This window comes from Saccopteryx leptura, chromosome 3 (genome assembly GCF_036850995.1).
Source record: "Saccopteryx leptura isolate mSacLep1 chromosome 3, mSacLep1_pri_phased_curated, whole genome shotgun sequence".
NCBI lineage: Eukaryota > Metazoa > Chordata > Mammalia > Chiroptera > Emballonuridae > Saccopteryx > Saccopteryx leptura.
Window position 1 is genome coordinate 25,078,839 of NC_089505.1, and position 144,179 is coordinate 25,223,017.

Here is a 144,179-nt window from a genome sequence, read left to right on the forward strand (position 1 = left end):
TTGTTTTACATTTCTAAGAATATCTCAATTGCCTTGCATAATCGAAAACATCTAGATTCTCATCTACTCTTATATCCCGTCTGTTGCAATATCTATCCTGTCAAGCCCCTGGAGAACTCTACCAAGCAGTAATGAGAAGAATGGGTGAAAAAAGTAAATAACATCTTATTAATAGCATAGTATTATTATGAAAATAGTTTCAACATCATGAACTCCCTAAATGGTGTTGAGGGCCATCCACAGACCACATTTGGGGAACTGGTCTTCTAAACTATATTTATTATACCATGTACTTCTTTCCAAGCATATAAAATTTCATTCTTGGAATTCAATCTGTGTCTTTCCCTTCTGAACTCATCTCATGTTCTTCCTATCTCCTTGGACATATCACGAAAGCAGGAGAATTATCCCAAGAGCAAAGTTCTCATTGTGTAATCAATCCTACTAGAAGACATATTATCACCTCTGCAACCACTATGTCAGAACTCATCCTGGCATAACAGGAACACAACTTACCTTGGAGAATATCTCCCAAGGAAAAGAGTTATCCTCTCACATTGCTGAGTGTCAGCCCTTACTAGCTCCTGTGATGCCCAGCAGTCTAATATGTTCCTCAAACACATTCTCTGCTTAATGTTTTGAGCCTACAAGTTTACTCCATAATTATTTGCTGCTCCCCAACCAGAAAACTTTCACTCTGCCCAAAAGAAGTAACAGCTTCTTCCAATAATTTCTTCTCTCCAGGATCATTTTGCGCATTGTACTTCTTTCCAGGTGAAATTTATTTGATCCAAAATACTTTAGGGTTGCATGCCTTGACTATATCCTCTCAGAAAGCTGAGGAGATTCTGGAAGAGAGTGAGAGACTAGCATTTTCTGCTACCTCGCTACTTTCACTTGGCTATGATAATTCAAGCTTGTAGCTAATGGTGCTGTGTCTCAGCACCCAGGACAGCATCTTTACATTGTGAGCTCTCCTTGGGTGTTTGTTGAATGACTAAGTGAATAAATCACAGCCTCCCCGCATCATTGGGTCTGTCCTTTCAATAAAATGGTCTAGCTTTCTGGTTTTTCTCTCTATCTTTCCTCACATTAGTCCAATGTGCTATTTTCCCATACTAGTTAATACTAAAAACAATATGATCATGATTAATATAGAACATAGATTTTGATTTTTGTGGCAGAAAGAATGCACTTTTATGGAGTTTCATGTAGATATTACTTCCAATCCATGAAAATAAAGTCTAGTGGTGAGGATAGCAGCCACTGCAAATGGCAAAGATAATCTGGACAGAGAAGTTATTTCTTTTTTGAGAAGTTATTTCTTGCAGCTCATAAATCATAATAGAGAAAAAATATCTAGTCTACCTCCAGATAAATCTGTCACAGCTAAATCTTATGCCTGAGAAATCTGATAGTGCTTGCTTTCCAGTTAAATTTTCTCCCAATTCTTTTATGGAATGAATGTCAAGAGTTCTACAGTGACATTTCTCTTGAAATATACTATCTCCTCATTTTAATTTTCCTGTGAAGACATCCTTGCCAAACTAAGAGACAGGTGTTGGTCTTTACTATGCCAGGCCTGATGTGTACAAATTACTTATTTTATAAATTAGAGATTTTTTTATTTTGTCATGAAATATTTTAGGTGCAATGTAGCCCAAAGTTTACCAGGATTATCTTTTGGTCTATCTACAAAAAGGAAATAAATGTTGGTAAGTTAAGTTTATACTTGGCATACAAAGACACACAGATGTTTGATTTTGATAACTTTTTTTTTTTTTTTTTTTGGACAAAGACACAGAGAGTCAGAGAGAAGGACAGACAGGGACAGACAGACAGGAAGGGAGATGAGAAGTATCAATTCTTTGTTCTGGCACCTTAGTTGTTCAATGGTTGCTTTCTCATATGTGCCTTGACCAGGGAGCCACAGCAGAGAAAGTGACCCCTTGTTCAAGCCAGTAATATGGACTCAAGCCAGCAACCTTGGGCTTCAAGCCAGCAACTTTTGGACTCAAGCCAGCAATAATGGGGTCATGTCTAGGATCCCTTGCTCAAGCCAGCAACCCTACACTCAAACCAGTGACTTGGGGGTTTCAAATGTGGGTCCTCTGCATCCCAATCTGAAGCTTTATCACTGTGCCACCCCCTGGTCAGGCTAATCTTGATAACTCTTTATGTTTACATTTGGAAGCAATGAAATGTAGTGGAAATAGTAATGGAACCTTGAGTCAGAGGCCTAAGTTTTATGTTGAGCCTATGTCTTGCCAGCTCTGCAAGCTTAAGCCATATAGTCAGCACCTCCAATTCTCAGTTTCCTTATTTGTAAAGTGGATGTAATAATAAACACTGTTTCACAGTAATATTGACAGATTTGAAGGAAATAAAAAAAATGTGACTATGTCACATTAACTATAAAGCATCTTATGGATGTTGGTGTTATGCATTCCATCCCATAGCATAGCCATTCTTGATGTTATTTCTGCTGTACCATTAGAGATGAATGATGTTCACATACACAAAGCACTCCCATGCGCAGGCTGCAGGGGTAGGCAGGACTGCATTAGAATCCTTGCTCTGCCATAAACTTAACTTCTCTTAGTTCTGGTTTCATTCCATTCCCTCTAAAGCAGGGAGAAAATAATACTACTTAATTTAATTCATACACTTTGGTGGGAAATAAATGAGATAACACTTATAAAGCATAGTGATTGGCACATAATAATGACCAATAGATGTTTTAGTACTACCTTAATTCCAAATACTCTGCCTATAGCTTCACCCATCCTCTTCTACTCATCAGAAAACACAACATAATAAAAGTGGGAGTAATAGTTTTTTGATGTACCATTAAAGCCTGATTTAGTCTTCATCATGTCAGCCCCAAATTTGGCACTTTAAATGTAAAAATATTATTACTTTCAGTACCTCTCTTGATCAAGTTTAATACACACTGACTGGGAGCAGTGAATGGTTGCCAAGTTGTATGTCCCTGACTGATGAGAGAGCTGCAAAATCATTGAAATGTGTCCTACGTTTTAGCTGCAGACTAAATAAATAAGAATAACTCTATCATTAAATGGAAATCTAGCACATATTTTAACTTTTAACACAGTTAACATGTAACCTTTTAACATGTTAAAAGTTAAAATATGAGAGAGGTATTTCTATACCTCTCTGAATGTTTCCAAATGACTGGAACCATAGCCAATTAATTTACATCATCAAAATCCCAAACACAGCTGTAGGCAGGGAATACTTAATCAGTATTGCTTGATGAAGGTTTGATGGAACAATGTGAGGTGAGAACAAAATTAGAAACCTGAAAATTAGAGGCCATGAATTCTGACCTAGATGTCTTTTCTGGTAAGCATCATGCCTCCCTAAAATTTTCAATTCTTGATTGAAATAGCCTGCACTTAAAACTCTCCCTGGTTAGAATTATGATTGTTGTCAAATTGCTGCTAACGGATCAATGGACAGATTCTTACTTAGCCAAACACTCATTTTCATGATAAAAGATTATGACACATACATGATAGGCAGAAGCCAGTCTGAAGATGTCATAGATGACTGTCAAGTCACCTATACATTACTACACCTGCACAAGCATGTTTCTTTGAATGCAGCCAATAGTAAAAAGAGGAAAGTCAATGAGAACGTTAGAAGAGAGTTTGTCATTATGACTAAATAGCTATTTTGATTAAATTTTTCTTCAAATCTATTCTCTGTATATCAGTGAGTAAGATTCACAACCATCTCTCTCCCTGTTTCTCTCCTTGTCTCTCCATATGTATAGAACTGAAAGTTTCCCTTTTCTTGTTTTTCTTTCCTTTTTCAAATTTCTTTCACTTACCTCCATTAAAAGGAGCCTAATACAAAAAAAAAAATGCAGGAGGGAAAGGTAATAACAGGAAAAAGAGACAAGTTTTGGGGTTACGCCAAGCCTGGAAGCAGGAGGGTTGTCATATCATAGATGTTACTGGGTGAATATAATGAAAGGGAATATCTTCGAGGTCACACTTAGTCAACAACTAATATTCTACAGCATCATTTGATTAAATTCTGATATGCATAGAAAAGAAAAGAAAATCGGGCACATATTGATAGCAGAAATTACCAAAGGCTAAAAAAAATTCTACTGGAAATCAGTAAACTAAGCAAGTCACAGAGCTCACACAAAACTGGGAATGGTTCATACTCCCACCAGCTAACACAGAAAGCCACAGAAGACTGTGTGGAGTTCTGGGAACTTAGGAATGGCCTTAGACTATTAAAACATTGGTTGCAAACTACAGGCTGCTCTAGATTTCTCCCCAAGCACATATTGGAAATGTCAAATGAAGTCTAAAACTATCTAACTGACTCCCAGTAGAGGTGCCCTCCACAAATCCAAAACAACAAATATCCAGAATTCATCAATATAATATTCACAATATTTGATATTCAATCAAAAATTCTGAGATCTGAGGCCCTGGCCGGTTGGCTCAGCGGTGGAGCGTCGGCCTGGCGTGCGGGGGACGCAGGTTCGATCCCCGGCCAGGGCACATAGAAGCGCCCATTTGCTTCTCCACCCCTCCTCTTCCTCTCTGTCTCGCTCTTCCCCTCCCGCAGCCAAGGCTCCATTGGAGCAAAGATGGCCTGGGCGCTGGGGATGGCTCCTTGGCCTCTGCCCCAGGCGCTAGAGTGGCTCTGGTCGCGGCAGAGCATCGCCCCCTGGTGGGCAGAGCATCGCCCCTGGTGGGCGTGCCGGGTGGATCCTGGTCGGGCGCATGCGGGAGTCTGTCTGGCTGTCTCTCCCCGTTTCCAGCTTCAGAAAAATACAAAAAAAAAAAAAATTAAAAAAAAATTCTGAGATCTGAATGAAAAGCAGAAAAATAACGACCTATAACCAGTAGGAAAAAAAAATCAGTAGAAACAGACACAGCTGTAACAGGATTTAAAATGAACAGATCAGGAATTTAAATAACTCATAGGCACACGTATGTTCTATATATTAATGAAAATAGATGAAAGCAATAAGGTGAAAAATGGAAGAGATTTTTCTTTAGAAAATCCTATGTACATAGGGTCAGAGAAGGTAGGAGGTATACGGACAGGGCAATAAGGAGAGGGGAGAAGGAAATTATTGAGGCGAAAATGAAGTATCATATGTCTGATGATGTCAATGTTCTTATTAAGCTATAAGATGAGATCATTTACCAGTTGCATTGAGGACTTGAAAAGAGAGAATGCCTGGAACGGCTCATGGGAAATTCAAAAAAAAAAGATGACTAGCACTGTCAGTGAGCAGATGTGACTGCTCAATTGTAATTGGAGTCCCTGACGTTGCAGATGGCGGGAGCTGCATGAGTCTCCATCTTCCTTGAGGTTTCCTTTGTAAAGCAGGAGGGAAAGCAAGGAGCCGGGGTGTGATGGGCGTGGTGAACGCAGGGGTCTGGTAGGTCTTCGGTGTCCATGTTGAAGCTCAGCATGGAAGTGAGAAAGACAGTGGGCTGTCAGAAAGGACATGAGGCGGTGTTTGTCTGCAAACAGTAACCTATTTGACTTTAGATAAGCCATCCTTAAGGTCTCTTCTAGAAAAAAAAAATATATATTATTATTATTTTTTACTGATTTGACTATGAAGTCTTTTCAGGGAAAGAAATCTAAATACAGAGCACAGGGCTGATTATTCAGTTGAAACTGATAAAGGCCTGGAAGTTTCAGGGAGGCCAGATGGAGAATTTACTCAGACAGGGGGAAGGGGAGAGACGCCAGGTTGATTGCTCCTTCAGTTTCTCACTTTCACTTATTTAGCCAAGCAGGTGGGGGATGTGGTTAAGCGTTAATAGTTTGGGAGTTTAAATGCCTGCTCTGCCTCTTACTAACTAAGTGACTTTGGACAAGGATCTGTCTGGTCTTCTGTTTTCTTGTCTATTAAGTGGGGAAGGTAGTAACACAACGATGTACACACACTGTGTTACATAACGTAGCTCGTGGAAGATATCTTAAAAAGGGCTTAGTATTCCCAACACAATTGTTTCCATTCTCTGTTTTCAAAAATTTTAGCTCAAAATTTACTACTTCGGAATTCTTAGAGCACTTCCTGTTCACGCCACCATATTCAGTCATTATACAAAAGGCTCTGTTGCCTCGGGTCCTCAGAGTATGTGTGTTGCACACGGATGTCTGTCTGTCGCACACAGATGTCTGTCTGCCTGCCCATCTTATCTCCTTAAGCAGCCTGTCAGCTTTTGGAGAGTAGGAAGTTAGATTCCATGTGTATCCCTGTATCCCTTTCAACTTATAAAATATACTGTAACGTTCAGCAAATACTTGTTAAATAAATGCAGTTTTAAATCCTGGCTGGAAAACTCTGTATCAATTACACAGCTTAGAAAGAAGCAGGTGGAGAATAATTTAGCGAGGGGTCTGGGTGTTTTTGTTTGTTTCCATTTGGTCTGTGACTATCCATAGATTCAATCATAATGAAGCTGACAAAGGAGAGATGACATTTTGGAAACAGAAAAGGAATTTTGGATGTTACAGCCCACATTTGTCACCTCCCTGGCTGGTAGCAGCACACGTTTGTTCCTTCCCTTTGGCTAAATTTGGATCAAATGCTGGCTGAGTGCACTAAGCAAGCCAGAACTGCATTGTACCTCTATTTTGTGACATATGAGCTCCCTGCTTTAATCTCCCCTCTACTGTATAAAAGAGGATCTGAGGCTGTTAGACTTCAATCCGGTGATTCATGCAGCTGGCACACAATAGATTCCACCTCTCTCCTCACTGCTGCACAATATCAAGCTAAACAAAATGTCTTAGAAAGCTTCAGTACATGTAGTTAGCCTGTCACAGATCCCCCCTCCCCACGCTCACACTCTCTCCTTTTTTCCTTCTACTGAGCAAGAGAGTCCGAATGCCTAGCACCTGCCTTTTTACTGACATTTCCACAAAGGTAAAGCAATGAACCTTTTGTCAATTCCAACCCAATGATCTGTTTTGAAACAATGAGACGGAATGCCTGGGCCCCTCTGCTCACGACTGGATTACAGTGCAGAGGCTTAAAATAAAGGACACTTGATTTTATTGATTTAATGAGGGATAGAGGCTTTTGCCGGAGCATCCCTGGTGGCGGAGGGACAAGTCTTGTTGGCAGGTACCTCCACCCAGGCACTTCGCATCCATTTGTTCGGTTCTGCAGTGGTGCTTGTTTAGGGGTTTGGCTGTGAGGATGACCCACAGTGTTCCCTGTGCTGCGTCAGGCAGCAGCCACAGGCTGGCAGTGGCTTCCGTGTGTGCCTCTAGACAGGGACCGTGGAGGCCAGGCAGCATGGTTCTGCAGGATAAAGAGCTGCAGGAAGAGGTGACAAGGGAAAGCACATCTCTGAGAAAAGAAGAGTCAAATAAAACAGACTGGAAAACAAATAGCACTTCTTGTGGCAAAGGAGAGTGTGAGCCGAACCTATTCTGTCTCAGCAGAGTCTGTTTCAGCTAGGTTTCTGAACGCCCTCTGCCTATCCACGCCGTTCGCTTCCCCACCCCCTCCCTTCCCCCTCCTCCTCCTCCATTACTCAAGTTTGAATAGTGAGGAGACTAAGGGGGTTCAAGCAGGATGTTTTGTTGTGGACGGCCCAAGCACAGCTAGATAATCTTTTTGCTTTTGTTCTCGTCTTCTTTGGAGTTTCTTGTGATATTATTATTGATATTTTCATATGGAAATTCTTGCATTATATGTTTTTTTCTTTTATATTTGCCCTATTTTATTTTCTACACAGTCTGATTTCATTAGCCACTGCGCCGTGTGAAAGGGACATTGCCAGTCACCTGCTGACCAAATTTAAGCAGTGATCTACTTTTAATACCAAAATGGACTGCATGTTTGTTAACAGCCAGGATTCCTGTTAATATGAGCATGTGTCTCTATACACTGTGTACATTGATTTTAATGTATTTATACAGTCCACCCATAGATTAAACACCCTCAATTCCCTCTGGTGTGACTGTCTCTCTGATTGCCAACTTAAAGAGAAACAGTTCCTAAGAGCATATGGTTTCCAAAACACAGCCCTTCCCCCACCCTTTCAGTTTACATAAAATGAGCTGCTACCTCTCCCCCACAGTTTCTCTGCTCTCTGCCGCACGCAAGTCTGAAACCAGGGGGCAAAATCATTAGTTCCCAATTACCTTAAGCCATGCAAGATAACCTCTCTCCAGGGCTGTTGGTAAAATATGCGCACGATGCCAATGTCTAGACAGTTATGAAATATAGGCACAGGGCTCGGCCACTGCAGAACACCAATGCATCTCAAATGAAGTGCTTTTATTAAAGTATAATCACCAGGAAAACTAATTACGTCAATACCACATAGTTAATTAAACCCATTATAGTTACTATTCCCATGGAGAGGAGGTCAAATAAAGCGACCATCCTCTTGGTGCTACTATGTTAACAAAAGACGGGGGAAATTAAATAAAACAGAACACAGACCTCTTCATTTTACATCTTTTTTCTTAAATGTTTAATAACTACCTAATAAAGACCTACAAAAATGTCTTCAAGTATAAGCCACACTCAAAGTTTGCTAGGATGTTCAAAAGACCACCTTGTAAGGACCTTTCTTTCAATTAAGTGATTACCAACTGTTTGCTAGATTGGTGCAAGAGTCACAGTGAAAAAGAGAACAAACAGCCACTGTGTTTTTATTAATATCTTGCAGAGGAACGTGATGGAGGGCATTGCTTATGTTTCTGTTCAATCTGGCTTCATGACTGACAACAAGGAGACAACCCCACACTCCTCTAGACCCTAGTCTGGGACTTCAAGAAGGGCATGCTAAAGTTAGGGATTAAAGCTCACTGACTGACCAAAGGCATAGATTACATATCCTGTGGTTTCAACAACAACAAAACTTTCTTGCACTGACACAAAATATAAAGGCTGAGTCACGTATGAACAAGGGAGAGAAGAAAATTCAAGAACTCTCTTGCGCAGTGACATTGTTTTCCAGAGGAAGAATGCGGACAAAAAGATGCACATCTCCACAGTGCACACTCACACACACGCAACTCAAATGTACTAACTTATCTCTGGAAATTAAAACCAAGATATTTTGATCCTTGTCTGAAAATTCACTAGGTCATTATATCACTGTCACACCTTCCTCTCAAGGCGGTGCATTGTACATAGAGAGGGTTTGCGTTTACTTCTCCTGATTAACAAAGAAAACTTTGTATAAAAGGGCTATGCACTGAGACGTGCAAATGTGGCCAGCCTGACCCCCTGCAGGAGAAGGCAGACAGGCAGGAGGGAGAAGAGGTAGAGGAGGAAGGAGAAAGAATGCTTTGATCCCAGTGCAGCACACACAATGGAGCAGGCAGCACCCCCAGCAAGCCCTGACCCTGAGCAGGCTGGAGTTTGGCGTGGAGTCACTGTGCACACGGGAAGCAATATAATGAGTAGTGAGTGTGCCTTTTGATGGGGAGCAACAGAAGACAGCAAAATCCCTGTTCTTGTTCTATTTTCTTGTTACCTTTGTTTTGATTTCTGTTGATGTTATTGCTATTGTTGTTGTGGATGCTGTTTTTTTAGCTCTGGAATTTGTAATGTTGTTACCACACTGCAAGATGAGCCTAGTTATTTTTTAGTGAGCACATGCTCCTGAAATACAGACGGTAAGCAGAAGGCGGCACAGAAATCTATATAAGCCCAGTGAAAAACCAAGGTCGCGTGTTAAGTTCTTTAGGTGTCCAGTAGGTTAAGCTGACATGGGGCATTTAGTTCAGATGTAAAGCCATCTTTCATTCCCCATCCACAACCCTCACCCCTACACCAAATGCTCCTCTTCCGACTTCTTTGTTCCCATGGAGCCACCATGCTACCTACCAATCAACCAGACAGAAACACTGTGAGGAGGGGCCTTTGTTTTCTTTACCCTTTCTGCCATTATCAAATCAATTGCTGGTCAAGGAGATCTCTTGCCTTTAACTAGTTCCCTCCAAACCCATTCTATCACCGCCTATCACCTCTCCTTGCTTTGCCCTCCCTTCTCCAGTCATACTCCTTTCAATCTCTGACATACATTTGCCAGATTATTTTTTCTAAAGTATGGTTCTCATATGATTCCTCTGGTTCAAAAGCATGCATCAATCACCAGAATTGTCCTATAGACTAATTTATAAATTCCCACTTTGCCGTTACGGTTGTCTCCATTCTGTCCCTGATGCCTGTGCAGACTAACCTCTCAGCACTTTCTTTTCTTTTTTTTAGATGAGAGGAAGAAAGATAGTGAGGCAGACTCCTGTATGCACCTCTGACCGGGATCCACCCAACAACTCCCTTCTGAGGCCAATGCTTGAGTACTGAGCTATTTTCAGTACCTGAGGCTAATGCGCTCCAACGGAGCCATCTTCAGCACCTGGGGCCATGCTCAAACCAATTGAGCCACTGTCTGTGAGGAGAAGATGGAGAGAAGGGGGAGAGAAAGGAAGGGAAAAGCAGATGGTCACTTCTGTGTGCGCTGACCAAGAATTGAACCCAGGATGTTCATACACTGGGTCAGTGTTCTATCCACTCAGCCACTGGCCAGTGCCTTCTCAGAACTTTCTGACCTGTGATCTGTGTCCCCTCCTTAATTGGGTCACACACTCCAGAGACTCCAGGCCTTTGCTCCACACATGTGCTTTACCCCAAATCCCTTTCACCTCACACCCTTCATAAACTCTTACCCATCCTTAAATGTCCATTCATCGTAGTGCCTGCACCAGGGAGCCTTACCTGATGCACCTAGGCTGCAGATGCCCTTTATCGCTCTCGTTTCTCAGAACCTCTTTTTAAGTATGTACTTTATGACCATTATCATAATCTTTCTGAAATAATATGTACTGATAACATCATTCTTCAGATTTTAAAGCCCCTGTAGAAATTCAGAGACCATATTTTACTAATCTGTACAAGAGCTTAATTTAGGATCAACTGAAACTGAATGAAAAGTTTATTTTACAGGATTATGGCTTCTTCTCAAAACTGGATACATATCCATCTATTTGAAAAAGGTTTGTGCTATCATAGTTCAAGCAAGTGACATAAATGAATGATCTCAGACACTTCCATCTCCATCCTTTTATGATCTAAAGAAAATGCGCTTCATTGTTATATTTAATTTATTGAGCGAGTTGGATTGGGTAATCCAACCCCATAAATTGTCCCAAAATTATTTTGATCAAATAACATATTTTGTAGTTTTGTTTAAAATTTTGTGTTGAGCCTGACCTGTGGTGGCGCAGTGGATAAAGCGTCGACCTGGAAATGCTGTGGTCGCCGGTTCGAAACCCTGGGCTTGCCTGGTCAAGGCACATATGGGAGTTGATGCTTCCAGCTCCTCCCCCCTTCTCTCTCTCCTCTCCTTCTCTCTCTCTCTCTCTCCTCTCTAAAAATGAATAAATAAATAAAATAAAATAAATTAAAAAAAAAATTTTGTGTTGATATGTTAGTGTAAACTTCATAATTTATACCTTGATGCCCAAACAGTCACAAAAGAGCTACCTGTGACTACAAAATTTTTATTGCTCTTCACCAAGGCTGATCTGTACCTTCACAACTTTCATGTTAGACTACATTCAAACCTTGAGATTATTTTACTTAACCTTCAGAGATCAAGGCAATTGATTATGCTAATTATAGGAAGGGCAAAACAGTGGAGGCGAGAGATCAATATCTTAGGACTCTTGAGATCTGAGTTCTAGTCTGGTTCTGCCCACTCACAAGTTGGCAACAAAAAGTAATATTAATCACTTAACAACTCTAAAGTACTATGAGTTCCCCCTCCATACTCATACACAAGGACAGACTGTTGGACTTTCTAAACTTAAAAAAAAAAAATTTATTTTTAAACCTTGAAAAATATTAAAGTAAGCTTGTTGAAAATAATGAACACATTTATTCACAATTTAGACTGTATGATATGTAATTTTAAGTTATTTTGGAGAGAAATAAACCTACTTTTTTCCCCTTTGGTATTGTAATGCAAATATGATTAAGTCAAAGAAAAGAGACAATGTAAAATTAGAAATAAAAAACTATAACACAAATTTCTAACAATGCAAAAAAAACCACATTGTATAATGTAATATGAACTCAGAACAATAACCAAGTCACTATTACCATTTGAATGTAACAATAGAAACACACGGAGTATTACCAAAACAAACTAAAGGCTGCCCTTCTCAGTGGATGTATGATTATATAATGTAAATTCAAACAATTTTTTAACCTCCATGAAAAATTATTGACTTTTCAACATTTATTGTTTGTGGATTATCTTTGGATTAGTAATTGAGAAAAGCAATTACTTGGGTTAAAAATTACTTTATTCCTTAAAAATTGACCTCTCCTCATTAAATAAGTCGAGTGTAAACTAATGAAATCAAGGCATTTAGCATTTTGACTCTGTCCAAGCCTGGAATGAGCTGTAGATAGTTTTGGGTTTACCAGTGGAAAAAAAAATGGATAAAGAGTGTGAGTTGTTGTATCCTCATCTTCATCCAAAAATACCTACCAGAAGGAAACAAAAATACAGAATCATGCTCTGTGTTGAAGAAAGGAAAGAAATGAAAAAGGAGAAAGGGAAGGAAGAAGGGATGGAACAAGGAGAGGAAGGAAGGAAGGAAGGAAGGAAGGAAGGAAGGAAGGAAGGAAGGAAGGAAGGAAGGAAGGAAGGAAGGAAAGAAGGGAGGGAGGGAGGGAGGGAGGGAGGGAGGGAGGGAGGGAGGGAGGGAGGGAGGGAGGGAGGGAGGGAGAGGAAGGTGGAGGGAAGAAAGGAGGGAGAGAAGAAAAAAATAGTTTAGGGCAGAGAAAGAGAAAGCTCACACAAAAAAAAAGAAAGGGAAGAAGGAAGGAGAAAAAGAAATCATATATAAAGAAAATGTTTTGGAGAAAACTGTGAGGTTGACAAGTCTAGGAAACATAAATGACTCCCCTAAATTCTTCTCAGGGTCTTCACAAACTTTCTCAGTTTCTTCCCTACCTGGATTCTTGGCATCTCATTGGGAAAAGATAGTATAGGACCTGGCCATTTCACTCAGTGGTAGAGCATCAGCCCAGCATGTGGATGTCCTGGGTTTGACTCCCAGTTAGGGCATACAAGAGAACTGCCCATCTGCTTCTCCACCTCTCTTCCTCTCGCTTCTCTCTCTCTCTCTCTCTCTCTCTCTCTCTCTTCTCCTCCTGCAGCCATGGCTTGATTGGAGCTAGTTGGCTCTGGGACCTGAAGATGGTTATTAGTGCCTCTGCCTCAGGCACTAAGAAAAGCTCAGTTGCTGAGCAACAGAGCAATGCCCCAAATGGGATGAGCATCGCTCCCTAGTGGGCTTGTGGCTGGATCTGGTCAGGGCACATGTGGGAGTCTGCCTCTGCCTCCCCTCCTCTCACTAAATAAAAAATAAAAAGAAATGATAGTATAAGACATCTCATTAGGAAAATGATAATATTTGGATGAGGAAATTCCATGAATAGAAGTAATAAGGACTTTTTGTGTGTGTATATGACAGAGACAGAAAAGGGACAGATAGACAGGAAGGGAGAGAGATGAGAAGCATCAGTTTTTTGTTCATTGACTGCTTTCTCATATGTGCTTTGACCGGGGGCTTCAGTAGAGTGAGTGACACCTTGCTCAAGCCAGTGACCTTGGTCTCAAGCTGGTAAACCTTGCTCAAACCGGATGAGCCCACTCTCAAGTTGGCGACCTCATGGTTTCAAACCTGGGTCCTCCGTGTCCCATTCTTACACTCTATCCACTGTGCCATCGCCTGGTCAGGCAATAGGGACCTTAAGCCTAACAATAATAAAACATTTTACTGTAAACGTTTAATAAACAAATGTATCCAGTCTATGAGGGAATATACCAATGATGTTTCAACATACCAAGGTGTCACTAGTACTATGCATAAATATTTCCTTCCAATGGCTCCTCATTTTCTGTAAAATATATGATTCATACACTTTCCAAAAAACCAAAGGCAGCTTAACTCTGAAACCTTATTTTTTACCACATGTCCACTCCTACAATATTCTGTGGAAATACTGTAGGACTTATATTACTGAATGTTTGCCTGAAAACAGAGGAGAAATGGTCTTTTCAAGCAAGAGATATGGCCCTGGCTGGTTGGCTCAGTGGTAGAGCATCAGCCCAGCGTATGGATGTCCTGGGTTCAGTTCCTGGGCAGGGAACACAGGAGAAGCAACCATCTGCTTCTTCATCCCTCCCCCTTTCCCTTATCTCTCTCTCTCTCTCTCTCTCTCTCTCTCTCTCTCTCTCTCTCTTTGCCTATTGTAACCAGGGCTTGGTTGGAGCAAGTTGGCCCCAGATGCTGAGGATGGCTCCATGGCCTTCCCTAAGATGCTAAAATAGTTCGGTTGCCAAGAAACAGAGCAATGGCCCTAGATGGGCAGAGCTTTGCCCCATAAGGGGCTTGCTGGGTGGATCCCGTCAGAGTGCATGTGAGAATCTGTCTCTCTGCCTCCCTAGTTCTCACTTAAGAAAAAAAAGCAGGAGATACAATGTTAACTCAGAGGGGTCAGAGAATACGATCTTTCCTCTTTGAAACCTCGCTTGCCTTACTGGGAGAGGTGAACACTAACTACTTCACTAGATAATCTCTGACCTTTAGCTTTCTTCTCTTAAAATACTTGCCTCACTCTATTGGGTTTTTCTTTTACATTTGTGTCTTCTCTTTTAAACAGAAAGTCCTGAAAGACCAGGCATTTAATCATTTCTGAAACAGCACACCCTCACAATGTGTCTGATACATATTAATAACGATATTGGTCAATATATGCATTAGGCATTCAGAAGAATTTACCTATCATGAAAGTTGTGCTAAACTATAATTTTATTTTTTACATTTGAAAAACACTTCATTGTTTAAAATGTACTTTCACAAATATTATCATATTTTATCATTTAGTGAAGGCATTTTTATCCTCAATGTCAAGTTGACAAAAGTGTTAATAGACCACATTAACTAAGCAGATGAACTAACCAGATTAACTAGTTGTGGAATTTTAAACAAGTCATTTAACTTCTCTAGGCCTCAGTTTTTCCACTTGTAAAATAAAAATATTTGATGTGAGTCTCTTTAAAGTACCCTTATCTCTCTGTGACAATTTATTTCATTTAATAACATTAAGAGTCATCTGGAAATAACCATCTCTTAATCTAATTTAATTATAAAAATACTGGTAAAATGAACTCTAATGTACTACTGTGTATGAAGCTGAGGCTGCTCTGAAAATATACCAGGAAAATAAGAACAGAAAATATAAAGAGTAAAGACAATGAGCAGGGGCCGCCTGTGTTTGCTAGACAGAAAAAGATGAATAGCTAAAATTGCATTGTATTAATACAATGGAACCAGGATCAGACAAACTCACAGAATGGATAATCACTATTTGCATGCCCTGGCTGGGTAGATTAGTCAGAGCATCATCCTGATATGCCAAGTTTGTGGGTTTGATCCTTGATCAGGACACATACAAGAATCAACTAATGTATGCAAAATAAGTAGAAAACAAAGCAATGTTTCACTCTCTCTCAAATCAATAAATAAATTTTTTTTAAAAAATCACTGTTTGCAGAAGTTTCTAGGTCATTCTGTAAATCTTACAGATGCCACACAAGAAAGGGAGGCTTTCAGATTTAGGAAGGAATGAGGAACCATGAAGGACAAAGCAGTTATAAAGAATCACCAAGAATAAAAAAGTGTTGAGGGTGATTAAACTTGATTTATAGCTATCTGGAAATCATTTCACCCAACAAACAGAAAAAACACAATTTTCTTCCAGGTATACATGGATTACCCCCCAAACAAATCTACCATAAAATAGGCCATAAAATAACTTCAATAAATTCCAAAGAATCAATATCATATAGCCTTCTGTCTCTTATCATAATGCAATGAAATCAGAAACCAGTAAGTGATAGCTTTCAAAATTCCATGTTACTAGAAACTATTGAACATATTAAAGCAATGATTTGGTTAAACAGAAATACCGTGAAACTAGTTAAATAGTAATGAAAACTTCCAGGTCAAATTATGGAAGTAAAATAGTACTAAAAGAAAAATTTTAAATGCATTTATTAAAAACCAAGGAATATTTAAACAAATGAATTAAATGATTACTCAAAGCACCAAAAAAGAGTGACCAAGTAAAACAAGGAAACAATAAGGAAATAATAAAAGGTAACAGCAGGAATTCCACTTTTAAATGAGGATTTGATGTATGTCTTTTAATCCACATCCTTAGAAGCCCAGTAAAACAATGGTGAAGGGACCTTTTGAGGCATAAGTCTATGAGGACAAAGAGAACATAGATGAAAGAAATGCAATAAAAATTCAGATGTTGAAAAATAAAAGAATGTGTATTAAATGACTTTGCAACCTAAGAAAGAGACTTCTAAACCGGTAACAGAGAAACCTGAGAAACTATTTCATTTGTCTCACAAAACCTAACACTCAAATGTTGTCAGCACCATGCACCTCTAAAAGTGGGTAAAAATAGAGCCAAACAAAAACAAAGACAGACTGATTAAAACTGTTTATGAAACAAATGTCCAGATACTGTCCTCCACTCTGTCAGAATTCCTACTATGCCCAACAGAAGAACTGGACACTTATTCTCTAGAGGCGGTAAAACAAAAATTCCCTGACTTTGGGGGGACACCAAATCTAGTGAAAATAAATAAGCAAATGCCATACTGAAACAGTGAGATTAGGTGTAAATTCACATACTATACATCTGAGATCTCTGTTCCTCTTCCTCACTCAGTTATCAAGATGCTAACGGACAGCCTTACGAGGTTGGAGTTCAGAGACTCTTTTCTGAAAATAAATAAATAAAACAAAGAGGAGAGACTCCCCAGCAATCTAGCCAGTTCAGACTACAGCGAAGCCCGCAACTGAGAAGTTACAATCATGAGCACACAGAGCTTCTAACCAGCTTTACAAAGCCTCACTCTTCTTTTTTCTTTTTTATTTTTTTTTTATTAGTGAGAGGAGGGGAGATAGTGAGACAGACACCCGCATAAGCCCCGACCAAGAGGCCACCTCATTTGGGGCAGATGCTGTATAAAATGAGCTGTTGTTGGGTGCCTGAGGCTGACACACGTGGACCAACCGAGCTATCCTTAGCATCCAGGGCCACACTCAAACCAATTGAGGAGGAGAAGAGAGAGAGAAGGGAGAGAGGGAGGGGGAGAGAAGCAGGTGGTCATTTCTCCTATGTGCCCTGACTGGGAATCTAACTAGGAACATCCATAGGCCAGGCTGACGCTCTATCCACTGAGCCAGCGGCCAGGGCCAACAAAGCCTTACTCTTAAATATGGCCAGGCATTGGGCACAAAAGAGATGAGAAGCAAATTGGCAGAAAAAGAGACTTTGAAAAGAGAAGAAAATGAAACAAAGAAACAAATAAAGCCATCATTATTGTTTAAAAGATAAGAGAAGATATTGCATCCTGGATCAAGAATAAGTTGCTGTTACAAAGGAACAATCAGAAAACAAGATAGAGATCTTGGCTATTAAAATTAAAATTGTCAATGTAAAAATGCAACAGACGATCTGAAATATACGGTTGAAAAATTATAAAGAACAGTAGAGCAGACTAAGAGATGGACAGTAAAATAGCAATTATTTTAAAATTAAAGGGTTGATTGCTAAATATTAGCTAAAATCTATTTTCAAGACCTATAAAGACCCATAAATATCTAAAACAACATCAGGGAAGAAGCAAAGCCATGGATTTCATGATGACTGTGCAGAGTGAATACCAGTGGAAGAGAATACAGAGCCCAGGAACAACTCCATGTTTACATAGACTTGGAATCTGATATAGGTGGCTCTACATGGTCAAGTAAGAGATGTACACATAAGCATAAAACATTGGATATTTTTCAATTATATACATATAATTAATAACAAATGTGAATTGGCAATACATTTGTTTAAATCATATGAAATTGCAGGTAATCAACAGTTTTTACTTACATAAATGCTAGTTGCATAACGTTCAACCTCATATACTATACAATTAATGGTTACTTATAAAAGAACAGATGTAGAGGAATGGATTAAAGAATATAACAAAACAAGAGAAAGTCTTTTCTCAATGTGCGAGAAGCTATAAATTGGAAAGAATAACTCAGTTCTATGCACCCAAGAGGTCATGATGGTAGAAGGTTTGGAGACTTGCAAAAATCATAACAGATGGAAAAACAAGGTGAAGTCCAAAGTTGGTTAGGTAGAGAAAATTAGCAAAAATGTAAAAAAAAAAACCACAAAAAAAAACCCAGACAGATGAGATTAGAAATGATAAAGCTGTCTTGGTAGAGAAAGAAATATTTAAAAGATGAACAGTTATAACTATGAGAAAGGGTAACTTTTAGAGAATAAAAACAAAGCATAGGAATTTGAGGATAAAATTAAAGATAAATGAAAGAATTTTTCTTATTTATTTATTTATTTATTTTTGTATTTTTCTGAAGCTGGAAACGGGGAGAGACAGATAGACTCCCGCATGCGCCCGACCAGGATCCACCCAGCACGCCCGCCAGGGGTGACGCTCTGCCCACCAGAGGGCGATGCTCTGCCCCTCCGGGGCGTCGCTCTGCCGCGACCAGAGCCACTCTAGCACCTGGGGCAGAGGCCAAGGAGCCATCCCCAGCGACCGGGCCATCCTTGCTCCAATGGAGCCTCGGCTGCGGGAGGGGAAGAGAGAGAGAGAAAGAGGAAGGAGAAGGGGAGGGGTGGAGAAGCAGAAGGGCGCGTCTCCTGTGTGCCCTGGCCGGGAATCGAACCCGGGACTTCTGCACGCCAGGCCAACGCTCTACCACTGAGCCAACCGGCCAGGGCGAAAGAATTTTTAATAACACTTCAGGATACTTCTGTACCAGAAGAAAAAGACAGACTGCTGCCTTTCTATAGTGAGTCAGTGATCACAGTGAGAGCAAGGTTGATGTCCAACACTTGTTTCCACTCTTACCAACATCATCATACTCAGCATTATGTCCAACATATACTAGCTCACAAAATGCGCTTAATGAGATCTAGTAGGAGGAGGTGATCATAAATTATTTAATTTTTCCCCTTGAGAGGGATTTTCCTTTGGATTGCACAATATCTTAAACTCTAGATTTGGAAAAAGACACAGATTTCACATCTTTTTCTGAAGAAGGGTGATTATGCTTGCCCTCTTCAACAGATACTTATGACAGTAAAAATTGAGCTTGTAAATTATATATATTAGACTTGACCATGACATGATACATCTTCTACTTATAATTTAGGTGATCTTATATAATGTGCTAGACCGTAATGTTATCATTATTTACAGAACCTTGAATGCAGCAGTAATCATCAATCTAAATGTCCCTGCATTATTTTAACAGAAAAGCACTGTGATCTATTTTAGGTTAATGCACAGTGAGTGTGATGGAAGGATTAATCTGGGAGATAAAAATAGAGATTCTCTGGAGCTAAAATAATGATCTCCTACTGCCCATCACACTCTGGATGACTCTTTCTCTCTTTGGTGATCCATTAAGCCAGCATCCTCAAATATCCATTTACAGTTAATCCTTTATAGTTTTCATGAATGAAATAAAAATGATGTGGTAAATTATTGAGAACATTAATTATAAAAGCAACATAAAATGTTTGCACATCATACTCAATAATCTCCTAAATAAAGACTAAATTATTGTGCTTAAACTCATACTGGAACTCAAGTTCTTTTACAGTTTTAGTAGGTTTTAACATTTAATTTGCTTAAATTATTACTTTGTTGATATAAATAACATGTTTATTTACTCTATCCCAGCAATAACTGAAAGAGGAAGCCGCTAAAGACAAAATACTCAATTACATGCTCTACCAGGAATCTATGAATCATAACATAATAATTGAGGCAAGTATCTTCCATCAATCTCAGACTTGTTATTCGTATGTAGCACGAGACCAAAATGAAAAACCTAGGTAGCTCTTGAGTTCCTCCGGCATCATTTCAGCGCATAAACTGGGTTATCTTGATTGAACTCCTGGAGTCTCAGAACTCCCCTCAATTTTAATGTGTTCAAAACCACTCACCAGCCATGACAGAAAATGCAGGTACTCCATAATTATTTGTTGACTGAATCAAATGGATCTAACAATTTAAATATTTACTCTATTTTTGTGCTCCTTAACTACAAACCCTTGCTCACCTATCCTTATCTTTAAGATGAATAATAATACCCCTAAATGGTGTGAAATCTCTGACTATCTGTTATATTAACTAAAATACAAATAAATTTTTGTTTTCTTATTACTTGGGAATTTTCCTGTGCCATGTTGCCTTACAGATGCACAAATAAACTTTTCTAGGAATAAATAAAGTAATCATGTTCTAGAGCTACAACTTTATAAATTACAAAAACTATAATATTATAGTTACAGAACAAGAGGGGGAAAGTGGGAAACAGGAATCCAATACCTAGGAAAGAATTCAATATATTTTTTAAGTTTTTTAATTAAGCTTTCATTATACAGTAAAATTTAAGGCAGGATTTATAGATTTAGTTATATAAATTCCATATATATATATATATACACATATATATATACTGCTAACAAAAATTAGGGGATATTTCAAAATGAATATGAAGCAATAGAAAAAAGCATTTGATTTTTTTATTAAACAAGAATATCAGAAAAGCAAACGACAAGTCAAAGAAAGTTGTTTGATTATGCAAATGAGATGCAAAACCAGCTTTTATTTCATTGGTGAAAATGCACTAAATAAAAGGCTGAAAGGCCTGGAGTACCTGCATGTTCCCTAATCCCCTAATTTTTGTGAGCAGAGTATATACACATATATATGTATATATGTATATATAAATTCAGGTTCTGCTAATTACTATATAATCATTACATAAATTATATGATATATGGCAATGTACTTAATTTCACTGAACCTTAGTTTTCTGACATGTAAAATAGAGATAACATCAATTACTTTATAAGATTGTGGTGAATTTCAAAGGAAGGAACGGAAGTAGAAGTAACTTCATTTTAGTGTCCTGTACAAATGAAACTAGTGTTCATCTGTTCCACCTATTATGGGCCCAAAGGTAACTTCTAAATTTGAAGAGAATATAAGAGGACTACAAGGTATGATCTCTTCCCACAACAAGCTTAATACCCCTTGAAATCATGAAATCATGAGAAAATGAAATGAGACTAGATGAAGCTAAGTTGTATGGTCCAGGCTACGTGTGCTGTCACAGCTCTAAGAAAGATTTTTAAGTGGGCTGGAAACTATGATCATTTTCTTTCCGAATGGAACAAGCTAAGCTTTGCCTGAACAAAGAAGCAAAGATATCTAACAGCTGCTTACCACTCTCTGTTGCTTAAAATATCGGAGGAGTATGAGGTTTGGGCGGCTTTGAGGGCTGAGTCATCTTCCTCCTAACTTGGTATTTATTCAGGACACACTGCTAACCCTGATGACAACAGCATTCCTGACCTCTGAGCTGTACAAATTTCGAAGACAATTTGAAGGTGAAATGGACGCCACATCCAGATTCCCAGGCACTCACCGTTCCCACTTAGGCTTCTGCTACACCTTGTTTTGACAGCTGAATGAGAGGAACTGAGGCCAAATGAGAAATATTCTAGATTTTCTTCTTATGACGATACTCAGAGCTCACAGCTGAAGCAATTATATAAAGGGCTGGAACCTGAGCCTCTACCATGTACAGTACCTTTGTAGCTTGTATACCATCATGTTTAATCAACTCTGTTCAGTTGTTCAAGTTCTATGAGGACCTATTTTGAACAAAGCTCCAAAAATGTTGGATACATTAAATTCAGTAAGGAAGATAAAAGATTAGAAAGGTAATTATTGTGACAACCTCATGTCTATTTTATGTCCCCATGGTAGTACCTGTAACTGAGGTGTTTATCACTACTTTTCTAGGTGTGGGGGGTAGGGCCTAGCTGTGTTCAATAACTTGCCCAAGGTCTCACAAGTTATAAACTGTGGAAAGAAAATTCAAGCCCAGAAAATTCTGGCTTTAAAGTCTTTGCTTTTTACATTTAACTTGTTGGAGAGAGAAATATAAACAAATACATAGAAGCATGTTTCTTAAAAGAAAGAGGGTTTAAGAGTAGAATATTTCCACTATTTTAGGTGATGGGGTATTTTCTCAAGCTGGAGATTGTGGCAGATAGGCTAACAAGAAGCTGAGGCTACATGATAAATAACTTTATTAGGGTGATCACTTTGCACTCAATTACGTCAACAATAGGAGTTACTTGTGGTTGACCAAATACGGGTGTTTGCAGTCGTCCCAGGTACAGGGAATAAGGGGGTATCTTGTATATAGGGAATTTTAAAGCAATAATGATACTGAGTCATTCTGATTTTAGTCATCACCTTGTGCCTACAATTCTAAACAATGAAGTAATAAAATACTTCTAAAAGAAATCTCTTGTAAATCTTGCTCTTAAATGATTTCTGCCATTAATGTTGACTTTTAATAATATATTATAAAGTTTGAATTATCACATTTTTATTATGTATCCTTTACTAAACACTATGTTCTACATGGAAATTAATTGACCCAACTGCCAGTTGTACAATTGGCCCCAACACACCCACACTTAGCTACGTGGATCTAAGAGTAAACTGGGAATCCTTGAGCTTGCCTTGGGCAGACACAGCTATAATTTAAGACAGAGCATCAGAACTTGAATTACTTCACTTCTATCATTCTATGGGATCAGTAGAGTTTTCTATTTTTGATTAAATGCAAAGTGCAAGTATAAAATTTTTATTTGAAAAGTATAAATTTTAGTTAACGCAGAAAACAGTCTAGGAATTTAAGTAATCTTTAAAATTGTAATCATTTTTATTGTTGTTTTTAAAATTTTGTTTAAATTATGTTGGTTACCAATCACTACCAAATAATTTCATTACATGGTAGGAGGTGGTGGTGCATATTATAAAATAATCTAGTCAAGGTGTCAAATATGCTAGCAATGCCACTGGGAGTCACTAAATGTTTTTGATGGGAGGAGTCAGAAAAGAATGGTAAAGATGAATCATTATGTCTGTACATGATTGTATAAGTGTCTAGTTAACAATATGTTGTAACAAGAGAAGGAAAAAAGCAAGATGTATGTTGTCAAAATAGTAAATAGTATTAAGTTATGGAGAATATTCTGGCATGGGATCTTAATGGCTGCTACATTTTCATGGTAAAATGTCAGTCCTACCCACAGCTGGCCTGTTCATGAAAACAGACAGTTCTCATTTTTAACTATCAGCAGAGAACATTGCATTTCAAGGAGTCAATAGGAAATAATGCAATTTGCAGGGGTTTGTCACCCAAAAATCTTAGAAAAAAACTGCTGAGAAAATCATTCTTTAGAGTTTTTTGTTAAAGATGCATAGTGTCATAACATGCATTGTTGTTTAGAATATCCCATGCACCTACCCATGGAAAAACTGTACAAGCTCATCTTATGGGAGACTGGACTGGCTCAATGGCTGACTTTCTTTGGCCAATCACATGTCAGCAGACTTCACAAGTGTTCTCAGCAAAAGTGCTAAGCATCAGTGTGTGGTTTACCATGTTTCTTTCCCCAGTCTCTGTAACCATGAAAGCATGGAGCTTCTATATATCTGGGTTCCTGAGTGACTACCATGAAGAGAACCCCTTTATCAACCTATGAATATTATAGTATGGACAAGAAATAAACATTAGAACTTTAAGCTGTTGAGATTTTCTGGTTATCTGTTATCATAGCACCAACAAGCCCAATTTAATTGATAGAGTGGTTCTTCCTTTTAGGCAGATACTCTCAAATTTCTTCCCAAATTTAGCCAGACCGGGAAGTTATATTAGTGGAACTCACTGGATAGATACCAGTAAAATTGCTTTCATTGAACACCACAAGATGTGAAGATCATTTGTATTGAAAGATACCATATACATACTTCATGAAACTGACCCTGGTTCACACTTAAGGATATTGTCATGAAATGGGGCATTTTACCAATGTAACCCAATAAACATCCTCCAAAAAAAAGTCTCTGTCTGGGCTTTGTGTTAAGAATCGTTACACCTCTCCTGAGCAAACTGCACTACTTCTGTCTGAAATACTGTGTATCACACACCGAATCTAGTTAATCTTTCTCAGGTTGGTTGCCAGGTAGCTTAGAGCCAAATTTTTGGCAAGTATGCAAGACTTTAAGGGATCTATTTTTTATTTAGTTTTAATTTTGACTTCATTTTATGGAACTAATCTTATGTTACCATCCTTTTCACAGTTTTTAATTGGTAAATATTACTTAATCATCTTAATCTTTCCAAGTCCTTTAAAAATGTGGGGGATATAAATAAATAAATCACCAACTATAGAGCAGTATTATTACCATGTTATTGTTTCTTTCTAAACAAGTAAATGTCATAACTTTGTCATGTCACCAAAATTGTTGCTAATAAATATCAAAAATTTTGTCCTACTAAATTAATGATTAACTTCTTAGAAAAGGTTCCCTTGAATCTGAGCACTGAATAGTTCACAGACAAATCAAATTGAAAAGGTTCTTCCTTAAAGAAAACAGTTCTACTGATTGCATTTGTTTTTATAATTTTTTTCTTTCTTTCCAGAAAACCTCTGTAGTTCAACACGGACAAAGTAATTTTTTTAATTAATGAATGAATTAATTTAATATGTTTACTTAATTGAGCTGCCTCTTCTTACTGAGAAAAATACTGGGCACTATTAAATCACATAAATAAAAGAAAGGAATAGTCCTAGAATTCTGTGTTTTCATAGTCTAGCTGGTGAGTTCAGTTCAGTGATTAAAGCAACAAACAAGAACAACTCAAGATAGACAGAGTGACTCTAGGCCAGCTAAGGACCTGGGAGCTGGAGAGACTCAGAACAAAAGAACGGTAGTATAAGGATAAAAGTAATTGGAAGAGGTTTTGGGGAGGAAAAAGTTGAGGCAGGGCTCAATATCAGTATATCTTCAAAGCTCCATTATCACACTTTCTTCCCCCTCCTCCCTTAAACATTTAAAAAAAAAAAAAAGTCCAGTACTGAAAATATCTGGCCCAGCGAGACTGTGAGCGCAGCCGCAGCCCCTAAAGAGGGGGCTGTCTAAACTTGGGCCTCAGGACCCCTAAGGCTTCATTCTGGGTTAGGTGCAGATCTGCCATTTGTTGACAGACCCTTTCCCAGAACCAAGTATGTTGGGGTCACTGGGAAAAAGGAAACTTATGAATAAATTTCAAAGGGGGTCTGAAAATTTAGATGAATGCCAGAGGAGTCCTTTGTGAAGAAAATTAAGCAGTCATTGCCATAGAGGACAAATGTTTTAACTGGCTCTGTTCCCCAGTAACCTCCCAAGACTTCCTCCAGGCGGCAGAGGCATGGCTCTGTGTTAAATGGCTTAATTTTCTTAATCAACTATTTCATTGTGAGTTTTTAATTTCATTCCCATGCCTGGTTTGTGTTTTTTTTTTTTCTTTTTTCATTTTGCCATAATACAGCTCTAAGTACCGTGGCAAACATTTGACAGTTTGCTCAGCAGGTGCTGGGCTCTGCAAAGCTTACATAGCTCTACCTTTTATTAATTGGGTTTCAAAATGTGTTCTTGTGTGAACAGAAGTTAAGATGGGACTATTGTACCTGTCAACATGAAGCTGGGAGAAATAAAATATTTGGAATGTGTTTTAAAATAACTCATTGTGAGCTTGATCTCTAGAGAATTTAAAAGCAGAAATAGTCTTTAATGCTGAAATAGTCATGCAATCAAAACAGCAATAAAATTAAAGAAATGATGGGGTTTGTTCAAGGTTCTTCAGAATTGGATAACAATGAGAACGTTTTCTTTGCCCAGTACATTATGCATTGACGAGACAGTTCTGAAAAAGCATTTTAATGAAAAATCTAGAGACCTGCAAAGGTAGTACCTACTTTGAAACCCAACAACTGTGGCTCTTTATATACATCTCATGTTTTCAATTTAATTTTCCCTCAATCTGGAAGGATCTTTCTTTACTTATGATGCAAAACTCTAACTTTGAAATTTTAATTTCCAATTTAAAAGAACCTCTGCCTAGCATTGACCCTCTAAAGGATATGTCTCTTTTTTGGTGAAACAGAAGTATCTGTGTGACTCTTTTCCCTTTTATATGTATATATTCTTCAAATTCAATGAACTTGAACGACATACATTCTAAAACTCCCACTTACGGAAGAAGATAAAAAGGAAGTGAAGAGAGAGCAGTCAAAGTTGATGAAAAACTCAGGGATATGTCGGGCCCTCTCTTGTCATTACCACTGTCAACTCCATCATTAACTTTGCTCAACTCTGAAATGATGAAAGCCGGCTGTGTCCTCCTGAGGGACAATCTAAGCACTTGTCTAAAAGGGTTATGTCCTAGAGTTTAAACATGGGAAAAACAGAGATGAAGCTGCAGCAATCATGAGATGAAAGACTAAAGTGAAAAAAATATATATTCATGTTTATTTCTGATTAAAAAAATAAATATATTATTATTGTAAAAATCTTGAAGTGTTATGGCAATAGACAAAGTAAAATATGAAATTCTACTACCAATGGTAACCCCTTGAATTTCTACTACTAGAGGTAACCACTTTTGAGTCTAGTCCCTTCTAGACCTTTTTACATGCTTTGTTACACATACACACACACATACACAAACACACACTATTTTAAAAAAAAAAAAACAGAATCATGCCAAACAGTATGTTTCAACTTGCTTTTGTATATTTGTAAACATATCAAGGACATCATTTTTATTTTATGTATAGCACTGCCACATTCTTTTAACATCTCTCCAATATTTCATTTAATGGATGAAAAATAATTTATTCACCAATTCCCATTGACATATGTTTGAGAAGTTTATATAATAGATAGATAGGTAGGTAGGTAGGTAGGTAGGTAGATGATAGATAGATAAGATAGATGATAGATAGATAGATAGATAGATAGATAGATAGATAGATAGATAGATAGATAGATGATAGATAGATGATAGAATACATATATAACATATATATAATATTACAATCACTTGGGAAAATTAAATATTTCTGGAAAGTAGATTTCTAAAAACAGAACTAAGGCATTAAATGTTAAAATTTTGCTACATATTTCTAAGTTACCTCTAAAAATGTTGTAGTAACATTCCTTTTGACAACATAAGAGGAAATAAGTCACTCCACAGATTTTTAAGCTTTGCTAATTTGAAAGTTAAAATATAACTCATTATTGTTTACTTGGAATCTTTACAACATTGATTCAGTTACCAAGGAATATGACATAGCTTTGTATTTTTGTCTTCCAAAAAAGTTATATTTATATTATTTTCCTGACTGATACCTTACAAATTTCATATTATATTTGTATATATTAGATATTTTATTGCTGATGCTCTGCAATTTTTCCATGATGTTTTCAAGTGATTTTAATAATATAAACAAAATCTATTGATAGTTAAACTTGTATTTTTACTTCTAGCCACTTTTCTAAATTCTAATACTTTTAGTAAACTTTCAGTTGGCTTTATTATTTTAGTTTTCTTCTTAGGTAGACTATCATAATGCTACTTACAGGTAATACATTTTGACTTCTATTTTCCAATATTTATACAATAGTGGTAATGATGCTTGTCTTACTTCAGAATTCATTGAGAAAGCCATTAGTTTTTCCATTTTATATAGTGTTTTATCATCTGTTTTTTGGTCTTAGAGTACTCTGAGACACTAATAAATGTTATAGATTCCCTTTTTTCTCCTTTCAAATACCTGTGCTGTATATAAAAGCATATTTTTAATATAATTCTCATTTTGATTCATACACCCCTTTGTGTACAGTGTGTTACACAAAAACACACCGTAGGACAGGCTCAACTAACAGAACTAAAGTTGTTTCACTAGGGCTGGCCAAAGGGAAGATTTCCAAGTAGGCGAAGGGTGTCAGTTTAATGCAACAAGCATTTAGTGAGCTCTCATTAGAGGTTCTAGTTGTCCAAAAAAAAGGGATTAGCTTTCCAGGGCAATTAAAAACAGACACTCTGAAAGCCAATGGCTATAAATTCTCCTTAAATTACTCTGTCTATCCAGAAGGAGAGACTGGTAAGCAAACAGAATAACACAAATAGTGATATTAAAGATGTGTCTGGATGACAGCATACCTGAACACTGTCTTCATCAAATGCAGAAAGTTTACAGAGAATGTGCCTTCTGGGGTGAGGGTTTAAAGGTGGTATTGAAAGGGCAAAGACATTCCAAGAAGAGAAACAACAAGAGCAGAGGTAGTGTGGCCTAATATATTTGTAGAATGATGGCTAGTGCTCTGTGCTTGGAACATAGAAAAAGTACAAAGATTTTCATTGCACTATTTGAAATTATTGTTGTTGTGGTAGACTCAGCCAGAATAACAGAGTGTTACAAATCTTGCAAAATAAAATTCCTCAGCAACCTCGCTCAAATTGCATAACTCTTGAACTGTTTTGTTTCTGGGTAGAAATCTCATAGACACTATTACCATTGGCTTACCAATTTAATCCTTTTGTTCCCTTCTTACTTAATTGATCCAGAATATTGTGGCCTACTGAGAATCCCTGAGGGCCTTCTTTGTCTGATACCAATTTCAGAGTCTTCTGGTTGAATGCACAGTGGACGTTGTCCGTTGTTGGAAGTTTAGTGTGAAAGAGCTGGCTTTGGGGAGATTATCCCAGAAATACCAATTATCTACTATACATCTATACATAGAAGAAGATAGTTTGATTACAAATATTTACTTACATTCTACTCATCACAAATTCCTTAGGCATATTTGACTAAGAAAGACATGCTTCTTTTCCCATTGTTTCTGTCTATTCATTATCTCTCATATCTTGATGTCCTCTATATTATAATTTTCTTGATCATATTCCCTTCATCACTATTTCTAAGCAACCTTCAGTACTAGTCACCAAACCAGAGTTTACAAACTAAAAATTTGCTCCCTCAGTCTTGCCCAAAGATGGTATAGTCTTCTCTCAGTATCAGCAGGAGATGGCCTCCAGGACTCCCCTAACCCCCCTCAGAGAAACCAAAAAATTGCAGATGCTCAAGTCTCATACAAAATATGTAGTATTTTCTTATAACCTACATACATCCTCCCATATACTTTAAATCATCTCTAGATTACTTATCAAATACAATGTACATGCTATATAAATAGTTATTGTGTACATTTTGGGAATTATGGCATGCAAAGAAGTCTGTCTAGGTTAAGTACAGACACAACCATCATAGGCCTAACTACGTAATACACATCAATGACAACACAACCTTTTTTTTTTTTTTTTTTTTGCATATTTTTGATCTGCCACTGGTTAAATTGACAAATACAGAAACCATGGATATGGTGGGCCAACTGTTTTTTCTTTTTTTTTCTTCCACTCTCAATTAAATCTGAATATAGAAAGTGAGAGTGTTTGTCAGGAAGGGGGATTAGGGAGGGTGGGGGAGACATCACTATTTTGTAAAAACTCTTCAAATGATTCTCATGTACAGCCAGGATCGAGACCCACTGGAATGAACAGTATTTCTCATTAATCCTTCAGTATAGTTCTCACTACCCATTTCTCCCTACCTCTGCCATCCATCCAAAACTGAGCTCTAATTAACTGAATCTAGTGTCTCTAAAAAACAATCAATAGTCATGTTCTACTATAAAAGTGACCACTATTGCATCACATTTTCTTATAATTATAAATATTTTTTACTTTTCCCAGTTGAGATAATTAACATCTCATACATGTAAAGATCTATACAAGTAAAGGAAATGCATCATTAATAGTTTCTTATTTTCCCCTAACTTCTCCCCAGTGTAAAATCACTGAGTTCTCTTTATGCCTTGCCCAGTTGGTCATTTGCCCTTAACTTGCGAGTTTATATAAGTGGGAACATATTTATATAGTAAGACTATAACAGCACTAATTTTCATGGCAATTTTGGAATTCAAAGCATTTTTTTTAATTCAGTGAGAGGTGAGGAGACAGAGACAGACTTCTGCGTGTCTCCTGACAGGATCCACCTGGCAAGCCCATTAGGGGGTGATGTTCTGCCCATCTTGGGTGTTATTTCATTGCTCAGCAACTGAGCACTTCCAAGTGCCTGAGGAAGAGGCCATGGAGCCATTCTCAGTACCCAGAGCCAACTTGCTCTAATCAAGTCATGGCTGCAGGAGGGGAAGAGAGAGAGAGAGAGAGAGAGAGAGAGACAGAAGCAAGAGGGGGAGAGGTGGAGAAGTAGATGGACACTTCTCCTGTGTGCTCTGACCAGGAATTGAATCTGGAAGATACACCCTCTGGGCCAATGCTCTACCACTGAACAAACTGGCCAGGGCTCAAAGCATATTGAAGAAAGAAAAAAGTAATAATAATGCTGAAGAAGTCCTAAAGGATTCCTTCGTGTTTTAGAAAATGCTTAAATATCATGTAAAAGTAAGATATTCTGATATAGACACAAATTGTACCTATTTGAGATATCTTTTTCCTGTTATTTCTTTAGTTTTATCTGTCCCCTTTAAGTCAATGTTGTTTTAGTAAAGTCTTCACTAGTATTTGTCAAATTATTGTTAGGTTCAGCTAACTTTAGTTTTTTTATTATTATTGTCATATGCTCAAAGAGTATTTGTAATGTACACTTCATAAATGATCTTAAAACAAGCTGTCATTAAACATATCATTATACCATATATACTTGAAAATTATTTTTAGAAAATGCCAAATAGTTTAAGAGGCCTCTGGAGAATAATACTGAAAGATATCATCCAAAAGCCACTATAAACTTCCTTTTTCTTTCTTTCAGAACTAGTTTCTCTTGGTTCTACTAACTCCCTGACCTCTCTTTCACCAAGTATCATAGTAGTTTTCCATTGGACTTGTGCCTTTCTCCCAGTCTATTACTAACTTCATTGAATGAATTCTAGTTTAATGCTGTTACTTTAAGGGCAATATATTTTCCCAAACCAAAATTTATATTTATGCTTTAAAGCAATTTAAAATAATTAAAAGTAATGGTAGGTCAAAAAAATTTTTCTAATCATAATTGATCATGTCCACAAATAACAATAATTTATTTCTATGCTTAAGCTCTTCAACCCTGTGCTATGAGTTGAAAGAGCTGAATTCTATTTTGGACTCTAGCACAGATTTCCTGCTATAAGTCTTCCAGTTTCCACATTTATAAAACCAGAAAGCTAGAGAAAAATAAACTGTTGTGTCCACAAACATAAGGACCTCAGGAATTAATGAGTTAATAGTTTGCACACAGCACATGTTCCTTAGAGGGGAATAGCCTTCATAAGACAACAGAAGTATAAAGTTGAAATAAATAAGGATGATAAAAGTAACTAACTCCATAAATTTGTGATGTGTATGGTATTTTGTTTCTACAAATTCTGACCTAACATGTGGTAGCATTTAGGCACTACTCCTAATAATATTTATAAGTAAATTGAGAATTAGCGCACAAATACAATTCAGGAAGTTTATTTTGATGACTTATTTTCATGTTCTGTGAAGTGAATTGCATTAGAAGTCAGGAAAAGTGCTTTAGAAGGGCACTTCTTTAATATTTAAAGTTGATCTAGTTGAACATTATAATAAGCACCTCTCTTCTGGGAGTCAAAATCCATCACTTTCTGCCCGATTAGCCAAATTATTGCATAACAAACTGAAAGATGGCAAAAGGCAGAGCAAATGAGCTCTGTATTTACTGCTTTTCATTTTTAGCAACAGGAAAGAGGTAAAGGTACTACAGTATGTGATGACAAAGCAGGAATTGAGACCTAACTCCAAACCTGGCTATATTCACTGTTCTCACAGTTCATTGTAACATGAATGCAATTCCCACCAAATATAGTTAATTTGATTCTATGACCTCTTGACTTGTTCGTAATATTTTTAAAATAAGGGGAAAAAAGAAATATGAAGAGGAAAAAAGAAGGAAAAGAAAAGAAAAAGTAATTGTTGTCAGCCAAGTTGAAAGTAATCAGCTTCCAAAGTTGACATAAGCACCCCAAACACATCACCATATACATACCTCCAAATCTCAGTTTTCTCCTTCATTACCGACCCCTTCTATTCCAACCATCCCACCCACCTCACCAACTCTCTCCCCGCCCCTCTCTCTCACACACACACACAACCACACACACACATGGCAGATGGAATTGTACAACTATTTCAACAACGTTGGTACAAGTTAACAACTTAGAAAAAATATAGAAAAGGTTAAAAATAAACCACTTTGACACAATAAGAAAAGGAATGTAAATTCACATATATTTTTCTAAGGCAACTTTCCTACTAATGACTTTGCAAAAATTTCTATTTGAAAAGGGGAATGGTGTATTTCACACATTGTTTTTCAACTTTAATAACCATCTAAACACATTCTTAATTTTAAATGCAATTAAAGTTCAAGTTTACTTTGTGACCTACTAAAGAAGCTTTCTGGATCAGAAATAAGAGAATAGAAACACTTGTCAATAGGTCTGTGATATGCCTTAGACATCAGAGTATCCTAGGATTTTAGGACAGAATGCTCTTTTATATAATAGTAATATAATAGTAATTATATTATTATTGTTATTATTATTAAAACCCTATTGTATTAAGGGTGAATAGGTCAGAAACACACATCAAATGTTGCTTTTGCTACCTGAGGGGTAAATTTTAAATCAAGTGAGTAAACATTTAAAAAAACAACCTCAGCAACCTATTTCATGGAATCCCCCACACTTGCAAAGGTTTTGAGATTTTTATGTCCTTGTATATGGCAATAAGTTGTCTATCCTCAATTTTCATTTAGCTTATTACTTACCTCTGCCAATGAATTTTGGCTTAATGCCTTCTTTTAGAATGTGTAAATAGAAACATAAGCAGATGATTTTTATTGGACCACTCTAACTAAAAATAGCTAAGTTAGTATTAAAACAAAATATATATACACCACGATATTTACATGTCAACATTTTGAGCAGACATTTTTCTGACATGGACACCTTTTACTCCCGCTGCAGACTCTGAGAGTGTAGGCTAGGATGTCCAGTTCACATGCACATACAAATGTTATTATTATGAATATATTCATTCTACACTCACCAGAATCTCAAAGCACCTGGAACATTAGTGGTAGAGCTACGCAGGTATCAAAGAATTTTCTACAAAAAGAGGCTAGTGTCATCTGAAAACAAATCATTTTTGTCCCTCAAATACGTAAGAAAATAAGGCCAACTGGGCAACAGAAATGGTTTTCCTGACATTCAGGTGGGGTGACCCATTCACTTCGCAAGGCATTTTTCTCCTGTTTTTACAAAACTTTAAGAATGTTAGCTATGCACTTCCTAGACCACGGCAGATTAGAAGCTGTAAAAGGAAAAAGGATAGAGCTGAGTAAGAGAGCAAGCATTCCAACAATGACAAGGATAAATAGCTCACAGAAAAACTACTAAAAGTAGACAAATAAAATATAGTAACTTGAGATAATACAGAGAATTGCTGAAAGCCAGAACTTCTCCATACATTTAATGGGCCATAAGTGCATTGGTACATTTACATTTATAGTTATACCTGAGTCATAAAAAGAGTTGTTTAATAAGCTCTTTATTATGTTTGAGAAAGCAGAGAAGTTTCAAATATAATTACAAATGTTTCTAATAAAAATAATCATATTTTTTAAAGTTTTCAAGTGAAAAAAAGTGTAAGTTTTAGATATTCAGGAAATTTACTTTTGCAGAACACCTCATTTTCTGGCAACCACAGAATGAAGTGAGATATTTGGCAATGATATAATCTGAAAGTTCAAACGATTATTTTGTTGAAGTTAAAAGTTATCAGGAGTTCAAGTGAAAGACACAAAGTTTTATCTAGATTCTACAAGAAACTAAGCCTACTGTCACATTAAAAATGTTTTGCTGGTCACAAGACAAATACAATGAGTAAGGTAGGCTTTTGTTGGCGGTCCTGGCTTTATTGTTTTCAGCTAAGTAGCACTGTTTCCACAGAAAGGATAAGTGACTGAAATACAAAGATATGGCGGTTAAATCAGAGTACCTTGCTGCTGACTTAATTTCCCCATTTGGCTAGCTGCTACATTTTTCTGATCCCCGGAGAACCTTTATTATAAAAAAAAGACTATTATATTCAAACAATTCACTCATACATAAATACATACAAGCCAATATCAAAGTATGAACTATTCTTGGTCTTATGTTATTACAAGGGGCACAACCGAAGGATATTGTATAAGATGACAGTTTTTAGATTAAGTACTTTAAGAAGCATGCAAAACAGGTTACATATGAGTTTTCTTGAGCAAAGCAACAAAAAATTAATTTAGTGAGCTGATGAACCCAGTCCATGGTAAACATTCACTAGCTAATTATTTGATGAGGTCATGTTCTTTAAGATGAGACACCCAGATTCCAAGGGTCACCATTATCTCATGTTGTTAATATTGCATGGATTTTATCCCACCATGCTTTGCAGCATAGTGGCAAAACGATATCACAAAATTTTACTAACACAATAATATTCAACATCTATTCCTCAAATGAGGGAATACACAGAGCAGCTTGGATCCCACTGGCTGAGCTGATGACTTACATCTGATCCAGATGTCTGAAGTCATTTATAGCCAGTTCTCCAGTCTAGCCAATTAGTCTTAACATTGAAGCAATTGACTTACCTGCTGACAGGCTGAATCAGCAGATAATTTATGACCTGAACTTCTGTAATTATTTTAATAGCCTTTTCATATCCTTTCCATTCTGTTCACCATAATATGAGGACTGAAATGAGAACTCTTCACTAAGGAAAAAGATGTGACGTTCTTAAATATTTTATATGGAAAAAAAATCAGACACCTGTCTTTTTAAGAGGATCCATATTGGAAAATCACACTTATTTCTCCTTTTAACTCATCAGTTTGGAAATACTTTGGCCTTTTTTGGGCCATCTTGAGTTATTATCTCTTAAATTTCAACTTGTTTATTGCCTGTTCTAAGACCATCAAGTACCTCAAAGATCACTATCTTGCTATTATTAACAATGAGAGCTGAAAAATAAGCCATTCCTTCAAGTCTGGTTTCTCCTACCAATCAGGGCAAGCATTCTGGACTTCAGGAGGCCAGTTTGCTGTGAAGATGGAGCCAGCATGTCTCTATTCTGTGTGTAGTCACTTTTCTGCTCTTTCCAGGAGGGTATGCCTAACGTCACCTACACTGATGACTGGCAAATGTCATGACCACCAGAGGTGGGCTAAGGAAGAATACAGAACAAGGCCAGTTTTGTGAAGAAACATGAATAAATAAATTGGTTTAGTCCATTTAGCTAAGGAAAGAAATTATGGTTCCATATTGAACGGCTATACTTTACAACATACCATAGAGAGTACCAAAGAAAATGTTGCCTGGGGAGATGCATGCTCAAACCTTCCCGTCTGCAGCTGCTATCAATTACTTTGCCCTGTTGTGACCAGAAATCTCAGTTTTCAATAGAGAAATATGAGTTGTAAAAGAATCCTTATTGGCCACCCTGAGATTCCCCTCCCCACCCCCACCTCCTGATTCTGTTTTGCTTTTCAAGCATTTGAAATATCCACATACTTTGTATCCTAGCCCCCTGGGAAGTTAGAAAAGCAGAGTTAACTAGTTTCAGGGCAGAGGAGAGATTTTGTGGCTTTCAGAGAATCTCCATTGGATTACAAAGGCTCATAAAAGGATACCTTCCCCCTAAATGTTCTGCAAACAGAGTTCTGCCTGTGTGTGTGTGAATGATTTACACTCTCACTGAAGATCTTGAATCTTCTTTCTCTTCATGCTAGAAGATGAGTGAAGGACAAAGAGGCTATTTAGAACAGTTAACCTGATCATTTTTTAAAAGATGTGTGCAAATCACTGGGGCTGGAATCCCGTTTGTCAACCAAATTGTCAGGAAATAATTTATTACTGACAAGAACAAAGTGTGCAGCTGGCTATTCCAAACAACGGCATGTTAAATGAGCCAGAGACTTGTTATAAATATCTTCCCCAGGACTGCACTTCCTATAGTCTAAAATTATTCTAGAGGCAGCGTGGTATAATGGAAAAAAAGAATTGTACTGGGTGCCAGGATATCGGGGTTTTCTTCTACCTGTACTAGTAACCAGCTTTTCTATCAGGAGTTTTGCCACCTCCTGATTTCGTAAAGTCAAAGAAAAGCAAAACAAAAAGAAGCAGGAAGGAAGAAAGAGAGCTCTACTGATATCCTAAAGAGGGAACATTGCCATCCAAATGGTATACAAATTAATCTAGGTTCATTCAAAACATAAGAAAACAGAATTTAGAAAAAGGAAAAGAAGTTCTGGGAAATCGCCTTTTGATTTCTGTGTGACCTATATACTCAAGAAATTGTTTTTAGGGCATAGTTAGTACAGTATTCAAAAGGTGAAAAAAAATGTTAATAACAAGTGAAAAAGAAACAAATTGAACTGCACTTTTAAAACAAAAATTTAAAAAGAAATACTAATAAACAAAAGCCATCCTCTTTGGAACTCCCAGGCTTTATTTTTGTAAAACCCACCTGGTTTTACTACTTTCTATGTGGCTGCCTTCCCTGCTCGACTATAAGCTCCTAACACAGCAGGGCCCATAATTTATTCATGTTTATATCTTTCATATTGATTTGCCCAGAAAGGCACTCAATAAATATTTGTTGACTTGAATCCTATTTTCAACATATTGGATCAGTGTAGTAAATACTTAGATGGCGTAATCAATCAGACTCAACTTAGCTTTTTGTAAGTCTAAATTTAATGGGTATTATATATTTAATGGGCTTCAGATACTCTGGTTATATAACTGTGAATCAAACATGATCCTTCTTTTCAACACAGTGTTTCTTGTCTATAGAGAGAAAAGATCAATTACAATACAAGTGGGATAACTGTGGTGATATTGATATATATATAATACATTGACAGCTCATAAAGGAGACCTGAATGAATGTAGAGGATCATTTGAAGCCTCTCAGAAGGGCTGTAGTAAAGCTGAATAATGAAGAGTTACTCTGAGTCAGTCGGGGGTCAGGCCTAAGTCTTGTAGAAAAAGACAGTAGCATTTTATATTTCATTAAGAACCTTTATATAAAACTTACTAAATGCCAGGCATTTTCACAAGCATTTTCAGAATAATAACTCATTTCATACTCATAATAACTGTATGAAAGAACTATTATCATTCCAATTTTTCAGATGAGAAAACCAAGGCACTGAAAAGTCAAATAGATAGTATGTGGCAGAGCTGGGATTTGAACCCAGACACTCTGGGATCAGAATTTATACTTTAAACCTTCTTGGTTATATGTTGCTGTGCTAAAGCTGGGAGGTTAGACTCTAGCTCCTCCCATTCACCTCTTCCTCATTTATCCCCTGCCTCAGCATTCTCCACATCCAATTTTGTAACAACTTGTTTATCTGTGTACTGTGTGCTCCACATCTTCCTCATTACACTGCAAGCATTGCATGGAACTCTCACTGAGGGTTGCTAAACAGGAGAGTCACGTGGTCATCTCTGTACTCTAGAAAGAGTGCTCTGATTGAAGCAGAGGGAAAGGACCTCATTTTAGTTATAACATATATGGTTTATCTGAAATTAAAATGAACGTTTTGGCACAGGCACATTCCAAAGTGAGAGACAGACCAAGAAGGAAAAATGTTTCAAGGCAAGTGGCGAGGATCTCCTTTCAATGGCTCTGAAATGATGCCACCACCACATCAAAGGATAAAAAAGTCTAGAGTTAGAGATTAGAAGGGGATTTTTGGAGAGAACATTTCTTTGAAGAGGTTTCTGTTGTGAATCACAACCATCCCGTCTCTGGTCCAGGAGAACAGGAGACAGTCCTAACCTCAAACCTAGTCAGAGAAGTTCAAGGTAACAGATCAAGGGGAAATATTCCGGAGAGAGCAGGAGCAGGAACTGGTCCCTCAAGTCCCACTGAAGGAGAGCAGCTTCACTAGGACTGCTCCACGAACTTCCTGTTTGTCCGCCGCTGTCTAGAGCTTATCTGACTCTCACCTGAAAAACGAAAGGGCAAGAGATGGGCTGGTTGTTTTTCTACAGGGATGTGGAGGGGGGTGGGTGCTGAAAGTTCCGGAACCAAGAATACTTGAGTGTGGGTCAAGGACTGCGGAAGGCCATGCATGAGAGGCCAGCACAGAGCTGAGCCAGCCCAAGGCTGCCGTAGGTGCCTCTAGCAGAAGTGTCTAGCGGATTACTCCTACTTAGTGGCAGCTGAAACTTCACCTGGATGCACAGGGTCTGCGGAATGAATAAGTGATCAGTTTCAGCAAAACAGCATTTGCCTTTCTCAAGGGGGAGGGTGCAGGAGAGACACTCTCACTGATATGGGTTTAGGGGTGGGAAGGAGGGTCTTCTAAGAGCCCATGAAAGCGCTCATGATAGAATGAGCCTTTTTCACCCACCTTCCAAGACCAGAGAGAGGGTGATCCCCAAGCCCCAGGGGAGTGTCAGGTGAGTGAGGACTTTCTTGCTGCCTTTTTCTATCCATGTTCACTCATCCCCAGCTTGGGAGGGATTCAGAACCCCAAAGTTAGCTAAATGTGGGGAGAGAAGTAGAAATCATGAGAGAAAAGCGTGAAGAAGCCAACCTTACTCTCCTTCCCTAACAGCAGGGAAGGATTAGTACACCGGCATCCTCATGATTCCAACGTAACAGTGTTTGGTGACTTAGAGTAAAGGTGTCTCTTCATACATGAGATCACAAGATTTCATGGAGGCTGCCAGTCACTGTAAAAAAGAGCTCCCCCCACTGAATCAATTCACAGGGATAGTGATAGACAAATACATATAAAGGTATTCAGTGATTGCATTACAATGAAATTGGCATTTAGCTGGAAGAATAATCAACCCAAGATATGCTGCCCTAACCCAGGCAAGAGCTAGAACATACAAGAGCGTGAAGTCCTATGGGCACTCCCAAACTGTCCCATTCCTGAGATACCCACAAAGCATACTTAAATGCACCGTTTTCCAGGGGCAAATTACCCCATATGCCTTGCAGCCTTGCAGCCTCAGTGTTGTCTCCCAGTCCCAGCCGCAGGGCTCGAAAAATCAGGTTTCTCAGCCTTACTCCTGAGGGATAAGGACACTCACACTGCCCTTTGTCCCAACAGCAAGAAATGGGAGGTAAGCCACCCACTGCAGGACTCTTGATCTCTCCTAATGCCGACACTTTCTGCTCCGTCTTCTGCCACATTTCCTATTTGCTTCTGCAATACAACTACTAGTACACACAGTTCTTTCCACAGAGGGGAGTTTCAGTTCCTCTACACTTCATGTTCCTTCACCCCTGGGCCTTACATTGCAGCCTCCACATCTAGAGCCCTCCCTAGTTCATCCCTGCCCTTGATCTGGAAGCTAAATGTGTGATTAAGAGCATGACTCTGCAATTAAACATGTTTCTCAGAATCTGACTTTCTTCAGCAAAGTAACTTTTTGACCTTGGAGGATGTATGCAGTCATTTGAACCTCATTTTCCTCATCCGTAAAATCAGGATAATAGTGTTATTTACCTCATAACGTTGTAGTGAGGATTAAATGACATAATGATCAAAAAATATTTAGCCTATGGCCGAGCACAGAATAAATACTAATAAACTTTTGTTGAAAACTTGAATAAGTGGCTGTGATGCATCAGGTTCCTCATATTGGAAAGTCCCTCCCTCTACCAGCTGCCTGGCAAACTCCTACTGACCCTGTGAAGCCTGGACCGAGAGACTAGGATCATTACAGAGAATGAGTAACTTCACTGCGCTAATGTTTCCATCTCCAGAAATACTGCTGGGTGAGGAAGGAAAAGTGTGCAAAGGTGCATATGGCCTGACCAGGCGGTGGCGCAGTGGATAGAGCATCAAACTGGGATGCAAAGGACCCAGGTTCGAAACCCCTGGGTCACCAGCTTGAGTGTGGGCTCAGCAGCTGGAGTGTGCGGTTGCTGGCTTGAGCGTGGGATCATAGACATGAACCCATGGTTGCTGGTTTGAACAAGGGGTCACTCACTCTGCTGCAGCCCCAGTCAAGGCTGAAAACAATCAATGAAAAACTAAGGAGCCACAACAAAGAACTGATGCTTCTCATCTCTCTCCCTTCCTGTCTGTCTGTCCCTATCTGTCCCTTTCTCTGTCTCTGTCATACACTCACAAAAAGTGCATATGACACCTCTTGTGAAAGAACATATCATGTCATCTTTTGTGTAGAAACAAAGAGAAATACTGTAACACACAACAATATGTATTTCTGCTAAGTAGAGACACTGAAAGAATAACCCAGAAACTACTAGTAGTGATATTTGAATTCAGCATCCACAAAAAGGAAGGTCCCCTGACCTTTGACCATGCACATAATTGATGTGGATATCGATGCATTGAGATCAATTATTGTTTAAGATTCTAATTCTATATGACCCAAGCCACTAGTTAAATCAATTAAATTTATTCTAAAAATTATATTCCAAGCAAGAGGGGAGAAGGAAGATAAGGAAAAGAGACCATGACTTGTGCCAGGCACCAAGTAAAGCACTTTATATACATTTACTCAAGTGATCCTCCCAGTCCTGTGACGTTACCACTATGCAAAGAGGAAACTGGAGGTCAACAGCCAATTGGCTAGTAAGAAGTGGAGCTGAAATTCCAACTTATCTCTCGATCCCAAGCCTTGCACCGTTCCAGTCTTACAGAGCTGCCTATGCATATTGCCCAGTTTGGTAACGGGTACAGAATTGCTAGGCATGACTTACTCCTACTTCATCACCAAACTAGCTAATAAAGACACCCAACCATGGTGGCTGAGTACAGGCTCTTCCCACACACCCATAGAGACTCTCCCTACTGGGCACAAACTGTTTTACTGTACGCCCTGCATGCAGCTCTCCAGTCAGTTACAAATTCATATAAGCATGCTCCTTTCTGACTTTATTTCCACACAGTTCTACATATACGTATAACCTAATATTCCATTAAATTTCAAGCTGAAGACTGAAGGTTATAAAAATGCAATGAATTTAATTTGGCATGGATTGTTTAAAAAGTCAGTGCTGGCCCTGGCCGGTTGGCTCAGCGGTAGAGCATCGGCCTGGCGTGCGGGGGACCTGGGTTTGATTCCCGGCCAGGGCACATAGGAGAAGCGCCCATTTGCTTCTCCACTCCCCCGCCCCCTCCTTCCTCTCTGTCTCTCTCTTCCCCTCCGGCAGCGAGGCTCCATTGGAGCAAAGATGGCCCGGGCGCTGGGTATGGCTCCTTGGCCTCTGCCCCAGGCGCTAGAGTGGCTCTGGTCGCAACAGAGCGACGCCCTGGAGGGGCAGAGCATCGCCCCCTGGTGGGCAGAGCGTCGCCCCTGGTGGGCGTGCCGGGTGGATCCCGGTTGGGCACATGCGGGAGTCTGTCTGACTGTCTCCCCGTTTCCAGCTTCAGAAAAATACAAAAAAAAAAAAAAAAAAAGTCAGTGCTGATTTCTAATTATCACTGCTTTCTGGTCTCAATACTTACAAGTCTTGAAAACAAGCTGATAAGTATAGCATAATTTTATAGAAATTACTTAGAAAATTATATTAATGTCACTTGCTTATCTTTATTACTTAAAGTCTACCTAAAGAAATAAGAACTGGACAATATTAGCATACATCTATTTTTTTTCCAGAATAAGGGGAGACATTTCTTCTCTACTGGACACATTTTGTGAGGAAATGTATAAAAATTGTATTTTCTACACATGCACTTTTCTGAGTCTAGATTCGTAACATGATTTAAAGAAGACAGATGTTTCCTTACCACCATTTGGCCAATTTAAGACTTCAGTTGATGACAGTGGTAATATTTGTTCATTCCTTTCCAATGTTAAGATCCTTGATAGAGAAGATGTGATTAGAACCAATCAGTAGTTCTGCCTTCTCTGTGACATTTGTTAAAGTTAGACTGTGTGTGCCGTGATCGGGTCTCCATTCATCCTCTTCCTCTGAATAGTATGTTTAGAGTCATTTTTGTATTAATTAGCATTTGTCACAAGCCTCAACTCACTCTCAATTTAGACGTGTTCACAGTTTGGGGCTACTTGTATTGTTGTTGTTGCTGGTCAGCGATACTGTGTCCCTATTCCCATATTATTTATACACCCTTTTGAACTCTGGCATCAAGGATGGGTGAAGTCACACAAGTGAAAATATTTCTGTAAGCCAGTGTTATTACAGTCTTAAATTTAAATGACATGGTCTGATTGGTAGAAGAGTTTAGGGTTTGAAAATATTACCAAAACATCATAATAGTAGCACATCTTTCACTGCTTTTCTTCCTCCTGTTTTTCATTCACTGTAATTCATGAATGATGACATTGAAAATTAATCTTCCAAACAGAGCCTATCAACAAAAACATTACAGTGGGAAAAGGGTATCTCTGTTTCTATAACCTACATACTCACTCATCAGATGCACTCAGACTGGGGTGCTTTTGTAATTGCCAATTGGAAAGTTGGTATTATTTTTTCCAGGGGTGGACTAATTTGTTTTGGAAATCAGATTTGGGGAAAGTCAAATGATAGAGCAGAAGCAAATCATTTACAGGGATGGAGAGATTATTTGCTCCCCTGGGATAATTTTCATTTGTCTGTCCTGCATTGTCCTGTATTATATGAGACTCATTAATCTTTTCACTCTTGTGAAGGAGCTGTGTGGAAATTTCAGTGTGAACGGAGATCAGTAGAAAGTCAGTAGCTTCAAACCCAGAAAGCCATTGCTTTGCTCATTTAATCTTTCTCAGGTCACTTTGTTTTTTTGAAAAGAAAATAAAAAAAGTTTCAAGAAGGCATATATCCTAGATCAGATATCTAGATAAAAGATTCTTTTTTAATAGTATTAAGCAATTGTTCTCTTCGCTCTACTTTATCCAAGTGACTACAAGTTCTTTCTCAGCTGAAACATCGTCAGCTCTGCTTTGACTTGTTGTACAACCAAGCAAGTGTTTGCAAAAGGATTTAAGAGCATTTGAGACATTACAAGAAGCATGGGAAGCCTTTCTGACATGGGCATTGACTTTGACATCCAGTTTCCTGGACTTATGCAATTACAAGTAAGACCATTTTCCTAAACTCTTTCCCACATCCATGCTCAGATAGAGAGTGAAGTAGGGTCTCATGTCATTCCCAGCCCCTCTTCTCTATGAAGCTTCTCCTTCTATCGCTAAGTTGCAGATCTAAATTGAAGACTTCCATAGAATAAAAAGTCCATTAGCAAAGGAAAGATCTATGTCTAAGATAGAATCTATTTCTTTCATGAGAGAAGAAATTGACAGCAGTTAATGTCTAACAGAGTAAACTGTTTTTTGGACTGTGCTACATCAAGGCCACTGTAGAAATGAATCATAAATTGAACTCCTCCTTTTTATATGTGTATGTATCTTTACAATATGTTGTCTTTTCCTGACTAAGCAATTTGCTGAATGAACATCAACAATGTGAAGGAACAGAAAAGAAATCTATTCAGCAATACCTCATAACAAGTTTGTATTACCAATGCCAAACAGTGGGCAGTGCCTGGCTAGGCACTGTGTCTTTGAAATTAATTTCTTTTCAGATTCATTTTGTTTTTTTCTGAAAAAATTTATTGATTAATTTTAGAGAGGAAGAAAAAAAGACAGACAGAAACATCGATTTGTTTCCCTATATGCTGTTACTGGGTATCGAACCAGCAACCTTTATATACCAGGATGATGCTTTAAACAACCAGGGCTCATTTGTTTCTATAAACAGTAAATGAGAAGGCATTGACAAGGCCTTTTAAAACTAACACATCAAGAAAATTAGATTACCTCCATCATTTAAGCTCAAAAATTAAGCAAAACAGAGAAACTTGAATTCCCCAATGGCTCACCATCTTGCAAATATGGCTCCAGCTCTCTTATAAAATATATAATTTTGAATAATTTACATAATTTCTTTGAGACTTACTTTTCCAATTTATAAAATTAAGAGGTTAGCCTAAAATATATCTCAGTTCCTTCCCAATTCAAACATACCATGTATGCTAAACACTCCCATAAAGGCCTTGACTAGCTTTGTCCAGTACTAACTTTTATGGGAAGTCCACTCTACTGAGGGAAATAGATGTAGGAAGTCAGGAGTTTCAAGATGTCATGCATTTGAAAATACTGTATTTCCCAACCTCATGGGCTCAATAATCTTTTCTATTAGTCCAATTATGTGCCTTACTTCCATTTGTTTGCAGTTGATTCTTTTTATATGTCAGCTAAAAAGCTGACAATGGTAAACGGACCCATCCAAAGTCACAGAGAGTACCCAGAGATGAAGTCTAGGATTTTGTTTTGTTTTCTTTCCCAGCTTTCTTGTTGTGTTAAATGTGGTCTCATTTCATGGTGTCATATTCATCACCATCACAAGACTTTTTTGGTTCCTGCTGGTTACACAGCAAGTTACCAGACCCCATGGGAATTTATATGGCTCACAAAAGGCATGACTCTTACACATGCACTTTCAATCTAAAATGGTCCCATCTGTTTGACCTTTTGAGCGCAGTATATAAACATCTCTGTCCTTCAGTAAGCAAATAATACCATTATAGCTCAATTTGAATGGTATTTACAGATGAAGAAACAGAGATTCAAAAGAAGTTAATTAATTAGTCAAGACCATATGCCTAGATTTTAGTAAGATAGAAGCTAGAATGCAGTGGGATTTTGTTTTTATTTAAACATGTGCGCTGCATGATACAGATTAAAAAAAAATCAAAATCCTGCACAACTCACAATCCTTTCTCTTCTACATTCAAACTGGCCTTTCCAAGTCTCAGAGATCATAGCAGAGCCATTTTAGATCTGGTACAGTGAATATCATATAAAACAATGGACTTCAATCCATAACTGGTCATCTTCTGTGGCAGGGCAAAGAGCTGGAATCCTTGAGAGCCACAGGAAAGGGAAGCCATGAGCTCAGCCCTCCATTTGGAAAGCCAAGGCAAATGAATTCTTAAAAGGATGCCTTGTAAGGCCCTAGCCGGTTGGCTCAGTGGTAGAGCGTCGGCCTGGCGTGCAGAAGTCCCGGGTTCAATTCCTGGCCAGGGCACACAGGAGAAGTGCCCATTTGCTTCTCCACCCTCTCCTTCCTCTCTGTCTCTCTCTTCTCCTCCTGCAGCCAAGGCTCCATTGGAGCAGAGATGGCCCGGGCGCTGGGGATGGCTCCTTTGCCTCTGCCCCAGGCGCTAGAGTGGCTCTGGTCGCAACAGAGCGACGCCCCTGGTGGGCAGAGCATCGCCCCCTGGTGGGCAGAGCGTCGCCCCCTGGTGGGCGTGCCGGGTGGATCCCGGTTGGGCGCATGCGGGAGTCTGTCTGACTGTCTCTCCCCATTTCCAGCTTCAGAAAAATAAAAATAAATAAAAAATAAAAATAAAAAAAGGATGCCTTGTAGTACAGGGCAGTAAATGAATAGAAAGTGGCACTCTTCCCTGTTCATTTGTCCTTGTGTTTTGTATCTTCTATATTTAAATTCAGGGTGTACTAAAGGCTTCTGAGTATCCATTAACAGCCCTAAAAGAAAGCAAAAGATATAACCAAATTAATTCTTGACAAAGGAGCACTATATAAATGTTCCATTGGCCTGTGTATACACACCTGTATGTATTTGTTCTCTTTCTCATTTGTGCTACTCATACTGTATCTTACTCATCTCATTACGAGCAATAACATAGTGGCAAAATGGCCCAGAGATCATAAAACATAATAGATAAGAAGGACCTGATTGGATAGTTAGCCCACACTCTGCTCTTCCTTTATATAGAAATATTTCTCTCACACCCCTTATATGAGTGTTAAGCCTCTTTGCATATTTTTATTGGAAGGAAGTTATTCTTACTTAAGCTACCTAATTCCACTTGAGAGACTAACTCTAATTATCAAAACATTTTTTTTATATATCAGGATTCTAAACTTCAGAACTTAAGCTATGGTAACCTTACAATTCAGATATCTGTCAAACCAGTGGAGGCCATTGGGGTGGACTAACTTATGGAAGAGTGACTCAAGAAACATAAATCTTCACCAAAGGCAAAAACTGGTGTCAGATCATAAGGTCATTTTTAGTAGACTACATTGTCAGTCCTTCATATTTCTGACCCCCATGGGCCAGAATCAGTTAGTGTACTAAAGAAAAGAAAAATTAAAACAAATATCTGTGTAAGATATTAGAACTACAGGGTAACTGACTGAATCCAGCTTGTATTGGGGGTAAGAAACAAGTTAACTACAAGCAGCATATCAGGGCTGGAACTTTTTTTGAGCAAGAATAGGACCAGACTACAGTTGAAATGGAAAGGAAGGGTACTATGATCATCAAGCTGGTCCAGGTCTTTGACTAAACAGTGGCCTCAACAGTAGATATTGCCATAGTGAGTCAGAACTACAGAGGAGATAATATGGTCAACAATAAGTGATTAAACTCACAGGGTAGCTGAGAAGCCTCTTCCACACATGAGACTCTGTCCAGAAGATTCTCAGAGCTGTATGAGAATTTGAGACCAGACATTCCCAAGAACAAGGGGGAACTGAAGTAGGAAAATATTCACTAATGCCACTGTGATCCTACTTTTCAATGAGGCTAAATGATAATAACAACAATATTCACACAAATATAAGCATTAATAACTGTACTAAGGCTCTTTATGTGTTTGCACCCTCAAAGCTGATCACAACAATATGAAGTGTTTATTAGTGCTAGTTTACATTTGAGAAAACCAAGTCTCAGAGTGCCTAAGCAGCATGCCCCAAAACCATGGCGAGTAAGATATGAAACCAGGATTTGAAAATAGGTCTGAATCTTTACTACATCGTGCATGCTATGTCCTGAAATAACATGGCAAAACGTAGATTACATAAATATTATTCAAAAGCTGCCCACCTTAACTTTCCATCCACTGATCTGAGTTCTGTCTTTTGATAAAGCACTGTTCTTGTGGGCTATTCCTACCATGTGGTAGCTCCTCAGGGATTGGAGATAACCTATCAAGGACGCCACTGAATCTTCTTCATCTTGACCTCAGGTAGCCCACTGTCCCATCTCCTCATCCACCTGGTAATTCACCACTGAGAAGTCTAGTTTTGCAATGTCTCCAGCACTCCAGATGTTCTCTGATTGCCACTAAAAATGATTCCCACTCTACCATAGTGCTCTTCTCTGCTCTCAAGACTCCTATGTGCTACAACAGCTCCCCATTTTCCCAAAGTTTGGCAAGAGACACAATCTCATCATCACCCTTAAGAGCAACTGAAGTGGTGGACAAGGTACCCTATTGCTCAGTGGGCCACGTGAACTAATTCCCTTGAGCCCAGCTTACTGCCATCTTAATGTAACTGCTATGATAAAATATTAAGCTGTATATATAATTGATGATTAGTGTATAGTAATTCAGGGTCTTACTTGTTTGAATAAAATTCATTATTTATAATTTTCTACTAGAAACAATTTCTCTTTGTTGATATCTCTCCTTAATTGCTTGAGCCATATGACACATTTTCTTAGGCAGCACTAAAATAATTTTTATATTTCTCTTAGAGTTAGCATCTAAATTTCTGAAAGATAATGTTATAAATATATTTTGCATAATGAAAAATGTCTACATCTATATTACTTGAGGATATTTATAGGCAGGTATAGTCAACCCAAGCCATGCCTTATCCATCCTAATAATAAGCTCATGTTATAGATTCCACATAGCTGAACTCCACCACTATTTATTAGAACTCCAAGAGACTATAGTCTATGTTTATAGACTAAAGGGCATTTGCAAGTGAATTTTACTTTCCTGTAAATAAAAAATGTTTAATATAATTTTAAAATTTGACATCATTTATACTGAGGAGCAATATAAAGGTTAAAAAGTATACCCTTAGCATCCCTGCCTGTGTGATGGAGAAAGGAAGTTAAATTGACATAATCTAGAAAATTTGCCAATTACCCATTCAATGAAAAGTGTGGAAATATATAAACTTCTCAGAGAGAAGACAGAAAGCTCATTTCTTCCTAATCCAAAAGCGCATACAATTCCCAGATTTGACCAAAAAAGATATTCATGCTTACTAATCTGAGTAGAGTTCTTTTCTGCCTCTCATAAGTCATCTGAAGAGCTGACCTTATTAACTCATGTGGTAGCTAGCTCAATGACTAATAAAGACTAACAGCTACATAATCTCACCAAAAAGACATGCATATTTGTAAAAAGACACTACATATTCTGACCCTTACTCAGCTCAAAGTCAACTGGGACATTAGTCATGACAAAAAATATTAAAAGGTTTCTTAATAAATTCCTATATTTATATAGGTAAAAGATATAATTATTAAGAAGTTTATTATTTTACTGATTTAAAATGTTATAAAATGAAACCTCTGAGCCAGTTGATATCTCCTTTTTTCCAGTGTCTTTTGATTTCCAATGACAGAAGCCACCCCTACAGCATTAATCATGTGCTACACTTTACTTAACAGGTACACTGAACCATCTAACACCCATTGCTATTTTTTTTTCATTTCTAAGTATTCACCATTAATTAGATTTTTACATTAAAATTATTCATAAAATCTGTAAGGGCAAATACTTGTCCCCATGTACCAGTGTAAGCTGATCCCTCTCCACTATTTGCCATAGTATGGTGTATGCTGTGGAATATTAATTGTAGCATTTTTCACACTGAAATAATTGAACTGTTTGCCTGTCTCCCCTCTGTAGTCTATACATTCGCTGCGGGCAGAAATGATATTCTATTTGATGTTGTATCCCCAGAGCCTATTTCTCATACTACTTTTTGTTTTTCTAGAGCACCTAAAATAATGTCTTCAGTAATTATTCATTCACTTATTCATTCAACAGTCTATATGTTGACCACATGCCAGCAGCTAAGAATACAGCCCCTGCCTTTAGAAAGCTCTCAGTGAATAATCTCCTCTCACACAGACAGAAGGGGCTTTAGCCCAGATTGGAGAAGGGACTGGGGGAAAGTGGTGAAAGTTGAGAAAACCAAATGAAGGAGGTGATACTAGACTCTTTTCTAGGACAAATGAATAGGAATTTCCCCATGGGAAGCAGGTAAACAGTTGCTGTCAAGGGGGTTTAATGCATAGTGGGCACTCAGTAAGTAACTCTTTTCTTGTTCTAGAAGAAGTGGTATTGACTTGAAATTAGTGATCTCTCAACCTTAAGATTTTTATGGATTTCTGAATTTTTTTTTCAGCCATGAGAGCCTATGTATTACAACAGAAAAGCAAACGGGATTGCTTTTTAAGAAAATAGAAAAACAAAAACCAAAAAACCTCCAGGCTTGATGTTCGCAGGTCTCTTCTAAAAGTAAGAGACACCTGTTCTGGCATATTTGGAAAATGGAGAGAAATGAAAGGAAGAAATAATCAAATATCCCACTACTGAGAGTCCACAATTTTCAATAAAATGGTGCAGTTCTTTTCAGTCTCTTTTTGTAGATGGAAAGTTTTTGGTTTATTATTTTGTTTAATAACAAAATAAAAGTTCAAATCTAAAAACTAAAACCCACAGTACTACATATAACATGGCACAATGTGATAAACTAAATGGTAGCATGTTATCAATACTTCAGGAGTCACTTCTTTCCTTGAAAACCAAATATAAGCTTTTATATTAACATTATAACAAAGCATCACTATAACTATCAGTTTTATTTGTTTCATATCTCATTGAGATTTCATAAGATGCATATATTTTCATCAATCATTCTTTTGTTAGACATTTAGGTTACATCCAAGATTTCAGTGTTCTATATGATTCTGCAATGGACTAATTTGTATACAATGTATTATTTCCCTATGTTTGGATTATTCTTTAGTATCAAGTCTTAGAATGAATGAACCAAAGCACATGAAGTTATTAATCCAGTTAATATATATTGCTAAATTGCTTTTCAATAAAGTAATACAATTTTTACTCCTACCAACCATGAGACTATTCTTGACTGTTAATGGCACTGAACATCATCATATAAATCTTTAATTTGTTAGTATTTTAAAAGTTGTTTAAATTTGCATCTATTTGATTACCACTGAAGTTGAATATTTTCCCTTTTGTCATCTGGTGATCTAAGGCTGAATTTTGGGGATCTAAAGCTGAATAGACATTAGGTCTATTAAAATCAATATCTCAGGTCTTCTACATACAGAACAGCAAGAAGGCTTCTGGGATTCTGGTAATTGTTCCATCACCGCTCCAAGTGCAAACTAAAATAATCTCTTTGACCACAAATTTACAATAAGAATATTTCTCAGAGCTCACACTATGTTTCGAAAGCACTCAGGGCCAGGTTCTCCTTAGGCTCATTTGCGTTAAAAAACCTTTTTCCTAGACTCAAACTTCCATAAGAGTCATCTTTGTATACTTTTAATAGATGTTTTTCCTTCTAGACTCCATGTTCCACAAAACCCAGAACTTGGCGATCTTGTTCCCTGTTGAGTGCCTAGTGCACATTGCACAGCCCAGAAGACAGCAGTGATGTCCTATTTTCAGCAAACTTGGTGTCATATGAAGGAAGTCAGTCTGCAATAGGACAGAGGAGCACCTTCAGAGAGGATGACACTTTGAGTTCCACCTGACCCACAGTCTTACCCTACTGTTACGTATTCACTGCTTGGAGTACTTCTGTCCTTACTGGAGAAGGTATTTGGGCACATTGAATGCCTGCCTCTATTTATCTGCAAATTTAACTTAACTTTCTTAATCACTAGGCACAAAGCAATCATCTCTGTGCAGCTGCTTAGGACACGAGATAATTAACAAACAGAAATTCCTCCAGCCAATGTGTGCTATGTACAAACTTTCATTTGATTTCCTGAGTTTTGTCTAATTGTGATATATCTAGTTTGTATCCTAACTTCATGAAAATTCATACACAATACATGATTTTTACCTCAGAGTTATATAAGACATGCTACCTGCAGAAAATCAGTTGTAGCAAAAGAGTCTATTTGCAGATTCAATAAATAGTCTTACTCTGTGCTTTTCTGTTGAGCTGCTCATAAAATTACTTCTTCGGAAAATTTATTCTATCAAACTATTCATATGTCTCAACAATTCGATGAACATTTACTCAGCTTTTTTGCGTGCCAGTTGCTCTCATATGCTCTTCATTTATTACAAAACCATATTAGGTAAATGTTGTTTTTCCTATTATTGTAGATGTGGTTCAGTGACTTACCTAACCTCATCCAGTCAGACTGTATCCAAGACAAAATATAACCTTAGATCTCCCTTTTTTTGGTAACTAGGTGTGATGTGTCCCCATGTACCTTCGTATGATGATACCTCTCCACTGTTTGTCATAGCATGATGTGTATGCTGTGAAATATTAATCGTAGCTTTCATCACACTGAAATAATTGAACTACTTGCCTGCACTCAGGGCAGAAATCATGTTCTATTTGATCTTGTATTTCCAGAGCCCAGCAGACTTCCTAGAATTAGTGAATGTTTGATATTATTTTTAATTAATACATAATTAAATCAATAAACTATAAAGTAACTGATGGACATGTTAATATTTGGGTTATGTACTGTTGTGATTTGCACATCAGAAAGTCTAAGAACTAATAGCTCACTTTACTTGATCTATATAAAATATATTTTAAGTGGAATGCTTATTAATTAAAACACATCTCCAACCTTTGTTATCTTACTTGGTCTTTATTAATTCCAATCTGCAATAAGTTGCAGAAATTTGCTTACAAGTACCCTACTGTTCTTTTTACTTTTTTTTTATTGCTTTATATGAACTCTCAGCAAAACGAACCCAATTCATCTATATATAGAACAGAGTACATGCAACAGAATTATTTAAAATTTTCTCCCTTGTTCCCTCTGTTCTCATTCTTCAATTGGAAAGAAACTTTAAAACTTCACTGACTCTTCAAATTCTCAACTAGATTTCCCTGGGTAATATCCCACCCAAGTGTCTTTCCAGCACCTACTAAAATGCTTCCTTCTTCTAATGGAGTTTATTCCATATATAGCCTTCTCAAACTAGAGACTGCGAAGTAATGGAATGTATTAATAGGCAGACATGTGAGCTGGTACAAGTTTTAACAACATAAATTATGAGGCTTTAATATGTACATATATTTCAACCAGGTAATCCTAGAAACCTATCTGAAGGAAATTACCGGAGACATACATCATGATGTGTATTCCAGGATGTACTCTGTAGAGTTATTTATAATAGAAAGAAAAGAAAACCAAAAAACAACTGGTTGTTCAACTATATAAAATTTTTGTAATAATAATAGTTTATGTGTATGACTACAGTGAAATAATTATTATAATTATTTTTTATATCTTACAAAATAAGGAAACATTCGCAGTATACTGGTAAGTGAAAAGGTTCAGTTATATAACAGTATAACAATATCTGCATAACAAAATATTTTTAAATTTATATTGTCATGCACAGATAATCTGGAAATTTATAGAAAGTGTTAATAGTTATTTCTGAGCATTGGGCTCATAAGTAGAATATTTTGTTTATACTCTACTCATTTACAGACTTTCTAAAATAGTTGCTTCTGTAATCAGAAGTTTAGTATAGATCCTTCCTTGAATTAAACTGAAATTTAAAAAAAAAAATAACTTCAGCATATTTTACTTGAGAATATAGAAAAGAAAAAAATCCTTCCTATTCATAAAAGTCTTTTAAATATGTGAGGCAACTGCAATGTCTCTTTCTCTGCCTCTCACCTCTTTTTACCAATTAAACATCTATTAGTCTTAAGCACTGCTCACAAAAATTAGGGGATATGTTATAGCTTCATACTCATTTTGAAATATTCCCTAATTTTTGTGAGCAATACCTTACCTTCTCTGCACAGCAGCAAGAATGATCCTATGAAACAGATCAACCATTCTCATGATCAAAACTCTCCAATGGCTTCCCATCACACTTAACACAAAAGCAGTGCCCATAAAAGGACCCACAAGGCTATCTCTCTAACCCTGCTTCCTACTACAGCTCATCTCTCACTCCATGTTACCCTTAAAGTCTTCTTGCTCCCATGTTCTCATATATCTTAGTGCATTTGGACTGCTATAACAAAATAGCATATAATGGTTGGCTCATAAATAACAGAAATGTATTTCCCAGAGTAAGGGAGGCTGAGAAGATCAAGGCACTGATCTATTCATTGTCTGATGAGAAGCCACACTTTCAGGTTCACAGACAGCCATCTTTTTACTCAGTTGTCACATGATGGATAGGGTGAGGGAGCTCTCTGGGGTCTCTTGTATAAGGGCACTAATTCCATTCATGAGGGCTTCACCCTTGAGGCTTAATTACCTCCCAAAGGCCCCACCTCCAATTGTCATCACATTGGGAGTTAAGTTTCAACCTATGAATTGGGAAAGACACATTCAGTCTATGACACCATCAGGACCTTTTCATTTGCTATTCTCTCTGCTTTGACTACCCTGTCCCCAGATATTCCATGGCTCACTCTTTCACTCTATTCAGCTGACTACTCAGTGTGACCCCTTCAGAATGGTCTTCCTGGAATACTCTGCTCAGAACCAGCACCCCTTTCATTCCCAACCCCCTTCCTCTACCGATTTTTCTTCCTAGCACTTACCATATCATAACAGTTACTAGATGATTTGTGTGATTGTTTATGATCTGTCACCCAAACCCAATGTAAGTTCCATAAAGTCCGGCACTTTTCCAGCTTTTTCTTACTCCTATAATCCCCACTGACTAGAGAAGACACAGATTAAGAGTTCAATACATATTTTCAAATTAATAAAGGCAGTGGTTTCAGGTTTCTTCACCCAGCTGCTGAAATTCCAAGCTCCCCACTCTGAAATAAAAGTGAAACCCGAACCCTGGCCGGGTAGCTCAGTTGGTTAGAGCTTCATCCCTATACACCAAGGTTGCAGGTTCAATCCAGGGTCAAGGAACATACAAAACTCAACTGATGAATGCATAGATAAGTAAAACAACAAATCAACATTGCTCTCTCTCTCTCTCCCCCCTTCTCTCTCTCTATAAAATCAATCAGTAAAAAAATTTTTTAAAAAGAAAAATGATTAAAAAAATGACACCCAAGAAAGACCACCCTGCTCCAAGTTTGAACTGGCCAGAAAAAGCAGTGTGCCCCTCCCCCTCTCTTTTCCCCATGTAGCTCTCTAATGTGCCATCTAAATTCAAATGACATCCCTAGCAGCCACATCACACTTCTCACTCACACAGGGCGTCTAATGAGCCCACTGCTGTGAAGCAGGTATGAACCACAGCTCCCAATTAATATTTATTCACTCTAGCAATGAATAAAGAGACCTGAAAATACATATATTATGTTAAGGGTAAATTTACACACAGAAAGATCTTTTCCTTTTAGAAAACTATACGAAAGACATTCTCTTTGAGGTCAAAAACACTTAAAAAGAAAGGGTGAGAAGGAGAGCATAGAATTGAATAATACCTGAAGCTGTGGAAGCTTCAAGTCCTGGCCCCACTGACAGATTAAACAATGAACAACTTGTTTGTGCACCGTCTTGGCAAAAACACAGTCGGGGAAGGCATGACTCAGAGAACGAGGAAGAGGACATGCAACAGTTATTCAGACAGATCCACCCCAGGCAGGCAGATGAGCAGTCAGCTTGCTAGTATTTCGTCAATAATGTGGAACAAAGAGGTGTGTGAGGATGAGGCCACCACCATATGAAAGAAAATATGTCTTATTAGGTTACAAAAGAAGTTATCTTTTCCTTTACTGGTGTCCCTGTATCCCTGAGTAAATTGTCGTACAAGAGGCAAACCCCAGTGATGGCGTTTATGGCGATGTCTTTCACATGATCTTAAAATAGTTCCACTTAGAAAAATGAATCAGACAATAAAGTAATGGGAATATGAAAATGTATTCATTTTGCAGATATGTGTAAGATTATGCCTTTAAAAAACTGGAAATATTGACCATTATTGCTAACAGGACTCTTTGTGAAGAAATTTTGTTTTGATCAAAATGGAGCTGTCTTTTCCCCAAAGTCTAAAACTGTATATTCAAGGTTAGAGTGCTGACCTGGCTCTGAAAAAAGTTATGCAAAAACAAACAACCAAATAAACAACTATAAAAACCAGGCTTGGAAGGAAAGTAGGATTGAGACATGGATGAAGGGGAAGATTTTATTTTTATTCCATTAACATATTTTTTTTGAATTTTTTAGTTTTGATAAAATACACATAACAAAAAGTTTACCATCTTAACTGTTTTTAGTGCACAGCTGAGTAGTGTAACACGCACTCACATTGTTGTGCAACCAATCTCCAGAACTCTTTCCATCTTAGAAAACTGAAACTCGGTACAACTACACCATTAGCTCTTGTATGGCTAAATGTTTAACAATTAGAATATATTTTATTATAAAAAAATACGAAAGAGAAATTTGCATTTACAGGGTGGAAAATGACATTTAATTCATATATGCATGGAAAACTCAATACTTTTAAAGAGACTGGTCAAAAATCTTGGAAGACAAAAAAATTGACAAGTAGAAAAAAAGTTGGTTATATAAATATATTTAAGGAGAAGTTATCTGGATGACTAACAAATATTTGAAGTACAGATTTATAGGCAGAATAAATACTAAGCAGTTGTTCCATTCTTCAAAATGCAATGCCAAATCCATCTCCCTGTTCCTCACTAGCAATTTCCATTGACTATAATTACTCACAGACAGATATTTGAATAAAAGCCTATTACTAGTAGTAACCTGAGCTCTCGAGCCAAATGAAGCAGAACCGTGGTCAAAATCTCCTGGAGGTCATGGACACATTGTCTCTGCAAGGACATCTGCATATCAGAGTACACAGTTAACTTATCCTTCCAAGGAGCTTGGCTTGGGAGCTTAAAAACCAGCAGCGGGCCTGGATTCAAATACCTATCAATGGGTTTTCCCTTAATATCCAATTGGCCTGGAATTTCCCCAAACACTGAATGCTCTTTTTTTTTTTTATTGCATCATTTCTGCCAAACTCTCTCTCTATTCAGTGACATCACTTTGGTAGTGTGGGGGAGGCCATAGACTGTCTAAATATATCTCCAGAATTCAGCCATTTTCAGACTTATTCACATGTCATTTTGGTACTAAAATCTACGGATAGGTCCTTGTTATTGAAGACAATTCATTTTTCACTGCCTCCTCTCCTGTCACTTGAAAATAGCAGTTGGATAATCAGACTGCATTTCCTCTGTGACTGGGAGGAGGGAAAGGGGAGAGTGGACAATTACAATTCATCAACAGCTACCTAAGCTTCTACACCTGAGATAAACATGCACAACATCCCAATCTAATTAACAACGGATCTTTGCCAAACTTAAAAGATAATTTTTTTTAAAACTTCATGAAAACTTCACAGTCAGTTAATCCCCAAAACTCTTTATTTCATTTGCCATCATACAAAAATAAAATAAAAGTAACACCTAGTATTTGTAGGTCTTTGGAGTTTCCACAATGCTTTCAAGAATATTTCTTTTTGATCCTCAGAACAATTCAGGGTGGTGGATATTGTTATTTCCATTTTACAGATGGAGCAATTAGGATGAAGCAATGAAAACTGTCTGAGCAAATTGTCCTCAAATTATGCAGCAAGCATGTGGGAAGACAGGACTTCAGCTCAGGTCTTCTAGGAACAATTTTATCTTTTAGAATATTACTAGTCTTTCTTGCAGGTCCATACATTAAATGTTCATTCTTGGCAAATTCTAACACTGTATATAATCAGTAAGAAAAAAATATATACAGACGTTTTCCCCTTAGGTTAAAGCCACTCCATTCATATGCAAACATTAGATTTACAAAATCATTGGTATGTATTAAAGAAATCTATTATCCCATTAATACTTCCTTCTTTGCTTTCACTAATATAGGTTGTCCACACAGTTGATTTATGCATATGTTATGATTTTATAATCTCAGTACATTTGAAATTAGTTTAAAATGTCAAAAAGTTTTGATATTTTATTTTTACACTTCATGTATTTCTCCCCGTGTGTTATGGTTTCTGCCAAGCACCAAATTTAGCAGCTTCTCAGAGCTTTTTCTAGCATGCCCCAAACAAGAAGCACTAGAAATTACTGAAGACAAGTTGGCCTTGTGAGATTTCCAAACTAGTTTCTAAACCAAAGAAATGGAGTGAGATAAATTTAGAACACTTGGGAGCTTTGAAAGTCTATTTGGATAAATTTCAGTTACTGCCAATGTAAAAGCATGTCCTAGAAACAGAAAGGGTGATCAAAGTCTCACCTCTGAATAACATTCATCCATCATAAAATGCACAAGGGCAAACTTTGCTTTGTTGGGAAATGATAACACATTCTTTATTCAAGAACCACAATACATTTAGAAGAATTGAGAAGAGGGATTTTTGCTTGATTTTATTGTCATTCTTATAGTTTATGCTGTTTGTCTTTTTTTAGGAAGAAAAAAACCCCAAATCATATTATCCTGGGGTTTTACATATATTCACAGGCAGGTCAATTTTTAAAAATTATTTTTATGATGGTATGTAACTGTTTTGTGGATTGCAAGTTGAATAAAGAATGTACTACACTGAATCATTTACGGTAGTGAATTCATTATAAGATGATCAATAAAGCACTACATCTGTGGCCCATCAATCAAAGGTAGGAAATCTTTTCATTGGAGTAAACTATTTATAGAATACCAGAAATGCCATGGGTTTTTCTGGAAAGCAAAATGTCAATATACTGAAAGTTCATGTCTTTTGACTCAATTGTGATTCTAGAAATCTCCTGTAATACATTAGCACTAAACACAGGACAGAGCATGAACTCCAAAGATGTTCATTACTGGCATTTTTTATAACAGTGACAAGGTAGAACAATAGAAAATCATCCAATCATGATCAGCCAAATCATCCAACAATAGAAAAATATTTAGGTAAATTATGGTATATTCAAAACATTGAAATATTATTATGTAGCAATTAAATATTATGCAGGCTTTAAAAGCTGTAAGGATATAATTTAGAATCAGAAAGACTGGAGTTTGAATCCTGATTGTCACACCAGTGATATAAAACTTATCTCAGCTTTCTAATTTGTAATGATATGCATATTCATTTAGAATTAATATACATAAGATATTGTACAAAACCTGGCATACTGCAAACTCTAAGCAAAGTGTATTTACTGTAGACTATAAAGAGGGAAAGAAAAGTATGTAAACCATTTACATATCATAATCTACTTATGCAAAAATGCATACTGAGATGAAAAAAAAGACTGAAAGGAAATATTGAAATATCAAAGGGAAATACATTGTCTTGGAAAGAATACCTATAAATTATGTGTGTGTGTGTGTGTGTGTGTGCATGCATGTGTATGTTATATACATTTATGTGTCTAAATGCTTTTCAAATCTTCTTAAATAGTATTAATTTATTTTATAATAAGAATAAAAAGACTCTACACCATTTAAAGAAATATTTCTATTTCTATTTCTACTTGGACTTAAATTTTTCTACCTCAGATGATCTTCCTTTTCACTCTAACCAAATTTTCCGAACATGCTTACTTATTCTTTTGTATCTTTCCCTTTGTTTTCTTCAAGGCAACCCCCTGCTCATCCTTTAAAACTGGCTGAAATGTAATCTCTGTGAAGCAATTTTTAATTTATTAGTCCCTTCAGCTTCTGTGTTCTGGTATATTCTGGCATACAACTAATATAGACTACTGTCATTATCATCATCATCATCATCACATATTAAGCATTTATTAAGATTTTACTATTTAATATACATACATATCAATATTAAATCCTCAGAGAAGCCCTGTGAATCAGATACTATCACTATCTCCCATTTTAAAAAAATAAATAACTGACCCTCAGAGAGAGTTTGAGTATGCTGATTTCAAATCCCATGCTTTTAACCCCAATGCTCTGAGCTCGTAATTGTATTCACAACTTTAAGCTTGATATTTTGGCTCCTAGAAGAGATTAGTGGCATCTTTAAAACTAGATATAGCTTATTTTATGTAAATATTACCAGTTTCCTTCAATTAAATTTGACTTGTATACATTCCATCATCTCTACCCCTTAAAAACTTTATACCTGTTTATTTTTTCTTTATTTTATTTATTCATTTTTTAAAGAGAAGAGGGAGAGAAAAGAGAGAGGAGAGGGAGAGAAAGGAGGGAAGGAGCAAGAAGGATCAACTTCCATATGTGCCTTGAGCAGGCAGCCCAGGGTTTTGAACCAGTGATATCAGCGTTCCCAGTCAATGCTTTATCAACTGCACCATCACAGGTCAGGCAGGTTTACTTTTAAAAAATATTTATTTTTGCTCTCCTTCATTGTCTAAGCTAGTACAAGGGACAAAATAAAGAGAAACAGTAGCCAAGGTGCTTGTCCTTAAGGAGAGGACAGCCTTTCTGTGAGACACATTGATCAGAATCACACAAATAAATCAGTATTACACATGTAACAAATGCTTCAAAGGATAAGAACATGATACTATGCAAGCATGGTAATGAGAATTTTTTTTTTTTTTTGAGGAAGAGAAAATGAAATGGAGGTCTGTTGGGCAGAAGAGAATGAGACAATCGGGATTTAAGTTTTGCACAAGTCAGTAGGAGATGTCATTGAAAAGGGAAATGGATGGATGTCTGGAACTCAGTCAAAATGATCTGGCCTAGCGGTGTACATTGGGGAGTGATCAGCATTTAAAAGCACTGGAAACATTAGACTGAAGGACATCTCTACAGAAATGAGTATAGGTAAGGAAAAGGGAATACCTAAGAATTCCCAAATCTTTCCCAAAATAGAAAGCAGAGTTATAAAATGAGAGTGAAGGTTTGAGGATAAAAAAGAATGCATGAAGCAGTCATCCAGGAGAGAGGGAAAGAAATATGGCCTGATTGCCTGGCAAAATGGAGACATTGCTTGAAATAATTAGACTTGATTTTTTTTTTTTTTTTTGTATTTTTCTGAAGCTGGAAATGGGAGAGACTGTCAGACAGACTCTCCCATGCGCCCGACTGGGATCCACCTGGCACGCCCACCAGGGGCGACGCTCTGCCCACCAGGGGGCGATGCTCTGCCCCTCTGGGGCGTCGCTCTGCCGCAACCAGAGCCACTCTAGCGCCTGGGGCAGAGGCCAAGGAGCCATCCCCAGCACCGGGGCCATCTTTGCTCCAATGGAGCCTTGGCTGCGGGAGGGGAAGAGAGAGACAGAGAGGAAGGAGGGGGGGGTGGAGACGCAAATGGGTGCTTCTCCTGTGTGCCCTGGCAGGGAATCGAACCCGGGTCCCCCGCACACCAGGCGGACGCTCTACCACTGAGCCAACCGGCCAGGGCCAAGACTTGAATTTAAAATGGGAAGATTGAGTGCTTTTTTCAAGCCTATAAAGCAACCAGAGCAGAGTTGACAAAAGAGTCAGATGGCAATAGGATTATTTTTACCAGAAGAGTATAAGGAAGGGTGGAAAGGGCAAAGAGAGTGATAAAAGGTGAGAAGTGAGAAAATTAAGACAAAATGGGCAATAAAAAAAAGAGGCTGGATTATAGCTCTTTGCAGCACTGTCCAAAGAAGACTCTTAGAGAAAGTGAGAAGAAGGCTAGGAGGTTGCAGTTGGAGAAGAGGATGCTTGAACTGGCAATTATGGAAGGGTTAGTGGTACACATACGAAAAGGTCTAAAGCGTAACCAAGGAAGTATGTTATCAAAACTGGAAGGTAAACAGGGAACTGAGAATTCAGTTACTAAAGGATCCTTTATGTGGTAATGAAATCACAAGGAATTTTGATAATAGCAGTGCTAGAGAGAATATGAGAGAGCTAAAAACTCTCACATCAAACAGCATCAAAAAAATGTAGAAGTGAACAGGAGTTCAGCGAATACTTGTAATAAGGAAAGGCAACAGATAGCGCTGAGATTCAAAAATGGGATTTTAGGGAGCAAAGGAAACAAAAATAGCTTGGAAGGTGAGTGAGGAACAAGAACACCTATCCCACCTACCAAGTCTCATGATGTAAGGGTGTGATAAAGAAAAGAGCTATCCCTAAGAACGTTGCAGAAAAATCGTTATTCTTAGGAATTATGGTCCTTGCTTTCAATTCCTATCTCAAGTTGAATTGGAAGCCGATAATCAACTAAGCTAAAAAAGGCACCCTCTTCTCAATTTTGAAAAAGAGAAAGAAATTGCAACAGAATGGTAGTTGAAAAGCACTTTAAGACTGTGAGTGAATATCCTGGTGTGCTGAAAAGCCACAATATATCATAGATGGAAAACATAATGACAAGCCAAAGAATGTTAATAGTTGAATTCATTAAACAAGTCAGAGACTACAAGCAAAATCTTTTCAGGCAATAACTCAAGGAGGGAAATAGGGAAAACATGAATATGTCCATTATTAATAAAATATTGACAGTGGAAACCAAATTAATGGTTCAGGATCTGGCTGGCTAAAGCCGAGGCTCTCAGGAAATCAGGATCATACTCTAAAAGAAGACACTTTAGCTGTAGTGTCTCCTATGCCAAGGAGAAGGATCCATGTGATGGTACAGAACAAGGTAATGCCACAGAAACCTCAGTGATGGCAGAAATGTTCTGTAGCTGCATTGTTCCACAAAGTAGCCACTAGTCACATGTGGATACCGAGCCCTAAAAATGTGCCTAATATGACTGAGGAACTGAATTTTCCATTTCATTTCATTTTAATCAACAAATGTAAATATCCTATTATTTCATTTCTGATTCAATGTGTAAAATTCTGGAAGTCATCACTCTGTCCTGACAACAAGGAAAAAGCTGGACAAACTGAAAAAACCAACAACTCGTCTAAGATCCATAAGAGAGATTGCAGAGAAAACTGTTGCTTCCAAAACTGGAGGGTCTGGCAAGTGGATGCAGAGAATCACAACTTACTGCAGCAGAAATCAGGAGGCACAACCTCTACAGAAATAAGTACTGAGGTAGGAAAGCCTAACTATAATTAACAAACTGCTAGACACTCAGTGTGAACAAGTCGGAGAGGTAAAATCTCCAGGGAGACTCAGTCATGTGTGGGAAGACAAGTTGTGGCACACTGTTAAGTTTTACCTCCAGGAGCTCTACCAAGTTCTCACAGTGATTATCAGAGAGAAAAATCCCATCTTGCTTCCAGCAGGGGGAGAGGAAAAAGAATCATTAGAAATGATGTCAGAGCATTCTGTTGTTCTTAACCAGGTTTGCCGTCAAGAGAAACCATTAAATGAGAACCTAACTTGCTAGCACTTTATTAGAGTCTAATTGATCTGGAGGGAGGCAAATACCTAACTTATGATGTCTCTAGTCTTCAACATGGAGGAAGGGAAATCCACTACTCCAGTCTACTCTAGCCAGCCTGCTGGGAGACACATGTGATGTTCACAGTCTAGAGGCACAAGTTCACTAAAACACTAAGACCTAATCATTGTACAGTCATGCGCCACTTAATGACAGTGATATGTTCTGAGAAATGCATCATTAGAAAATTTTGTCATTGTGTGAAAATCATAGAGTGTACTTACACAGACTTAGATGGTATAGCCTACTATATACCTAGGATATATATATAGTATAGCCCAGAAATTTTCAATCTTTTTTATTTCATGGCACATATAAACTAATCACCAAAACTCTGCAGTGCACCAAAAAATATATCATTTATTTTACTAATCTGACAAAAAATTAGGTATCATTTGGATTCAATCACACCAGAAAGCTATTGTTGTGTTGGCTATTTTTTACTTTTGTTTGTTTGTTTTTGATAATCTAAAGGAAAAGAAGTCAGTGGCCTTGACTAAATTGTCAGGTATCGCATGTTTTAAATATTCTTGCAGCTCACTGGTTGAAAATCACTGGTATAGCCTATTGCTCTGTAAAAGAGGAAAAGTAATTTTCCCTCTACCCTTCTGGGTTCCTGGATGAGACAGTCTTATAATAACAGGAGATTAACAGGAGAAATATTTAATAACAAAAATTTAATAATATATATACTTCCATACATGTAAGAGACCCAGGAAAATTGAGTAACTTGCCAAATGGGCTGAAGCCAACACCTTAAATACCATCTTCAGCTGAACACAAAAGAAGATATTGAGAATGGGGAATCACTTATGTAAGATTACCAGGAAAAGCACAGTACACAAGGACAAGATTTTTATGCGATTGAAGTCATTGTGTTCTGCATTGATAAAAGTTTCCAGGGGTAAGGTCATGCCTCTTTTTCCAGTACAGCAGGGAGACACCCTTACAAATCAAGATTTTCCTTACAAATATAAATGTCTTATAGGAAGGGTAAATTCTACTTGGTTTTCAGAGCTTCTCTCCTCTCTGCTGTTTCTTAAAAATAACCAGCCTAAAATAATCTTTATGCCAAATAGACATATTTTGGTGTGACAAATTCTATTCCGCTATAGATTCCAGGCTACAAACCAGCAGCATGTTACTGCACTGGATACTCTAGGCAACTGTAACACAAAGGTAAGTATGACACTACTGTTTTGATATCACTGAGCAATAGGAATTTTTCAGCTTTATTATTTAATGAGACCACTGTCATTTTTTCAATCCATTATTGACCAAAGACATTGTCATACAGCACATGACTGTACTATAGAATATGTCCCTTTCCCCTACAATTTAACTCCACATTAGTAAGACCTATTTAGAACAATTTCTTTTGCCTAGTATATCACATCCGGTTTTCAAAAAAAAAATTACAAAACATGCAAAAAGGCAAAAAAACACAAATTGATGAGATAGCATCAAAACTAGTCTTAGATATGGCAGAGTTGTTGGAATGATCACACTTGGAATTTAAAGCAATTATGTTTAATATGATAAGGTCTCTAATGGATATAGTACACAGCATGCAAGAACAAATGGGCAATGTAAGCATAAAGATAGAAATTGTAAGAAAGAGCCAAAAAGAAATGCTAGAGATTAAAAATGCTCTAACAGAAATGAACACTGAAGAATGCATTTGACCAGCTTATTAGTAGACTGGACACGGCTAAGAAAGGAATATCTTAGCTTCAGGATATCTCAACCTCGAAAACTGCAGAGAGAATGAGAAAGAAAAGACTAAAATAACAGAATGTCCTGGATGGTGGTACAATCATAAGAGATGCAACATATGAATAATGGGAATAGCAAAAGGAGAAGAAAGAGAGAAAAAAACAGAAGGATATTTGAAATAATAATAATGATTTCTCTAAATGTGTATCAGACATCAAGCCACAGATCCAGAAAATGTATTCGAATTCAATTATGTATGCTTATGCATAAGTTGTGTGTGTGTGTATACACACAAACATATATATGCTTATGTTTAAGTAAAATAAATTATACTAATGATCCAAAGAACAGGGCAGAATAACTAGGATTACTTTGTCATTATAAGGTATTTGCCCTACTTATGAAGTGGTATAGTGTTATTTGAAAGTAAACTTATATTAATTATAAATGTATATTATAAAATCTAAGGCAACTAGTAAAAAGGTTTCTTAAAAATGTACAACTGAAATGCTAAAAAAGAAAGACAGAATATGGAATCATAAAAGGCTCAATTAGAACCACAAACAGAAAGAAAATGTAGAAGAAAAAATAGAAACAACAACAAAAAGAAGGGCAACAAATAGAAAACAGTAACAGATATGGTAGATATTACTCCAACTATATTAATAATCACTTTGCATATCTATGTTCTAACTGTGCCAATTAAAAGACAGAGACTATCGTAATGAATCACAAAACAAGACATAACTAGATGTAACAAGAAACACATTTAAAATATAAGACATATAGATTAAAAGTAAATAGATGAAGGAAGATATATCATGTTAACACTAGACAAAAATAAATAGGAGTAGCCCATTAATTTTAGACAAACAGACTTTATAGCAAAGAAAGTTCTCAAAGGTAAAGAGGAGCGTTATAGAATAATAAAAGGATAAATACTCCAAGAAAATATAACAATCCCTACCATGTATGCATCTAATACCAGAGTGTCAAAATATGTGAGACAAAGAGTTATATGCATCCACTATAATAGTTAGATACTTCAGCTCATTTGTATTAGAAATGAACAGATCCAGGAGGTAAGAAATCAGTAATGATGTAGTTGAACTAACAGCAACATCAATCAAGTAGATATAATGGACAAATATAGACTTCTTCATCCAATTACAGCATAATATGCATTCTCAAGTTCATCTGAAATAGACGCTTAGATAGACCACATTCCGGACCATAAAACACTTTTAAAAAAATTAAAAAGAATACAAATCATATAGTGCCTGTTCTCAGAGTACAATAAATTTAAGCTAGAATTCAATGACAAAAGTAGCTGGAAAGCCCCCCAAATCCTTGGATCATGAACAATACAATTCTACATAACATATGAGTCAAAAAAGACATCTCAAAAGAAATTTTAAAATATTTTAATTGAATTTTATTGGGGTGATACTGGTTACTATAATTTTTTTTAATATTTTTATTTATTCATTTTTAGATAGAGGACAGAGGGAGAGAAGCAGGAAGCATCAACACATAGTAGTTGCTTCCCATATATGCCTAGACTGGGCAAGCCTGGAGTTTCGAACCCATGACCTCAGCATTCCAGGTCTATACTTTATGCACTGCACCACCACATGTCAGACCTGGTTAACATAATTATACATGCTTCAGATGCCCAATTCTATAACACATCATCTGTATACTGTATTGTGTGCTCACACCCCAAGTCAAGTCCTCCTCCATAACCATTTACACCCCTATTGTAACTAATGAAAATAAAAACAAAACTTATCAAAAATTTTGGAATTCAATGAAAGCACTGTATAGATAGAATTATAACAATGATGCACATATTAGATGAAAAAAGATCTAAAGTAATCAATCATCTAAGCTTTCACCTTAGAAAGCTAGAAAAACAAAGACCAAGTTAGATCCAAAGTAAGCAGAATAAAATAAATAATAAAAATTAGTCAAAGTTAATAAAATAAAAACAAAGTATCAATAAAGAAAATTAATAAAACCAAAAGCTGATCTTTGAAAAGATCAATAAAATTGATACGCCCTGGCCGGTTGGCTCAGCGGTGGAGCGTCGGCCTAGCGTGCGGAGGACCCGGGTTCGATTCCTGGCCAGGGCACACAGGAGAAGTGCCCATTTGCTTCTCCACCCCTCCGCCGCGCTTTCCCTCTCTGTCTCTCTCTTCCCCTCCCGCAGCCGAGGCTCCATTGGAGCAAAGATGGCCCGGGCGCTGGGGATGGCTCTGTGGCCTCTGCCCCAGGCGCTAGAGTGGCTCTGGTCGCAACATGGCGACGCCCAGGATGGGCAGAGCATCGCCCCCTGGTGGGCAGAGCGTCGCCCCTGGTGGGCGTGCCGGGTGGATCCCGGTCGGGCGCATGCGGGAGTCTGACTGTCTCTCCCTGTTTCTAGCTTCAGAAAAATGAAAAAAAATAAAAATAAAAATAAAATAAATAAATAAAATTGATACGCTCATAACCAGACTAGAAAAACTGAGACAGAGAGAGGAGAGAGCACAAGTTACTAATACAAAGAGAGCACAAGTTACTAATATTAGAAATGAAAGAGGAGATATTACCACAAATCCCATGGATACTAAAAGCATAATAAAGAAATACTATGAACAACTCTGTGCCTACAAATTGTAAAACCTAAATGAAAGGAACCAATTCCTTGAAAGAGAGAATCTGCTAAAACTCATTAAAAAATAAACAAACAATTAGGTCCTGGCTGATTGGCTCAGCAGTAGAGCATCTGCATGTAATGTGGAAGTCCCGGGTTCAATTCTTGGTTAGGGTAAAGTGTCCATCTGCTTTTCCACCCCTCCCCCTTCTCCTTTTTTTTTTCCTCTCTCTCTCTCCTTCTGTTTCCCTCTCTCTCTCTTCCCCGCCCACAGTTGTGACGTGAATGGTTTGAGCAAGTCGCCCAGGCACCGGCACCGAGGGCTCCCTGGCCTCGCCTCAGGTGCTGAAATAGCTCAGTTAATGAGCAATGGAGCAGCGGCCCCAGATGGGCAAAGCATCTGTAGGGGACTTGCTGAGTAGATCCTGGTTGGGGTGCATGCTGGAGTCTGTCTCTCTGCCTCCCTGCCTCCCCGCCTCTCACTTAAATAAAAAAATAAATAAACAAATTAATAAATAAAGCAAAATAAATAATCCAAATAAGATATTTATTAAAGTAATTGAATCAATAATTCATAACTTTTCAAAATAAAAACCACCAAGCTCAGAAGGATTGACTGGTAACTTCCACCAAACATTTAAGAAGGTAATTATACCAATTTCTTATAATCTCTTTGAAAAGATAGAAGCTGAGAGAATATTTTGCCACTTCTGTTATGCCAACATTACCCTTATAGCAAAATAAGATAAAAATATTACAAGAAAGGAAAATTACATAACAATTGGTCTCATGAAAAGTAATGCAAAAACCCTTAACAAAATATTAGCAAATCAAATCTAATAATATTTTAAGAGAATTGGCCTTGGCCAGTTTGCTCAGTGGATTGAGCATTGGCCTGATGTAAGGATGTCCTGAATTTGATCTCTAATCAGGGTATATATGAGAAGCAACCATTTGCTTCTTTTCTCCTCCCTCTCCCCCTCTCCTCCTTCTTTCTCTCTTCCCCTGTTGCAGCCAGTGGTTCAAGTGTCCACCTGGGGCACTGAGGATAGCTCAGTTGGTCTGATCATTGGCCTCAGGTGCTGAGGATAGTTTAGTTGATTTGAGCATTTGCCCCAGACAGAAGTTGCTGGGTGGATCCCAGTCAGGGACATGCAGGAGTCTGTCTCTCTAATTTCCCTCTAATCTAGCAAAATCCAACATTCATTCAAGACAAAAATTGTCAGTGACCTAGATATAGAAGGGAACTTTCTCAACTTAATAAAGAATATCCACCAAAAACCTGCAACTAGCATCACACTTAAGAACTCAAAGATTTCCCACTAAGATCAGGAACAAAGGAAAGATTTCCATTCTTACCAATGATTTTCAATATTGTAGTAGAAGTCTTAGTTAATGCATTAAGACAAGAAAAAAATAAAGGGTATGTATATTGAGAAGGAAGATAAAAAACTTTTTCATAAGTGAAATTATAAATATTTAGAAAATACATAAGAATTGACAAAAAGTAAATAAAATAGACAAATAAAAAAACCCTCCTTGAACTAATAAACTATTATAGAAAGGTTGCAGGATACAAGGTTAATAATGTACAAAAGGCAATTGCTTTCCTATAGCAGTGAACAATTGTAATTTGAAATTTAAAACACAGTATCATTCATATTCACACCCTATAAGTATATTTAAGTATAAATCTAATGAAATTTGTACAAGAACTTTATAAAGAAAACTACAAAACACTGATGAAAACATTAAAGAATTAAATAAATGGAGAGATTTTCCATGTTTATGGATAGAGTCAATATTGTTAAGATATAGTTCTTCTTAACTTGATCTATAGAGTCAACGCAATTTCAATAAAAATTCCAGTGTTATTTGTTGATATTGATAAACTGATTCCAAAGTTTTTATGAAGGTGTAATAGACCCAGAATAACCAACACAATATTAAATAAAAAGAAAGTTGGTAATGACTTTTTAGATAAAACACCAAATGCACAATTCATAATAGAATAAGCTAGACTTTACTAAAATTAAGTATTTTCTTCTCTGTGAAAGACACTGTCAAGAGAATAAAAAAATTAGCCACAAACAGGGAGAGAACATTTGCAAAAGACATATCTGATAAAGGACTGCTTAAAAATACATGAAGAATACTTAAAACTCAACAATAAAAAAACAAACAACCCAATTTATAAAATTGGTCAAAGACATAAACATCACACCAGAGAAAATATATAAATGGTAAATAAGCATGTAAAAAAATGCTCCACACAATCTGTCACCAGGGAAATGCAAATTAAAACAACAATGAGACTTGACTACACACCTGTCAGAGTGGCCAAATTCAGAACATTGAGAATACCAAATGCAGCTGAGGATGTGGAACAACTGTAATGCTCATTTATTGTTAGTAGGAATGTAAAAATATATAGACAGTCACTTTGAAAGACAGTTTGGCATTTTCTATAAAACTAAACACATGCTTACCATATGATTTAGCAATTGTGCTCTTTAGTATTTACCCAAAGGAGTTGAAAATTTACATACACACAGAAATCTTCACATGGATGTTTACAGCAGCTTAATTCAAAATTGCCAAAACTTGGAAGTAACTAAGATGCCTTCAGTAGGTGAACAGATAAAGAAAGTGTAACCCATCCAGACAACTGAGAAAGAAATGAGACACTGAGCCATTAAAAGACATGGAGGAAATTTAAATGCATATTATTAAGTGAAAAAAAGGTCAATCTGGAAAGGCTACGCCCTGTATGATTCCAAATGTATGACACTCTGGGAAAGGCAAACTATGGGCACAGTAAAAAGATTAGTGGTTGCCAGGGGTTCAGAGGATGGTGGGATGAATAGGCAAGTAAGAGGATTTTTAGAAAAGTGAAACCATTCTGTATGATAGCATAGTGTTGCACACATGTCATTATAAATGGATCCAAACCCATAGAATATACGAGTATATAGAATTACAAAGAGAAAAAATTTTAATGTAAAACTACAAACTTTGGGTGATAATGATGTATCAATAAATGGAGGTTTGTCACTGTTACAAATGTACCACTCTTGTAGGGCAGTGGTCCCCAACCTTTTTTGGGCCACGGACTGGTTTAATGTCAGAAAATATTTTTACAGACTGGCCTTTAGGGTGGGACGGATAAATGTATCACGTGACCGAGACAAGCGTTAAGAGTGAGTCTTAGATGAATGTAACAGAGGGAATTTGGTCATTTTTAAAAAATAAAACATCATTCAGATTTAAATATAAATAAAATGGAAATAATGTAAGTTATTTATTCTTTCTCTGCAGACCGGTAGCAAATGGTCCACGGACCGGTACCGGTCTGCGGCCCGGGAGTTGGGGACCACTGATGTAGGGGATGCTTACAATGGGGGAAGCAATGCAAACATGGGACCAGGGAGTCGATGGGAAACCTCTGTACCTTCCCCTTGGTTTTGCTGTGAACCTGAAACTGCTCTACAAAATTAAGTCTACTAAAAAATAGTCTCGGTTTGCCTCCTATATTAGGACATTTCTAGAGCTTCTTGGCAGGACAGTTTAGAAAGCAGTTTGGGAGAAGGGGGAGATAATCAGAAAACTCTAGGTAGTTAAAAGGGACTGCCCTCTAACCTTCCTACTTATCCAAGCTATGTGTTAGGCATTCCAGCTCTATAGCCCCTGAGCTCCCAGCTCTCAGGAAACTGTTTTTATTCCCACTCATCATTCTACAAGAGCTCTACTAAGCGTGTCTTTATGAAACAGACATGTTTAAAATCTCAACCTAGTTAACAAATCTATGGTATGACCTCATTTTAAACTGTTACCGACACTAGAAAAGAAAAAAAAAAAAGCCCAAAATGAATGGTAAAAGTAAATAGCTAATTTTATAGAAAGATTATTTATCTTACAAACTGATAGATTACTTATACAAGATATTAGGGAAAAATACTATAATTTGACTGGTAGTGGTGGAAGGTCATTTTTTAAATGATGTAAAATGGGGCAAACAATACAGATTTTTTAATGAGAGTTTATTTGATTTCCCTTTGCATAAATGGATTTTTATGTACTGAAAAAGTAGCTAATTTTGATAGATCTGCCTAGAATTGGTTTTACAGCCGATAGCTACTGGAGCCAGCTCTCTCATTCTAATTTCTTTTCTGAAACTTCCAATTGAGGATGACATCAATATTTATGGGAGCTGGGGGAAAGAACCACGGCACAGGGTACATAAAACTGATTAATGTAAACGAGAGAGGAAAACCCTAAAACCAAATCTAATGATCCGCCAAACAGCCGTCACTCTTCTTAACATTGTGAATGCTGCCAATTTAATGCAAACAACTTAAATCACATCAGAGACTGGAGGACAGGAAATATATTTCTCTCATAAAAATAAAGAAAAGCTTATTAAAATCAAAAAGCAAAAGAATGATAGTGAACACTTCGAACACGGGCATCATTCTCCAATTAGCTGTATCCCTTAGAGAGGATTGTATGCCTGGTGTGCCATATTTAAGTCAGCTTTACTAGTGGAATCACTACATGTCACAATTCAAAATGCAGCTGAGAAATCACCCTGTTTGACGTACAGATGATAACCTAATTCCAGCTATTTTGATCTACTTTGTAATTCAAGTGATGCATATTTTTTTCCTAAGAGTCAAAAAATTATATTTAGAATTAAAATTGGTTTTATGTAGTTCAAGTTATTGCACTGAAAAGCAATGAGTCATGCAGCAGGAGTACACAGCTTTGAGAAGCAAATATGGAACTATTAACTGCTCAGCAAGAGCTTGTTCAGCCCCTTAGATCCAAGAATAAGCTTAAGAAATACTGTGTAGTTAATGTGGGTTGTAACAAAAGGTGACCTCTGTTCCTTTTCAGGGGTGCTATAAGCTTTGGCCTTCCACCAGTAAGGACATGGTACAGAATCAGGCTGGAAGAAAGTTTCAAAGAGCATTGTACTGTTTCATATTGCATTTCATATAAGGTAACAGTACTACCTTTACAAGGTTTATTTTTCATTATTTCAGTCACATTTACGGAATGGAAGATGAGGAAGAATTAACATTCATCAAGCACCTACTCTGCTATACATTGTGCTCATTTCTTTTTATAGGTCTCTCATTTAATTCTCACAAAAGTTTGTGACTTCACAAATGTGAAAATGGAGGCCTGAGCAACTAAGTATGTTTTCCAAAATCACATAACTGTTAGGAAAAGGTGCCAGGACTGGAACACAGATTAGTGTGACCATAACACCACTGATTTCTCATCTACAGCTATGGTATATCTGCTAACCACTCCCACTTCTTTTTCTCTCTGCACTACTTGGTAAAGAGGAAAAATATATCACCAAGAGTGAGATCTCTGGTACTCTTTTTTAGACACAACTTTCTACGAAACTATATCAAGAGCTTAGAAAACTGCCCAGATTGGTTGGCTCCGTGGTAGAGCATCAACCAGGCATATGAATGTCCCAGATTATTTCCTGGTCAGGGCACACAGGAGAAGTGACCATCTGCTTCTCCATCCTTCCTCCTCCCCTTCCTTTGTTTCCCTCTCTCTTACTTCCTCTCTTGCAGTCATGGCTCAATTGATTCAAGTGCATTGCCCCCAGCATTGAGGATGGCTCTGTGGAAATTCTGCCTCAGGTACTAAACATAGCTCTATTTCAAGTATAGCCACAATAGGGCAGAGCATCGGCCCCAGACGGGGTTTGCCAGGTGGATTCCAGTAGGGTGCATGCAGTAGTCTGTCTATCTCCCCTCCTCTCACTTGGAAAATAAAAAAGAGCTTTAGAAATCTAAAAAAAAAAGTCCCAGATCACATATTATTTTGGGAATTAAAAAAATTAATTTCTTAACATAGCTACAAAATGTCTTTATATTCAGATATGCCACAATCCTAGATAAGATGTTCCAATGTTTGATCACTAAAATCAAATAATAAAAGGAAATTCATAACTATTATTACTAATAAGAACTAAAGAAACAAGTAGAAAAGCATACTTGGGCAGTTATATTCAAGATCATGAAAAAAAGAGTCAAAAAGAAGAGATTTATCTCTGAAAAGCAGCACTCAAAAGTGGTCCATCATAAAAATTCTGCTTCCAACTGTGAAAGAACTCCTTGTCAGAATAATTTTTGTCCAGAAAAGACTAAGTCTTTTATCAAAAAAAAAAAAAAAAAAAAAAAAAAGGGTAACATTACAAACAAAAATGTCTGAAGATATCAGAGATGCACCAAGACTTCAGGACTTGAGAAACCAACATTCCAAAGAGAAAAGCAATGCACAGAAGTAAGCCTGATCTTCTCTGCCACTTTTCTTCTTTAAATATTTGTCTATTAGTGAGTTACATGGAACTGAGAAACCAGGCAGAAAATAGCAGCCCAGTGACTTGAGCAAATTCACAAGTCTGGTGAGATCAAAAGCTGGTCAAAAATAAGGGACCAAAATTCAAGAGGAAAGGGAACCACACAGAAGGGAGTTTAACATTTTAACATTCTGAATCACATTTTCTTTCTTAATATTTAAAAATACTAAGTTGCTTAAGATGCAAGTCAGAAAAGACAAGCAGAAATCCATAGCTAAGAGGCTAAAAAGGTCATTGAAGAGATCTGCAATGGTATCACACTAGAGACACAAATATTGAAGAATAGTAATACCAAGGAAGAAACATCATAGAAAATTTGACAGATTTTCAGTTGAGACCTATGAAGAAATACATGTAAGAGTAAAGGCAATCCAGAAATTAATCTGTACAAAAGGACACGAATATGACCTGGAATCATCTCAATCTTTGATTGAATTAAGATGATCTTCACTTTCTCCAATTACCCAGAAAAAGTATAGCCAATTCTCTCTGGAAGAAAATAAAACAGTCTAGACCCAGAATTTCTGACATATAATTGAAAATTATGAGGCATAACAGAATACAGTTCCAAATAGCCAAAATCTAAAATAAAACATGAAAAAAAGAAAGAATCACATTGCAAGTAAAAATAAAATTGGAGAAAATCAGACACTGATTTAAAAATAATTGTGGTTATTATATTTAAGAAAATAGATTTTAAAAAGACAAAGGATGCAGCAAGGAACTAGAATCCATAAAAATGAACCATACTGAAATTTTAGAAATAAACAATAAAATAACTGAAAAGAATTCAGTAAATAGATTCCACAGCATATTATCTACAATAGAAATGAGAAATAGTTAACTGGAAGATAGATCAGTGAAACATCTCCCATTAAAAGAAGGATGGAAAATACATTTTTTAAAGAGCATATGTGCATAAGGAACATGATGAAACTGTCTAACATGTCTGTTATTGCAATCCCAGAAGAGATTACAGAGAGAATTGATCAAAACAATGTTTGAAGAAACACGTGAAAAAATTACATATTGTATCACCAAGTCACAAATTCATGAAGCCCCAAGTGAACATAGGCAAAGAAAATCCATAATGAAACAGATAATATTCAAACTACTAAACACTGAGGACAAAAAATATCTTAAAAGCAGTCAGAGAAAAATGCATATTACAGTGATAAAGCTGACAATTGACTTTTTCAACTAAGTGAACTTGGGGGGGTGGGCAGAGAGGAGAATTAACAACTTTGAAATGTTTAAAGAAGATATCTGTTAACCTAGAATTATATACCAGAAAAATTAAAGCCACATTTTTAGACAAAAATAATCTGAGAAAATTAATTTCTAAGAAACTCATATAAAAATAACTTTTTCTTGGCAAAAAAAAAAAAAAAAAAATCTCAGAGGTAGAAAAATAAAGCCAAAAAGAAGACTAATAAAAAAAGTAAATAAATGGAAAAGTGTAAGTGAATATTGATATTATAAAACAATATTAATGTTTTATGGAGTTGAACATATATAGAATTTCACATGATATATAAAGGACACAATGTTAGGAAGAAGTAAATGGAATAAAAATTTCTTAAGGGCCTCTTATTTTCTGTAGGAAGGCAAAAACACTAAATTATAGTAGATTACAATAAATAAAGCATATTGTACTCTCTAAAACCACTCGTATAATTGTTTAAAAGCACAAATAAAATATAATTAACTGAAAAGAAAATTTAATCCTAAAAATTTTCCATTAACATGAGGGAAAATAAAAAAACAGAGATGGGACAAATAAATACAAAATAGTAATATGGTTAATTTAAAAACAAATACATCAAGTTAAACAAAGTAAAAATAAACCAGAATTTTCAATTAAAATACAAAGATTATAAGACTACATTGTCTTTAAAAACTCAACTTTATGCTACTTACAAGAGACATTTTTAAACATAAAGGCATAAAATATTGAATACAAAAATTGAAAAATATCTACCCTAAATACACTGACAAAAATAAAATTGACAGAACTTTGTTAACCAAAAAAGAATTAAGCAAGAATTGCTAGAGATAGACATGTTGTGAAAATAAAAATTAAATTTAACAAAAAAGATATAACAATTTTAAAATGTATGCATATAGATTAAAATATATAAAGCAATAATAATAGCACTAAGAGAAAAAATTTAAAAATATTTGGACAATTTAGTATTTCTCCTTCAGTACAACATAGAATAAGAAGACCAAAAATATATATATATTTGTAGAGTTAGAGAAAATTTGAAATACAAACTTGACCTAATAGACCCATATTGAATATCATTCTCAATAACTCTAGATTACACTTAAAAAATAAAATAAAATCCACATGAGACATTTGCCAAAGCAGACCTATATGCTGGAAGACAAAAAAAAAAAATCTTCGAACATTTTAGAAGATATAAATTATACCAAGTATGTATGCATGTATGCTTATTAACTGGAGTAAAATTGAGCTAGAAATAAATAACAAAAAAAGAATTAAAATATTCCCAAATGATTGAAAATTCACCAATACTTCTCTAAAATATATGCATCAACATACACACACACACACATATATATACACACACATAAATAAAGGTTATGAAGCTATTATGAAATAATTTAACTATTTATTCACAGTAATAGTTGAATGAGTAATCCTAATAGTCAATGACTATTGCATGAATCATAATATCTTTATAAGGAGAAGCCTTTTCTGTTCAATCCTATTATATCTAATTATCAAAGAATTTTGTTATTTGATCTTTGCACCAAATCTCTGATTGTTTTTCTACAGTAGAGATGAGTAACAGTAAACAGAAGTATAGAAAGTTTTAAGTAATTTGCCCAAGACCACAGTAACGAAGTGGTAAAACTAGGATTCAAGTAGCAATGAAAAATCAATCTGTCAACTTTTATGAGACAAGTCCCTTGTCTTGTACAAAGAACTTCTTGCTAAAAAAAATGTCTCTAGATCAATATTCCATAATACTTAGTAATTAAAGGGTTATACTTGTTGACCTTTAGATAAGTTAAAAGCAACAAGTATTTACTGGGTTTATAAAATATATTAGTACCAAGACTTACCTGAGTTTCCAAGAGCTCAAAACTAAATTAAGTCACCATCTTTAACCTCAAATAGCTTACAGATCCAGTAGAGAATATATATATATATATATATGAAAGTTCAAATCAGTATGGCAGTTTAAAACATGTTGTCACCAAGTTTTTGACACTTTGCCCATTGAGAAGTGGCATCTATGCCCCACACCTTGAATTTAGATGGACTTGTGAGTGCTTCAGTCATTTGAGTATGAGGAAAGTGAACCTGGGTTATAAAAGGCCAGGCAGCCTAGCCTTTTCAGAACGATTGTCCTCTTGGAAGGGTTACCCTCAGAACCCCATTGCCATGCTGTGAGATGTCCAAGCCATATGTAGGTGTTTTTGTTGACAGTCTCAACTGAATGCAAACCTCAAGTCATGCTGGCCCAGGAGACAGGCATATAAGTGAGAAAACCTCAATTCAAGAGATCCTACAGCTTATCTATTTTGGCCCTCAGCCACTCAAGTCACCCATAGACCTCTGAGTCTTCCTTGCTGAGACTCTAGATATTGTAGAGCAAAGCCCAATCATTCCTGCCATGTCCTGTACAAATTCTTTTTATTATTATTATTATTATTATTATTATTATTTATTGTTTTTACAGAGAGGAGGGCAGGGGGAATGTGAAGTAGTGGGTTGACTCCAGCTGTTCATTGATTGCTTGTCATATGTGTCTTGACTGGGCAAGCCCAGGGTTTTGAACGAGTGACCTCAGCATTCCAGGTCGGTGCTCTATTCCTCTTCATCACCACAGGCCAGGCTGTCCTGTAAAAATGTTTGACCTTCAGGATCCAGGGGCCTAATGACACAGTTGTTTTTCATGCTTCTAAGTGGTTTGGTTATGTCATTTAGGATAGTTGGTCATGTAACAATAGATAACCGGAAGAGTAGTTTCCTCAAAGTTTGCTTCCTATATACTGAACCTGCATCAAAATTAACAGGAAGTAAAAAATGGAAGATTTCTGGATCTCTCCTCAATTGCTTTTGAGCCAGGAATTCGATTTTTTTATTTGTTTTGGGGATTCAGGAATTTAAACATTATCCAACACCTGGGAAATCCTTCAAATCAGTAAACTGGAGTGCCACTGCCCTGAACCAAACTCGTGATCAGCCACAGTAAGAGAGCATTTATTAATCTCCAAGATCATTGGTGATTCCCAGACATCACAGTACATAAAAAGAAAAAAAAAAAAAAACCTGATTTACGCATTAAATGTGAAGAGCTAAATCTGTAGAGTGTATAGATCTATAAACAATTTATACCATAAATTATGGGGTACATGCAAGACATGTACCCAGCAAAACAAAGAAGAGGGTGGTTGCCTGACCAGGTAGTGGCACAGTGGATAGTGCATTAGACTGAAACGTGGAGGACCCAGGTTTGAAACTGTGAGGTTGCCCACTTAATGGTGAGCTCATCTGGCTTGAGCATGAGATCATAGACATGACCCTATGGTCACTGGCTTGAGCCCAAAGGTCACTGGCTTGAAGCTCAAGGTTGCTGGCTTAAGCCCAAGGTCACTGGCTTAAGCAAGGGGTCACTCACTCTGCTGGAGACCTCTGGTCAAGGCACATATGAGAAGCAATCAATGAATAACTGAGGTGTAGCAATGAAGAATTGATGTTTCTAATCTCTCTCCCTTCCTGTCTCTATCTGTCCCTCTCTCTGTCTTTCTCTGTCTCTGTCACAAAAGAAGAAGAAAAAGGAGGAAGAGGAGAAAGAGGAGGATAAGGAGGAGGAGGAGGAGGAGAAGGAGGAAGAGGAGGAGGAGGAGGAGAAGGAGGAGGGTGGCTATGCCTTCCACAGGGGTCAGGAAGGGGTTCTGAGAACATGTGACATTATGTTGAGTACTAATAGATGTATTCTTAATTGTTCTTCAAGAGAATAAGGCCCAGACAGTCACTAAGTAGAGGAAGCAGATTCAGTAGAAGCAAGTGTGAAATGGCCAGTTAACCTGAGTATATATACCTAACGAGAGGTGAGACTACCAAAGAGCATCAGGAGAACTGCTTTGCCAGGGAACTTGTGCTTCTGCCTAAGGACAGTAAGAAACCTCCAGCAGGTTTTAAATTGGGGAAAACCATGATCAAGTTTGCATTTCACAAAAGCTTTGTAGTGACTATGAAAAAGAAGATATTAGACAAAACAACTAGAATCCTATCATAATAGATCAAGCAAGAAAAAAACTAAACAAAGACACTAGTAGTGGATGTAGAGGGGAAATAGTGAAATGATTCCCGTCACAGAGGTAACTCGACAAGACTCTTGGTCTCTGATTGAATAAGGAAGTTCAGAGTGGGGTCTATGATGATTTCTACATTTGTCGTAATTTTTTTTTAAAAAGAAGGATATCACCTCCCCTTCTTCTAGGGATCATAAACCCTTAATTAAATGATTCTAGTTACCTCACACCTCTTTCAAAAATATGAAAGAGTGGGAACTTTTTATTAAAACTGACTGAAGTTGTTATCCCATAATGTACCCTTAGATACTTTTATTTTTGAAGAAGAATTTTTAACATAACTGAAAATGAGGTGTGATTTTTGGAGATTCTTTACCACTAAATCTAAGACAGCTCATTTACTCTGCAGAAAGAATTTGAAATTAGAAAAAGAAGTAAATATTCTAACTTTGGATGGCTCCATCTAACCGTTCATCCAGCTGCTGCATTCTTGTGCAAAGAGGGATGCTACTGAAACTGTTATTAAGATTGCACAACAACAAGGAAGCGATGATGAAATACATATCCTCCGTGATTGGGCTGTCCACTAGATAGCGAAAGACAGGATATGTGTGATAATAAAATCTTAAATCTGTGAAAGGAATTGCTTATGACATCTTCAACTATGCAGCAGGCTGCCCAGACAGTGCTGTTCAGTCACAAATTTTAAACCTAATGAAGTGAGAAGAACACAGCGTAGATACAAATTAAAATCTACTTACCAAGAACAGTCAGTATTTTTTTTTCTTTCTTGTATACTTACTTGTCTCATGTGAAACATAAAATATCTGTTAGGAATAACCACCCTTTTATATCTTAAGTCAACACAGTTGACCTGTTATTAACCATAAGAAATGACCATACAGTAATTCTAATCTGTTATTGAAACCTTTTGCTCCTACAGAACTGTTTTTAGATTTTTTTAATAATTATGGTTAAGCAGGTGAAACACAGCTGTGAGAGAAAAGGAATTGCTCAGAATAATGCCTTATTCTTTACCCTATCACTTTGATGATTTTTTTAGGACTTTTTCTCCAGCACATTCAAAATTTTTGAAGGCACCATTTTTCTACAAATCATATTGCAACTGATATTGTTAGAATGGGGACTTTGTAAAGTGAACTGCAATTAAGTATAATGTAAATAACTAAAGATTGTGAATAGTCCCATGGAATTCACTTTCCAATGTTTATGTGTTAAAACCTCCTAAAATATATGACTTAGCCCCAAACCTTGCTCACTTCTTTCATATCACCTCTGAGTAAAATAGGAGTTGAAATGTGTCTTCTTTGATATAGAACCTTCAATAAGGAAATAAGGCATTAGTAAATATATTATAGCAAGAAGTCATGTATTAGTCAAAGGCCAATTATACTTTGGCAGTTCTAACTTGGACTTCTGGGTTTCAAACAAGTTTCTCTGGTTTCAAGAAATCATGACGTCCCATACAAACAATTCCATCTCTATAAGAGCAACTTGCAAAGAATTTCTTTAAAAGTATTTTCCAAAATGTGGATGCAATGCTACATGTACAGTACCTTTTTCAAACATAAATTTATAACTGTACCGCAACTGAGAAAGATAGCATGATATGAGAAGGAAAAAAGATGAAATCGGAGCTAGATGGCTTAGGTATAAATGATCGCTCTATTACTTCTGTAGATACTCTAAGAATGTCAATGACCTTCTCTGATATCAGTTGTTTTATCCCTAAAATCAGAAAATAGCACCTACCTAAATATCAGGTGTGAAAACTAAGTGAAACAATGACATGATTGCATCTAGTATTAAATTAGTTGTCTGAAAGGTAAAACATAAGGAAATTTGAAAAGGTATGAACTCTAGTTAATAATAATGTATAAATGTTGGTCCATTAATTATGATAAACATGCATACTAATGTCAGACGTTAACAATAAGAGAGTGTGGCTGCAGGGTTTACAGGAGCTCTTTATAATATTGTTGTAATTTTTCTGTAAATCTGTCTATTTTTTTAAAATCATTATTTATATGTAAAAGTCAAAACCCTGGTATCCATTTCCTTTCCATTTCTTTTCAATGTTCACCCCTTAAAAGCTACATTTTCTTCAATGGCACCGGCAGTGTCATATATGTACATTTAGTTCAATTCCACAGAAAAAAATAAGTCACATATTGTCAACCCTCCCCCAGAGATCTCTGCTATTTTTCTAAGAAACTTAGGGGAACTGTAAAAATAACCAGTCATAATCATCCATTTAATTTAGGGGGTTTCTTTTGCCCCTCTGAACAGCCTAAAACTGGACCTGGAATCTCATACAGTCTCTCCTGTCTAGAGTGATGACACAAAGAAACGCCTGCTTGCTGGCAACCACAAAGCTGCTATAGAACATTTGCCCTGGATGTTGCCCGCATTTCAACCCCCTTCCTTGTTTCCACTCCACACCATGAATACTGCTGCCAAAATGTTTGTGTAGACACATGGCTTCAATGCAGTCAAGATTTTATTGATAACTATGAATTTGCAAAGACAGAGATAGCCTAAAGTGCACATGGTCCGTCAGGCAAATTATCAAGACAGGAAGTGCTTGTCTTAGCTAAGAAAACACAAAGAACACCAGTTAGAGAACTCTATGTCCACATGCATGTGAGTACTTTTTTTTTTAAATGACTACTGTCAAAATTTCTGAGAATACATAGAATATAATTTTTAAGAAAGCCTACCAGATGCAGAGACTAAAACAAATAGAAAAACCAAACTTTCTAGTATTGATATTCATTTTATCACTTTCCACCAAATGTAAAGAAAAGAGATGTCTTCAAATAAGACACAGTGTAACTGGGCAGAGTGGGATAATTTCAAAAGAAAGAAAAGGAGTTAATAATGTTTATTGACTACTTGCTGTGTACTTGGCATTCTTGTCCTGAGAAATGTAAAGCAATATAAGCTATGATTTCTACTTTCAATAAATTTGCAATCCCACTGGACAAATAGAACAGAGTGAATAATACCATAGAATAGTTCTTGAATTATTTCTACTTTTTAGTGTACCAAAGGCATAGCATACACTATCTCTTTCAACATAACATGTGAAAATCTGAAAAAGGTAAGTATTAGTCTACCTAGTGTACACATTAGGCAACAAAGGTTCAGAATTGAAGATAATGACTCTAGATTACAGCTACAAAGCCCATACTCTGAATCATTACAAGATAGCACCCCACTTTTAAAAGTCGAATTCAAGTACTTCTTGGCAAGCAACTTGCAGTAGCCTTCCTGAAACCAAAATAAGAATATAGGCATTTTCTGTGGCGTATAACAGTAGCATTTTCTGTGGCATATAACAGAACATAAGACAATATGCTCAAAGAAGAAATCATTAGCTGACCAGAACCTAGACCTTGAATTGCCCTTAAAATTGATTTGGTCACGAATGTAAATTCTTCTGCACCATATGTGATATAACAGCCTTCTAATGACTGACCCAGTGAGCTGGTTTCAAGAGCCCAGAAAACTTGAAACTGCCGTGGCATTCAAGCTCCTTGGCCATTCTGCACATTCCTGAAGTGTTACCATGATAAAGTGTTCACTGATGCACAGATAAGGTCAAGCCCGCAAGGGGGGAAACATGATTTTGGAACAATGTTTCAAGGTCAAACATTACCCAAATGTGCAGGACCATGTTTAACTCTTGGATTATAAAAGTACAGATTCAGTTTCTCAAGGTCTGTGAGATAAAGTTCAAGTTACATTGTTTGAAAGAGGGCTCTTACCAGTGTTATGAGCAACTTTCTGCAGAATTATGCCAGCTCACTTGATAGCAATGGGCAAGAGGAATTTTCCAGCTACAGACCCAGGGACCAAACAGTGACAAGTGAAGAGCTGTACTCTATTCTGATGCAAATTTTACATTTATCCCAGGAAGCTCTTCTCCAAGGAGATTAGAGTATATAATTGCCTCTTGGGACTCACTCCAAACCCATTGGGAAATCCCCTAAAGTGCCACCAACCTTCCTCTTCTCTTTCAATATAAAAACAGCACTGCTTGGTCCTCCCTAAAAGAAAAAAGAAAAAGAAAACAAACAAACAAAAACTTTGCCCAGAGTAAGGGGTATGGTCGAACATGGTCAAACAGTATTTATGAAGAATTTATGCATACTCTCAACCAACTGAACTTCCACTGGATTGGAGCCAAACTGAATATGACTAGTGAGGGGTTAGTCATCTCCCATCTCCTTGCCAGGAATCGTTAATATTATAGTGAGGCAGGTTAATACACTGAGATGTTAATTTAGGTTTTCTTTATCCTTGCATTTTGTTACATTCACCTCTTCCTTGTTTCAAAAAGGCAGCCAGATCCTTTGCGCTTCTGACCTCAGAGGAGACTTTTCTTAGAATTCATCTGAAAGCATCTCTCCCCTTTTCTTGAGTTTTGCACTCGGAGCGCCTGGATTCCTTAAGGAAATCAAGCTGGGGGCAGGGGAGGGGCAGAGAGAGAGGTGAGGGATTTTGACGGGAAAGATGTGGAAGCAGCTGTGGAAGGTTAGACAAAGCCCCAGAAAGGAAATAGAGTGGAGGTCCTGTTGATGGTGACGGTACATGCCTCACTTTCTGGCAGTACTTTGAAAGGTAGCAAAACTTTCTAAAGAATAGCTGCCTAGTGGACCCGGAAGGCTGGGTCCTTGGAAGTGGCGATCCATAGGCCACTTGACATTAGGTAGCAGAGCCATCCATATCCAACACCCACAATGAAGATCTCAGTAGCAGCCATGAGGCTCTTTTCTAATTTTTAGGTACCATTTTTGTTTTCAGATGACCCCAGAGTCCTAAAACGATTGAAATAGAAACTTCTGCCTAATTAAAGAGAGATTTAATTTGATTTACAGACATCTGGCTGTTCTTCCTCACCTGAGTTCCCTCTAGCTGTAACAATAATTTGAGCTTGAATATTCTCCTTGTTTTAATCAGTGCCCTTTCCTTTCCTGACCCCATCTCTACCTCTCCACCTCCCTCCCCTCCACACACAGTCGTGCATAGATACCCCTATACGATTTCTGCTTGTGAATGATATAGAGATTTTAAATTTTCAATAAAAGGGAATAGTCACCTATAGCTTCTCAATATGAAAACCATAAAGATATATCTTCACTAAGATATGCAACTAGGAATGGCAAATAATTTGCAAATTCATTATCTTTTGAAGAATTTCCTGGAAAATTTAAGCTGAAATTAAGTGAAACTTTTGCCAAAAGGAACATCTGAATTTTGCATAATTGAGCTATTAAGTTAATATATTCTCTTCTTTAAAGTCTCTGCTGTGGTATGTTTCATTCAAAGCAATCTTCCAATTGTTTTACCATTAGCTTGAAGCAAAGGAAAATGAAAAGCATGACAAGGCATAAAATTGGCCTTAGCAATATCTAAGCCTGCTTCAGGCGTGACCATTATCCTCAATGTTCTTACAGTCTGAACAAAACAGCCATAAAATCGGGTTATTGTTTTTAATTTTACAACCCATGATTTATTTTGTTTAACTTCAGTGACAGCCTGTGATCCCAGTAAGTGTCTTCAGTTAGGAAACGCAAGCAGGAAATCAAGGCCCAGAAGTCATTAGTTGTAGCACGCAGTCATCTCATTTATCTTCCTGTGAGACTATCAGAGTGTTATCCATGTTATTCCTATTATATAAACTAACATTGGAAATTTTAAAATAAGACTAGCTCATGGAATGAAACACTTTACATGTTAGCTTTAACTTCCCTGGAAATTGACTCTGATTATTGACTCTGGACAGCTAGAACCTGTTTTATATTTTAAATTCAAGGTCTCCCCAAGCAAAATTTTCAAACAAGGAGAAAATAGCTAACTGTTAGAAGTACAACTGTTATAGTCAGGAAGACCTGGTCTTAAATAGCTATGTGACCTTGAATCACTCTAACTCGTTAAACCTCAATTTCCTCATCTAAAAATTGGGAATAATAATATCATCTGCATCAGACAGTTGCTATAAAGAATAAATTACATTTACCTGAAAAGTGCTTAACAAAGTACCTGATATGGCAAGCCCTCAGTAAATGTTTGTCATTATTACTATTAACTTTTCTGTGAGGATGACAATGATGAATGACACCTTCATTCTTAGGTAAAAGTTAACCAGTTCTTTAATAGAAAAAAAAAATGCCTTTTCATATTACAATAGTGGTACTTCTTGGCATCACATGAGTGTGATCCAAACATTTCTGGCATATTATTCTGAATTTGTTTTAAATAAATGAAGTGTGGAGATGTCACTTTAAAAACCAAGATGATTTTATTATGGCCATGGTAAGGAGACAAGTTCATTGTCACCACCATTTTAAGAATTCCAGTGCAAGGTGCATTTACACATTTCTAATGTGAGACATTAAATGTGTTTACAGTTTAAGAGTTATTTCCTACATTTGGGTTTTAATAGGGTATCTCATATTCACCTCCAAATCTTGCCTACATGCCCCAATTTTTGGCCTGAGCTTGGAAGTAGTCACATACTTTCTTCCATTAAACTGGATTACATACTGGTGGGGTATTCTAGGTTTAGAGTTAGAAATCAGCCAACTGACCTTGTCTCAGAAGCTTCTGATTATCCATTTCACCAACTGACTTATATATAACCAGTTACACTCACATGTCTTTGTGAGCTTGCTCTTTTATTTTTATGTTTTCATTTTATTTAGAAAATTAAATATAACAGGGTGACATTGACCAATGAGAGTACATAGGTTTCAGGTAATTGTTTCTATAGCATTTGAACTGTTGATTATGTGGTATACCCATCACCCAAAGTCAAATCATTTTTTATCACCGTATATTTGCTCTTATAATTCATGTACTCTGTGGTCATTTTCTGCTGCCCTTTTAACTAGAGAGTAGAATAGATACTTCCCTCTCTCCATTTCTAACCAGAGTTTGAAGCTGCCTAATTCTCTATGTTGTTCAGCATTTCCACTCATCACACTTGGCATATGTTTCTGCTTCTCAGTTGAAAGTCAAGCATAACCTTTCCCTAGCCCTATACATTTATGAGAGTTCTAGTATCTTTCAAACATTCAATTTAATTGTTATTAAAATTGTGAAATTTCAGTAAACTTATATTAATGCTGTGCTCTCTCTCTTTTAAAAAAGTTTAGGCCCTGGCTGGTTGGCTCAGTGGTAGAGCGTCGGCCTGGCGTGCAGGAGTCCCGGGTTCGATTCCCGGCCAGGGCACACATGAGAAGCACCCATCTGCTTCTCCACCCCTCCCCCTCTCCTTCCTTTCTGTCTCTCTCTTCCCCTCCCACAGCCCAGGCTCCATTGGAGCAAAGATGGCCCGGGCACTGGGGATAGCTCTGTGGCCTCTGCCTCAGGCGCTAGAATGGCTCTGGATACAACAGAGTGACGCCCCATAGGGGCAGAACATCGCCCCCTGGTGGGCATGCTGGGTGGATCCCGGTCGGGTGCATGCGGGAGTCTGTCTGACTGTCTCCCCGTTTCCAGCTTCGGAAAAATGAAAAAAAAAAAAAAAAAGTTTAAATGTGTGCTTGTTAAGATCTATATCTATGGCCCTGGCTGTTTAGCTCAGTGGTAGAGCATCGGCTCAGCATGTGGATGTCCTGGGTTCAATTCCCAGTCAGGACACACAGGAGAGGCAACCATCTACTTCTCCACCCCTCGGACACCCTTTTCTCTCTCTCTCTCTCTCTTTCTCTCTCTCTCTCTCTCTCTTCCCTTCCCGCAGCCATGGCTCCATTGGTTCAAATGACCCGGTGAAGCTATTGGGTCACTCTGTGAAGCCTCCTTCTCAGGTGCTAAAAATAGCTTAGTTGTGAGTATGGCCCCAGATGGGCAGAGCATCTGCTGGAGATAGGGGTTTCTGGGCAGATTCCAGTCGGGCGCATGTGGGAGTCTATCTCTCTATTTCTCCTCCTCTCACTTGGAAAAGAATATAAATAAATAAATAAATAAATAAATAAATAAATAAATAATTCTGTTACCAGTTGGTCTCTACACCTTTTTAATTTCTTTTTCTTAGAAATAATATAATCCTACTTAGAATAGCAGCATCAATAACAATTTATAATTCTGTAACTTTGCTATAAAATTTATATAAGTTAACCTAATATCCAGCCATTAATGGAAAACTCAAAATTTCAGTCTACTAGGTGTTATTTCAATAGGAAATGCCCATTGTGAATACGTATTTATATATTGATTTTTATTCTTCCTAGATTTAAGAACTACTAAATTTTCCTTCTTCTTACCAATACAGGGTGACGTGCTTAACTAGAGGAACTGCTTAGGGAGTATATGTGCATATCACCAAGTAGAATAATAAGATAATTCAGCAGGGGATGTCAATCCTGTTTTAAGTAAATACATAATATTCTCACTGAAATCTGTCACCACCTATACCATCAGAAACTCTCCCAGGTAGAAATCAGCTGTGTTCACACCTCGCCATTTCCCAAGCTGCTAAGATGGACTCAATACAATCTAATTTAGTAGCACCTCACTGGTATAACAACCAAGAAGGTCAATTCTAGTTGTTTAAAACCAGATTTGTCATAGGACCTGCTCAGTGAAAAATTTTCAAGGACTAGAAAAGAGTTCCACAGCACCACCAGTCATCAAGAATAATGACAACTTGTATGTTCAGTGACATATAAAAAGTCTAGAAAGCAGTAAAATGTTAAAACTCAGCTAGCGCATGTCATAGACTTAACAGCCCAGTCCTATCAGAGAGCCTTATTTTGGCAACCTGGGGCTACAGTTTCATGATGGGCCTTATCTAAATGCTGCATTTAATTTATACTCAGTCTCATTCAAATGTCCAATTTTTTATACGTGGAGTCCAAATTACAACAGTGCTCAATCCCATTTCTTAAGATGAGATCTCAGCTCAAGACTTTTCCTTCAATACCACCACCAAATCTCTTTTCGATTTTTTTAATGAAATTTCTGAGGAAATCCGGGTCTTGTGAGTGTGCTGCTGTTTCCCTGTGGGAAAACACTATCAGCCCTTGATGACTGCACAAAAGCCCTCAAGATGGACAAAGCTCTGTCCTTGGTGGTGGCGGTGGTAGAAGTCATGTGTGGGGTGTGTGTGTGTGTGTGTGCACGCGCACGTATCCCCCTGGCTGCATCACATCTGTCCCTTGAACATCTCCAACTTGGAGGAAAGTGCCATTAGCCCTGTCTCTACTCACATCCAGACCACCCCTCAGGTCGAGCTGGGGAGAAATGCAATACTCTTCTCTAACTCATCCCTGTGCCTTCTTCTCATAGGCCCTGCGCTCCTCCCACAACCAAATCTCAGTACCACCACAGCCAAAACACAGAAGCCCCCACACATATCAATAGATAGAAGGGCTACGGAAAGGGATAACTCAATACTAAATGTATCTATCTCCATTCTGGGCCCAACGAAGACTTTCTGTTACATCAATCTGTCCATTAATAAAGTAATTCCTCAATAAATAATCTTGGACTCTTAACGTATGCTCAATAATGAGCTAGAAATTGAGAAAACAATCATAAATAAGATAAATGAGCGGTGTCTGTGGGCACTGAACTTTGTTAAAAGGGAGATACATACAAAGAAGAGGCAATTATAATACTGTGCTATGTGCACTTGACTGGAGAAGGTGGGTCCTCATGGAGGGCAATGAAAGAGACATCACCCTAACATGGGGCTGCCACCGAACCTACCCAGGGAAGAGGAGATCTACGTAGAAATCTGACTGACCAACAAAAATAAGAGAGGGTCTCAGCTATAAGTACTGCATGTGTGTGAAGGCCTGACACACTGGAAAACTGAAATGAATTATAGTAAGCCCAGAGAAGAAAGTGTAAGGAGAGAGTTCTAGAGCTAAATCTAGAAAAGGGAATAGGAACTAGGTTGGTTTCCCCTCAAAACATGGTCCAGGGACAACCTGGAGAAGAAACACCCACCATAAATGTTTTAAAAGAAAAAAAGGCTTTTAGCTACTCTCCAGATTTATTCTCTTTGAACCAGGGGCTTGGAAATGTACAGTTTAAATAATTTTAGGTGATTTTTACTATAACAAAGTTTGAGAACCATTGGACTAAATCAAGCAAGGCCAGATGAGTCACTTTCAAGAGTTTGGGTTTAGCCGAAAATAAATGGGAAACCTTATTATGCAACACAATGGCATGATTAAGAGTGTGTTTTTTGATAGTTCTTAATTGAAGCAATTTAGAGAATGGACAAGTTGAGCAACAGATTTGCCCTGCCTATTTTTAGCTAAGACCATTAGGTGGAAGTCCAAAATTTCAGCATATTGAAATACAGGGATTACCAAATTATATATCGAGCTGAAATCCTACACAGCCACATTCTTAATGTATGCCCGCTCCCTTTTGGATGATCAACTATCTCATTTGCCCAGAACTAAGGGATTTCCCAGGATGTGAGACTTCAATGCTAAAAACAAAAAAGTCTCAAGCAAACCAGGACTAATTGGTCACCCTACAAGTACCAAGAATAATCCCCCACATAGGCTTCTCAGTTTGGTACTCTTTCTTTAAAAAATCAAGACTAAAAGAATCTTTAAGCGAAAATAAAAAGGGTATCAAAAAGAAAAGAATTAAAACAATCATTGTGTAGTTTCAAATATGCCAAGCACACTGTTGCTTGAATGCAAATTTAAAACAGAAACAAAAATTCCAGCAGTACCTTTTAATTTATAAGAGCAAAGGCTCTCAAGCATGGTGTTGCAATCAGTAGAGGGGCGTGTTGCAAGGAAATTGTTTTTAACTACTCATAATAAAATACCTGAGTTTGTAAATGATTTACTCTTAAAAATACAGAAAATCAAGGTTACCTCACTTGCATTCTGTTAGACTTTCTTCAGCAAGAGAGAAAGTGGCAGAGTTATTGCATACCTGTTCAGAATTACAAAAAGCCTGAGTGGGCTCAGGGATTTGCTCTGAACACAGGGATACATATCACCCATTATTGCAATACAGAGGAAAAGAGATTGAGAAGGTTACTACTTGAGTAGTAACCTGACAAGTCAGTTTACCATTTCCAGACTTTAAAAAGAATGAAAAAAGGAAGAAGAGAGAGAAAACCTAAAACTACTTTTACTTTAAATGCCCAGTTGTTATAATAGGACAGTTTTTACCCAAATATCAGCACTACAATTGAGGTAGTACAATGATAAAGCATTTTATTATTTTAATACTTTAGTACTTATTTTACTATGTAATGAAGAAATATAAAATTAGTACACCAAACCTGTCATTTTATGGACACTGATTCTTAAGGTAAGGTTAAGTGTAAAATATATCAATTTAATAGACATCTAGTATAGGTTGTAGAGAGCAAAAGTTTGTGAAAGTGGTATGGGAATGACTCAAGGGTGTGAAATGTTGTACTTCAGTAAAAGCACAAAAAAATGCTACATTTTTATTTTATGAAAGGGAAAAGAGCAGCAAAACTGTCAAATTTTGAAGCTGAATTCCTTACCTTGTTGAAACTTCAGCTCATATATTTCTACTAGTTTCAGTTGTTATCCAAATTAGATATTTCCAAAACAACTAGCCAATTAAGAAAAGAGCAGATCAAAACAAAAGAGAGCAAAATAACTGAAAAACTTACATTTTTAATTATGATTTTTAAAACCAATCAAATCACAAGGGGTCCAATTTTCCAGCAACTATGTCATGATCAAAATATAATAGCAGCTCACATTTTCAACTTGGTTACTGTTGGTCAAATAAGTTTGTAAATATGATGTATATGTTTGCTTGCTTATAGTTTGCATTGGGTGTAGGAGACAGGCTGTAAACAGGCAGAGTCCTTATAGCCTAAAGTCTTAAAACTAAGCCTTTCCCACCCTTTTGAGGAATCCCATTATGCCTCAGATAAGTGACTTTGTATCAGAGACTTCTTTGTTTGTATATTGGATTAAAGGTTTTGATTTCTACACTATAAAATGGGGTAGAGGAGCCCATGCTGGAGGAGAGCAGAGAAAAGCCACGTGGAGGAGAGAAGAAGCAGCCAAGATGGCAGAATGCTGAAGGAGAAGCCAGTTTGTGCAGAGAGAAAGATATGGGGGACAGAGGTGAATAAGGCTGGTGAGGTACAAACCTTTGATTCTAGCAAAACTCAAGTCAGTAGCTTTGTGAGCACTGAATGAGTGGGTTTTGGAGCCCAGTGTGTGTTTTTACTTGCCCACCAGGTGCAAGCTAGGATGAAAGATAATGGCCCACCAGTTCTTGACTCCATTGTTTCATTACCGTCTGTCCGAATCAAATGTGAACCTGCACTGGCCAGGCGGCTGTGATGGTGGCCATGGCCCCTGGCTTTACATTTACCTATCCAGATATGCCAGAAAAAAAATAGTCAAAGACGAACTAAAACAGAAATTTTTTTTTTCAAAAAGTGCTTTGACCATTGTATATGCAGCTTATTTCTTTATTGGATGTTAAGATACAAGAATTGGTTTAGACAATAAAAGCAATAGCATTTGTTAAAAACTGTGATTTAAAATCATTTTTGTATTTCTCCAAACATATTTTTCCAAAATTCTATTGTGAAATTTTATATAATGCAAAAAAAAAAAAAAAAGCTTTAAAATGCCTGCTGTCATATTATATTTTCTCTCCTTTACAATCTAATTATTTATCATGAGCGCAATTTTCAGTTGAACTCTCTGCTTTAAGGTTTTATGGATGAATAGGGCAGTTCTCCTGGATTTGTGCAAAATATATCAGATTGTACTTTTGCACTCCAAAGTGTGTTTTTGTAAGTTAACAGGATTTTTCTTCCTGGAGAAGGCATCATTTATTTAGAAAATAAAATAAAAACATAAACATTGCAATTCAACCTAGTTTGTTCTCTAACTTGTCCAATGTGTTATTGTTTAGTTCCGGAAAGTATGTTTTCATGATCTATTGGTAGTCAACAGTTAAACTATAACTCTGAATCCTTTTGTCAATTTATTCCTAATATAGTAAGAACTTTACTTTGTAATGCACAGATTTTAAATTTTCAATGCAATTCTTCAAACTTTAATGTTCTTATGGGATTAGAATGTTTCACAGAGAAATCTCTTCAAGTATCTTTTCAGCAGGGGGTTGGTTGTGGAGTGATAAAATTTTATACAAATATCTCCACCATAAATAAGGTCACCAAGAAACAGTTTTCTTTCTAGTCTCTCTTCTTCTCGAAAAGAATAGTATGACATCATAGCAAAGATGCCAAGTGTTAGAAGCAGATGCTTTGGTTTAAAAGCCATCTCTTCCACTTACTAGCTGCTGACCTTGGAATATTTACTTAACTTCTCTTTTCTTCATCTGTTTAATAAGAATTATAATAGTGCCTGTCTCATAAAGTTGTTCTGAGTATTAAAGGGTTAACACATAAAGTACTTTTAAAAGTGTCTACCACATAGTTTACTCAGTAAATTTGCTCTTATCACAATCACTGCCCATCACTCACTCACCACCCGGGTGCAAGCTGCCATTGACTCATCTGGGATCACTATTTCCAAAGACCCATTTCCTCAAACTATATTTGGAAATAGTAACAGGAGGTTTTTCTTTAAGGCAGCCAATATGTACCAACAGCATGATGATTAGACTATATTACATGTGTATTTTTTTGAAATTAAAATTTCTTTGAAATTAAATTAAATGGTGTTATTAAGGGACAGTTAAAGAGGTTTTCCCTTGCTTTAATTTGCTATACTTCATTCTTCTTGGTCTTATATCTCCAAAATTATGCTCTTTAGCATGGTGGATTAGTTTGTTCCTGGGTTTTGTTTGTTTATTTGAGGGGGATAGATAATCAGAAAAGTCCCCAGAAACAAACTTGAAGATTACCGAAACCAAGACTCCACCCATTTCTTAGAACAAGCAGACCCACCTTAGCAAAATGTGAAAACGAGGTGGACTAAAAGGATTGAAATATATATTAGAAAATTTATTAATATAATTCATGACATCAATAAGTGGAAGATGATGTGCAGAAGAACTGAACAATTCTTGGTGAGTCACTATGCTTTAGTAAATGTGAGTAAAAATAGCCAATTCTGAAGATCACTCTGCAAGAGAAAGCAACATACTCCACTCCATATTTTTATACTAAATTTAAAGAAGACATATGGATGTTGGTTATTTAAAAAAAATGGTATTTAAAAATAAAATATTACTAGACTTTTATTAAAGTATCACCCGCACCAAGCATATATTTAGTGTTTTGTGCTATGAATTATTCCCACAAATATGTTTTCTCTTTTTTTTTAAATACCCAGTAAATATTATCATATGCCTCAGATTCTTACAATAATAATAACAAGTCTCCTACTGTTTTCACCATAGCGAGGGTCCAGTATGGGTTTGTCCCGTGCCATATTCTAAGGATAGCAGAACATGAGTTATAGTGAGTTCTTGTGGCTTTTTCTCCCTTTGGTGGAACATAGAGCAAGGAAAGGAAAGACTTTTCACACAAGTACCCTTTGAAATGAGGACTGTTGCTCCATGGAGCTTATTCTAGTATGTGAAAATTTTAAATAAAGAAAAGAATGTTCTCATACATTCCCTGTTAACATAACAATAGAACTAAAAATAATTCTGTCCTGCCAGGGCATTTCAGAGTCCCCTGTCTTTGATTCAGTTTAAACCTGGTATTGGTGCCAAGAGAATTCAGGCTCCTGTAGAAGGGAAGAGAATCAGGTCTGGCATTGGTTCTCTGGAATCTGGATACTCTTAGAGGAGTTCAAAGTATTCAATTGAATCTAGGATTGGAATATAGGATTATGCAGCCAATATTTTGTTTGAAAGTAACATTTTTTTTAAATTAGTTGTATAAATCTCTTTCTTATATTTCAGAAAAACTCTAGGTCATACAGCACAAGAGTTAGCTAACTGCGAACTGAAATCACCATCTCAACATCGTGTTGCCTGCCTTTACCCCAGAAAATGAAGCTAGAAAGTTGCTATGATATCTGTAAAGTATCCAGAGAAAACAGACAAAAACGGTGCTTTGTCCTCAATTAGCTAAATAATTCAAAATAAAGACTCACTTTCACCTAAAGTAGTGGGGCTAATTAGAGCCTAAAATAGGTTTGGTTTCAATTATCTAGATAATCTCCTAGTGTGTTTATTTAGTTTGAAATTAGAAGCTTAAAAATGAATCAACATTCAAGTGGAAATTAAACCACTTTGAAAACTCACTTCCAGAAGACTTTGACTTTAAAATGACCTCTTTGGGTGGCCTATTTGTCAATACACTTAATAACCCTTGGTTTTATTTATTTTAGATTTGCACTTCAAAATTTAAGGATATTAGTGAATTTAAAAGGACCTTCTTAACCTGCCTGTCAGGAATTCACTTCCCTGACCGATCTCACACATGCGCACGCGCACACGTACACACACACAGCAACGCACATGCGCTGTATGCCCCCATCCTCATTCACCTTCATCTGGCTCTCAGAGGACTGACCACGGTCTGCACTGTGGAGGACTCATAGTCTCAACTGTGTCTCTGCATTAGAATCACCCGGGGTGCTAATGTTCGGGCTCCCCTGAACACCAAATAAAAGTCTCTCCCGTTGGAACCCGGGCATCACATTGGCAAAAATCCCAAGGTGAACCCAATATGTAGTTAAGGTTGAGGGCCACTGTTTTAGGAATTGGATAATTTGTCTACATAATTCAAACACATTAAAAAGACACATTGAAAGCACCCGATTTTTCCTCCTCCCCCTCATTCCCAGTGTTTCCCCTTTGTTTGGTTTGCCGTATACTGTGCTTAACTGAATCTAGTCACTCTGGCTGTAAAAAAATTCTTGAAAAATAAAAGGTCCCGTATTGATTTAATGTTTTAATTCACTTACTCAATAATATACTTTCTATACATCTACTATAAAGTCTTGTAAAAGGCTTTACAAGAATCTGATCAAGCATAAACCTTTCCCTGGGAGATTGCACCGTTTTAGGGGAGATGGTCAGGAACAAAATTAGTGACAGTACTCAGCGACAAGTGCTGAAATGGAGGTACAGGGGGACATAAAGAACTACTTTTCTGGTGGGCATCAGGGGCAGCTTTACAGAAAAACTGCGTTTGAGTTGGTCAGGAAAGGAGTAGGTGTGCTAAGCAAACAGAGAGGGAAGGGGGCTGGCATTCCAGGAGGACCGGAAATCTGTGAGCGCAGGGAAGCATGGACGGTCCCTGAGTCTCAGGAGCCTGAAGTGGTTTGGTGCGGCTGGATAGCAGTGCGTGCTTGCGTGCGTGCGTGCGTGCGTGCGTGTTTCTGGTGGGGGTGGGGGTGGGAATGGTGGCATGTGAGCTCCAAGAACACAGGAGAAAGTGTATTCCATGAGTCCAAGATGAATTCAGCTGAGAGTTAGTCCATGAGGTCACTATGTAAGTGTACTATAGTTTTAGAAACTCCAGAGACTTTTAAGAAACTGGATTATCATTGCTATATCTAGCATTCTGATGAATATTTTTAAATGCATTTCATTTTTCAACCATTTGTGTGTGAGAGAGAAAATAAGCCACTCATGTGGTAAACAAAGATACGGAATACTTTATAATTAAAAATCAGGTAATCCTTCTGATTTTAAACTTGCAATTGGATTAGAAAGTACAGAGTGAGATAGGATATCAAGACCTGGATATTGGGTGAACTGACCGTGGTCTCAGAACAAAAGTTATTGTTTTGACTCAGACACTGAGAAGAGAGATAACAATACATTTGTAACATCTTCCTCCACATTATAAAAAAAAAAATGTATGTCTGGGTAGCAACTATTTAAAGTTCTCTCTATTGGCTACAGGTGATCTCACTTCACTCATAATCTCACTTCTATTTGGGTTACCCTTATCAATTTCCTCATGTGTAAATCCCATTCTGCTCAAATGCCAGTTCCTCTAGTAAGTCTCCTTAAGCCCTGCCTGTCACACATCCTGAATACAATCTCTCCCTAGACTCTGCCAAATCCATTTATCTGTATCTCTTTCTGCCTCTTACAAAAGTGATACATGCACGTGTTTGATTCTTATTTTAGAGCAGGATCTGTATCTACTTTTAAAAAACAGACATTTATTAAGGCCCTGGTACCATTCCCATATATCATCTCATTTAACCTTAATAACAGCTGGTACTGTAATTTAGATGCTATTATCCAAATATTCAGATGAGTTAACTGAAGGTCAAAAAATTAAATGACTTTTCCAAGATTATACAATTATCAAGCATACTAATTATTAGAATCAAATTTGAAAACAGGCTCTCTTATCCCAACTACTATGCACTCAGTACTCTCATCCAAAGAAAGAGATCAGCAGCATGTTTTGTAGAGAATAGATGTGCAATAAATGTGTTTAAAAGACAACTTCTATCTTGCTTTTGCTATATTTAAATGAATGTATGTCCAAATATACATAAATGCACCTGTACTCATAGTCTATATACATGTATGTAAATGCACAGACCGCTCCCAATTTACAAACTGGGCATGCTGCGAATTATATGATTGTAGGTCAGTTATGTAAGATGCAAAATACTTTTTTATCAAAAAGCAACAACATACAAAGAAGGTAAGACATAACATGAACCTACTAGATGCATACTGAACACATAAGGTTTCAGAATACAAGTAGTAGCCACCATATATGTAATGTTTCTTTTGAAAGTATTATATAAATATATTCCTAGGTTTGTTTTCTACTGAATCAGGAGCTAGGACTTGCCATCATTCCCTGATTCCCCCAGCTTGAGAGAATGAGAAACTTTTCAGATGTTCAGATGTTAACAATTATAACAGACCATAAATACATTCTGACAAAGAGCTTAAATACATGTCACGCAATGCACATAACACATAGACACCTGTCACATAAGCTCCAAAAGGCCAGAGATTCTTGTTTTGTTGACTAATACAACCCAAATACCTAGAACAGCACCTAGCACATAATAGGCACTTAAAAAATATTTGTAAATAAAAAAGCAGCTTTCTCTTTTTTCACATCACCAGGTAAAAAGCAATACCTAAAACACTAGATATGGTATGCTTCCAAATGATGTCTTAAAAAATAAAAGGTCTGTCTTTCTGGCTCATTCTAGAATTAGAACACAAGGCAATATATATTTCGCCAACCATGTTCAGGTCAACTCATGGCCACACATAATCTTTGAACCCACAGTTTGGGGAAGAATGGACAGGAGACAAAAATCTAAAAGGGAGCCATCAATGCAGTCAGAAGAATGGAAAACTGGACCAAGAAGACAAATTGTTTTAATTAGATCAAGTAATTTCATTTCTAGCTCATATAGAACTTGTACTGAATCTATGAGTGGCCTTAGCACAGAGGTGCCAGGTAAGAATGGAAAAAATTGACTTAAGTTGGATAAAAAGATATGGTTTGGGGGTAGAAACCATGGCCTTAGAAAGGTTGAGGTTACCAAGGTAAATTACAAAATTTTAAGAATAGCAGAAATGCTTTTTTTGAATTGTTTATGTACCACACCAGATAGAGACAGGGACTGGAGAAGGGGATCTTTCCGGTCATTCACCAGCCCAGGAGGCTAGGCATAGAGCCAAATTTTGATAAATTCTCATACTGCTTTTCTCATGTTTCCCTGGAATTAATAAGTTAAATAACTGAAAGCCTGCATATACATGGTGTCTTATCAATATAGAGATCTGAAATAATTTCTCCAGGGAGCAAATAGCATTTCATTGAGTTCCTGGGGCAATAGGAAGTAAGCACACATAAAAACAGTTACCAGATTGAAAAGCCATTCCCCCAACCTCTTGTAAATCCTAAGTGCTGCTTATGATGAGAATGTTTTTGCAATAGTCTAAAATGATGTATTATTTACCTACTGGGTAAAAAATTAACTGGACATGAAAATACACTCTCAATTAAATAACTCCAACTTAGTTTTGTATTTCATTGTCTGTTACTCTACAGTTGTAAAGAAATGAGTATGAACTACAACAGTGTCAACAAAACAGACTCCTAACATGCTCCTGTTCCCAGAATGTAATGGGGTTTGGAACTTGGGTAAAATCCAAGTGGAAAAAAAAAAATCCTTCTCTCTACTTTTGGATTAAAATAAATTCAGGAAAAAAAAAAAACCAGGCATAATAAAAAGAATACCAGATTTGGAATCAAAAGTCTTGTGGTCAAGTTGTTGTTCCATAACACACAAGCAATGTGACTTTGGGTAAGTCATGATCTCTCTAAACTTAATGTCTTCCATCTACAAAATAAAAGTAATGCTAACTATAATAAAAAGTTATTGCTATAACTTCAAATTGGTGTGCAAATATGCCTGAAAGGGTACTCAATGTTGAGTGTTGTTGAAAAATAGTTATTTTCTTACTTTGTTTTAAAACCTATAACCTCCTTGAATAACACAAGCAGGAAAAGGGGATATGCAATCTGCAGGGATCTTGTGGAAGCTTACAGTGGTGGAGCTGGGGAAGAGTCAGTTTACCAGCCAAAGTATATACACAGGTTCATAGGTCCCAAGTTTCACATCTCTACCCAATGTCAGCCTGACCCATTGCCCACTCATGTGACTTAAGGCAGTCGAGGGGTACAGGAAACACCATCTGGCTGATTCTACCCTGAGAAACAGCTCTAAACCAATTCCAGCCAGGGGGCTCCAAGTTCTTTACTCCTCTAATGTAACCTTAATATCCAAATAAAGTGCCCCAAGTCCTCACTCCTAGTACTGTGACATTCTGATGCCCTCTTTAAAGTCTTAGGATTTGTGCAGCATGAGGTGAGGGGTGCCTACATGTTTTCCATTTCTGCTCACTCAGAATGTCTGCTCCCAACTCAATTCCCTGTATTCTGCTCCCTATCGCCCTTCCTGAAGCTGTTCTTTTCTTTCTAGTCTCATCTCACGAATATTGACATGGCCTCTACTTTCTTACTGCCCTTAAAGAACCTCTAACACAGGGCTGTTTTACATAACAAACTTGACCAAAAGTTTGAGTAAAATGAGAATAATTATTGCACAGGGCTAAAAACATCTGCATACTGAATTTCGGATGTTACTTTTCCAAAAAAAAAAAAATTGTTTCTCCTCAGCTCATAAAAATTTCTCACTGCCTATGAAAAGTTGGGCTCTAGTCTAGAACTCTTTCTTCCAAAACATGCTTAGACTTCCCTCTCCCTTTGTCTCTTGCAGAGAAACACTAAATACCTGCCATATTAGAGCAATTGATTCTCTAGTTCATGTTTTCCCATCCAGATGGACATGGGGACCTTTGCCCTACTTTTCATTACCAATAGAGCCATTAAGGTAAAAAAAAAAAAAAAAAAATCTCCCTAAGGGGAACTCTCCTGGAACAAATAGTTCAAACAGGAGAGAAGTAAAAGAAGAAAAAGAGCTTCTTCCTACTCCATACAATTTAGAGTAATAGTGTGCTAGCATCAGAGTTAGGTAGAAGGGATACAATCAGGTGTATCTACCAAGGGGTAACACCACTGGCAGGAAAGGAGTTGAGAGGTCACAAGTAAACGTTTCCTTTAGCTGATGTTTTCCCTAGAAAAGAAAATGTTCTCCAGGGGTTTTCATCACCCCCGTATACTCTAACACTTAAGGTGATAAAGAGTTTACAGCCTAAGCCCAATCTAAGCAGAACAGAGTGCCACAGATCCCAGAAAATGTAAGGAGCCATCACATGCCCATGTCATAATAGCATCCTACTTTGCTATACAGCTTCTGAAAGTGTCAGATAAGCAGATTCAGATATCCCTGGCTCAAAAAACTAGAAAACAAAGTGGAGAAGGCAAAGTGATTAATAAAAAGAGCTGTAGAAAACTCATTTTATTATCTACCCTATCAGGAATTCTTCCATGAGAAAGGGGAAGCTTTCACTTCAGGACAGGAGCTGCCGGTCAAGTTACTTTCAGGAAATATACCAAAACCTTGCCAGATATTTGCTAAGAAGATCTGATCACTCCTTCAGCCTTGGCAATCTGGCCACTTCTTTTTATCTCCACCATCACCTTCCTAGTCCAAGTTTATATGTAGACCTTTCTCCTGGAGTTCTGCAAGCTTCTTTTACCTAATGTAGCCATGCGACCCCCTGAGGCCATTTATCCGGCCCCTGCCGCACTTCCAGATGGGGTACCTCTTTCATTGGTGGTCAGTGAGAGGAGCACAGGATTCATCCGCATTTTGTGCTCCTGGAGTACTCTATGTGGTGGTGCCGCAAAGCAGGCCATGTACAGTACTACTTCCGGTGACGCCGGACGCATGAGTCACAGCTCCGGAAGCGTGTCATACCATTTGTTACGGCTAGCAGTGACAAATATGGAACCGGATATTGACGATCTCATTAGCCAAAAGCAGGCCCATAGTTCCCATTGAAATACTGGTCAGTTTGTTGATTTAAATTTACTTGTTCTTTATTTTTAATATTGTATTTGTTCCCGTTTTGTTTTTTTACTTTAAAATAAGATATGTGCAGTGTGCATAGGGATTTTTGTTCATAGGTTTTTTTTTATAGTCCGGCCCTCCAACGGTCTGAGGGACAGTGAACTGGCCCCCTGTGTAAAAAGTTTGGGGACCCCTGTTCTAAACAGTAGCCTGTTTGAACTTTGCAAATCTTAACTATGATCGTGTCAGCTCCCACCCATATCACTTAAAATTATTAATGACTTAGAATACTTAAAAAGGTAAAGACACATCACCATGACAAGGCCTACAGGTCTATGATAGTTTAGCCTTCCCCTATCTCTCAAGCCTCATGCTCCTCTCTGGTGTATTCAGGACACAAAGGCCTTGTTCAGTCCCTGTGATTCAAAGAGCCTGAGCCTGCCACAGGTCTCTCCTACCGCAACCCTCTTCCTTCTGACTTCCCCTCACTAACCCTGACTCTTCCTTCAGGTGTCAGCTCAGATAACACTTTCTCGGGGAAGCCCACTCTATGCTCCTTGAAGGATCAGATGCTGTTAACATCACAGTTGAGATTTTTAATTTGTTTTGGTGTTTATCTGATAACTATCTGACCCTCTAGTAGGTTTCATAAAGATGATACTGTATCTGAAATTTTTTACCAATATATTCCTTTGTTGAATGAGAATAAGAACCGACATTTTTTTTCTGTACCTTGGAAATTAAAAATCTTCTCAATCAATTGGATCATTTTTCAAATAATGTGAAAGCAAACAACAACAAAAAAAATGTTTTAAAGCTCAATTACAAATGAGGAATACTCTAAGCACAAAGATGTGTTATGATTAGGTTTATGACTATTATTATCATCATCGTAACTAGTTTATTGTCAATATCATCACCTTCAGAACTCAGCATGGTATAACCATTATTGTACTTATTAATTAGGTTTTATACTTCCATTATTTATAAAATGTTTTCTGTGAAAGCCAAATGGCATTGGAAAAAGAATATAGTAAGATTCTAGAAGTACCACACTGTGGCGGGAGAGTCGTTTCAGAATTAAGTGTTGCCTGCCGATCTACTTTATTAGTATTTCCAGGAGGTACATGCCATTTGAAAAATTAAGGCCTTGAGAAAGATCAAAGTAACACTTATAGCCACTTGAGAAGTAACCTTTTCTAATGATAAACTCATCATATTAGACTTGGATGGGACCTTAGAGGTCATTTACCCACACTCCTCATTTCATACCCAATAAAGCTAAGCCTGGACTTCCACAAGGTCACATAGCCACAGCAATTCCTGGATCTATTTTTATTCGGGCCCTCTAAAGCAACCGCACTTCAAACCTATTAAAACTGAGGGTCCTAACTATTCATATCCCACTATCACAGAGCCACTTCGGATGGGAATAGTTTTCCAGGTTATCAGGCTAGAATTTCATATAAATGGACACTCATCTTTATTTGTTATTTAATTCCAGTCAACACTTAGAAACTAGCTCTACTGTGCAATTCTGCATGTGAAGAAAAAGATACTTCAAAATTATTTATATAAGTCACGTTCTCAAAAAAGCTTTCCACCTTAAATAAGAATGCTCTGCCACTATGAAAAGAATAAGTGCCAGTGTAACCCCAAGGTCAACTGCACACCCCCAAATTCAGTTTGTGTATCTGCTGTTTTCATATCACTCAGATACAGCACTCACTACCTATTTGATTTCACCCACAAGAAGGCATCCACTCTAAAGTTAATGAGTAATGCAGCCTTCGTTGAAGATACTGGGGGAGAAAGAAGGCAGCATTAATCTTCACTATTCTCAGCAAAATAACTAATAACTTTATCAGAGATTTTTACTCCCTTCAAATTCTTTCTCAGACAAGTTGTTACAGGGGTTCTTTTTTTGTTTTCTTTTTATAGTGTATGACCTCACTTCTCTCTCCTCCATTCCAAATTGTCCCTTTGCTCCGATATGCCTTATTCCTCTTCCACTCATCCATCCCATTTTATTATATTTTCAGAGCAATATATCTGTGACCTAGCTACTATCTTTAGACCTCATATCCAACTCTCAGGGAATTCCACAAAACAAAGGGACTTCTGATTAACAGGACCTACTTTCTTAGAAAACCATTTAGATCTTTCTTTTGTTATTTGAAAAATACATAAAGGGAAGTGGTTACTGGAGGGAGGGGGGGTAAAGAGGAACAAATATACTGTGACAGAAAATGATTTGACTTTGGGTGATGGACACACAACACAATCAACAGTTCGACAGCTATAGGTATGTTTACCTGAAACCTATGTATTATTATTGATCAATGTCACTGCATTAAATTTAATTTCTAAATAAAAACAGAAATTTTTTTTTCTTTTTTTCAAACACATATCTGATTCTCCTTTGGATGAATTCTGACAGTTGAACATTTCCCCATCCTTTTATAGCAGTGAAAAAATAAAACCTCTCTTTAAGTGATCTGAGCTGATTCCTCTCAGGCCACCCTATGGTCATAAAGGAATTTTCTATGGTAGTTTTGAAAATTTGAAAATTTCTTAAATTCCTCAGAGAGGAATAAAAGTAACAACAACAAAAAGTCTTGCTTTCCCCCCGTTTGTTCCCAGGCTTTCAATTCACCCAACCTGGGAACTGCAATACGATAACGTGACCTCGCTTCCAGAAATCGTAGGATTAGGAAATGATGAGTTGGAAGTATAAACACACAGTGCCTGGAATACTTCTCATCCCTTTAACATGCTTTTCCCTTAATAAAATGATAATGAAATGATCACCAATGATCTAATTCCCCTCTTTGTCAGCTGCCTTTGTCCTATAACTAGATGACTACTGCTGACCAAACTCTCACTAGTGATATTAGGCCATCTAGAATGTTCTTAATGAAATGCTAAGGTAAAAAAGAAAAAAAATCTCTTACAAGCAAACAATGTGTTGGAAACCTTTGCAGTGCAAGAATCAGCTCTCAAAAATGCTAGTAAGACAAGAATAAAGAATAAAATAGATAATATCTACAGAAAGAAAAATTACTGTTGTTTTTCTTTCATCCTCCTCTGAGGAACTTTTATTATAGTATGAAAATGTTTGTTAAAAACACAGGGACCTTGGGGAATTCCTTTCACAAGATGTAAACATTGACATCATTATTACTATTTTCAAATGTAGAGGATAGGGCTTAAGAAGTTGGAAAATATGGGGGGGGGGGAAATGAGTTAGATAAATAAAATTCACAAGTCTTATTTTATGTCACTCTTTTTCAAAATGTTTTCAAGGATAATAATAGATTGTAAGTGAAAATGAACAAATATTAATAATCTAGGAAGGTAAGACTAAGACTTGTTTATACTTTACCTTCTCGTAAAATAGAATTTTATACTGACAATATATATGTGGCCCAATTTTTAAAATTTTAATATTATTGAAATTTCAAGACATACCTTCTTTTATGTGCTTCTGTTAATAGTGATTTTAAAGAAATCTTTTTATTTTTCTATGTAAAGCACTATTTTTAAAACTACTTTTTAATGTAGAAAAGTATTTATAAACTTATTTTTACTTATTTCTTCAAATGGATAAGAATAAAAAGTAATTTTAAAATTACAAAAATTAAAATTCCAAATAATTAAATAAATATCTCTATTTTATTTTTTTTATAACTCTCCAAAATAATAAGTATATTTTGCATTTTTTGGAAAACAATTGTTTCAGTAGTTCCTTACACAGTATAGATTACTCCACAGCACCAAAAAACCTGAGTGGGCCAAATTCATTAATCAAGCAGAATAGTTAATTTGCATGATTTCTAAAGGCTTCAATATTATACCCTCTGTAGCAGCATAGAATCATTCCATTTTAATTAGGAAAGACAATGTATTTGCAAAACAATTCAAAATATAATTTAATTTGGCAGTTTAGTAAACATTCAGGGACTCATTCATTATGACCTCCATATTGAGTTTACTTTCTAAAGCAGCATAAAACTAATCACTTAGAACTATAAGATCTAAGACCTTTTGATCCATAGGTCTCATATATTATATGTACCTTCCATGTTTACGTTGATTCTGTTTGTTGCACTGCTTTTCAAACCTACAGTGTGAGTTAGTAAATTACTGCATCAGTGGCCAGAAGGGACTGACAAGCCCCCACTGGCTCTAAGGAAGGAGGTGGAGAAGATGCCAGGAAGCCTAAAGAACAGCTGTCAGCATGTCCCAACAATCACTAATCTGTAGCCCACCTGCTGACCTGGTACTGGGATTTTCCTCAGGACAAACAACTGTCATGTGAGTTGAATCAAACTATTTAAAGTATGTGTTGTTTTAAACCAAGGGAGGGAGCAAAACCAACCTACCATAAACATCTAATGCAGTGACCTTATTTTGAGACAGATGTTTATGTAAACTCCCAGGTGGAGATGACAACTCCTAGCGAATTAACCTATAATGCCATGTAGCCCCTCAAACTGATTAGTCATTATTTTTATCCAATGAAGCATTTGGTCTAGGGGCCAAACACTTCCATACCCTGAGAAAATTCTATTGTCCTCTTGTTCTCAAATGCTTTCCTGACTACTATTAGTGTCAGAACATTGTGAAAAGAGTTGTTTTCAAAAGGCAACTGAAATGAACATTTGAAATCAGCTCATGTCTCTGAACTAGATAACAAAGTTAGAACAATCCACAAAGTAGAACTTTGGATTTGAAAGGTAAATAACTTGATAATATTATTAGAGTTAAAAAATACCACAAATATAGATATTTATACACCATTCCAGATGAATGAACATGTTTTATTTCTTTGTTTCTTTATATTAAATTTAGATATAGATGAAAACAAACTTTTTCAGAAATAAAGAACTAGCTGAGAGGAATAGAATAATATCAAAAGCCTAAGTGTCCTATGTTACTCAATATCAGTGATTAATGATATGTATTTGGAGAAGAAAGTCTTATGCTGCCCTTATTAACACAATCCTGAGATGGTAAGTTTATGACCTGAAGTTCTGGGTGTCACTTAAAGTTTTGCAAGTCAAATTTAGAATCATTGCCTATTCTGTATATCAACAATAGATATTCCCTTAGAAAACTTGGAAGGAAACTTAATTCCATCAATGAAAGTCAGTTTAAATTTGTTGCTTTACTTCTAACCATTGTTTGTTTGGTTAGACTGTAGCAACCATAACCTAGGACATAGAATGTGTCCAATGGCCAAATAGCATTGCACTTTCACATAGCATCATTACCTGGTCTATCAGCAATTAATTACTCATTGTAAACAGGCATACACGTGGAGCTGATGCCTACATGGCTACAGACATTTTATTTCTACATGGACACATCATGTTGAAATATGTGTGTGTTTATGTTTACAGAAATGCTTCAACCAAATTAGTATTATGAAGCAGCCTTGTCTACTTGGATTTAAGAGCCAAAATGGATGCCACCAGACTGTAAGTTACATAAGTTCAAGGATTTTGTCTATTGTTGTATTTCTAGCACCCAGAATAGAGTCTAGAAAGTGGTAGGAAATAGCTGTTTGTTAAATAAATGAGTGTTACATTAACTATGCACGGTCATGCTGTTTGTTCATAGGATAGTGACCTAAGCCCCAATCTGGAGACTGCTTGCTTGTTTTATGAAAGATTCTAGCAAACTTAGTTTTCTGGTTTCCATTTTTAATCCAATTACAGGGAAATGGGGTTGTACTACTAGAAGCATACTCAACATAGTAAAAAATAAAAGCTGATATTCATCATATAAAGAAAGAGATTTTTAAAAAAATTATAAAACTTAGCTACAAGTCCTCAAAAAAATAACCCAAAAAAGTATGTTTAACATTTTAATTTTTCAGTGTTCCAACATGCAGATATAATTTTACTAGATAGATAGATAGATAATATACACACAAACAAAATATATAAGTAGGGTATTTTCTGACACTGGCTTTTATCATTTAAATTTGTTTTTGAGACTGACCTATATTGATGTATCTAGTTTATTCATTTTCAACATGTGAACAGACAGTTTTTTTTGTTTTGTTTTGTTTTGTTTTCTTTTTTTTTTTTTTTTTCTGAAGCTGGAAACAGGGAGAGACAGTCAGACAGACTCCCGCATGCGCCCGACCGGGATCCACCCGGCACGCCCACCAGGGGCGACGCTCTGCCCACCAGGGGGCGATGCTCTGCCCATCCTGGGCATCGCCATGTTGCGACCAGAGCCACTCTAGCGCCTGGGGCAGAGGCCACAGAGCCATCCCCAGCGCCCGGGCCATCTTTGCTCCAATGGAGCCTTGGCTGCGGGAGGGGAAGAGAGAGACAGAGAGGAAGGCGCAGCAGAAGGGTGGAGAAGCAAATGGGCGCTTCTCCTGTGTGCCCTGGCCGGGGATCGAACCCGGGTCCTCCGCACGCTAGGCCGACGCTCTACCGCTGAGCCAACCGGCCAGGGCCGAACAGACAGTTTATCTATTCTAGTTCCAATAGACATTAAACTATTCCCAGTTACTTGCTTTTACAACCAATATTTTCATGAACACACTTATAAATGCATGCTGCATATAGGATGCAAGATTTCTGAGGTTTATACCTAGGAGTGGAATAGCTGGTTTGCAGGGAGCGCACCTTGCAGCTTTCTTAGGTACTACCAAACTGATTTTTTAAATGTTTATCCCACTTTACATTTATAGAACACCTTGAGAGTTCCCATAACTCCACATTCTTGGCAACATTACTAACAGGACTTTTATTGTTGATAACTCTGATCCCCAGCTGGGGTAGTATTTTTCAGCTTTCCCCACTGTAAAGTTACTCGTTCTTTCCTCCTTTCCACATTGTACTCATGTGAATAAACTCACTATCTTCAGCCTACACTGAAGGGATGGGAGGTATGCTCTACCTTCTTGATGGAGAAGTGGTTACATAAATTATTTGGAATCCTATATGGGAAATGTGTCTATTCTCACCTATTTAAGAATTAATTCAACATTGATTTATATCCCTAGGAATTCATGGACATTTTATTTTATACTTTGGGCAATCATATACTACACTAGTACTTCATTTGCTCAAATTATTTTATATTTGGTGAATGGGGAGTTCTTTCAGGTCACTGTAGCTTGGTGTCTATCATTAATTTTTTAAAGTTCTCTGTTATTATCACTTTTTAAACCTTGTTTTCTCTCTTTTTCTCTTTCCAGTAAGTCAATTAGGCTTATGTTACACCTTTGAATATTGCCGCACAGTTCTAGGTGTCTGCTTTTCTGGGGATTTTTGCCGCACTATTTTCTCTCCCTGCATTTCCATTTGGGAAGTTTCTTTTTTTTTTAAATTTTTTTTTTATTTATTCATTTTAGAGAGTAGAGGGAGAGACAGAGAGAGAGAGAGGAGAGGCAGAGAGAGAGAAGGGGGGAGGAGCTGGAAGCATCAACTCCCATATGTGCCTTGACCAAGCAAGCCCAGGGTTTCGAACCGGCGACTTCAGCATTTCCAGGTCTACGCTTTATCCACTGCGCCACCACAGGTCAGGCAATTTGGGAAGTTTCTATTAACCTGTCTTCAAGTTTACTTATGCTTTCCTTGGCTGTATCTTGTATTTCCTTTGGACTCTTCTTTATAGTTTCCACCTCTTGACTTATATTATCCTTCTGTTATCACAGAGTGTGAAGGAGGAGTTCTATGATATTCTGAGTAAGTGTCATTGTGTCTCGGGCCTGTGGCCTTTTCTTTTCTTTTTTTTTTTTCTTTTTTTTTTTTTCCTGAAGCTGGAAACGAGGAGGCAGTCAGACAGACTCCCTCATGCGCCCAACCGGGATCCACCCAGCATGCCCACCAGGGGGCGATGCTCTATCCATTCGGGGCGTCGCTCTGTCACGACCAGAGCCACTCTAGTGCCTGAGGCAGAGGCCACAGAGCCATCCCCAGCGCCCAGGCCATCTTTTACTCCAATGGAGCCTCGGCTGCGGGAGGGGAAGAGAGAGAGAGAGAGGAAGGAGAGGGGGAGGGGTGGAGAAGCAGATGGGCGCCTCTCCTGTGTGCCCTGGCCGGGAATCGAACCTGGGACTTTCGCACACCAGGCTGACGCTCTACCACTGAGCCAACCGACCAGGGCCGGGCCTGTGGCCTTTTCAAGTGCCACTGCCCCTCATCCAGTGGTGTAGCTCTACCCACATCTCCTTAGTCCCTTCTCTGGCTACATAGTTCCCAACCCATTTCTTTGAAACACTGTCCCTCCTAGACTATGTTTTCTTTTTTTCCTCATAGGTGATACAGGGAGACTCGCAGTGGTAGGATGAATAGGAATTCTTCTGTCCATCTAGTATATGTTTTCAGAATTGTGTTCTAGCAAAGCTCTTTCACCTGGAGAGTAGGCCTTCACGTGAAGACGGCTCAGGCATCTTTTACCATACTTGTTCTTCCCTTCCTTGTGCAGCGTCATGCAGAGACCCTACTCAGATGATCACTGTGAGAAGCTTGTAGAGTTCCAGAAGAAAAACCTGGCAACAAGAGCTTGGCCCACCCCCCAGACTGCAGTCCCCAGGAGGCTTTCACTTCCAAGATAGTCTACTATATTCAGCCTCCAGCAATTCATCAAATTTACCATTAATTATTCCTGCCAATCCATGGCTCCCTTGATTTCTGCTGCAGGTCATCAGATTACATTTCTTTGGATACACTTGTGTCTCCAGTTCTCAAGGTGGTTGTTTGTCCTACAACCTCAGTTCTCTGATCGATCCAAGAAAAGTCCTTGAATTTCATTTTATCTAGTTCTTTCTTGTTCTAAGAATTGCAAGGGCTCTATATATCAGAGCCGAAACCACAAGCCTGCCATAGATTTGTTTTTGTTGTGGTAAAAAACAAACAAAACATAAAATACAATTTACCATTTTACCTATTTTAACTGTGCAGTGGAGTAGTGTTAATTATATGCACATTGTTGTACAACAGATTTCTAGAACTTTTCATCTTGCCAAACTGAAACTATATTCATTGAAAAACTTCCTTTTTCCATCTCCCCCAGTTCCTATTAACCATCATTCTACTTTTTATTCAGAGTTTAGTTATAGTAGGTACCTTATGTAAATGGAATAATGAAGTATTTGTCTTTTTGTAACTGGATTATTTCACTTATCATATGTCCTTAAGATTCATCTTTATTGTAACATATGATAGAATTTCCTTTCTTTTAAGGTTGAATAATATTCCATTGTATGTATATACCACATTTTCTTTCTTCATTCATTCTTCAATGGGTATTTAGGTTGCCCCCACAGCTTGGCTATTGTGAATAATGCTGCAATGAACATGGGTATCCAAATATATCTTCAAGATCCTGTTTTTAATTATTTTGGTTATATGCCCAGAAGTAGGATTACTGAATCAGATGGTAATTTAATTTTTAATTTTTTCGAGAATCTCCATACAGTTTTTACAGTGGCTGCATCATTTTTACATTCCTACCAACAATGTACAAGAATTTAAATTTCTCTGCATTCTTGGCAACACTTGTTATATTCTGTTTTTATGACAGTGGCATTCCCAAAAAATTTGAGCTGATATCTCATTGTGATCTTGATTTGCATTTCCCTGATGACTAGTAATGTTGAGAATCTTTTATATGCTTGTTGGCCATTTGTGTATCTTCTTTGGAGAAATGTCTATTCAAATCCTTTGCCCATTTTTTAATTGTATTGTGTGGCTTTGTTATTGCTGCTATGGGATTGAAAAAGTTCTTTATATTTTCCAGCTATTAACCCCTTACTACATATATGATTTGCATATATGTCCTTCCATCCCATAGGTTGCCTTTTCACTCTGTTGATTTGTTACTGTTGTTGCACGGAAGCTTTCAAGTTGAATGTCATCTCATTTGTCTACTTATTTTTGTTGCCTGTGCTTTTGATGTCAGATTCAAGAAATCGTTGCCAAATCCATCATAAAAACTTTCCCTACATTTTCTTCTAAGACTTTTATGGTTTCAAGTCTTATATCTAGAACTTAAGTAATTTTGAGTTTTTTATATGGAGTAATGTAAGGGTCTACCACCCTTCTTTTGCATGTGTATATTCAGTTTCCCAACACCACTGTCAAACAGATTGTCTTTCCTTATTGTGTAGCCTTAGCACCCTTTTCAAAGAACATTTGATAATATAAATGAAGTTTTACTTCTAGGCTCTCTATTCCTTTCCATTGTTCTATATGTCTATCTTTATGTCAGTACCACATTGTTTTGATTATTTTAGCTATATGTTTTAAAATCAGGAAGTACAAGGCCTCCAGCTTTGTTTTGGTTTTGTTTTTTGTTTTTGTTTTTGCTTTTTCCAGCTTTGTTTTTTCTGTCTCAAGATTGTTTGGCTATTCAGAATCCTTTGAAATTCTATATGAATTTTACAATTTATTCTCCTATTTCTCAAAAAAAAAAAGGCATTTGGATTCTGATAGAAATAGCATTGAATCTATGGATCACTTTAGATATGGAAATTTTAACAATATTAAGTTTTCCATTTAATGAACATGGGATTTTTTTTCCATTTATTTGTGTCTCTTTGATTTCTTTTAGAAATCTTTAATATTTTTCAATGTACAAGTCTTTAACTTCCTTGGGTAACTTTGTTCTTAAGTATTTTTTTATAATGCTATTATAAATGGGAATGTTTTCTTAATTCCCATTTTGGATTACTAATTATTAGTGTATAGAAATACAACTGATTTTTAAGTGTTTTTATATCCTAAAACATTACTAAATTTGTTCTAACAGGAAGTGTGTGTGTGTGTGTGTGTGTGTAGCCTTTATACTTACTACATATAGTAAGTCCCTGAGATACAAACATCTGACTTACGTATAGCTCATACTTACGAATGGAGTACCATAAGGGCTATTGATAATCAATTGCAGTTGGACATCTGTGAAAGTGATATCATAGAGTTACTCAATTCCCATGGCAAAGAACTAACCAGTGAAGACCTATGGAATGACAGCAGCGATAATAGCATTTAGGGAAGAACACAGGCACCTAGACACTCCAGAACCGAAAATATCTTCTACAAGAGAGTTAGCTGATATTTTCCCTCTCATTCAAACAGTAATGGTGAAGTTACAGGAGCAACATCTTTATAGATAAAGGTTCACCAGAGTTTACTGTACAGTTACCAAAGGCCTGAGCTGCTACAGGGCCATTTATGATGAGAAAAAGAAAAGCTCTGTACAAAGCTCCCTTGATACCTCCTTCAAGAAATGGACTCCAGCAGCAGAATCAAGCCCTAACTCTCTAGTACCAGTCTCATCCTCTCTAACAAGTCCATCACCTTGCACATCATCCAAGATTGTTTAAGGTTGTCTTTTAAAATGTTTAAGTATTATATGCACAGAAAGATAAAAATAAATACTATATTAAGACAATCATCTGCCTAATTGGCATTTAGTAGGTAAATTTACCTGTTCCAAATTACATACAAATTCAACTAAAAAATAAACCTTCAGAATCTATCTCATTTGTAATGTGAAGACTCCCTGTATAAGATATGTTGCTGTGAACAGTGATAATTTTACTTTCTCTTTTCCGATTTTAGTGCCTTTTATTTCTTTTTCTTTCCTTATTGTTCTAGCTAGATCTTTCAGTACTATGTTGAAGAGAAGTGATGAGAGTGAATATCTTTGTCTTGCTTCTGACCTGAGAGAAAAATCTTTCATTTTTTTCAACACTAAGTATGATGTTAAATGTGAGCTTTTCATATATGACTTTTATTATATCAAGGTAGTTCTCTACTATTCCTAGTTTGTTAAGTTTTTTTAATCATAAAAGGGTGTTGACTTTTGTCAAAAGCTTTTTCTGTATCAATTGAAATGATCATGTAATTTTTGTTCTTTATTCTTTTAATGTGCTGCATTATTCTGATTGATTTTTACCTGAAATCATCTTTATATCACAGGGTAAATCCTGCTTGGTTATGGTGTATGATCCTTTTAATATACTGTTGAATTTGACTTACTAGTATTTTATTGAGGATTTTTGCATCAATATTTATCAGGGATATTGGTCTATAGTTTTCTTTTAGTATCTTCATCTGATTTTGAAATTAGGGTAATGTTCACCTCATAGAATGAGTTTGGAACTATTTCTTTCTTGCTAATTATCACTCTGTTCAGACATTGCATTTTTCATAACTCAGTCTTAGTAGTTGTATATTTCTAGAAATATATCCATTTATTCTAGGTTATCCAATTTGATGGTGTACCTCTATAGGTTTTTAGAACTAATGTTCTGCTGCTGAAAATATATGAGATTATTCGTAGCATGGCCTTCTCTTCAGAGTTTTATTTTACAATTGATGAAAATTTAATAGATGAAAATAACTGTATTTTGTGGCACTATAAGCAAATATGAACCTTTTATTCTCTATGCTTGATTAAAATGTCCTGGATATAAACTATCACTTTGGATAGAAGTGAGAAAAGATAATATCAATTGTGTGACATACCAGGAGATAGCTTGGAACACACTTTTTTAGATATTAGACATTTCTTGAAGAGGCATCAAGTGTTCTTACCCAAGAATGCTTTTCTAAGTCACAAATGAAACAAGAAAAGTTGCTTTTTGACAGGAGAAAGTACAATAGATAATGGCATGAGTATGACAGATAATAAAAGTCAAAATATCTATATAAATTTACTTTGCTCTTCATTATAAACATGTATAAATTAATATACATTAATCTCAGTGTCTCTAATTGCAATGCATTTTTTTGAGGAGTCAAGAGCCTTAATTATGCAATAATATTAGGCATGGAGTCACTATGGGCCAATCACAAAGCAAATAATCCACAGATGATGTTTAAAAGCCTCGTTTGTATACATAAATAAATATGCATATGCATGCATTAAAAGAGATGAAGGAAAGTAGAAGGTTCATCTTAAAATGCTAATGTTTTATAAATTAAAAATATATCTTCAGGCCAAAGGAAAATTTCTAGCTAGAGTGGCATAAAAAATTCAGAGAATCCTCTCTTCATGAAACAAGTATAAACTGCACAAAATTGTCATTGACAACCATGTCAAAGGTCTGGAAAATGACCAAAGGCACACAATAAACTGAGAAGCATTTATTCTTTAAAAAAAATTGCTGGAGCTTTGGGTAAGAGCAGCTGGAGTCTGTGACTCTCTTGCCTAGGGTATATTCCCATTCATGCCCTCCTTCCTTGCTCATTTGCTGACCAAAGCAGAGCTGAGCAGAAAATCAGCAGCTTTACTACCAAAGGCAAGAAACTTGCTTTGGGACAGAAGAGAAACTCATGACTTTGGCAAATACCATGAAGAATAAATGAAAAAATCCACAGATCTCCTAGCTTGATGTTCTGGTCCTAATTGAGACAAACAGTAAAAATAGTAAATAGAAATTATAAGGGGAGATCCTGGAAATTGGCGCACAATTTACAGGCTAGTTAAGTCTCTACATACCTGTGGTTGCCTGGAAAACTGTGGGTATGCAAAGGGGAACCTGAGAAAGCCCAGTGATGTTAAAATCAAGAATGACTTGAAAACTTGCTGAGTTTTGAACATGAGCCTTAAGCCACATATATATTTATTGCCAGATGGTGAATATCTTATGGATTGGCAGTGTTTGAGTAAAACCTCATGCCAGCCTGACCTGTGGTGGTGCAGTGGATAAAGCGTCGACCTGGAAATGCTGAGGTCGCCGGTTCGAAACCCTGGGCTTGCCTGGTCAAGGCACATATGGGAGTTGATGCTTCCAGATGCTCCCCCCTTCTCTCTCTCTGTCTCTCCTCTCTCTCTCTCTCTCTCTCTCTCTCTCTCTCTCTCTCTGTCTCTCCCTCTCCTCTCTAAAATGAATGAATAAAAATTTTTTTAAAATTATAAAAAAAAACCCAAAAACTAAAACCTCAAGCCAAAATATTAGCTGACCCCTAATTTATGCAGTTTTAGGAACAACTCCTATTAGTCTAGGCTAAATAATAATAATAAGAAGAAGAAGAAGAACAAGAAGAAGAAGAAGTAACTGAACAGAGACATCAGCACTGTCTATGGGAGGAAAGAGTTACATTTAAGCCCAGACAAGAACAACAACAACAAAAAATCAGAACCCAGAGTTGATACAATATATTATCAATTACAGTATATAAAATGCCCAGTTTTTAGCTAAAAAAAAAAAAAAAAAAAAAACATAAGAAAAAGACAATGCATTCTAGTAGGGAGGGGGAGGGTGGAAAATTCAGTCAATAGGATATAAATTTGAGTGGGCACAAGCATTGAGTTTAATTCATGTGCAATAAATAATAGTATCACAATAATGACCTAACAAATACAGAATATTATCAGAATAATGTGCACTATAAAAAAAGAAGCTACTGGAAATTTTAGAATAGAAAACATAAAAATCAAAATATAAAAAATGCCTACAAAGGGCTTAATTACAAATTAAAGATGACAGGAGAAAGACTCATTGAACTTGAAGATAAAAGACAGGAAAAAAAACTGAAGAAAAATGAATAGAGCCTTAAATACTAATTAGTAATGCCAAAAATAACAATATTCATTGAAGATTATTAAAAGCATTGAGAGAAAGAAAGAGGCAGAGATCCTTAACAATATCATGGTAGGTTTAGTAAAGAAATTGACAAGCTGATCCTAAAAACCATATGGAAATGCAAAGAACCTTAGAATAACTAAATCAATTTTTTAATTAGAGAACTTGTACTAATTTTCAAAGTTTCAGTAAAACTACAATAATCAAAACAGAGTAGTAATGGCCTAAAGACAGACATATCAATAAATACAACTGAATAGAGAATACAGAAATAAACTGTTACTTTTATAGTCAATTGATTTTTGACAAAGATATCAAGACTGGAAATCATATATTTTATTAAAGATTTGCATATATACTACATAGAGAACTCTTCTAACTCAATAGTACAAAGAAAAAAATTCAAATAAATAAACATGAAAAAAGATTTCAAAAGCTATTTTAACAAAGAAGACATTCAAATGTGTAATTAGCTCATGAAAAGACGCTCAACATTGTTAGTCATTAGGGAAATGTAAATTAAAACCACAATGGATTACCCTCCACATTTACTATGATGGCTATAATCCAACAGACTAGTAATACCAAGCATTGATGAGGTTGTGGAAAAACAGTATTCATCATGCATTGCTGGTAGAAATATGAAAAGGGACAGACACTTTGGAAAGTTATTTTCTTAAATAGTTAAATACATTTCTCATATAATACAGCAATTCTACTTCTAGATAACAATTCAAGAATATTGAAAACATACATTCATACAAATACTTGCATGTGAATGTTCATAGTAGCACTATTGATAATAGTCCAAAACTGGAAACAATCCAAATGCTCGTCTGGAGAATGGACAAAGAAAATGTCAAAATACCTGTATCTACATAATGGAATACTATGCAGCAATGAAAACTAATGAACACTGATACATTTGCAATATAAATTAACCTAAAAAGCATTTTGCTAATTTTTTGGTTCTTCATTCTATTTTTTTTTGAGTTTACATTCAATACTGTTTTGTATTAGTTTTAGGTGTACAATACAGTGGTCAAAAAATCATACATTTCATAAAATGCTCCCCCTAATATTTCCAGTATCCACCTGGTACCATATATAGTTATTACATTATTAATTATATATTACCTTTGCTATACTTCACACACATGACTGTTTTATAACTACCAATTTTTACTTCTTAATCCCTTCATATTTTTCTTCCTATCAACCACCCTCTCCATTGTGCCAACTGAAAGAAGTCATATATGAGATTATATATATATTTTACACTCTTTATATGAACTTTCTCAGAAAGGCTAAACTATAGAGAGATAACTGATGTGGCTGGCTGGGGCCAAATTTTGGATTGAGAATTAACTACTAAAAGGCCCAAAGGAACTTTTTATTTGTGCTGGTTGAAGTGTTTAAAACTGTATTGTTGTGATTATAGCACAATTTATAAAAGTCTTAAAAATAATTAAATTGCACTACATTGGGTAAATTGTAGATAACACATTACACCTCAATAACATTATCTATGTGTATATATACATATATTTATATTTTTCTATGGACCTGTTTTTAATCACATTTTCTTAAGATCAAGGAAATTCTCTCTCAGCTTCTCTAATTTTTAACATTGCCCACAGCACTATACTTCTATCTCAAACACCATCAGAGAAATATGACAATATCTCTATACTTCATAACTCCACTGGTTGGTCCAGTTCATCCACTTTAAAGTTGAGACATTTCCTTTTGCAGAAAAAAAAAGGGAATTTCCCTACTGAGTGCCAATTTAAGTATTAATATTTTCATATATTTCTGATATATGTAGGGTTGTATCATGTCATCACATATTTGATAAGGTCCTTAAGTAGTGTTATTTAATCTAATCTACCAACAATAACACTGTTAGTGAGAATCAGAGGTTTTTTTAAAAATCAGGTCTAGATGATTACATACCCCTTTAACTAATATCTCATACATTTTACTCAGCTTCCTTCTTTCTATATTGTGTTATGGTCCCACTTTTAGTCTCCCATGTCACAAAGGAAAAGAGAAAAAAAATTATTTAGAAAACATCAAGTATATAGACTCAGGACCTGCAAATAGTATAAAATAACCTCTGAGCTTTTTAAAAACACAATTGAAGAATCAATTGAAGTTGTTTCACTAGAGACCAAATTTTAACCTGACTGAATTAATTACTGATTCAGGGTAACTTGCAAACATCATAAATCAATCACAACTCTAAGTGAGAATTAAGAAAGATAAGGAAATAGTCTGCTAATTTACATACAATGCTTTGTTCTTTACAAAGTAATTTTTCATGTAATTTTATTAAATTTTCCATAAGAGTCCTGTGAAGTGGATATTTTTAGCCCAGTTTTACAGATGGCAAAAATAATTTCAACAGATGCATAGGGATCTGTCATCCAAAGATGTGGTAGATTTGTCTCCTAACTCCAAATTCAGTCTTCTTAAAATTATACCATAGACTAATTCATTGTTTCCTTACTGAAATATTGGGTTCTTCTCTCCACTAGAAGGTTGAAGAGGGTTGAAATATCCTTATTCTACATTTCACCTCCAAGTTTTGAAACCAGAGAGACTGCTTATCCAGGAACATTTGGTAAAACCTGTGTTTGTGGTCCCACACATAGCAGCAGCATGACCAACAGAGACCCTGCAATTTCTGGTCATTCCACATAAAACGTGTTGACTAAATGTTTTTATCTTGATGGATCTGTGAGCATTTGCTAACATGAAAATATATCACTGTTATAAACCCAAGAGGCCTTTTGGGAATGCCTCAGTGAATGGAATATCTACACACCAATGAATTTTAAAGGTGAAATTTAGCATGTGCTGTACTTCCTTTTTAAAAACAAATACAAGTGGGCTTCCACTCAAGATGGCAGAGTAAGTAAATGCTGTACTTGCCTTCTCCCATGACCACTTAAAAACTACAACTAGCCTGACCAGGCGGTGGCACAGTGGATAGAGCATCAGACTGTGATGTGGAGGACCCAGGTTCGAGACCCCGAGGTCACCAGCTTGAGTGCGGGCTCATCTGGTTTGAGAAAAAAAAGCTCACCAGCTTGGATCCAAGGTTGTTGGCTCAAGCAAGGGGTTACTCAGTCTGCTGTAGTCCCACGGTCAAGGCACATATGAGAAAGCAATCAATGAACAACTAAGGTGTCACAACGAAAAACTAATGATTGATGCTTCTCATCTCTCTGTTCCTGTATGTCTGTCCCTATCTATCCCTCTGTAAAAAATAAAATAAAATAAACTACAACTAAACTATACAACAACCATCATTGAGAACCACCAGAAGTGTAGCTGAGCATAAGTCCTACAACTAAGACATACAGAAGACGCCACAGTGTGACCTAAGTTAAGGAACAAGCTGGTCCAACACCTGCATGTGGTGGTTAAAAATTGGGAGGAATGTCTCAGCTGCAGAGGAACCCCATGAGGAGCAAAGAGAACCACCCCATACCAGGCTCCCCATACCAGGGTTTTAGTGCCAAGAAGAGAAGATAAAAACCAGAAGAATGCAGCTGAGTGAGACAGAGGGCTGAGTGAGAAAAGGGGTTATTGGAGCCCCAAGTATTCCTATTAAAGGTTTCCATGTAAGGACTTACTCACTGATGAACTCAGTCATTCTGATCTCCAGCACTGGGGCAGTAGTTCAGAAGGCAGCAGAGACCTATAAGGAGGGACTGAATTATCTGGCCTCAGGTTAAGGGATGGAGGGGCAGTTTTCTGAGAGAAGTACTGGAAGAAGCCATTGTTCCTTTGCTGAGCCCTCCTGCAGGCACAGGCTGATGCCATAACTGAGTTTCCAGCATCCTGGCTAACACTGTTTGCCCTGCACTGGTAAGCCCCTGTGACTCTTTTCCACCCAACTTTCAGGCCCATTCAACTAATTTCAAGTGGCTTTTCCATAAAAAACAGCCTGTCTTGGATCATGCTATAGACTTTCCTTAAAACCTCTCAAAGATTCAAAAAAGCAGCATCTGGCCTTGGCCTGCCTCATACTTCTTGCTAAATAACTCTAACTTTGCAATAGCGGCAGCCAGCCTCAGTTTGCAGTTTAGCTTCTCCCAGGTACCTCCAAGCCCAGGATAAGTGGCAATCATCTGCTGATCATTTTATAACTCATACTAGGTGGCCCCTGGAAAAGCACAGGAAACAGCATTGTCTGCACCTCCCAAGAGGCCCCAGAACCAACACACCCAGTGGCCAGCTGTAGACCACACCATAGCACCCCTCAACTACCTCCACAAACAACATATTCAAAGGGCCAGCTTGGCAGGCACCAGAGCCATGCTAACACAAATCCTGCTATGCAGGGTCAGCCCCCATACAAGTGCTTCTCCACTGCAGTTACAGTTAGTCCTTAGAACCAATTAATCTGAGAATCAATCCCTCCAAACAATAATCAAGGCTCAATGACAATAGGAAAGCTCACATAACCCACACAAGGGACACACCAGGGGCACCTGGCTCAGGAGACCAGAGAAACTGCACCACTGGGCCCCACAGGACACCTATTACATAAGACCAATCTACCATGACCAGGAGAGGTAACAGAGTTACACAGGAAGGCATCCAAAATGGAGAAACAAAGAAACATGCCCCAAATGAAAGAACAGGAGGAATCTCTTAAAAAAAAAAAAAAGAACTAAATAAAATGGAAGCAAGCAGTGTACCTGACATCAAAACAATGATTTTAAGGATGTCCAAGAAACTTAGTGAGATATTCAACAGCCTAAAAAATAAACCATAAAAAGAACAGTCAGAAATGAAGAATACAATAACTGAAATGAAGAGTACATTAAAGGAAATCAACAGTAGATTAGATGAAGCAGAAGATCAAATCAGTGATTTGGGAGATAAGGTAGCAGAAAACACCCATTCAGAACAGAAAAAAGAAAATAAGAATTCAAAAAATTAGGATAGGTTAAGGGGCCTCTGGACACCAAGCATACCAACATTCACATCATAGGGCTACCAACAGGAAAAAAAAAAAGAGTAAAAAATTAAAAAGCTATTTGAGGTAACAATGACAAAAAACCCCCCTAATCTAGCAGAAGAAATAGATATACAAGCCCTGGAAGCACAAAAAGTCTCAAAAAAGATGAACCCAAAGAGGCCATACCAAGATATACTATAATGAAAATACCAAATGTTAAAGACAAAGAGAGAATTTTAAAAGCAACAAGAGAAAAGCATTTAGTTACCTGCAAGGGAGCTCCCAAAAGACTGTCAGCTGGTTTCTTAACCAACTTTGCAGGCCAGAAGGAATAGGCACCGAATATTCAAATTGATGAAAAGCAAAGACCTACAACCAAGCAAAGCTATCATTTAGAATCAAAGGTGAGATAAAGAGCTTCCCAGATAAGAAAAAGCTAAAAGAGGTGATTAACACTAAAACAGTATTACAAGAAATGTTAAAGGATTTTCTTTAAGAAGAAAAAAAAAAGAAAAGACATGAGTAATAAAATGGCAATAAATATATATCGATCAACAATTACTTTAAATATAAATGTATTAAATTCTTTAATCAGAAGACATACAGTGGCTAAATGGATGACAAAATAAAACCCTTACATATACTATCTGCAAGAGACTCACTTCACATCAAAAGACACACACACTAAAAGTGAAGGGATAAGGAAAGCTATTCCATGATAACAAAAACAAACAAACAAAAAAAGTAATTGAAGCAATACTCATAGCAGACAAAATAGACTTTAAAACAAAAGCTATAACAAGAACCAAGAATTCCAGTCCTGTATATTTATTCAAAGAAACCCAAAACACTAAATCATAAAAATATGCATCTATATATTTACTGCATCATTCTTTACAATAGTCAAGATATGGAAGCAAGCTAAGTGTCCATTAATAGATGAATAGATAAAGAAGTAATACCTATACACAATGAAACATGACTTAGCCACAAAAAAAGAATGAACCTTGGCATCTGTGACAACATGAATGGAACTCTAGGGTATTGGGCTGAGTGAAATAAGTAAGACAGAGAAAGATAAATGCCATAAGATTTCACTTATATGTGGAATTTTTAAAATAAATAATAAATGAACAAAGCAAACACACTCACAGATACAGAGAACAGTTTTACACTTGCCAGATGAGATGGGTGTTGGGGAATGGGTAAGAGAGAAGAAGGGATTAAGTAAAAAAATAGTAGTTACAAAATAGTCATGGGCATGTAAAGTATAGCATAGGTAATATAGTCAATAATATTGTAATAACTATATGCTATGTCAGATGAGCACTAGATTTATTGTGGTGATCACTTTATAAGTTACATAAATGTTTAATTACTACATTGTACAGCTGAAACTAACATAATATCATATGTCAAGTACAACTGAAAAATAAAAAATTATTTAAACAAATACAAGTCAACTCTTCCAACTAAGAATAGTTAGCTCATTTAATAATCATGACCTGCTATGGGGTTATTTGTTTGTTTTTATTAATATATTCTAGTCCTCTTTAGAGATGCTGCCTATCAGTATAAATATGTGAGTATTTACAAGTATATAAAATTTTATAACATTTCTTCAGTTGTATGGTCTTGTGCTTTGCACGGACTTATAAAATTCATTAGTTGATTTCATTTTTCAGTAGGAATGGCCATGCCAAAAATCAGTCAGAGAGGTAGGCTTTCTTTTCAGATTAGGAAACTCTGGGCCAGGAAGTTCATTATTTGCTCAAGTGCTTATATTTCTCAGAGGTGGTATGGATTAGTAAAGTTTTCTCATGACAGTTATAATTAAGAAATGATGTATTACTTAAGCTAGAAAATGATTATTTTGTAAAATAAAAATCAAAGCAAAACATTAAATAATGAAGCTGAAAACCAGTTTTCCTTGCTATGGACATTCTTTTAATTACTTGTTTTATTGATTTATTGTTATTTTAATAACTCTATTAGTTGAGAGAGTGATGTGTCAAATATTTTACTATGTATTTTATATGCATTACTTTAAATGAATTAAACTCCCTATGAAAAATTATAAATATATTTTAAATATATTACCTAATATCGAGGGAAGAGTGCCTAAAATCATATGACCAGTAAAATAGGAAAGTGAGGATTGGAATTCAAGTGTTTCTAATTCTGAAGAACTTACTTCTATTCAATAAGTTATAATGGAGCAAAATACCAAATTTTAAAACACCACACACACTTAAGTGAACATGGATATATACATGTCCCATCTACATACATTTGTGCACATGTATGCACACATATCTAAACAATTTATAAATGTCAGTTTTTATGTATGTGAAATCCTTTTCTTCTTGATGTTTTATTCCCCAGACAGGCATAGCTATTTTTGAATTATAATGTCTCCATTTTATGAGAGCCATGATACAGGGACTGCAAAGACTCTAAAGGAGTGATTTCATTCCATGGAGACCATATTATGCATGTTATGAATGTTTAAGATAGAGTGCACGGTCTGTATTGTCAACTCTCATCTACTTCAATGACAGATTATTTTTCTTCCAGCAGTAGTGGTTTGAATATATCAGCTACCAAAGAGGGGACATTTTTCCTGAAGTTCAAACACACACACAAAAGAAAATCTTGACAGAACCACAAAACAGAAAAGTAGCATTAAAACTCTAACGTAAACCCACAAAAGCAAAGTAATGTAGCATTTTCGCTGAACGATTCAGTGAGCATCACAAACCTTAATTTACCCTGAATACTGTTAGCTACATGCAACATACACAGACTCACATTTATTATTATTATGTGCCAGATACTATGCTAAAAGCTATATATGAATTCTCTCATTTACTCTTCTCTTATGAGATAGAAATGATTATTATTTCTCTTTTCAGTATGAGAAAACTAAAGCTATAGAAGGGTCAAGTTAACTTGTTCAAAGGCATTTAGATAGAAAGAGAACTGGATTTCCAACTCTGGTTTCAGAAACTGAGCTCATAAACCCTACATATTTGTACACGTATATTTGCATTAGACCTAAAAAACCAAATTTTTGCACAAGGGAAATTCAAATTTACAAGGGGCAAACACCAGAATTTCCAGAAGTCAATTTGTATGACAAAATATTCAAAAGATGATATCCATTCATTAGACATATTTAGGTCTCTAAAAATTCTTTTCTACACTCTCAGGACACAAGACTATGACTTCAAATAACATTTGTCTATTGCCGCTTGAAACTTTTGCTGAGACCAAAACAGCAAAGGGGGAACGTTTCAAAAGGATAAAGGAAGTGCATTTTCTATTATTCGTTTAGACATTTTTTAATGAAAAGCCATATTTGATTCATTGGTGTCCTAGATTTGTTTTGGCAGACAGCTCTCATCACTGTGCCAATTCAAGCCAACCTGTGCACCTTGAAACGAATCCTAAGATTGTGCCCAGAGAGCAGTGATTGATTAGCATTGTCTGTCATGACAGGGGTGTGGCAGTATGCAAAACCTATATTTGACCACCTTTCCTGCCTTAGACAAATATATCCACCCCTCCTGAAATACACCTAAAGTAGTCTGTCTACAAACAAGCAAGGTGGAAGGAAGGACGGAAGGAAGGGAGGAGGGAGGGAGAGAGGGAAGGAAAGTCTTAAAATGGCTATCTTGGTAATTGAAGTAGATTTTAACCTGAAATGTCCAGACTGACTACATGGATAAGACTGATTTAATAAATTGTTGACTTTTCCACACATTTTGTTATGTATCTACCTGTCTATCAAATCTCTCCTCACTGTCCTACATAAGCAGCATACTGCCCCCATCACAATTACTTTGCTCAAGCTATTTTTTTCCTATCAAAATGTCCTTTCTACTTTTCCTTTATCTAGCTATGGTCTCAAGTACTGCCTCCTTGGTGAATCTTGGTGGAGGATCTCTTGGGGAAAATCTTAGGGGCTCTCCGTCTCAAGTGTTTGCAGAGAGGCTTCATCTTTGGTGATTTCACTACAATCCCCAGGACAGGAGGTGGGGGAGGGGGTCCTTGTGGCTCTACAGGTGAGAACTCCAGAACTCAACTAGCTGGCTAGAAACAAAACGGGGTATTTAAACTCAACTTTTCCACCTTTCAATTCTATCAGACTATGATTTCCTAATCAGCCAGATGGAATTCTTGACTAGCAAATGGAATACTGCCTTTCATTTTCTAAACAAATCCCTTTAATTTCTCTATAACATTCATTAGCTTTCATGTGTCAGATAGACTGTCTTCCCAGGGAGACCGTCAAGTTCCAATGGGCTGAATTCTTGGAGGAGCAGTGTGGTGTCGAGGAAGGAAAACAGGGTTGGCCGGCAGAAGATCTAGCTTCTAGTCCCAGCTCTGCATATTTAAGCCATGGAACCTCTGGGTTAAGTCATTTTCCTGAAACTGAAATTCCTCATGCCTAAAATGGAGTGAATAATAATTTGGTCTGTTGCTCAGGACTGTCATAAAGACCAGGAAAGTGTCATGTTGACAAGTGGTTTGTACTTTATGAAATCCTACACATTAAGGCAATCTCTTGTTTCCTTCATGCTATCGTCAGCCTTAAACTGAAAGGGCAGATGACCGCGTCCTGGATATTTGTCCTTCAGTCTTGTAAAGACTGTTCCCACATGTTACCCTGTTCTCACCCAGCAAAACTCTTCATATTATAAATATGACCTTTGAAACAATATTTGTGAGGAATTTATTTTGTTTTCTAGTCTTTGCCAATGTTTACATTCATAAGAAAAAAAGGATTGTTTGACTACTGAGTGCCATGTGGCATATGATGAAACTGCATCACCGCTGTTTATAAGTTTATTTGGAAGAAAATGGAGTTCTCTACCTGCCAACATCTGAGAGCTATAAATAGTGAGAAAAATAGAGAAGCCTTAAAAGTCTATTGAAACGTATTGAATTTGGAGAGTTTCTTGGATGGCCAGGGTGGAAAAATATTTTGCTAAAAAATAGGGAGTGTTGCTCCTACTGGCAGAGAGGCAGACAGTTCAGTTAGTATTTACCCAGGCTGCGGCCAGGGAACACTTGGCTGTTTATTTCAGCGGAGGGGATGTTGGTAGACACTGTTTGTCTAGTCAGAAATGCCCTTTGAGACTGCAAGGCTACCTGTGACCAATTTTCAACTAAATTTATCTTTGGACTTTGTGTAAGTAATCCAGCCTCCACCAAATCCATTTGGTCTTCCATACAGCCATGTCACTGAATCCTTACCAAAAAATCTCCCTGCTTTGGTCCACACTGATGGCTTCTGATTATTCAGCCGAAGCCGAATTTGAGACTTAGATGTGAGTTTTGGATAAGAAGACTGAGTTTTATATAATGTAGGAAATAACTATCACTTATTAACTAAAAGGGACTGATATTTAACGAGTCATTTTTAAACATTTCTGCTCCTTGCTCCATGGGAGAATAAATAATATATACTACTGACCATTCATCGTTGTAGCTAGCTTTATTTCATGAAGCAATTTATGTTTTATTTTGTTTATTTGAAAGCACAGCTAAGGGTTTCAATAACTGATCCCTTTGCCAAACTGACACTGACATGATCTATACTTGAAAAAGTGCTATTTTTCAATCTAAAGAATTTTGTGTCATGCTCGTTCAATAAAATCAATAGTTTAAAGGATAGACTGGCTGTAGTAAAGTACAAAAATACACTTCCCAGATTGTCATCAAACAGTGATTACAATTTTATAATGTTTGTTTCTTTCCATTGGCTTTAATTTTTATTTGTAATCCCATAGGCTATTTATTATTTATTTATTTGCTGTTAGATCAGGCTGCTCAGTTTGAAAAAGGGGATCTTGTGAACATGGCAAGACACTGAGACTAGAACTGTATCTCCATAAGAGTTCATAAATATTAGACCAATGCAAAAATCAGGCGCAGAGATTTGTGAAGCAGAATCTTAACTGGGAGATTTTCACCCATTGTTGCTGTTTCTATTTCCCTATTTATCCCTACATCCTTGTTTCTGCATCATTATTCATTTGGTCTTCTCAAAACTCCTGTGAAGAGTTACTATGACCTCATTGATATGTGTGAAAAAGTTGCAGTCAGGGAAAATAAGATCCTAGCACAGTAAGTCATATGGTTAGGATTTGCCCCACCATGAATTTGACTTCCATGCCAGACTCTTTCTGCAGGGCCCAGGAGTCTCACGAGGGCAAACATTGGCAGCCCTTAGCTTGTGGTCAAGTTGACAATGGGTTAAATCAAAGATAAAAGTTGCTGTGTTAACTTGTCAAGGGATCAGTTCACCCACATCATCACATCCTCCTTAGATCTGTTCCCATAGAGTGGCCTCTCTCATTTTTGCAGCAAATCAAACGTAGGACCATCCCAACTTGGAGGACTCTGACAGCTGGGCTGAAGCACCTGTGAGACGGGCTCTGCTGTGCATCCCCCAGAAGTTATGTTTAACTTCTACCACACCAGAGCATCAAGGTGTCCTAATGAGGAGCCTTGTAAATAACAAACAGGGAAACTACTACTTACCACTAATCAAGGCCAAAGAATTGACAAGTCCACACAAAACAAGGAGAAGGTATAAACTGCAAATAAGTAAAATTTGGAGAACCTAAAATAAGAACAGTACTAAATCATGACCTTTTACTTCCAATTTGTTGTTCAATTGTCTCCTATTAGTTTCTTACCAAAAACCTCATACTATCTATATGTTTTAATATTTAAGAGTGATCTTTAAACACTTAATCTTAGGGTTTTTATAGGTACTTATTAGGGAAGGTTGTTTTTTTTTATTATAACCTCTTCAACTACATCAAAAAATAATAATAAGTAAGAGTAATACTATAAGAGTCAGTAATCTATTTCTTTGCCCTTGAATGTCAATATTAAAAATTAAAGTGAAATATACTTCCAGATGTTGTTATTACCTGAGTCATGGAAATTAAAAGAAAGATGTGAGGAAGTGTGCAGAAGAAGGAGGAGAGAAAACAAGGAAATAAATGAAAACAGAATCACAATAGTAGAAAGTAGCATGATATAATAGAAAGTTTCAGTCTTTGGGGCCAAATAGATCTCATCTCATGTCCCAGCTCAGAAACGTGTAAGATTTGAGTTAGCAAATTATTTAACCTGTCCACACATCAGTTTCTCCATGGATTAAATAATAATCATCTCATGGAGATACTGTGAGTAATGAACAAGTAAAAGTGACAGGCTTGATAATTATAGCTTCTAGCCTAGGATGAAACACTAGACATCATCTCATCCAACACCCCGCCCCGTATAGGAATCCTCTCTAGCACCTTCGTCTGAGAACGGCTGCCTGTGAATCTGGAGCTTACCATCTTTAACAAAATAGCCATTCATTTCTTGGCTTTACTTATTAGAAATGTATTCTTAAAAGTAATCCAAAGTTTCTTCACCCTAACTTCAAAAGAAGCTTCTTAGAATGTGAGAACTTTGACGGTTGCGCTGAAGCACATGTAAGCTGGGCTCTGAGACCTGTGCCCATGTACTACAGGGGCCCACAGCCCACCTGGTCGAGAGGCTGGGTCCATGTCCCAGAGTCTGTCACACTGTGACTCAAAAGCAGCTCAGCTCAAGTCCTTCCTAATATGACAAGCTCACTGGCTGTCCCTTCTCTCTCCTCTTCAGTATAAAGTTGATTTGTATAACTTTGTTTTCTACTTTAAAAAGTCAAGTGTAATCATGGCAACACAGTGTGAAAAGCATAGAAATAAAAGGTTAAAATTTCATTTCCCCTGTTGACATGTTGCTATATGCTTGTCTGCTATTTGTTTCTTCCATGTGTGAATATATATTTTCCATTAAAATGGTATCAGGTGATAGACATCATTTTGTCACCTTATTACTCTGCTTAATTAATTAGACGATAGAGATACCAGTGTTCAGGGCTCATCACCCTCCAGGATAATGTAACAGAGACTGACTGATAGGGAAGTGAATGAATTTTGACACCCCCTGCATGATCAAATCTGATTATACAGACCTCTCAATTTGGAGATTTAGTCTTCTGACTATGACTCTTCATTATGATTTGTGATCTCAAGAGTGCTTTTGGATCTTAGAAAATATTGGGAATTGTTCAGGTTTATCTAATTAAATAGTCATTAATGCTAAAGAAGAATATTCCTATATTTAGCACTAATATTTATGAAAACTCATAAAAGTCTTGTTATACTATTTACTGAAATCCCAGAGATACTAAATCTCTGTGATATACCTAGAAATACTTGTCTAATAGCTCCAGCCATAAAAGGCAACTAGGTTAGTTTTGTAATCTTGAGGATTGTCAGTGTCCCTGGGCTGTTTATGTGAATAAGACAAGGCAATGTGGATAAACAGGCCCAAGAACATGGCCCAACCACTGGGTGTGACAGGCCCTGGGGAGGGTCTGGCTCTCGGAAAAGGTTCAGAGGGCAAAGGAGGCGTGATGTCCAAGACACGCAAGGTCTCTAATCATCCTCCTTCAGTCAAAGCAACTGAGCACTGTGGGAAAAGGTCTGTGTTAGAATCGTCTCTGTGTTCCCTTGGCCTGTCTCACAGACTTGCATACCATACTAACCTCAACTCGTCATTATTTTGTGCATTTTCTACTTCCTTCTCTGCTCTAGACCCTTGCTTATATACTCCCATTCAACTCTCACAAAATCCTAATGGAATGGAAATTGTTAACAACATTGTACAACTAAGGGACTTTATTGAGCTCCTACCATATACGAAGAATTGTCCAGATGCTAGGGCTAGCTAGGGTCCCTGTTTTCATGGAGCTTACATTCTGGGAGTCAAGGAAAGGGAAATAAACAAGAAAATTAAATAGATATACAAGGTAATTATAGAGACTATTAAGTGCCAAGAAGGCAAAGAAGCGGCCCTAGGCAGCTGGCTCAGTGTTAGAGTGTCAACTTGGCATGTGAAAGTTCTGGGTTCAATTCCTGGTCCGGGCACACAGGAGAAATGACAATCTACTTCTCCTCCCCTTGTCCTCCCCCTTATCTCTCTCTCTCTCTCTCTCTCTCTCTCTCTCTCTCTCTCTCTCTTTCTCTCTATCCCTTCCTCTCCCACAGTCATGACTCAGTTGAGTCTTGTGTGTCAGCCACAGGTGCTGAGGATGGCTCCATGAAGCCTCCACCTCAGATACTAAAAATGTATCTCAGATGCAAGCATGGGCCCCAGATGAGCAGAGCATTGGCCCCAGACAGGGGTGACCAGGTAGAAACCCTGTCAGAGTGCATGCGGTAGTCTATTTCTCTATCCTCTCTCCTCTCAAATAAAAATAAAAATTAAAAAAAAATAATAAAAGAAAAAAGGTAAAGAAGCATGATATTGACAGAGAATGAGTGGTGGGGAGAAGAGGGCTACTTTAGACAGTATAAACAGGAGGGCCTGCCCCAGAGGTAAAACAAGCTGAAACTCATTGAAGAAAAAGACCCAGACAGGTGAAGATCTGAGGGACAAGAACAAACAGGTATAAAAGTTGAGTCAGGACAAAAGCTGACTTGTTTAAGAACAGTGTTAGGCAGTGACCAGATTATGTTGATCTTTGCAGGCCACAGTAAGAGCTGAGATTTTATTCAAAGGGTGATCAAAAACAAACAAACAAAAACTTTTAGAAGTTTTGTAGCAAACGAGATATGTCTGATTTACATTTTTCAAAATAAAAATTTCAGCCACCCTTATTCTGAAGCCAACGCTCTTAACTTTAAGGCAATAATGTGTTTCAAAGAGTTGGTGTCTAATTAATATAGATTAAAGGAATAACAATGGCACAGTTCAAGAGACAGGAATGCTCCCAAATGGTGAAGAGAATGAGAATCCAAAACAGGTATAGTCCATAAAAACAGTGTGCACCTGAGAGTGGACTGCTCAGGGGTTTTCTGGTCCTACCCAGCAATCAAGAATATAGACCCCTAAAGGAATAGAGTAGTCTCTTGCTTTTATATTAAAAGCAAGCCAGTTCTTGAATGGGCAAAAGCATTAGGATGATTCTCAGAACAGGTAAAAAGGGAAAGTGGCTAGCTCAGAGCCCAGAATTTATGGACAGAAAACAAAGAAAAGGAGGCATTAGAATGAAAAACTTAGAGAATAGGAAATACCACCTGAAGACAAGGCGACCACAATCAGCACTGCCTGTTAAAGTGTGATGTGCTTCCAGGGAACAGTGTGTAGACCATCACGTTCTGTTTGATGTGGGGGTTGCTGCATCGCTGGGCAAAATGAGTGGATTCCACTCCAGGGAAATGAGAAACACAAGGCAAAGGAAATTGGAAAGGAAGGAAGCTCCAAGTTTAGCATGATTTTTTTTCTTAATTAACCTTCTCTGGTTCTTATTAGTCAGTTCCTTTATTTTGTCAAGCCATACATCATGTTGATTTAATAGCATGTACTGAAATTTTGCAGAACTATTGAGGTCACAACTACAGGCAGATTGACGTGTGTAGTCTGTAAACTTAAGGTAATTTTCATAAATCTGATGAACTTTTCTCCCTTCTCTGCCTTTCCTGCTCTATTCTCCCCTCCTCTTTCTGCGTCTCAAACTTTTTCCTTCACCTTTTTATCTCTGCCCCTTCCTCCCTGCTTTCTTCTTTGTATGTTCATATGTAACTAGGTAAAATAAAACAAGCAAAATGTTAGCAGGGAATCAATAGAAATTTATATCTTCTGTAAGATTATCTTTCATATGTTTTTTAATGTAAAGCCAGTAGCCACGGCCACCATCACAGACACCTGGCCCATGAAGGTTCACATTAGATTTGGACAGTCGGTAATGAAACAACAGAGCCAAGAACTGGTGGGCCATTAGCTTTAATCCTAGCTTGCACCCGAAGGGCAAGTAAAAACACATACTGGGCTCCAAAACCCACTCATTCAGCGCTCACAAAGCTACTGACTTATCCGAGTTTTCCTAGAATCAAAGGTTTCTAGCTCACCAGCCTTATTCACCTCTGTTTCCCATCTCCTTCTCTCTACACAAACTCTGCACAAACTGGCTTCTCCCTCAGCACTCCACCATCTTGGCTGCTTCTTCTGGCCTCCTCCACATGGCCTTTGTCTGCTCTCTCCTCTAATGCTAATCCCAGGAACCCAGAGAGCAAGCTCCCGGTCTGCCCCACTTTATAGTATAGAAATCCAAACCTTTAATCCAATATACAAACAAGGAAGTCTCTGATACAGTCACTTATCTGAGGTATAATTGGATTCCTCATGAGAATGCACCACCCCACATCATGCAATCAGTCAAGGATGTGGGGAAAAGCTTAGTCTTAAAACTAAGCCTTAGGCTATAACCATCCTGCCTGCTTACAGCCTGTCTCCCACACCCAATGCAAACTATAAGCAAGCAAACATATATCATATTTAAAAACTTATTTGACCAACATTTAATATGAGAGCAATGCCTGCCTTTCTTCAAGCATCAGGCAAATTTTATCTTCTCTACAATTTCAGAAAAACAAACAAACAAACAAAAACAACCTTGAAAATAATTTCTCTTCAATGGTTTATTGATCATATCTGCTAGTTGTTTCATAATGTGGGTGTAATTCACTTGAATCTGAAGAGATAAAATCATTCAAATCAGACAAGGATTTCCTCGCTAGCTTTTCCATTTACTTGAGTTTCAGTTTCCTCTTAATAATGTTTATTTTAGGATAGTTAGTTTGAAAAACCTTGCTTCAGAATATGAAAGGAGATAGGAGCTGAGGAGTTCTGCTTTCTGTGTGTCATCTGGTAACAGGGCACCATCTGCCCCAGGCAACTGGTCTATTTCTTCCCTGTTCTCTTCTAGGTGGTAAACATATTTAGTCAAAGGAAAAAAGAAAGGAGAGAACAAAGGGTTTGCTACAAAGGGGTGGGGGATGGAAATGGAATGATACCATTGGTGCAAGATAACAGGCTGCTTACCCCAGGCTACTGTCGGCCCCAAAGCCACATGCTTGCTTCCCTATCTGTTACAGCCTCTGCATAGTCTGCATAGCTCTGACCAAAAATTAGTAAGAGAAAAAAATACTTGTCTTATCTGTGAATGCTATAATCACCATAGAGAGAACAGGATCAGTCTTCAGTTTTCAAAACCTAGCTCAAGCAACACACCCACCAGGCAATCTTTCCTTAACCAGAACCCCTCACCTGCATACACCTTCAAAAACTCATGGCCAACATTTCCCTTCTCTGTCCTGCATCTGTTTCTTGTACATATCTCTACTATTGCTCTCATCACAGTTGAACATTCTACTTTCGAGTCTCAGCAGATTGGGATTGGTATATTCATTAGCTAGAGCTATAATCTTAAAATTACTATAAACTGAGCAGCTTAAATCACAGAAACTTTTTGTCTCACAATTCTTGAAGCTATGAGTCTGAAATAGAGGAGTCAGCAATGCAGATTTCTTCTGAGGGGTGTTAGGAAGCCCCTCTCTTAGCTTCCAGTGGCTTGATGGCAATTGGTAGTGTTCCTTGGCTTGTAGATGCTTCACCCCTATCTCTGCCTTCATGTTCACATGGCATTCTACCTGTGTGCATGCCTGTCTTTTCATATAACATCCTTCTTATAAGGACACCAGTCATTTTGGATAAAGGACCCACCCTGCTCCAGAATAACCTCATATAAAGCCAGTGGCCAAAGCCACCATCACAGCAGCCTGGCCCATGCAGTCGCATTGGATTCGGACAGTTGGTAAAGAAACAATGGAGCCAAAAACTGGTGGGCTATCATCTTTAATCCTAGCTTGCACCCGGCAGGCAAGTAAAAACACACACTGGCAGCCCTGGCCGGTTGGCTCAGCGGTAGAGCGTCGGCCTAGCGTGCGGAGGACCCGGGTTCGATTCCTGGCCAGGGCACACAGGAGAAGCACGCATTTGCTTCTCCACCCCTCCGCCGCGCTTTCCTCTCTGTCTCTCTCTTCCCCTCCCGCAGCCAAGGCTCCATTGGAGCAAAGATGGCCCGGGCACTGGGGATGGCTCTGTGGCCTCTGCCTCAGGCGCTAGAGTGGCTCTGGTCGCAACATGGCGACGCCCAGGATGGGCGGAGCATCGCCCCCTGGTGGGCAGAGCATCGCCCCTGGTGGGCGTGCCGGGTGGATCCCGGTCGGGCGCATGCGGGAGTCTGTCTGACTGTCTCTCCCTGTTTCCAGCTTCAGAAAAATGAAAAAAAAAAAAAAAAACACACACACTGGGCTCCAAAACCCACTCACATTCAGTGCTCACAAAGCTATTGACTTATCCGAGTTTCCTAGAATCAAAGGTTTCTAGCTCATCAGACTTAGTCACCTCTGTTCCCCATCTCCTTCCTTCTCCCTGCACAAACTCTGCACAAACTGGCTTATCACTCAACACTCCACCATCTTGGCTGCTTCTCCAGGCCTCCTCCACATGGCCTCGCTCTGCTCTCCTCTCTGCTCTCTCCTCTAATATTAATCTCAGGAACCAAGAGAGCAAGCTCCCATTCTGCCCCCATTTTATAGTGTAGAAATCAAAACCTTTAATCCAATATACAAAATAGGGAAGTCTCTAATACAAAGTCACTTATCAGAGACATGATGGGATTGTACCACCCCACATTAAAAAGGGTGGGAAAGGCTTAATCCCAAAACCAAGCCCAGGCTACAAGGATTCTGCCTGCCCACAGCCCGCCCCCAACACACATTAATATCACCTGGGTGACGGCCTCCACGTGGGCAGCGCCATCTTTAACAAAGTGACCTCACCTTAACTAATTACATCTGCAATGACTCTATCTCTAAATAAGGTTACATTCTCAAGTATTGAGGGTTATGACTTCAATATATATATGGGAATGGGGGGGGGGGGTAAAGCCAGTAGCCATGGCCACCATCACAGCCTCCTGGCCCATGCAGGTTCGCATTTGATTCAGACAGATGGTAATGAAACAACAAAGCCAAGAACTGGTGGGCCATTAGTTTTAATCCTAGCTCGCACTCAGCAGGCGAGAAATACACAGAATGGGAAAACACTTCCCTTTCCATTCAGGGCTCCCAAAGCCACTGACTCTAGTATTCCTAGAATCAAAGGTTTCTACTTCACCAGCCTTATTCACCTCTGTTTCCCATCTCCTTCTCTCTGCACAAACTCTGCACAAACTGGCTTCTCCTTCAGCACTCCGCCATCTTGGCTGCTTCTCCTCTCCTCCATGTGGCCTTTTTCTGCTCTCCTCCAGCATGGGCTCTTCTGCCCCATTTTATAGTGTAGAAATCAAAACCTTTAATCCAATATACAAACAAGGAAGTCTCTGATACAAAGTCACTTATCCGAGGCATAATGGGATTCCTCATGAAAGTGCACCACCCCACATCATGCAACAGTCAAGAGTGTGGGGAAAAGCTTAATTTTTAAAAAATCTTAGTATTAAAAGGGTAAGAAAGGTTTAGTCTTAAAACTAAGCCTTAGGCTCTAACAACCCTGGTTACTTACAGCCTGTCCCCCACACCCAATGCAAACTATAAGCGATCAAACATATATATCATATTTACAAACTTATTTGACCAACAGGGGGGTAAGCACAATTAGCCCATAACAATCAGATGTTGTATTCATCTTTGCATACCTAAAACCTAGCACAGTGCCAGCTTTTTGTTTGAAGTCTAAAGACTTCAATAATACATGTGTAATTGGCTAAAATATATATCTCTGCCACTTTCAGTATAGATGCAGTCCAAATGAACACGGAAGCAATTTTTTTTTTCTGAAGGATAGACTCATCAGGAAGGCAGAAAAATCTCTGAAAATACAATGCAACATGTGATCTCAACAGACCTCAATGTGATTATCTGTAGCTTGTGTAATAGCATCCATCTCAGTCCTCATACAACAGGGACTACATGTGACGATGTATGTCAAGCACATTATCTGGCACACAGCGGGGGTCAACCCTCTATCTGGCTCCCATGACCTAACACGTAAAGAATGGGGTCCTAGAAGCCTACAGACCACTTTTTTTTGAAGATACCTACAAAGGCAGAACCTAGATCCTCCTTCACTTTACCTTACTTTCTATTAGCATCCAAGAATAATGAAATGCAGAGATGAGCAGGGCACAGGCCTTTTTTTAAAAGGTCCATAGTCTGGTAAGAAAATAGAACATAGTAATTATTACAACAGTGTGAGCCCAAGATATAATGGGAAGTCAGTGGCCCTGAAAATTTGGCTGAATCTTCAAAGAAGAGTAACACTGAGCCAGGTACAGGGTGGGTGAAGGTTTCTCCAGGCAGCGGTATAGCTTTACAAAAACCCAAAGGTCAGAAAACAGCAAGTAACACCAATGGGTAGTGTGGTTGTAGCCCTACAAGTCTGAGGCCAGGGGTCAGATCAAAAGAGTCAAGCAATTCATGCTGAGGAGCTTGGACTTCAGGCAAAAACTAAAGGGTTTTAAGCACTGGATTAGCACCACCAGATTTGCAATTTGAAAAGATCACTGACTACAACAGGAATTTACTGAAGGATACCTGCATGGATCAGAGAATATAGTTTAGGAACACATTACATAATCTAAAAAAGAAATAATCATGGGGCATGAACTAATGATGGATGGGGTAGGAGGGCCCAAGAGAATCAAGAAAGGTCATGGGGGACACTCTTTATGTCCACCCAGATCCCTGGCACCTGAGCTGACATTTCCTTGCACCCCCTTCAGCTGAGCTTGAACCAAAATGCTCACATGCCCCTACAGCTGTGTTTCTCCTTTGACAACACTGCTTATCCACTGGAGGGGTTTCGACACGAGCATAAGGAGCTCAAAGCGACTAAGAGTTCATTTTCCACATACAACCTCCACATACCACTAATTCTTCAAATCCTCATTCCTTGGCCAGTGATTATAAAATACAAATATGAAAGCCTAGATTCTTGGATTCTTCCTGGGACGCATCCCAAGGGGTAAGTCCCACTTCAAAGTTCTCCATAGGACCAGGCTGAAACCACGCCCTTTCCTGTCTCACTTACCCACTTCCTCTGGAAGACCTTCCTTAATAAATCTCTTACCCATGAATCTTTCCCCTGAGATGTCCTTCTGCTAAAGTTGTCTTAAGACAGAATATTTGAAAAGAGCTACTGGGGAAAAAAACCTCAGTATACACAGCTTGGTAAATGATTGGATGTGAGAAGCATTGATATTAAGTAGAAGAAAAATATTCAATGAAACTCAAACTATGTAAATCAAGCAAAATTTAAAACAAAGTTAACTGAATACAAATGCAATGACAAGTATAAGGAATATTATGTTGCTATGTGTTAATAATACACAAGCAGCTCCCATAAATGCTATTTAATACCTAAACACAAGAGTTTGGGGACCAAAAAACAAATGCTATTTAAGGAGAAAGTTAATTTTGTAAGTTTAATTTTTATTCTTTCTTTGATTCTCCAAGGGTGGAGGGGAGATCTCGATCATTAAATTACTAGAGCGTTATTCCAAATACAGGACATAAATAGGGTGCCATGGAAATCCATCTTTCATTAGTGAGATTTATGTAGTTACCTTTGTAACAAGAAGGGAGGAATGGTTTGATGCCTGCCAAGTGTCATGTGCTGTCCCCCATTGCCCTTCTTCACTACTGCTCACCTAGCACGTGACCACTGGGTTTCCCAATGTCTCATCTTCTGCACTTCCCAGGAATGCATTCTGCAGATTGTTCTGCACTGACTGTTCTCATTCTGGCCACTCCTGCCCTACCTTTCGTTCTAAGCAATGTGCTTTCTCTTCTTTACTTTTATTTTTAAATTTATGAGTGAACAAACATGGCCCATGTGCTACATTCTGTGAAGTCTGAGTCCATAGGTGTGACTATAAAGCAAAGAGAAGGGTTTCTGTTGTTACGTTGTTACTTATGGATTAAGCCTCATAGTCTGTAAATGTATCTTCAGCATATGCAGAGCTCGCTAATGCAATCAAGCAAAATTTAAAACAAAGTTAACTGGATACAAACGCAATGACAAGTATAAGGAATATTATGTTGCTATGTGTTAATAATACACAAGCAGCTCCCATAAATGCTATGTAATACCTAATTTTTACATAGGCAAAGTAAATCTGTAGCTTTTAAGCTCCTTTTCGAAAAGCAGTAATCAGTATTCAGACAAACCAACAGTTTCCCAATCACACAATTTAAACAACAAAGTCCCTAGATTTCACGCCCCTCTCCAGTATTACTGTCCAATTACATTTGAAGCCTACTTCATGCTGAGCACTGTGCCAGGTGCTGGTGATCCAGGGAAAATGGTCGCAGGGTCTCCACCATCAAGCAGTCTGGATTCTCCAATTCTCCCTCCCAGCCACCATCATCTAGAACTGACCTATGTGGGTTCTACTCCTGTCCTGGCATTGCCCCAGTTCTCACATTGCCAGACTCTGCTCATCATCAGAACAGTCCCTGCCCTTCTGGTCTCCGTCCCCAAATCCTAGCCTTGGGCCTCAAGTCTGTGGAAACTGCAGCCCATCGCCCTTAGCTTCTCTGCTGAATCAAGTAGGTATCTGATGAATTGTTGTTGTGTTGATCTCAGGATGAAGTGGATACAAAAAAAAAGCAAGACAAGGCACAGTGAAAGGGGCCTTAGAGTGGGGAGGCACAGAATGAGACAGGGAAAGTCATGAGAATAGCAAAGACTAAGGACAAGTAGGTAGAGGGTCAGTCAGCCACGTACACGTGGACTTTGGCCAGTCTCTCTGTGCCCAAGAGCTGTCCACACTGGGCAAACGTTAGCAGGTTCTACCTTCCGAGGAGAACTGAGAAGACTCCAAACGTGAGGACAGAGATGCTAATATAATAGTAATAATAGATGATAAAAACAAGTGTGAGGAGCTTGCTAGGTGCCAGAGGTCATGCTAATCCCTAAATTCATTATTTTGTTTAATTTTCACAACCACACTTTGAAGTAGTTATTATTGCCATTTAGCAGGTGAAAAAACTGAGGCTAAACACACACCTTAAACCAAACAGCTAGTGAGTGGCAACACAAGGTTTGAACCCAGCTTATTCTGAAGTTAAGTCAATATTCTTGACTGTTTCGTGAGTGACACCTAGGTCTGCTGTCATGTCCTGACTTATGCCAAATCAATGCATGATTTTAGACACAAAGAAATGGCATCCCTTCCCCCTTCCTTATCACTTGCTTTCTGGTTCCTAGAACAAAATTGAAGAGAAACGACTTTCAAATAAAAGGTGTTTGGGAGAAGTAAGGCATCAGAGTGAATGAGATTTGATCAAAATATAAATGGCGATATGAGAGGTAGCTGAAATCAGCAGGGACATCATGTCTGCTTAGAGGGAAAGCAGAGATTGGAGATGCCAAAGACACACATCACTGAGCTGACTCGTTTGTAAAGCCTGGTCACGTTTTATACGCAGCCAAACACAGACCACAGAAGCTGGATGGAGAGGTGCCTCATGCCCCGTCTGGGCTTCTGGGCGCAGAGTCCCTGCAGAGAAACTTGGCTGTGAACATCCTGGTGGGCAGCAACAGTTCCAACTCAGCTTTAAAGCAAAGAGAGGCATCCCATGGGGGAAAAGAATCACCCCTTTTCCTTTTTTTTTTTTTTTTTCGAAGCTGGAAACAGGGAGAGACAGTCAGACAGACTCCCGCATGCGCCCAACCGGGATCCACCAGGCACGCCCACCAGGGGGCGACGCTCTGCCCACCGGGGGCGATGCTCTGCCCCTCCGGGGCGTCGCTCTGTTGCGACCAGAGCCACTCCAGCGCCTGGGGCAGAGGCCAAGGAGCCATCCCCAGCGCCCGGGCCATCTTTGCTCCAATGGAGCCTCGCTGCGGGAGGGGAAGAGAGAGACAAAGAGGAAGGAGGGGGGGGGGGTGGAGAAGCAGATGGACGCTTCTCCTGTGTGCCCTGGCCGGGAATCGAACCCAGGACCCCTTGCACGCCAGGCCGACGCTCTACCACTGAGCCAACCAGCCAGGGCCTCACCCCTTTTCTTTTTATCCTCATGTAAGACCTGTCCCATGGAGAGGCTGTAGAATCACTAATGTGCCTGAGATCTGAATTTCAAAATCCTCATTTTCTACATTCTTTTCCCCTCTCTTGCGCTGAGAGAGATGCAGATGCTAACTTGCATGTCACATATACCCATCCCTTTGTGATAGAAAGATTTGGGACAGTGTATTCAGTCAAGTAATCAACCTGTCTCATTGATAGTAGATAAACATTAACTCAAAAATTCAAATAAAAGTTTTGGCTCAGTGTTTGTGCCTCCCTCACAAGGTCTTCATTCATCACCCTGGTGAATTTACCAGGCTCTAGATCACTGCCAGGAACCCAGCTGGCTCAGACATATGAATTGTCAGCACATCTCTTTCAGGGACAACTCACATTTACCAAGCTCAGAGGTAAATATAAACCCAATGCCAACTTATTCATTATGTATGAGGAGCAACGACCATTACAGGGATTAAAGGACATCAAGTCCATAGCACTAGTACATGTCTTGAGAAAGCCAGCTCCCACTGAAAGTTTCCTTTGGGGTCCTACGAAGCAGAACAAAGGGTGTTAAAGAAATTACTTATGGCATCAGGCTGAAATGGACAGATGCAACCATCTTGCAGAACAGAAGCCCGTTCACTAAGGTTCCTTCTCTCAGGGTGCACAGTATGAGTTTCCCTCATGGTCAGACAGTAGAAGTGTTTCTTTGAAAACTTCCATAAGCCTAAATGGCATAAAGCAAAGAAGCAATTGTTATTAATTTATAATTAAATTTTCAGCTTTCCCAGACCCAAAAAATAACCTAACAAATCATACCAATTACACTTAATTACATCCAGTTTCACACTAGGCATAATATCCTTATAGACTCTGTCAGGTTTTCCTGGTACCTTAGTACACATCTTGCTCAACAAAATGAATTGAGATCAAGCACAGACGCTCACAGACACAGTTCAAAGCCATAGCAGTTTGATGCTGAGGTGGTGAGTGAGGTCAGGAACAGAACATGGTGGGGCCCCATTTAGTGCTGGGGGTGCAGCTGCCCCTTGTCACAGCTGCTGCAAAGCAAATGCTGAAACTCTAATCGCTTTTCACCTTTTGTTATAAAAGCAAAAAAATCTTCCAGATTTTTTTTGGCTCAGTAAAAAACAGGTACTAATGTAGGTTTTTCATAAAAGCCACCATTGCACAAGCCAACTTTAGAAAAGCAGGGATACCTATACTTAGATGTGCAAGTTACTGGCAAGTGAGCATCTGAGACACTTTTTTTTTGTTTTTGTGGCTAACCAACTCATACTTTTTTTAAAATTTAGATATGATAAAATGTGTTATCAATCACATTTTATAGGCCTAGGGTATGTCTTTTTAAGGTAACTTTCTTTCTCAGTTTTTATCTATTATTTGTTAATCTTCAAAGTAAATGCTCTGATAATCTTATTATCCTATCAGAGAAAAGCTTTTCAAGCTTATATAAAAGCCTGACATAGCCCTGGCCAATGGCTCAGTTGGTTAGAGCATCATTTCCTAGGTGCCAAGGTTGCCGGTTTGATCCCCAGTCAGGGCACATACAGGAACAGTTTGATGTTCCTGTCTCTCCTTCTCTTCCTTCTTCTCTCTTTAAAATCAATACGATAAACAATAAAAAAAATAAATAAAAAATAAAAAAATCCTGACATAAACCCTCACTGATATAAACCCTGGCAATGATCCATGTTTCACCATCATTAGTGAACAGACATGATTATGATGCAGAATATTAAGACTATTAAGACCAAATATCTGGCAAACAAGGAATTCTATGCCAGCAGAATAAATTGTATTATTCATTCATTTACCCATTTTTTCATCTCACAAGCATTTATTGAGAACCTACCATTAGCTTGACATGTTGTAGACACGGAGAAACAGTAATGAATCAAAGTCACCACTTCATGGAATCTTAAAATCAAGTGAGAGGCAGGGTGACAGGCCACAAACAAAACACACTGCGAATGAGGAAATAACAGGTAGTGGCTAGTACTCTGATCAAAATGAAACACATCCTATGGATCAGCTGGGTAAGGTGGTCAGAAAAGCCCTCTCTGGGTAATGTCATGTAGACTGAGACCTCCATGACAGGAAGGAAATAGCTCTATGTACTCGGGAAGAAAAGCATTCTACACACAGGGTCCATCTGGTACAAGCCACACCTCTCTCTATTATGCTAAACATCTCTCTCATGAGAATTTCACAGATTCTTATAGACAGCGATTGCATTGAAGATCTTCTCTAGAACATTTAAAAGATAGAGCCTAAATTTTACATGCTTGTTGGTTCCAGGACACCACCCATGGAACTTACAATTAACAGGATAGAATTTTCTTACTTTACTCACCCAGCCATCATACATATGGTAGGTGATTAAGACCAAAAAGGAGAACTGCATGTGGTTTGGCTGTTTTCGTGCTGCTCAATTCCTCCTTCCCCCACCAATAGCCTTAAAAACCTGTCACGATGCCAGCACAGTTTCAATGCCTCTACCTAAGTGGCAATATTGACCATCTATACCAGGGGTAGTCAACCTTTTTATACCTACCACCCACTTTTGTATCTCTCTTAATAGTAAAATTTTCTAACCGCCCACGGGTTCCACAGTAATGGTGATTTATAAAGTAGGGAAGTAACTTTACTTTATAAAATTTATAAAGCAGAGTTACAGCAAGTTAAAGCATATAATAATAATTACTTACCAAGTACTTTATGTCGGATTTTTGCTAAGTTTGGCAGAATAAATCTTTTTTTGTTGTTGTATTTTTTTTTTCTGAAGCTGGAAATGGGGAGGCAGTCAGACAGACTCCTACATGTGCCCGACCGGGATCCACCGGGCACACCCACCAGGGGGCGATGCTCTGCCCATCCGGGGCGTTGCTCTGTCGCGACCAGAGCCACTCTAGCACCTGGCGCAGAGGCCAAGGAGCCATCCCCAGCGCCCAGGCCATCTTTTGCTCCAATGGAGCCCTGGCTGTGGGAGGGGAAGAGAGAGACAGAGAGGAAGGAGAGGGGGAGGGGTGGAGAAGCAGATGGGCGCTTCTCCTGTGTGCCCTGGCCGGGAATCGAACCCGGGACTCCTGCACACCAGGCCGACGCTCTACCACTGAGCCAACCGGCCAGGGCCAGAATAAATCTTTATAAAACAACTTACTATAGTTAAATCTATCTTTTTATTTATACTTCGGTTGCTCCGCTACCGCTCACCATAAAAGCTGGAATGCTCACTAGTGGGCAGTAGGGACCAGGCTGACTACCACTGATCTATACTGTCATATTTGCATTTCATTTTCTGAGCCAGGAGAGACTTGCATGGGTAGATTTGTGTCCTTTTATTAACTCTTACTCCTCATGACAGCACCAAAAAGACAGCAAGAGCCAACAGGATTTGGCACCATCTTTTAATAGGTAGTCTCTCTTCAGAGTCTAGCCTCTGATTTTCAATAATTAGGGTCACATTTAGTTTCATTTTTCACATGGAATTGCAATAGACAAGGAAGAAAAACAAAAACGAGGAAGACAGAGTAGATGCATTTTTAGTGCCCCTAGTTTTTTTATGTCAATAATATTTAGTATTGAGCTGAAAGCAGCCCTTGTGAGGGGAGAGGGAGAGAGCATTTTGTCATGGTCAATCCACAAAGTAACAATGTGGTTTGTGGGTTTCCTTTGGCCTGTTCTGTCTCTCAAGATACTTTTGCTGTTGTTTCCTAACTTAAAACTCACCATTTTAAAATGCTCTGTTTTTCTCCTTAATGTAGGAAAATACCCAACATGTTCTAGTTTTAATAACAATTTGTTACAAAAACATGCAAACTCATAGTTTGGGAGCTTACCTCACAAATATCCAACATCTATGTCACTTGTGATCGGTGTTTCAGACATTATTCCCAAAATACATTCCTGTTGTATTAATGTGTGATGGAATTCACCTTACCCAAACATCTCCAAATACCTAGCTAAGTGATATTTCAGTAGGAATTAGCCGCCACCATTAAAATGAGAAAAACATTGTAAAAGTCTGTGTTATCAGATACAGGCCATTGATTTTCTTTTCTACACTCATCTTTTACTCTTACACAAGATGTAACTTTGTTTACTCTTCATTAGAACTTCAACCATAGTGAACTGAAATTTTGCAAGGACTACACTTGCATTTCCTTCAGTTATATAAGTCCTCCCTCTCTACCTATGTGCCTTTCTGACTTCTCCTTTAACAGCTATGAGCGTGATAAGCAGTGGCCAAGACTTTCTAAACCTACTTACAGCTGGACTTGCTATAAGTAGTAACAGTGTCTTGAATATTTTTTCTCAATAAATTCGAAGACATTCATAATATATACTTCTTGCATAACAAAATAATTAGTCTGGTCACTCCAGTCAAGTAATTCAATTGTGTATTTAGATATTAAACAAAAACATTTCATCCTAAAAATCAGCAAACTGACACCTTCAGTCAGTCACACTTTATATGAACTTTCAGCAACTAAGTTGCTTTATTTATAAAATATTCAGATTTTCCACATAGGGCATGGATGCAAAGATTTCAGTGCTGGAAAATTTTGAGAGCAATGATAGAATATGTGATAAAATGTTTAAAATTAATATCCAAATTAGAAATGCAGACATCGATTTACAGTATCAATAGAGCTTCATTACCTCCATTTGAGAAACTGAAAAACTATTTGGGGATGTTGCATTACCTTTCCTGTGCTTCAACTGATTTACTAAGACCTTGGGCAAGTTCCTCCAGAATACCTCAGCTTATTTCCATTTGTGAAACAGGAATGGGAACAGCTCTAAACAGATCCGTCCATATAGAGCTCTGAAGTTGCTGCAAATGAAGAAGCTATGTAACCAGGAAGGGTCTCTGGTTTTGTTTGTATTAAGTGATTCCAGGGAAGTACTTTCAGTGAACACCATTCAGTGGAAAGCACTTGCTGGTTGAATCTGTGGTAATGTGGAAGGTCTATCTCATTAGCTGCCAGATTATTAGCACATGACTTAGTCCATCAACTCTTCAAAGGGAGTAGTACACTGAAATGAAATTTAGTAACCCACGTGAATAAGAGAACTCTCTTGAGAATCTCAGTGAATAAGAAAAACACTGGGTTGTTCTTATGCCTGATCCTATGCTCTTACCTTTGATCCTAAGCTACTTGCTGTGGTTCCTGACTGGGCGTCACCGCATAACTCGGGTCTTCTGACTCTTCCCCCAAGAATGTCTTAAATGCCTAGATGTGTGAAGTGCCTTTCCCTACTCCAAACCTCCCTTATTGCTGTCTTCTAGATTGCACGTTCCCCAATCCAGAAACTTGACAACCTTACTATGCAAATTGGAGATCAAGATGTTTTCTTATTTGACTAATGAAGTTTTAATACAGTTCAATATACTATTGTACACTCAGGCTATATGCATTTCCCACATATAACAAATGCTGATTGACCATCTACCACATGCTAAGCACATATTTTTATACAGCAAATTTCTCTCCCCACTAAGTACCCATGTAACATTTTATATCTCTCAGTAGAATTTATCTTATTCATTGAGTGTTGGGATAGACAGAATGCTAAAATAGCACATACTGATCCACATTCTTGCATGATGCCTTCCCCTTGAGTGTGCGAAAGACCTGTGAATATGTTAGGAT